General features: G+C 58.0%; 2 protein-coding genes across 10 annotated transcripts; both read right to left on the reverse strand.

The window, feature by feature from the left end:
* Positions 1-1,105: 1,105 nt before the first annotated feature.
* Positions 1,106-17,023, reverse strand: C18H13orf46 (chromosome 18 C13orf46 homolog). 7 transcript variants are annotated; one of them, XR_012327828.1, is made up of 11 exons: positions 16,896-16,984; positions 16,461-16,502; positions 13,942-16,358; positions 10,170-10,221; positions 9,513-9,651; positions 9,376-9,423; positions 8,422-8,469; positions 6,223-6,290; positions 4,181-4,259; positions 3,816-4,027; positions 1,106-1,994 (listed from the first exon to the last, which is right to left on the reverse strand). XR_012327828.1 is itself a non-coding variant. In XM_019921134.3 (10 exons), exons 3-9 carry the CDS (start codon positions 14,267-14,269, stop codon positions 4,193-4,195), a joined length of 750 nt encoding a protein of 249 aa, XP_019776693.1. In that variant the 5' UTR covers positions 14,270-16,358; positions 16,461-16,502; positions 16,896-16,984; the 3' UTR covers positions 2,031-4,027; positions 4,181-4,192. The 7 variants fall into 7 exon arrangements, 5 of the variants coding, with proteins under 5 accessions (XP_019776693.1, XP_073651567.1, XP_073651570.1 ...); XM_019921134.3 differs by lacking the exon at positions 1,106-1,994 and having other exon boundaries at positions 2,031-4,027; XM_073795466.1 differs by lacking the exons at positions 1,106-1,994; positions 3,816-4,027; positions 4,181-4,259; positions 6,223-6,290 and having other exon boundaries at positions 8,330-9,423.
* On the reverse strand, positions 17,002-105,583 carry RASA3 (RAS p21 protein activator 3). Of its 3 annotated transcripts, none has more exons than XM_033843418.2 (24): positions 105,429-105,582; positions 69,782-69,899; positions 58,099-58,202; positions 49,106-49,200; positions 42,622-42,698; positions 39,368-39,448; positions 39,066-39,138; positions 38,406-38,482; positions 37,558-37,662; positions 36,332-36,488; positions 35,888-36,036; positions 35,234-35,348; positions 34,465-34,539; positions 33,745-33,868; positions 33,222-33,328; positions 32,355-32,432; positions 30,923-31,000; positions 30,391-30,464; positions 29,485-29,591; positions 29,048-29,130; positions 24,177-24,385; positions 23,938-24,041; positions 20,307-20,490; positions 17,002-18,331 (listed from the first exon to the last, which is right to left on the reverse strand). In XM_033843418.2, exons 1-24 carry the CDS (start codon positions 105,481-105,483, stop codon positions 18,256-18,258), a joined length of 2,505 nt encoding a protein of 834 aa, XP_033699309.1. In that variant the 5' UTR covers positions 105,484-105,582; the 3' UTR covers positions 17,002-18,255. The 3 variants fall into 3 exon arrangements, with proteins under 3 accessions (XP_033699309.1, XP_073651566.1, XP_033699310.1); XM_073795465.1 differs by lacking the exon at positions 30,391-30,464 and adding an exon at positions 30,502-30,539; XM_033843419.2 differs by lacking the exon at positions 17,002-18,331 and having other exon boundaries at positions 20,349-23,379; positions 105,429-105,583.
* Between the last annotated feature and the right edge of the window lie 34,564 nt (positions 105,584-140,147).

The raw sequence follows: 140,147 nt of genomic DNA on the forward strand, positions 1-140,147 counted from the left end.
CTGCTCCACAGTCATGCTTACAGGACCGGAAAGCCCTTTGCCCACAGACTGTCACAGCGGGCCGGGTCCACGGAGGAAACGTCCTGCGTGGTGAGCATCCCACTCCTCTGAAGACGCATCCCAAGTCCATGCAGATGGAGGGGGACCGAGGGGGAGCCTAGCCAGACCTCGCTGGGCTTCCTGCAGCCCAGCGCACGTAACTGTCTCTTTGATGTAAACGCTGAAGTCCCCCCACCCCCAAACCCTGCCCAGGACAGGGCTCCCCTCCTCTCCTGCCCTCAGGGCTGCCCCCTGCCTGCCCCTCTCCCAGGCAGCTGGTAGAGTCCTCAGGCAGGTTGCACTCTGGGAAGGGACAACTCATGGGACAGGAGGGGATGCTTTCCCACTGCACGGCCCGGGCTGGTCCTGACAAGCTCTGCGTGTTGCTCTGGTGAGCCTCTCACCTCCAAAGGCCTTAGCAAGTACCCCCCTCCCCCCGGCGGCCAGGCCGTCCTTACTCAGCTCCATCCTCCTACAAGTGGGCCCTCCATGCCGGATGTCACCAGGGACACCAGGGAGTCCAGAGACTCAGGGCACCTGGGGACATGGGGACCTGGGGACACGGGGGCACCTGGGGACATGGGGACACTGGAGGGATACTGGGCACAGGGGCCTCAGGATGCTGCCGTGTGAGTGACCTTTGTGTTTGTGTTTTGCTGGGTGAAGTACGTCAGGGCATCACGGGAAGCATCTATTTGGGGGGTGGGTTTCCACATGAGCCAAGTGTCGTCCACCCTCGGAGGCGCCCAGGACTCTAGACAGAGGTGCAGGTCTGTTTGTCCTACAGAGCTCGTGGGGTCATGGGTCGCGAGGTCATGGTGCAGGGAGGGTCAGTGGCCAGGACACTTGCCCGCCGGGCTGCGTGTAAGCTACATGCCTTGGACTGGAGGGCGCGGTGGCCATGCACACGGGGCCTGGGTCAGGCCTCACTCTGCCCGACAACAGACGGCCACCACCGCGTTCACATTCTGGCTGCTGCTTCAGATGGGCCGCCTCCTGGTGAAAGGTCTGGGAGGATGACGTCCCTACTGAAAAACAGAGAGAGGCTGTGAGGGCGCCATCCCGCCACCAGGTGGCGTGCGAGGCAAGCGCGGCTGCCGTTCTAGGCGGGATCAGGGAGGGCGGGGACGCCTCTCTTTCACGTCCAAGTCCTTGGAGCAGCAGGAAAAGACCAGGAATCGACGGCAGCAGCAGCAACAGCACACGCTGGTTGGCACGTGGGCACGGCGGCCTCTGAGGGCAGCAGCCGGTGGGCGGCGCCATGCTATTGACCCTTCTCCACACGCAACACCCGGCCTTCCTGCTGCCAAATCGGGACCATAATAGGGCCCACCTTGTAGAATCAGTGAAGTGAGGCTCGCCAAACGTCTCGAGGTGTCACGTGGTCACCGCTGCTCGCCGCACGCTCCCCGAGCCCCTTCCTCGCCCAGCCCGCCATCCACGTTTCACATTACTCTGCGTGCTCATTAGCAGGTGTGTACCGTGCCCTGGGAGGTGTGGCCCTGGAGCATCACTTTTCAGATGATGGAGCTAATTTTTTTTTTTTTTTTGCGGTACGCGGGCCTCTCACCGTTGTGGCCTCTCCCGCTGCGGAGCACAGGCTCCGGATGCGCAGGCTCAGCGGCCATGGCTCACGGGCCCAGCCGCTCCGTGGCATGCGGGATCTTTCCAGACCAGGGCACGAACCCTTGTCCCCTTCATCGGCAGGTGGACTCCCAACCACTGCGCCACCAGGGAAGCCCGATGGAGCGCATTTTTGTGGGGCTGCGTGCAGATAAAGCAAGACGCACCGGACGCCCACTCTCGTTTCCCCCTTGGAATGGAAGCTCCGCGAGGCCAGGATTCGTTCAACCGTCGCCATGTCCCCGGCACCTGGAACGGTGCCTGGCACGTGGTAGGCTTTCAGCAAACATTTACGGTGATATTGGGGAAAGGGCTTATGACATAAGGAAAACCTGTAAAAAAAAAAAAATGGTGCAGTGTGACGCCAATTTTGTAAAAAAGTTTTATTTACCCATCTCCATATATAGCTCTCTCTACATACATCAAGAGAGAGGAAACACTCGAGAAATAGATGGAAATTCTAACAGTGATAATCTAGAGGTAATCTGACGAGATGACAGGCTAGATGCTTTTTGCTGGTTCCCACGTTTCCCACAGTGAAAACGCATATGTGCTTTGGGGGAGAATACTAATGGGAGAGGCAAGCAGGAGGCACTGGCGTGGTGCTCCGGGGCCCAGGCAGGACGGGCGCCAGCGTGCGGCTGGCGTCCACCAGAGGTGTCGGGGCTGTCCCTGCCCCGGGTTGGGGGGGGGGCCCTGCAGCTTCTCATTCACTGGTGCCTGAGTAGCTGGGGGGCCAGCGGGGACGGAGGAGGAAGCCGGGTCAGGCGACAGGGGGCCCAGCCTCTGGTGAGCTTGCATAGGTGCCCCTGCAGGCTGAGTCGGGGGACCCTGAGGACCGGGGCCTCCGAGCAGGGGGAGGCTGGGGGGCAACGCTCCCTAAATGTAAACACCACAAAGGCCAGGCTGGCCCCCTGCCGAGCTCCAAGCAGCGCGATGGGCAGAAGCAGCTCCGACGGCCTGACGGCCACCAGGGCGGCTCAGGCTGGAGACTCCGGCTTCCCTCCTGGTCTGACATGAGCGCATTGAGTTGCCAACGGCGAGCTAATGGTTCCTACTGCCCTAGATCGTACAGCTTCCCTCCAGGTCGTCAGCTCTTTTTAAATCCGCAAGGCCCGTGTCACGCCCTCGTCACCCCTGGGACTGGCGTGCTCCCTGGCAGGATGCAGAGGTGGGCGACGCAGGGCTGTGGTCGGGCTCCATGGGTAGCGCCTGCTCTATGGGCCTCGGCGGGCCTGGGGGCGCCAGAGCGGAGGCCCCCAGGGCCGCGTCCACCTGCCGGGCTGGAGCCTGGCCCGCGGGCAGGAGACAGGAGCCGCCACCTCCACACCTGCGGCCGGCCCTGCAGGTTCCCATGGCGCTGCCCGGACCGGCTCCCCGCAGGCACCCCAGCCGACACGGGAGGTGAAAGGTCACCGCCAAGCCAGCCGGGTTGTGCACACGTGTGAGGCCGCCCTGCCCCCCCGGGGCCCCTCCATGGCCGGACAGGCGGCACGTGGCTCTGAACGAGGCCAGCTGTCCGCGGTGGCCAGAGGTGGACACGGACAGACCAGGGCGAGGGCTGGCCGGGGGCCGGTCCCCCTCCTGGCCTGCTGTGGCTGAGCCCCGGGAGCAGAGGGACCGGTAAAATGACTGCAGCCCAGACAGCCTCCTCCGCGGACTCTCTGGAAGCTCCTCTCTGCCTTACTCGGGGGCCGGTGCCGGAGCCAGGAGCTGCCACCCAGCGGGCAGGGACAGGGAGCACTTGCTCAGGAGGCTGTGCCTGCTGCTGGGGGCCTGCGGGCCACCGCGTCCTTAGTCTTGGGCTGAACCACAGGAATGGCCTGGGACAGGCTGCAGAGCCTCAGCTGGTTGAACAGAGGAGCCTCGAAGCCCGTCGGGTCTCCCTGGTGCGGCTCCCCGACCCCTGACGCCCCTCCCCGCTCCCACAAGCAGCACCTCCCTGCGGCTTCATCTCCTCCACGTGGCCCTCGAGGCTCCCAGTTCCAGCTGCAAGGACGCCTGCCCCCGGTGCTTGGGGACCAATGCCTGGGGTCCCACCGTGCTCTGGTGGCAGCCCTCGTTGGGGCTGAGTGCGGGGCTGCGCGACCACTGACCTGGGAGGTGCGGCCACCCGTGCCGTCCGTCCCTGAGCTGCATCCCCCCTAACTTACATTTCACAGGACAGCGTGTGTGGAAAGAAGGGACAGGGCCCCTGGAGAGGGACAACGTCTTCCGTTCACGCTTTACTGAGCCCTTTTTAAAGGTGGCGTCATCACTTCGCGGTGGTGGGGACGTCACACGTGGGGTGGTCACGGCACCAGGTCTGCGTGGTGTCTCTCAGGGCCGCTGGCTTCGTCCCTCGCCCCTCCCGGCCTGGCCGACCCTAGGAGACAAGTGGAGACCTCGGTTAGACCCCTGGCCAGGGGGGGCAGGGCTAGGGTGGGACCCAGGAGGCGGCCTGGTCCCCGCCCCCTTTCTACTTCCTGCCCCTCCAGGCACCCACTTCGGCCCCGGCCCATCTCTGAGTGTGAACTACCTTCTCCGGCTGCTATGAGCTCTCCTCCACCTTCTTCCTGGTGGAGTATGGGATGCAGCACACCCAGCTGGTCCCGATCCTGGAGACAGAGCGGGGCGGGGTGGGCGGGTGAGAGAACTGCCCCCGCCCCATCCTGCCAAGGCCAGCGGGGCTCCCGGCCGGTGCAGAGCCGGGCTTTGCCCTCCCACCGCCACCCCTGTGTCTCCAGCCCAGGAGGGACCCCTTGAGCACAGCAGACCTTGAAGGTCAGCAGAGCCAAGCTGCCCTCCCTCCCCTGCCCGGCTCCGAAGAGGCGTTGCAGGTGGACGGTGCCCAGCCCAGCGTTTCCCGAGCATCGCAGCCCGTGCCTGTCCCTGTGCGTGGGCTCTGGGGGTTCCGCTTGCAACCGAGGCTCTGGGACGAGGTGGCCCCCTTCCCTTCGCAGGGACCTCCACGGCTCAGTGCCAAAGCCCCCCAGCGGGCGGCTAATGGGCTGCTAGTGCCTGGGTGCCCTAGGGGGCTGGCTGGATAGAGGCGGCTTAGCTCTGAGGGAAACTGAGGCTGCAGGTGAGCAGGGCAGACAGGTGGCCCTGCCCGGCAAATGTCCAGGCCAGGCCCCTGTGGAGCAGACCCTGTCCTGCTGGCCAAGCAGCCTCCAGCAGCTGAGGCTTGGCTCCTGGGCACGGCCCGTCTGCAGGTTCTCTGGGGCAACTGAGCACGGGGGGTGGGGAGCCGGACCAAGAGGCCGAGAGGGTGGGCCTGGGCCCGCCTGGCCTGGGGCAGAAAAGGAGCTGCCAGGCTGTGGCCGGTGTGTCCGAATCCATCACCACATCTATCAAGAATTGATGAGAAAAACAGACGTCTGCTTAGGAAAGACCTTCCCATGTCAAGCATAGATTTGGTTTAATTTTTTTCTTAATTTTTAAATTTAAAAAAAAATTTTATTTTGGGCCATGCCACGCACCTCGCAGGATCTTAGTTCCCCAACCAGATATTGAACCTGAGCCCTTGGCAGTGAAAGCGCGGATACCTAACCGCTGGACCACCAGGGAATTCCCCAAGCATAGATTTGGGGGCGTGCCAGCCAGTCCTGACATCTTGGTGAAAGCCACACGGCCGGCTGTGTGAGCAGAGATCAGGAGAGACGTGGGGTGACACTTCCTAACAGGAACGCTCTCCCCCAGAACATACAACCTGGGGAAAGGCAGTAACAGCGACTGCCAAGTAAGCAAAGGGCTGTGATGCTATACACGTTCACAGCTGGCAACCCACAATGGCCCGAAGGCCCTGCTCTCCCGCGGTCCAGATCTTCCTTTGGGGCCACGTGCTCCCATGAAGTCCCCACTGTTTCCGAGGTGGCGCTCGCAGATTTAAAAGTTTTCCTCTGTGTTGGGCTATCTCACATTTTCATTTATTTTAAATGACCGCGTATCGGTTTTACAAAGTAAATAGAGAAATTTTTCTTTTAAAAACCGTGCAAGAAAATTAGCCAAGACACTGACGTGGTTGTTAATTCCGACTCTGCTGGAAAGGGGACAAATTGCTGTTTTCTCCTTTGTGTTTCTCTGTATTGTTTAAAATACCACAGAGCCACTGCCCTGGGCGAGTGTCTCACCTGCTCCCAGGCGCTCGCAGCCTCACAATCTCTGCCCACAGGGTGGAGGCGGTCAGGACAAATGTCTCCCGCCCCCGCCCCCAGGTCCCTCTGCCCTGCTGAGCCAGCAGCCACGTGTGACGGGTCCCCCCACTGCCTGCAGGACCAAGGGCTGCAACCTCGGAGCTGCACAGAGAGGAGACCCTCCCACTCTCACCCCCTCTTCTGTTTCCCACCTTTCCCTCCCTCCTACTCTGGCCCTTTTGTTGGCTGACAGGGTGGGGAGAGGGGTCTAGCTAGGGGTGAGGTGGGACTCAAGGGGATCCTGCCTCACCCCCCCAGCTGCAGTAAACGCCTGGGTCTCTGCGTGTGCCCAGGAGGAATCGAAAGCCCGGGGCTCGCTCTGCCCACCAGAAACCCTGATGGAGGAAAAGCCTCCCACCTTCCCCAGTGTGAACCCCTCACTCACTCGTCCTCTGACAAATCCCCCATGTCCATCTGGGACTGCTTCTCTTCTTTCATGGCACATGTGATCACCTGTGGGATGTGGTGGGAGTAGTTGAGGGGACAGGCGAGGGGGTCATGACAGGGACCAGGGCCGGACCTGCTGAACCTGCCCAAGGACGAGGTGGGGCGTGGAGACTGCACTGAGCATCCTCCCACGAGACGGGGCACCGTCAAGTGGGAATTTCTAACTAGGGGACCCTGACCAAGGAACTGTGCCTGGATGTGAGCTACCATGACCCCTGGACTGTAGGTCAGAAGACCTGGACCCTAAGTCCCAGCTCTGCCCCTGACTGATTCTTCATGAGTCCTTGAAGCCTGTGGTGCCCCGCGGTAGCCTTGTGTGTGGAGGCGGTCAATAACCAGCTCTCTTCATCGTACAGCATGTTCTGAGGGCAGATATAGAAGGTGCGATCTGGAAAAAAGCAACCCCCGGGTAGGGGCTTACATTTGCCAGGAGAGAATTTCAAAAAACTTCCAAAGAGATGGCTGCTCACTATAGCAGAGAAATGGAGAATATTTGTGTTGGAAAGGCCCAATCAGGCCATGGGGTTACCCACTTCCTTTTACAGAAAATGGTGATAATGGTGATGATGATGTGACAATGGTGATGGTGATAATGGTGATGATGATGGTGATGGTGGTGTAGGTGGTGACAGTGGTGGTGATGATGGTGATGATGGTGGTGATGATGGTGAAGATGTGATGATGGTGACGATGATGGTGAAGATGTGATGATGGTGGTGATGATGATGGTGGTGATGATGGTGATGATGGTGATGATGATGGTGGTGATGTGATGATGGTGGTGATGGTGATGGTGATGATGATGGTGATGGTGGTGTAGGTGGTGACAGTGGTGGTGATGATGGTGAAGACGTGATGATGGTGGTGATGGTGACGATGATGGTGACGATGATGGTGAAGATGTGATGATGGTGACGATGATGGTGAAGATGTGATGATGGTGGTGATGATGGTGATGGTGATGATGGTGGTGATGATGGTGGTGATGATGGTGATGGTGATGATGATGGTGGTGATGGTGATGATGGTGATGATGATGGTGGTGATGTGATAATGTGATGATGATGTGATGATGGTGGTGATGATGGTGACGATGATGGTGAAGATGATGGTGAAGATGTGATGATGGTGGTGACGATGATGGTGAAGATGTGATGATGGTGGTGATGATGGTGATGGTGGTGTAGGTGGTGACAGTGGTGGTGATGATGGTGAAGACGTGATGATGATGATGGTGATGATGGTGATGATGGTGGTGATGATGGTGGTGATGATGGTGATGATGGTGAAGATGTGATGATGGTGGTGATGATGATGGTGATGGTGATGGTGGTGACAATGATGGTGATGGTGATGATGGTGGTGACGATAATGGTGAAGATGTGATGATGGTGGTGATGATGGTGATGATGGTGATGATGATGGTGGTGATGTGATGATGGTGAAGATGTGATGATGGCGGTGATGATGGTGATGATGACCGTGGTGGTGTAGGCGTGGGGATAGTGATGAAGATTATGGGGATAGTGATGCTGATGGCGATGAAGATGATGATTGGGGTGGTAGTTTTGATGACGCTGATGGTGATGAAGATAGTGATGATGGTGGTGGTGGTGTAGGTGGTGAAGATGATATCTAATGCTGGGACTTCCTGGGTACCAGGCAGTGTTCTGAGGGTGTCACAAAACAATGCTGGACTGTGGGTGCTACTAAGATCCCCATTTTGCAGATGAGAAAACTGAGGCATGGAGAGGTATGGTGACTTGTTTGAGCATTCACTGGAGAGCTGTGGAGGCTGGGTCTCCCAGCTCCTCAGCTTGTGCCCTTTCTCATAAGGGCACAATCTCATAAGAGGTTCTCAGGGCCCCTGGGTACCTCGAGGGTTGACCCAGGCCCTGGAATCTATGGAGGTGCAGGAATGTGTGTGGGTTGGCGTGAGGGAAAATGAGAAAGAAGCGAGGTGCTCTCTGGTCCCCTGGCCAGTCTCCAAACCCTGGGCCCCATCTCTGCCTCAGCCTCCAGCACACCCGTGCTTGTGGTGATGGTGACGGGGCAAGCTCCTGGGAACGCCGCATGGCTCCAAGCAAGGCGTTTCCCGGTGGCTGGTTTGGCTTTGTGAACTTTGGGTTTTTTTTACCTCCTCTGATCCGTCTCCCAGATCAACCTCCACAAACACAGATGGCTTCTGTGGATGGAAACCAAAGAGGCGTGGCTGGTGGGCTTGGGGGAGCCAGGAAGGCACACAGATTCCTGGGAGGGAGCGTGGGCTCTGGGCCAGTGGTGGCCAGGGTCTGGGCGTTACACTGAGCCCACCAGACACCGGCAGTGTGTGGTGGGACCTGCTGACACTGTGGTTGCTAAGGTGCCCTCGGGCACAGGGAGAGGAGGGATGTGGCCTCCCAACCCTCCCTGCTCACCTCCCAGCAGGTCCCTGAGAACTCAGAGGGTCTCCCCCGGCTTTGCCCCCTGAGAATCAGGGCCGGTGATGCCCAGAGCTGGGTGGACCCTCCAGGCCCACTGCAGGCCTGCTCATCTGGGCAGCGCCTGAGCTCTGCCTCTGTAGACCCCCTGCCCCGCTGCCCGAGCTGCAGAGACACACAGTGAGCTGGGAAGGCCTGGGGGGCTCAGGTGCAGCGGCCCCCAGGTCTCTGACCAGGCACCTTGGCTTGGCCCAGTGGTAGCAGTTTAGTCAACAATGGGAGAAGTGTTTTGGGGAGTGGAGGGGACCCCAGGGGCCCTGGATGCAGGCCAAGCCCAGCTCCCCTCCACCCCTGCACGTGGATGGGGAAGGGGAAGGAAAGCCTCTCTTGGACAGGGTCCTGTGAGCACCGCTGCCCCTGGGCTGCGGCGGGCCGGGGCTGGGGCTCCCTGACAAGGGCAAGCTGAGGGTCACCTCCTGTCGGGACCCCCGCTCCCTCAGCAGCTGTGCTGTTTGGCAAGCCGGGGTTAAGGTGCCCCGGCGCCAGCCAGGAGCACAGACTGGGCGCTGAGGCAGCTCAGGTGGGGCCTGGCCCAGCCCGCGTGTCCTCGGCAGGACTGTGCCTGACAGGCCTCCCCTCTGACTTCTGTTACTAAAGTGAAAAGCTCTTGCCTCTTTTTCCAGGAGGTCACCCAGCTGTACGGACTCTGGCTCCCCTTCCTGTAAGAAGACACCGAACGGATAAACAGAGGCAGGACTCCAAGGCGCAGGGCCGGCAGCGCGTGCACATGAAAGGACCACGGCCTGACCTTGGCCTCCAGGGCAGGCTTGTCTGCGCCCTCCCTGCCGTCAGGCTCCTCCTGGCCGCTGGCCTCGGGCTCCGCCTCCTTCCAACGCCCCCGCACCTGCCCAGCGGCGTCCTGGCGCTGCTCCTCCGGGCTTGCCTGGCTGCAGCGGGAGCAAGCGGGGCTTTGAGAAGACACCTTCCTCCCTCCTGGGCACCGGCGCCCCTGGGTCAGCAGGGCGGGGCTGGCGGGCGGTGGGCGAGGCAGACCCGGGTAGAGGGGTGGGCAGAGCAGAGAAGGACGCGGCAGTGCTGCTGAGCTGACCTCCCTGAGGAGCCGTCACCCCAACCTGCCCCAACACAAGGGACGCCGGCAGCCCTGGCAGGCTCTCGGGCGAGATGCCCGGGGATCCGAGGGGGAAGGTCTGCAGCGATAGGCGCCAGCCCCAGGATGCTGGGCCGGGGGGTTGCCGGTGGGGGGCTGCTTGAGGCCCTGCGAGCCCCCTGGGTCACCGGCCCCCGACCCTCCCGTCTGAGCCTCGAGGTCTTCTCCGGACGCCCTGGCCTTCCTCAGCACCCCCCTCCCCCGCCAGGTCTTTACCCTGGCGCCCACTCCCACCCCAGCCTGCCGTGTTCTCCGCACGTCTCTGCACAGCTGCCTCCGCTGGACAAGGCCACTCACCAGCGGGCATCTTCCGTGTCGCTTCTGAGGTCCTTCCCATGACCTTCAGGCTCTGAGGAGGAAGCAGCGGGTCTGTCGTCAGCCTGCGAGGATGCTGACGGGCCACCTGCGGGGTATGGGCGCTGCCGCCCCAGTTCTGAGCAGCGTTCTCACGCATCCCCGGCCCAGGAGGCCTCCCGCCCCGACTCTTCACATCAGCCCTCTGCAGGCCGGTGCAGGGTGTCGAAGGCCCCCTGCCCCCCACAGGTTCCCCGCAGGGCCTCTGCCCGCTCCGTGGCACGTGGCGGGAGGCCTTGGCGTTGCCACTACTGTCACTGTGCCAGGCGCAGGGACCCCTTGCGTCCTCCTGGTGGCAGCAGGTGGGGTTGGAAGCAGCAGGAACTGAGGGCCGGTGGGGGGGGGGGGCGGCGACCCAGCCCCGGAGGTGAGATCTGAACCACACCACACCCTCCAGGACGCTCCTCCTGGCTCCTCTGAGGGGCGTTGCCAGCGGTGGGAGTCCTCTGGCTGGGAAAGGTCTTTGTCTGGTGAGGAGAAAGGGGCACAGGATCCAGCCCCGGGCTCATGCATGGAGCGGTTGTCAGTAAACAATTACGGGAAGCTGCATTTTGGTGACCTCGGCGAGATAGCGTGAGCCTCGGGAGCTGTGAGCTCTGAGCTTTAAATAAAGTTTTTGACAGGAGACCCAGCAGGATGCCTCTGCAAGCCGCCATCCCAGAGGACTTCCTACAGAATTTGGCGGCCAGATCAGCTACTCGGGATCCTTTCAGCTCACAGGCCTCGGGGCCGGGGATACCTGCTGGACAGAGGGGGCGAGGGCCCGGCTCCGGCAGGTGCCCTGCTTTCTGTTCCTGCTTTTTCGCTGGTCCTCGCTGTCTTGCACGCTGTCCCTCCCCTGGACCGTGTCCCCCGACCCCTGCCGTCCTCCAGCGCCATCCTTCATGGGGACCTGGGCCCCCTGCCCAGTGTTAAGCAACCTTCCTTGGAGGGAGCTTTCCGTCACGCCCATTCTCCCCGGCACTCGGCCCCCGCCCTGGGCCGGGTCGTCCGCACACTTTCCTTGTCTCTGGTCTGAGTTCCCTGTGGGTGAGAATTAGGTGCTGTGCATCCTCTTCGCACACGGGCTCCGGGACGTCTGCTGACCTGCGGCTGTGCCGCCACCCCCAGGCTGGCCCTGGCCACCTAGAGACAAAGCCCTGAAGGCCAAGGCTGAGGCGACCCTGGGTCTTCAGAGACTACTTCAGAACTTGGCAGCTCTCAGAGGGAAGGGCGCTGCGTCGACCTCAGATGGAAGGGCCCGGATGGTTCGGCTCAGTGGTTTTCTGGCAGGGATCTACGGTGGGCTTCTTCCGGAAAATCTTCAGCAGCCCCTACGTGTGTGCACACGTGTGTGCTTGTGCATGTCTGTGTATGTGTGCAAGTGTATCCGTTTTTAGAAGACACAGGGCCGCTCCAGATAGATCTTCAAACCTGCTCCTTCCTGTAACGTGTATTTGGCAGGAAGGAAAGAATCAGTAAAAAGAGAGCCTGGTTTTTCTTTGCTCCAAAGCAGCTGTGGAATGAGAAACACACACCTGCCCCCCGTGCCTCGTTATCATAAAGTAAAAATATCAGTGTGTTCGCGGGTTCCCCCTTTGTCCGCTTTCTAAGAAAGGCCCTGCTTTCTTCGGGGTTCTGGGCGCACCTGCAGGGCTCAGCCAGTAAGGCTCCAGGCTGGGCTCGTGCGTGGCTCCGGGAGGAGTAGCAGGCCGGGCAGAAGCTGCCCCCGCACGCGAAGAGACTATTTCCTTTGCTGCCTTTCTTCAGCTGGCCTCTAAGTGATCGCCAAACACTCACAGGTCACTGTCTGGACCGCGAGCCGCCCCCGGAAGTCGGGGTTCGCGCCGGTGGGAGCGGAGGGCGGGACAGGCGCGGGCCGGGGCGGGGCCGACACGGGCGGGAACCCGCTGCACGACCGGCCTGACGCCACCTCGCGGCCAGGGCGCCCCTCGCCCCCTCCTCCGCCTTGCGGATTTCAGCAGGCCCAGTTCGCCGATGCCTGGAGCCCCTCCGGGGAACAGCCCCCTCCTTGCCCTGGACGCACCCCTGCAGTGGGGGCGTCGTTGGGGCGCCTGGCCCGGAGGCTCTGCGGCAGCGAGGCCGGCGGCTGCGGTCTGGCGTCCCAGGCAAAGGCTCAGGGCCCGGGCGCGAGCTCAGCCGCAGATCCGCGGGTTCGCGCGGGCCCTCCGTGCGCGGACTCCTCTCCCGCCCGGCTGGGGGGCGTGTCCCACAGGCGCTCGGCCCCGCCTCCTGTGTCCACGTCACCTTGGCGCTTGCGGGCCCGGCGGCACCAGCCTCCTGGCTCTTGCTTCCAAGTGTGGGCGCCCAGGCCTGGCGGGTGCCCCGCCCTCACTCGGGAGGCCGCACCTCGTCTCATTTTACCCTGTAGACAGCGAGCTGTGTTCCACGTGGCTCCGGCTCCGGGCGGCGCATCCCCTCCATGCTGTCCGGGAGCCCCACCGGGCCTGGCGCCTGGGGCGGGTGTGTGCACGGCGGCTGGCAGTGCAGCGCTCGGTGCGTCCCTGCCCTCCATCCTGCCTCGGCAAACCCATCGGTGCTGGGTGGGAAGGTCCGTGGCCGGCACTACTGGGGACACACTGTGGCTACTTGCAATATTTCCTGAGCAGGTTATAGGTTGGTTTCCTCTCTGGGGAGCTCGGCCCTCCTGAGAGCCTGAGAAGGAGTGGCTGTAATCGGACTTTTTTTTTTTTTTTTTTTTTTGTGGTACACAGGCCTCTCACCGCTGTGGCCTCTCCCGTTGCGGAGCACAGGCTCCGGACGCGCAGGCTCAGCGGCCATGGCTCACGGGCCCAGCCGCTCCGCGGCACGTGGGATCTTTCCGGACCGGGGCACGAACCCGTGTCCCCTGCATCGGCAGGCGGACTCTCACTGCGCCAGCAGGGAAGCCCTGTGCGCGGACTTTTATCGGTCGGAGGTAGTGGAGATGCAGCGGCCCCTGTGCTGTGGCCGCCGGCTCCCCCTTCCCCTCCTCCTCCAAAGATAACACAGCTTTGGGTTTTTAAGCTGAGAGAAGAACAAATATTTTTATACAATGACCTCTTAAAATCGCTCCTAGGGCTTGAACAAGCAAACCGCATTTCCCGCCTACTGTGTTTCGCCTCCTAAGAGCGTCACTTAGGCTTCCTACACGACGGCCATAGCACAGGGCGCTTGCTGGTGTGAACCACAACTGCTGGGGTCCTGCCGACGACTGGCAGTCACCCCGTCTCTCCGCCAACTCGGGCCCGCTGCCCTGGGGTAGCTGACCTTCCGGGGGCAGGTCCACGTAAGGACCAGGGCGTTTCGGGCACCCATCCCCATTTCGGCCACACCATGGCCCGCTCGCAGGGTTAGAAACGTGGGACACGTGGCTGACACAGGTGTAAGTTTGCACACTTTACAACGTAAAGGCCACGTTAGTGACGAGCAGACGGGCGGCCCCCAGCCCCGTGGGTTCACTGCTGCCCCTGGCCGCGAGGGCCCTGGCTCTGGCAGCGGGACTGGGGCTCACCCCAGGGCCTCCTCATCAACCTGAGACCCTTCCCGTGCTGGACCCTGGCGTGTCCCCACACAGTCCCAGGCTGGCTCTGCCCCCTCAGACCTCAGTGCCCGACACGCCCCACCCTGGCCTTCAGGATCTTAGGCAGGGGCAGTGGGTCCGGGGTGGGGGGTGGGTGTGTGGCCCTCGCTGGCCCGGGGAGAGCGGTCTGCCCCGCCCTAACCCCGGCCCTACCTAGCTCCTTGCACAGCGTCTTGATGCAGCTCGGGGGGTCCCCTTTCTGGTGCAGGCCGCCCACACATCGGCTCCTCTGGAGCTCAGCCATCCCGCTGGCCGCCTTGAGGTGTCCGGGGCTCACGGCCGAGGGAGGGGCCCCGGGGCCCAGCTGGTGCCTCCTGTGTGCAGCCGTGGTGTCCTTCTCCAACCTCCCTGCCTTCGGGCCACGGGAAAGAAGGACGCTGGCTCTCACGCAGCCCTCAGACGGAGCGCATGGCTTCCACCCCCTCCACGGGGAGCTGCCCTTGTGTTCCTGGGCCCTGTTGCTAGGTGGCCCCTGTGACATCACTGCAGAGGCAGAGGCCAGCCCGCTGGCCCTTCCCGCGGCCCTAGGTCGGAGTGGCCTCCTCCCAGGGCCTCCTGCCTCTCAGCAGAGACGGCAAAGGGCCAGGCGGCCGGGGGCCTTCATGCGGCTCTGCAGACGCTTCTGGTGTTGGGTCTGCTGAGCCTTCAGGCGAATCTCTCGATTCCTAGCAGGGACGAAGGACTCGGCGGTTGCGGCGGGGAGTCCACTTGGCGGCCTGGGCCCTGGGTGGCGTCCTGCGTCCTCCCCTCCAGACGAGGGAGAGTCACGCAAACGCAGCTTCGGAAGGCAGCCGTCTGCGGACAGGCACCTCTGCCTGTGCCGAGGAAACTCTTCTCTGCGTTTTCAGTTGAGCTGTTTGCTGACACTGCCGTGACCAAAGGCTCACTCGGGCGGCTTCCACAGTAGACATTCGCTTTCTGGGTCAGGAGCCTGGAGGTCTGAGGTCCAGGCGTGGGCAGGGCTGGCCTCCTGAGGCTTCTCTCCTCGGTGCGTAGATGCCCGTCTCCTCCCTGTGTCCTCACGGGGTCGTCCTCTGTGTGTGTCTGTGTCCTGACCTCCTCTTCTTAAAAGGACAGCAGTCAGACTGGATCAGGGCCACCCTAGTGACCTCATGTAACCTTAATCACCTCTTTAAAGGCCCATCTCCAAAGGCAGTCACTTTCTGAGGTCCTGGGGACCAGGACTTCACACATGAATTTTGGGGTGACACAGTTCAGCCTATAACACAGCCTAACAGAAAGTTTCTGATAATCTATTCAACACAATTTTTTCTTCTCACCTGGGACCACGGGGGAAAATCAGAGCAGGTGTTTCCTGAGGACCCAGCCGACAGCACTAGGTGTGTCCTAATGTTCCGAATGAAGTACAAGTGACGAGCTCCCTTTTTCCACGTGCACTTCCATTCCCTAAACAAGCTCACGCATCTTAGCTCCCGGGAGGCCTCGGGTCCGCCAGCCGGGGGCCGGTGCAGGGGCCGCCCTGGAGGCTGCTCAGAGGCTCTGTGCCTCGGGGGGACACGGATGGAGGCGGGCAGCTGAACCAGCTCCCTCTTGGGGTAACAGGTGGGCTGGAGAAAGTCAGTGGGCACAGACTGGGGTCGCAAAAGATTGGGGTCCTCGGAGCGGGGCTTTGGGTCCTCATTCTCCCAGGTGTTCTCTTTTCAGTCCTCCCACATACCCCGACATGGGCAGAGCTCGTTCCCTGCCCCCGCCAGCCCCAACTCTCTCCGCTGGGCCTGGTCCTGCGTGTGAATCTGCATTGCACAGGCCCCTGGGAGCCGCCCTGCGGCCCTGCCGTGGACGCTCGTGTTCGGGGCGTCTGAACCCCTTGGCCCCCACCCAGAGCAGACAGGGGGAGCCGGAGAGCAGCAGAACAGCGCTTTCCTCCCCAGTCCACGTGCACCTGGGAAGGACGCTCATCGCCACTGTCCTCGGCTCAGGGCCGTGGCACCCCTGAAGGCCTGACCCGGCTTCCCCAGAGCCAGATCCCACCCCCTCCCCCCCACGACTCTCTCATACCAGGCGGCCGACCGGGGCTGGAAGTAAAAAGACAACTGAGTGGAAACCAAATGGAGAAGACAGGAGAAAGGAGAAGGGGGCGGGGCGGGTCCCCCATGTTGTGCACCCAGCTCCTCCCCCCCTTTCGAAGGGGAGCAGCCATATCTGCTCAACGGCACTGAGCTCCCTCTGTCTCCCCTCGGGCCACCGGCCTCCTGTCCCCCCTCCCTCGGAACACTGACCTGTGTCTGGCCCTCGAGCACACACCCCGCTGCTGAGTCCTCGGAGACACGAGGGGCCCTGCCTTTCCCACCCTCCTTGAGCTTGACGCCGTCTCTGTCCGCCCTGAGGTCCCCATGGCCCTCACAGGGCCCCACTCCACACCTTTCCATCCCAGAATCATTGTGGTTTCCAGCACAACCCAAAGCCCCACAACTAGACCTCACCTGTCACTAGAGGGATCTCACCTGTCATCCAAGGAGCCTCACCTGTCGTCCTGAGGGCCTCACCTATCATCATAGGGACCTCACCTGTCATCAGAAGCACCTCACCTGTCATCACGGGGACCCCACCTGTCATTAAGGGGGATCTCATCTGTCATCAGGGGGTGCCACCTGTCGTCAAATGGACATCTGTCATCAGGGGTACCACACCTGTTGTCAGAGGGAACTCACCTGTCGTCAGGGGGACCACAGCTGTCATCAGGGGGATCACACCTGTCGTCAGAGGGACCTCACCTGTCATCTGAGGGACCTCACCTGTTGTCAGAGGGACCTCACCTGTCATCTGAGGGACCTCACCTGTCATCAAGGGGACTACACCTGTCATCAGGGGGATCACATCTGTCATCAGAGGGACCTCACCTGTCGTTAGGGGGACCCCACCTGTCGTCAGGGGAACCTTACCTGTTGTCAGGGGACCAAACCTGTTGTCAGGTGGATCCCACATGTCATCAAAGGGACCCTGTCGCTAGGGGGACCTCACCTGTTGCTAGGGGGACCTCACCTGTCATCAGGGGGATCACACTTGTCGTAAGGGGGACCTGTCCTATCATCAGGGGGACACCCTCTATCATCAGAGGGACCATATTTGTTGTCAAGGTACCTCACCTGTCATCACAGGCATGTCGTCCAGCTCCCTCCTGCCCCACTCCACCACACCCCCCATCTCCACGTGTGCCTTATCAGCGGGCGCTCCTGTGAAACCACGCCAGTCTCAGAAAGAATAAAAGGGCTGTTTTAATTGGCCAGTAAAATGCATCCCGATCATTAGTATCGTACAGAGACACTGTTACAAATCCACGTTGAAAACTGCGGTTTGGAGCAGCCTCAGAGCTGCGGGTACGGAGCTTTTTTTTTGCAACACTTTCCTCCACCATTTTTGCGACAACAGGCAATGTTACCATCTGCCGTCTAGATCTCGAGTCTGAACACAGCCGAGGCCTTCGGGGGAGTCAGCAGAAGGTCGTCAGGACCCCCAGCCCCAGACGCACGGCAGCCCTGGCAGCCCCCAGGGCCTCAGAGACGGCGAGCTCTGCCGCTGGCCCGGCGTCCGCTCCCAAGCCTCCAGCGCGGGTCCAGGTTTCCCCCTGCCTCCCTCCCCGTTCTCCCTCGGGGACCTTTACTTGGCTGCCATGAGACACAACCACTCCCTTTTCTGTCGTCTGGAGGCACATAGAGGCCTGGATGTTCTGAGTTACTTGATATCAAAGAGCTAATTAAAAACAGTCCTTTAAAAACATTAAGAAAAACAGCTTGAAAATAATGCACATTTCTATTTTTACAACCTTCCCCCAACTCCCACCAGGGTGGCAAACGTGGATTCTACTTTTAGCCCCACTGACAGCAAACAACACAACTTCGCTTGACGTGGCGGCTGCGTGGACGCGTATCAGCAGCAGGCAGGGGGGCTCCCACCCCGGGAACGAAGGCTGGGACCCCTAGGAAATCTCTCTGCAAAAGGACCCCGTGTCCCCAAAGAGCGAGGGCATCCTCAAACTGGGATCTCCGTGCGGTTCCGACCCTCTGGCCAGGACCGATACAAACGTCAAAAGCTGAAACCAGGAGGCTTCGTGCTGGTGGCCGCCTGGACGTCTGGCTCATAGGAGAAGAATAACGCTCGCAACACCCCCGCTGAGTCGAAGCAGAACGTTAGTGCCGGAGGCTCCACGGTGCGGGCGTCACAGACCAGCAGAGACAAACGTGCACGCGGCACAGGGCACACGCTCCGCAGGCCGCGGTGTCGCCGGCACCCTGTTCCCGAAAGGCCAGCTCAGGTTGCCTGCCACTGGCGTGATCAAGTGCACAGCCACCCGGAAATGGCCCGGGAGCCTCAGAAGTTCACAAGCTCGACCCCTGTTGGCTTGCAAGCTGAGGAGCTGCCCTCTGGTCTGGTGTTCTCTCCTTCCTGGACACGGGCTCACCCGGCGCAGCTCAGGGCACCATCCTGGGACAGGGGGTCCCGCGGGCTTCACATGGAATGGGCGGGGGTCTCAGACTGCTGCCTGATGTAGCTCTGGAAGCTCTTGTCTCCGATGGGGTGCTCCCTGCGGGGGTGTAGGGGGAGCAGCGTGAGCGTGGGCCGCCCTGTGGCTGGTGCGCCTCTGAACTGCCATCGCCTGTTTTTTGTTTTTTGTTTTTAATTTTTATTGGGGTAGAATTGCTTTAAAATGCTGTGTTAGTTGCTGCCGTATAACAAAGTGAATCAGCTATACGTATACATATATCCCCATAGTCCCTCCCTCTTGCATCTCCCTCCCACTCTCCCTATCCTACCCCTCTAGGTGGTCACAGAGCACCGAGCTGATCTCCCTGTGCTATGTGCCTGGTTCCCACTAGCTAGCTATTTTACGTTTGGGAGTGGATATATGTCCATGCCACTCTCTCACTTTGTCCCAGCTTACCCTTCCCCCTCCCTGTGGCCTCAAGTCCATTCTCTACATCTGCGTGTTTATTCTTCCTGTCCTGCCCCTAGGTTCTTCAGAACCATTTTTTTTTTTTAAGATACCATATATGTGTGTTAGCATATGGTATTGTTTTTCTCTTTCTGACTTACTTCACTCTGTATGACAGACTCTAGGTGCATCCACCTCACTACAAATAACTCAATTTCGTTCTTTTTTATGGCTGAGTAATATTCCACTATATATATGTGACACACCTTCTTTACCCATTCATCTGTCAATGGGCATTTAGGTTGCTTCCATGACATGGCTACTGTAAATAGTGCTGCAGTGAACATTGTGGTACATGACCCTTTTGAATTATGGTTTTCTCAGGGTATATGCCCAGTAGTGGGATTGCTGGGTCGTATGGTAGTTCTATTTGTAGTTTTTTAAGGAACCTCCATACTGTTCTCCATAGTGGCTGTATCGATTTACATTCCCACCAACAGTGCAGGAGGGTTCCCTTTTCGCCACACCCTCTCCAGCATTTATTGTTTGTAGATTTTCTGACGGTGGCCGTTCTGACTGCTGTGAGGTGGTACCTCACCGTAGTGGTGAGATCTGCATTTCTCTGTAATAATTAGTGACGCTGAGCACCCTTTCCTGTGTGTGTTGTTCTCATCACCTTTCCCTACCTTTGCTTGTGATGCGTGTTCATCGTAATACGCATGAGAAGTATGGACCAGCAAAGGAAGAAGTTAGCCCAAAACTGCCTGTGGAAGCACAGCCCGTGACCCCGGCCTCAACGTGCGGGGCGCGTGTGCTCATGCGTGGGGAGACCGTGGCCTCCTGGAGTGAGCACCGTGGCGCTGCGCCCTGTTAGCTGATAGACGCTGGCACAGCCGTGAGTCACGGGCTCTGCCGTGTCTAAGAAAAGGCGTTTTTAGACGGTCGGCGTGGGTTCTGACAGAGGGTGTTAAAGGGTCTAGAATGTGACGTGAACGTCTGTGGAGCCGGCAGCAGGCACGGTCGGCATCCCCAGGGGTGCTGGGCACCCTTGCAGCCTGGCCAGAGTCGGGGTCTCTCCCAGAGCCCCCCTTCCCTTCCCAGACCCAAGCCACGTCTTCCCTGGAAGGAAGCAGCCAGCAGGGAGGGGGCTGGGCCCACGCAGGGCTCCCGCCTCAGGTGTCGGGGCGGGCTCTGCCGTGGGTCCGTGGGCTCCAAGTACTCATAGGCTCTCGTCACCCACACCCTTCGTGCAGGAGGAGGGCGCCGCCTGGTTGCCTGCCCGGAGCCGGAGCTGCAGCCCCTGGCACAGAGCGCAGGTGGCCCGGCTGCGCCTGCCCCTCTGCGGCCGACCCCTCCCTCCCAGGATGCGGGGGGCGGGGGGCGGGGGGGGGTCCAGAGCCAGCCTGGAGAGGCAAAACGTGCTTCCCAGGGGCAGGGCCGCTGGCCCACGATGGAAGCCTAATTTCAGAAGCACATGGGTCGCGAGGCGGGAGCAGGAGGCGCCTCTGGGGACCCGGTGCAGAGGGCGCTGGGGGTGAAGCCAGATGGGGGCCCGCCGCGCCCCACAGGCAGGCAGCCCGAGGCGGCCCCTCCCCGGCTCCCCACGCCTCCAAGACCCCGGACTCACTGGCTCCCGTACTTGGTCCTCTTGAACTTGTCCCTTCTGTGCTGGGCGTGCTCCAGCTCCAGGGCCCCGACCCCGGTGATGACCTGCTTCAGCGTCTTGTAGGTCTCCTGGGGGTCGTCGATGACGAACGTGGAGTACTCCTCGCGCTCTGGACCATCGTACACAGACCTGCTCCCGCAGGCCTCTGCAGCATCGGGGGCAGGGGCTGAGGTCAGCTTGGGGCGAGCGGACAGGCTGCCCCCCGAGCGCACGGGAAGGGCCGACCGCTCACGCAAACGCACACGAACCAGAAGCTGCTAAGAGTGGGGCCAACCCTGAACCCCGAAGAAGCCTGCGGCGCCGGAACCACAGACCCGAGGGTCCAACGCCGAGCACGAGGGCCCAACCCCTCTCCAGGGTGACCGGGCTCTGTGCAGCCTGGCCCGGGCTCCCAGACGGCTGCTCCTGGGACGTGCCACGGCAGGGACCTGCAGGGTGCAGGGCGGACGAGAAGCCATCCTCTCGGCCGTCACCTGTCGGCCAGTCTGTGCTAGCAGCTTCTTAGAGCCTCCATCGCCCCACCTGCTCAACAGGTACCTTTCTCATCCGACCACCGCACTCCTGCTGAAGACCACGCTGTGGCCTCCGGGCCCCCCACCTGCCCACAAACACCCGAGCTGCGTCCTGCACTCCAGGGCCACAGAGAGACGGGTGCCCGGCCCAGGTGAGCTGGCAGCAGGCCCCTTCGGCGCGGCCTGTGATGTGCTGCCGGCTCACCGTCACGGAAAGATTTACTGCCTTCACTCCCAACTCAAGGGAAACCTCTTAATTCTTACTGAAAAACCACAAGTCTGTGCAAAGGGAACCTGGGAAGATTCAAAATTTCAAAGGAAATGGGAACATGACGTGAGAAAGACATAAGGGCTGCGCACGCGAGGGATAAAGGGGCAGAGACGCGGGCGGGAGCGCCCAGGGCGCGGTGAGCCGCACTGATGAGTCCCTGGAGCCCGGCTGCCTGCACGTCCCCCCCGAGTCCCCTCTGGCTGTGCCTGCTTGGCCTCGAGCGAGTCCCTCAGGCTCCCGAGCCTCAGTGAACCCTTCTGGGAAACAGGGCAGCTTAGGAGTAGGATGGGAATCACCGAAGGACCACGATCCCACGCGGGGGGCCGGGCGGTGGCAGGGTCGGGACACAGGCAGGGACGCCCAGCCGCCTCAGCTCGGGGGCTGCGTGAACCGCTTCACAGGGGTTGTTCCACACGGCCCCTGGGCCAGCCTGGCGGGTGGGGCCCGTCGCTGCCATTTCCCAGAGGAGGGGGCTGTGTGCCCAGCTGGTCTCGCAGCGGATGCCAAGGCAGCTCTGCACTGAGGCCTGTGCGTCGCGGGGAATCTCCTGCTAGGGCGCCAACGAGTGTGGCTGCAGTGGCGGGAGCTGGGACAGACCCGGGAGGAGGTCCCGGGACCGGGCTGGGGAGCAGCTCTTAATTCGGGGCCCAACGTCAGACGCGAGATTTGTGACTGGACCCAAAACAGACCCGGAGCATCCACGGGGCCGGGCGGCAAGCTCGCCCTCCGCTCCTCTTTGACGGGGCTCCCCAAACCCCGTCTGGGCAACGCTGGAGCGCGTGCTGGGGCCGGCTGGCGGCGGGTACACGTTTCTAAAACGGCCCTAGGAACGAGGAAGAGCACAGGGCAGACGCAGGACAGTGCAAAGGTGGACTTGCTGACCGACAAGGACAGGAGGACAGCAAGCACGGCCCCTGCCGGTGACACTGGGGGGCAGATATCTACGTCGGGAGGACACCCAACAGCCAGGTGACACAGGACACAGAGGCCCTGACAGTGAGCCCAATGTCCGTGCCCCGAGGTGGGAAGGGCGAGACTAAAAGTGCATCCTGGTCCCTTCTAAGGGCAGACGGTGGCCCGTAGCTGATGGGCTGCACCGAGGTGCTGGCTGAGCTGCGGGGGAAGGGGGGGGGAGGGCGAAAAGCCTTCATGCTGATTTAACGGGCTCGCGTGCAGCACGGCTCCGTGTCTGTGGAAGTCACCCCGAGACCTTCCCAGGCCCCCTCGCCATGCCTGCGGGAAGGTGTGCGTGCAGGCTGCCTTCCAGGGCGCAGACGGGGTGGCCGGCCACCATCACCGAGACCTTGGCCGCGTGACCTCGGTCCGGCAGCCCTTCCGCACACGATCCCACCCAGCCCTGCACTGGCCCTGCGCCACCTGCAGCACTGGGCACCGAACTCCAGGGGGACACCGCCGTGAGGGAGGTGGGGGGACAGACTCACAGGCGACCGGGACACAGCCGCCTCCCAGCACGGAAAGGCTGCTGTGCCCGGAGGAGAGGCCTTGGTATGTCGTCAGCCCACGGGCTGAGCGCTCAGGGCAGTTTGACCGACGTAAACGAGGGTCTCAAGGAGATGAGAGCCCCTGACAGCAGAGTATCGGCCTCAAGAAAGTGCTGAGGTTCCAGGCAGAGGCCTGAAGACTGTGGAAAGTGACTCAGTGCTTTGGTGCCTCCGTGAAGTGAGCAGTAAGGCCTCCAATCCGGCTGACCTTCTGTGAACCCTTGTTGTCAAGATCACTGCTATCCTGGGAGGGAGGCTGGGTGTTCAAGACCCCTTTCCATTTGACTGTCCATCCATCTACCCATGCACCCACCCACCCACCCACCCATCCATCCACGCATCCAGCAAACAGGTACTGAGTCCCTCCTGTGTGCTAGGCACTGGGATGAATGACACCTGCCTCTCCTCGCAAGGTCATGTGTGTCGCTGGTGAACAGATCTGAGAGGGCATCATCGTAATGGCAGAGATCAGCACAGGCTGTCCGCAGGGGGGCAGGATAAGCTCGGGAGGGGCCCCCCCAGGACACACGGCGTCAGCCAGATGAGGGGCGCATCGGGGGCAAAGGCACAGGGGTCTGCCGCGTGGTGCCGGGGCAGAGAGGGAGGCGGGGGTCTGGAGAACATGGGCGGGCAGCTGCGTGCTCACCAAGGCATGGCTAAAGTACCCTCCAGGCTGCGGCCCACAACTGACCAGGAGACGAACAGGAAAAGAGTCCAACAGGCTTGTGTCCGGGCACCTTCTGAGGGGGCTGCAGGGCCCACCACAGAATCTCTAACAGCAGCTCTGAGGAGTGCCAGCCCCAGTGCAGGGTCACACAGCTCACCGCCCCCAGCTCGCCTTGCATCTGCCTCTCCTGCTACAGCCCAAGCGCCCCCCTGGTCTCCCGACTTGCCCCACCTACACTGCTTCATTCTGCAGGGCACGGAGAGCAACGGAATGCAGGAAAACACCTGGAGCTGCCGGCAGGGGCACGAGCACACGCACACTCACACACGGGTCCACACACACACACACGTGCACACACACACACGTGCACACGTCCCTCTGGAAAACACACAAGATTGAAACTCCTTGTTTGGAGGCATGGGAGGTTATTAAGACACAGGATCTTCTCAAGAATCTGGCAGTTTCAGAGGCTGCAAGCTAAATTCCATCTTAAAATTATCCATAGAACCTGTTATCTAAGTAACTGCCCCCCAATAGCCACTCAACCTGCAGAACGTTTTCCCCGTCGGCGCCATAAACGATGACACCGCGCGCAGCCCCTGGCGGCCCCCAGGGCTCACCCCCATCCGCCCTGCCTCACCTTGCATCTTCTCGAGTTTGCTCATGTACGAGCTGAAGAGAGAGTAGATGCGCTCGGTCTCTCGGTCCCCGTCGATGTCCAGCTGGATGTTTGCTGGGAGGCCGCTGCCCAGACACCGCGCGAGCGGGCGGAGAGGAGGAGGGGTCAGTTGTGGCGGTGGTCATTTAAAGGTCACTAAACACGGGGGCCCCACCCCGCACTTATCCCCGCCCCGGGCTGGGGTACCAGGCACAACCTACCTGGTGCAGGGGGAGCAGCCGGCGGCCGTGTCCGAGGAGGCCCTGCAGCACAGCCAGTGGCCGTTCAGGTAGGCGGACGGGTGGTAGACGGCCAGGCGCTTCTGGTTGCACTGGCTCACCTTGGTGAGGATGTCGATCCAGGCCTTGGCCTCCACGCAGTTGTTGGCCTGGATGTACAGTGCCCGCTCGGGCTGGATGACCTGGAACATCTGAGGGGCAAGGGCGGGCTCAGGGGGCTCCACGGCAGGGCCTCCTGCCTGAACCGCGAGGGCCACTCTTGTCCACGCCAACCAGCCTGGGGCCGAGTGGGGGCAGAGCGGGGACACAGGAGGCTGCGCGGCTCGGCGGGGTCAGCCCCGGTCACCCGGGCCAGGGCGCTGCCTTTCGGGGGCCTTGGGGTCCCCCTGGAAAAGCAAAGGCGCTGCACCACTTGCACCAGGACACGTGAACTGGGACGTGGCCGTCACACAGACGCGCTGGCTCCTCAGCCTCCTTCGTCTCTGGGCGGGATGGGCTTCGTACAAGACGCCACAGCACACCCTGCCCTCTCTCCCGTCCGCTTCCCCAGACTTGTCTCGGGGCCTTTGCATGTGCTGTTGTCCATCTGAAATGTACTCCCGCTGCAAGACTGACCACTCCAGGGACCCCTCCTTCTTCCAGGCAGAAGTTACTTCCCCCGTGAGGCTTCTCGGAGCCTCCACTGCCTTTCCTATTTATTATTCACTCAACCAACATTCCTGAGTACCAGGCACTGTCCTAGGTCCTGGGGACACAGTGGCCCAAACATAGTTTCTGCTCTCGTGAGCTCCCGGCCAGCAAGAAAGACAAGAGCGAACACAAAGCACGGGGGCTGTGAGGGGGGAGGAGGAGGCCAAAAGGAGGGTCAGGAGGGAGCCCTCGAGACAGACGATCCCCCAGCTGCGATCAGACGGGCGACGCAGAGTTAATTAAGCTCAGTGGGGAAAGCAGGCAGCAGGGGACGGGAGGTGCAAAGGCCCTGGGGGCAGCGAGGGGCAGGTGCTCCCAGCAGACGCAGGCCCGGCTGCACACAGAAGGGCAGGGAGGTCGGCAGCCCTGAGCCCTGGGAGGCTGTCAGGCTGGACTTGGCAGAGGGCATGTGGGAGGCCAGGAGTCGGGACGTCAAAGTCCACGGAGGCCTTCTGCAAGGTGGGGCGGTGTGCCCGGAGGACGAACAGGATTCGAAGGATTCTGGGAGGGGCCTGGGCCCAAGTTCCAGAGTGAACAGCCACGGCTCCCCCCAGCCCCACCCCACCCACACGTGCACCGTCGCACAGGCCTCAGACTGCATGCTCTGTACGTGGCTGCGATCCCCGATGGAGGGAAGGCCCTGGAGGGAGCGCTCTGCTCCGATCGTCCTCACAGGCGGGCCCCTCCGCCAGGGCCCGGCACACCACAGGCCTTCAAAGACGTCTCACAAATGGAAGAGGACGTTGGCCTGGTAGTTAGCGCGTGGAAGCCGCCTCTGGGGAAGGCAGCGGGAAAGCACGGGCCGATGAGAAAAGGATCCTGAAATTGTAGCCCTGACGGAACGAAGCAGCTCACGGCTGCTTCCAGGGTATTTTCCACACTCTGTCCCTCTGTGGTCGTCGGGAAGGCCACCGGCTGAGAGCACAGCATCCCCAGCCCCATCCAGGGGAGGGGTGGGAGGTGCCGTGCAGACACACACGGCAGGACGCTGCCCACCAAGGGGGCAGGTCGAGGGTGCTAACCTCCCTCAGGCCCAGAAACCCGCCCGCACCTGCCACGGGGCCATCTGCGGCCCAAAACATGGCCTCAAGTTGTCCTGGGGCAGGACCAGGCGCCAAGGTCGGGAGCCAGCGCAGGGCGAGCGCAGCTGCCGTCTCCGACCACCCGTCCAGCGAGCAGCCTAACCCTCTGAGGCCGTGGGGCCGGCCTCAGACCAGACGGAGGCCGGACAGACAGACCCAGTGCGGCCGTGGGCACCTACTGAAACCGGAAGCGCAAGGCAGATGGACGCGAGGACGGGGAAGGAGGCTGGCGGCCAGTCGGGTCCCGGGGGCAAGCCCGACTCTTCGGGGGTCCGTGAGCCGGGAGCGCGTGACCCACAGAGACACCGGGGCTCCCGGGGCCCGGAGGGGGCTCGAGGGCAGCAGGGCGGGGTGGCGACGTGAAACACAGGAGGGGAGGCCGGGTCTGTGGCTGCGTGGAGCACGTCCAGGCTCTGGGGCCGCACGGTCTGGGCCGGGCTCTGCCCCCACGCACGGGTGTGAGCTCTGGGTCAGCATCGTGACCCCTCCTCAGGACGGCCATGGGGGGAGACGGCTCTCAGTGACCTCGGGAGAGCGCGGACGCCCAGGGCCTGGACCCCGCTAAGGCCCCCAGCCGCAGCTCTTAAGAGTAAGGGCAGTAATTTGTCTGAACGTTGAAGTGAAGAGCCTTAAACAGGGTTGATCTCCCGAGAACACCTCCCTCCTCCTTAAAGCAAGGTGTCCCTTTGGGCAAAGGATTCCAAATTATTACCCTCGGTTAGGCTTCTGCAGGGTTCTGCCCGACTGGACCTTCCCCCCGAATAAAACATTCCAAGTCAACGCGTCACGAGGGGAATGAACCGCGTGGAGCCTCATCTGCCGTTTGCCTCGCCCGGCAACCACCCCGGGGACTGCCGTCGTCTGCAGCGGAGGGCTTGAAGGGCTGACCGCCCAGCCGCGAGGGTCCCACCTGCTCTGCCTATCTGTGGAAGGGACGTCCCCGCCACCATCACCCTCAGGGAGACCCCGGCCGGTGGGGCCATCCCTCCAACCACTGCAGCCTCAGGACAGGAGGGAGAGCCACAGAGAAGAGGTGCCCAGTCTGGGACGCTGGGGAGCTGCCCGCACTCCTGAGGGAGGCTCCGCCCACGGCCCCTGGGCGTGGCGCCCATGCCGCCAGTCACCCTCGGCGCCGGCCACAGGCTGGGGTCTCTTTAAAGCTGGAAGACTAGGGAAGAATTTGGAGGATTTGAAGTTTTAACTCTTAGTTATTATTTACAGCCCCACCTTCCTTCAAAAAAGACCGCGTGTGACTCATACAAAATATATCTAACGAAACTGAAAAATATAAAAAATATTTAGAAAATTAGGAGCAGAGAAAGAGAAATGGGAACAGACTTGGGAGAAACAGGACCTAAGCGCGCAGATTTTCTAATGAAAACAGACAACCCAGAAAAGCCCTCAGATCGGGCTACGGGCTGGTGGCCTGGGGAGGTGGGACGCAAGGCCATCGCCCCCCAGTGGCCGCGCGAGGCTGCAGGGGACTTCCCCACGAGAGCACCCCTTGGAGAGCAGAGTCGTCCTGGCACCCGGTGGGAACCCCGTGCTCCCCCTCGGAGGGGACAGGAGGGGACACGGCGGTGATGGCGGGGGATGGGCAGGAGTGTTTTCTCCTCCCCAGCGTTCGGAGGTGTTCGGCGACGAGAACTCAGGCACCGTCCCCCCAGCCCCCCTCCACCATGGTGCCCACAGTGTTGGGAAGTGAACGCAAAGCGGGGGTTCCCCAAGCTGTCTGCAAGCACCTGGATGGTCAGCAGAGGCGGACCTCATGGGAGGGTCCCCCAGAGCCTCCGCCCAAAGTCTGGCTTCGAAATGACCAGTGGCAGCTGCTCACTCCTGCCGGTCAGGCCATGCGTGGGCTCCTGCAGACGCGGACACCTCCGTGGGGCCCGACGGCATGGACGGCATGTACCCGGAGGGGGGAGCTACAGGGGCAGCAAAAACCGTGCCATTCCCACGGCCAGATCCGGGCCACGTGAGCACCCACGTGGTCTCACCAATGAGGGGCTCCGGCCTGAATGAAACGGGGCCCTGCGGGGCCGCACAGCCCAAAACACACCAGGGAGAGAGAAAGGCCCTCGGCAGAAGGAAGCGACAGGATGCAGCAAAGGGACAAGAGAAGCAAAAAGCGTGAGGCCGAGCAAGACGGGGCAGAGCTAATGCGTCCAGTGGGGCCACGTGTCCCCGACCGACCCCGGCCACGGGCTGCCAGCCGACCCCGGGCCACATGTCCCCGACCGACCCCTGGCCATGGGCCCCCAGCTGACCCCGGGCCACATGTCCCTGACTCACCCTGGGCCACATGTCCCCGACTGACCCCAGGCCACAGGTCCCCGACCGACCCCGGGCCACGAGTCCCCAACAGACCCCGGGCCATGGGTCCCTGATACAAGTCACCAGCACTTGTGCCACATCCGAGGGAGTCCCTACAAAACGCATCACCTGAAGCTGCCACACTGACCCCCGACACACCCAAACCAAGGGCCGCCTCCAAACACTGGCCTTTTTGCTTCAGAAATGCCGAGGCCACAGAACACAGAGAAAGGCTGAGCAATGTCCCGGATTAAGGAGACAGCAGAGAACCAAGTACCGGTGTTGGCCTGGGACACACAACGGCTTAGAGAATGTCACTGGGCAGCTGGGCGGCGGTTTAGCAGTGACGCTGCGCGCGGGTTGGGTGTCCTGATGCTGGCTGCAGAGTTACATAAAGGATGTCCTTGTTTTTAAGAAACACACTGAAGATACACATGCTTCAGAAGCCATACGCACATGTACACGGAGAGAGACGGGAGGAGGTCGGGGGCTCAGCCAGCCGACAGGACAAGTGCAGACGAGCAACTGCTCGCGGTGAGGGGCTCGCGGTGAGGGGCTGCAGCCCTCACTCTATGTTTGGAGCTTGTAGACGCAAGACTCAATCTAAACCGAAAGTCTTAGAGAAACCCCGCGGGTCCTGCCAACCCAGCGGGCAGGGTCGGGCTCTCTGCCCCGCGGCAGCGCCTTGCGGCTGCCAGCTCACAAGGGTCTGGGAGCAGGTGCGGGACGCGGACGGCGGCGAGGTCGAGGGGATGGGGTGGCACTCACGTTCTTCATCTTGAAGGACTCCTCTTCCAGAGGCTCCACCGCCAGGATATTCTCGATGGGGATGCTGTAGAGAGGCGGGTCCCCTGTGGCAGAGTGTGCCCGTGAGCTGCCAGGAGGGGCCGGTCTCCCCTCGAAGGCAGGTGACGCCGGCCTCACGCGCTCAGCCCCCACAGGACCCGGGTCCCTGAGAAGCCAACCCCACGTTTCCATGGGGACATCCTGTGATCTAGATCAGAGCCACCCACGCAGGACAAGAGCGTCCACCCCGAGACCCTGCTCTCCACGATGCCCAGGCCGCCCTCTCGGTGCCCGCCTCCCGGGTAAGGACCCGCCCACCCCAGAAAAGCGACCGGTACCGCCACGGGGGCTGAGGCAAGGCTCTGGTCCCTCGGAATACACTATGTGAGAACAAATAAAAAGCGCACTGTTCTTGGTACCTTTGCTTTTCTGGTAGGTAAATTCATGGTTTGTCAGGCGAAACCATCTCTTCTTAAAATTCTTCATCCCAAAGCGTTTTCGCCCTTGTGCTCTCTTAATCATGAACCTGTCGTGAACGGCACAGGCTGGTGGGTGAGCGGCTTAGGGCGGGGTGCATGTCCCCCCTGCCCGCCAGCTCCGGCAGCCCAAAGTCACAAAGTCAAAGCCTGCAGAATCACAACAGGTCGCCGCTGCCGTACCTGTGGTACTCGAAGCAGACTGTGGGATTTCAGTATCTCATAATTTTATTTCCAAGGGACAGGATTTAAAAATCAAAAGGCAAAGGTCTCTACTTTGGAAAAGTTTAGCTCCTGTGCTGGTGTCAACTTCAAGTTACAAGCTGGTGATGACCACGGGTCTATCTGAGCTCCAGCAAAGGGCACCCCCCTCACCCCCACCCTGAAAACATGGGCAAGAGATGCTCCCACAGTGCCGGCGGCAGGCTCCCAGCCCGCAGGTGTGCTCTGGGAGCAAAGACGGGAGGCGAGAGGCAGCTGCTCTCCGCTGCGTCCTGTATTCTGAGCCCCTGACGGGGGGCACTTCTGAGCGAGGGGCTGATGGAGGGCAGGGGGGCCTTGGACTCGGGTGAGGGGGCCACCCGGGCAGAAGCCTCTGATTATCTGGGGGCTGTTCAGTCTCCCCCGCCTTCAAACTCCACTCCCAGATGGGCATTCCTCCACTTGCAGCCTCAGCAGAGAACAGGCACAGGACTGAAGACACGCCGTGGCGCAGCCCTGGGGCATCTCTCCCAGACGGACCAAGGCCCCAGACGGGTCTGGATGCCCTCTGGCCCCGCGGGCAGGGATGCCTGCTTGGCGCTGAGCCAGCCTGGGAGCCCCACCCTGCCTCTCTCCCGCCAGCCCTACCCTTCCTTAAGCAGGATGGGCTGCTGCACACTCTTGGGGTCTCTTCTCCCGGAGGACGAGATCAAATCTAAGAACTGAAGTGGAAAGAAACCGGATGGTTAAAAGGCAAACCTTCGTAGGAACAGTGCCTGGGTGCCCTGCATCTCCTTCTGGAACCAGAGGAGAGAGGAGACTCTGAGAAGCAAGTTGTCGGGCGAGGGTCCCTCTGAGAGGACCATGGGGTCTTGACTCTGTTGAGACTGAGCCGCTTCCAGCCCTAGCTGAATCCCGGCCCCTCCCGGGAAGGGCTGGCCGCACCCACAGCTGTTACTGCTCCTGAGAGGCCGCCAGGCCTCAGGTAACACCTGGAGGTCCACCTGCTCCCCTCGTGGAGCTGGAAGCCATCGCGGATCCCCTCCCTGGCCCCCGCCCCGGGTTTTGCCCCCACGGGGCCTCCCCGCTCAGTTCAACCACCCACGACCGTCCGGATCCCTCCCACCGAGTCAGCCGCCTCTGCTGCCGCGAGTCTGCGTTCATCGACGCCGATGCTTACATTTTTCACTGCATCAGCGTACTTCTGCTCGTTGAAAAATTCATAGAATGCAGCCATGTAGGATTCCTTAAAGCTGGCCTAAAATGAAACAGGTCACTTAATGGAGGCCTAAGGTCTCCCGGCCCGAACCTGAAAGATCTGGAGTGCGGCCACGGGCGCTGAACAGCAAAACACGCAGGGGTGGATGCTGTCCCGGGTGCCGAGTACCCCGGCCCCAGTCGCAGGGAGGGGCCCCAGCCGCAGGGCGGATTCCACGCAAGCCGTGTTCAAAACGCGAACCGCACGGGGTCCTTGGTGAGATCTGCGTCATGCACGACTCAACAGCTTTTGCGGGCGCGTGGCTCCCAGACGCGGTTGCTGGGACGGGAGGGGTCCTCACCTCCAGGAGCTGGGGCAGCGGCAAGAGGGACCCGGGGGGACCTGTGTCCGCATGACGGCACTTTGCTACCCTGGGTGTGAAAACGAGCGAGTCTGTGCAGACCTCAGCCCAGCAGGTGCCTGTTTATCTGGGCTTCCAGCCGACAAACGCTGGGGCTGACGGATGGAGGAGAGCGTTGGCCCACGGCTTTGTGTCCCTCGGATTCAGAGAAAGCCGAACGTTTGCCCTGCAGGGGGCTGCTTGTCTGCAGTGCTGAGAGCCTGGGTCACTCCGCCCCACAAAGAACAGAATGGGGAGAGCTGGGGTGATCCTGTAGGTCATGGCTCAACCCTTTCCAGACAGAGCCTGACAGGCCCGTCCCTGAGGAACAGGCCACGTCACCGCCTGTGTGCGGGGAACCCAGAGCCCACACTGCTGCTGCTGTCACGGGGTGGACCCCCGGGGCCCTGGCACGTCATCAGTCTCCAGGACGCCCCCGTGAAGGGGAGACGCAGATTTGTCACCAAATGGGGTAAAATGAGCTCAGACCCAGGGAAGGAGGGGCTCTCGCTGGCCCCACGTAGACGAGCCCTCGGTCACCAGGCAGCACCCCGACTTCCTTAAGGTGCTCAGGCCGAGGACGCCCGGCTGTGTGGCAGGGCTACGCAGTCCCTAGAGCCAAGGGGACATGGTTTGTGGATCCAGACATGGCAGCGGGAGTGTTAGCTGCCCACGGGGGACGCACAGGGGACGGTCACTGACCACAGGGGACATCACCGCCCACAGGGGATGGTCATCGCCCACAGGGGACGGTCACCGCCCACAGGGGATGGTCACTGCCCACAGGGGACGCCTCCGCCCACAGGGGACAGTCATCGCCCACGGGGGACAGTCATCGCCCACAGGGGACGGTCACCACCCACAGGGGACGGTCACCGCCCACGGGGGACGCCTCCACGCGGTGAGCCCCCCCCCCCCCACGGCCCGCGGGGACTCTGGGCAATGCCTGCTCCTCGTCCTACTACTCCTTCCTCCTCCTTCATGTTGAAAAGAGAACTCAAGTCAGTGACTCACGGACTTGGACTTGGACAGGCTGCCGAGAGTCTGAATGGTCTTTGAGACAAGCGTCAGCGTCCTCGATGTCTGCGGGTCCTGCCGGAGACGGGAAGGGGACGGTCTCACAGTTGAGTCGTGAATGAGCCCAGAACCGCCGCCGACAGAACGAACGACACCCCTAACAGCTGCACGGAGCGAGCGTCGTCCGTGAGTGAGCAGGTGAACCGCTGGCGCTGGAGTCGGAGGTCCCTGTGGGCCCTCCAACCCAGGTGGCTGCGAGCTGCTGACATGCGGGCTCTCGGGCCACCCCTGACCCCAGACCCCACGTTTCCAGCAAAGGAGCGGATCCCCCTGGCGACCCTGGGCCTGAGTCTCCGGGGAACCCAGCCTGGGGGCCTCTCACCCTCCACACGGTTCGCAGGCTTAATTTAAAACCAGCAAAACCAGGAATGGGCCCATCACCCTGGGCTTTCCGCCTGGCACTGTGGCCCCCTGGCACTCTCTCTGCAAGGGCTCGGGCCTCGGGCCTTTTCACGGTGGGAGCTCAGAAATCATCTGCGGACCACATGGCCTGAATGATGACTGATATCCACGCTCCGTCCTCCTGTGTGTGGGCAGTGGGTAACGTCATAACAAAAGCCCAGAGGAAGCCCTGGTCACACCATCCAGCGGTTTTAACAACACAACTTTGATTAGAACGTCTTGAAACCTTCCTGAGACAAAGACGTAAGGGCATGTGCACGTCCACAACCCAGCCACCACCTGGGGCTACCTCTGCACCTCCCCGGCTCGGCTCACGGGAGCTGCCCCGGCCACCTGCTGGCCCAGGGGGCCGGACGGTCAGGAGGTCCGGTTGACTAGTTTCCGGGACAGGGGCTCACTTACCGTGTGGTGGGGTGTGAGCTGGAAGAGGTTGGGGGACAGGATGGCTGGAGCAAAGAACCTCAGGAAGATGAAGCTGCTGACGGCCGTGTACCTCACGTCCAGGTCATCTGTGGCCAGGACACAGAGACAGGACTCACCGGGGCTGCTGGAGCCGCAGGGAATAACCGGGGGCAGGAAGAAACTGGGAACCACTGGGACAGAGCTCGGCTGTGGCCTCCGGGTGGGGCTGGGGCCCAACTCACACAGGGGCGAGTGCAGACAGGAGCCAGGGGCCCTGCCCGCCGTGCAGCCCCCATGCTGGTGCCTGACGCTGCCCACTGGCTACGGGGTCAGAACCCTCGCTACGGGGCCCTGAGCGTCCGTCTCTGCCTGGAGGCCTCCGTCCAGTGAGGGGTGCGGGTGTCCCCACGGTGTGGGGGTCAGAACCCTCGTTACGGGGCCCTGAACGTCCGTCTCTGCCTGGAGGCCTCCGTCCAGTGAGGGGTGCGGGTGTCCCCACGGTGTGGGCGCCACGAGCACTCGCCTTGGAAGCGCTTGGCGGCCGCTTCTCGCAGGGAGAAGAAGATGTCACACATGACGGTGGGGCAGCTCAGCCCCGACGTGGTGATGACGCTGAAGACGCGGTCCACGTACTGCCGTAGGTTCTCCTGCAAGGGGGGGGCTCAGCCGTCTGCTCCAGACTCCCCTGGGCTGCCGTGCCCCGCGGCCGCCAGGAGGGGCAAGGGCGAGGCTGGGGTCCCAGAGCAGCAAAGACAGACTTCCCGCCGTGGGCCAGGAGCAGCACGCTGCAATCACAGTGACCCACGCAACCAGCCAGGGGCGCGGGTGGAGGGAGCACGCTGTGTGCCCACATCGACCGGCAGCCTAGAGGCCGTGCCCGCGGCGACGTGGCCTCCCGAGCGCCAGGACCGGGCTCTGCTCTTTAGAGGCAAAGACTTGGCGGAAAGATGGAAACAGGGACTTGGCTGTTTTAAAAACTGGGGCAGAGCTCCAGGAGCAGCCACAGGTGGCCCAGGCTGGGGAGCCGCGTTTGCTGAGCTGAGGGAGACGCCCCCAACCATGGAGGCTCCCGGGTATGGGTGGCGGGAGGCGCAGGCCGGGCACAGAGCAGGGGAGGTGGTGGCTGACGCCGGGGGCGGGGGGGGGGGTGGTCCCCCGAGGCCGCTGCAGCTCAGGCGCCTGCCACCGCCCACCATCCGGGGGTCGCAGCGTCCAAGGCGCTGGAGGGCGAGCCGGGCCTCACCGTGTTGCTCTCCAGGCTCTCACCGTCCTTCAGCCTCACGGGGTCGATCTCACAGGACTTGTGACTCTGGCAGATCTGCGGAGAGCGTTGGAGACACGCAGTGCGTGAGCCGAGCCTGGAGCCCAGGTGGGCGGGGTCACGGCGGGCGAGGCGGGCCTGGGCCAGGAGGGGCAGCTTGAGGCCTGGCCTAGGCGGGGCGGTCCTTCTCGAGACTGCAGCGCGGCGGCTGACACGGGATGAGGCTTCACCAGCTTATTAACGTTTTACCTCAAAGTGCTCTCAGGGTTTGGCTCACAGATCAAACCAGAATCTACTCTCAATTCCCTCAAAGGACCGCAAGGACCGCAAAGGACCTGCTTTTTGGTGAAACTGTTCTGGGGGAAACACCCCCTCCCAGGAAGGTGTCAGTAAGAGATGGAGGGTCACTCCTCCCAGGGTGTCTGACCGGGGCAGGGGTTTGGGGTGGGGGGGACAGCAGCAGGGCTGTCTCTCTGGCCTCGTGGATTCGGGGGAGGAGGCGTCCTCGGAAGAACCAGTTTTTCTCTTGCGTGTCATTCTGTCTTAGCGGAATGATGGACTTGCTTAAGTATTTTTCTAATTTGAGAAAACAAGGAAGCTTCTGGGATGCTCAGAAGGTCCCCTTGGGAAGCCGGAGAGAAGCTGACATGGAAGCCACAGTTCTGGGCTTAGGCGGGGCCCGGGGCTGCGGGCTCTGTGTCACCTGCCCTTCCCTCGGGACTCTCTGGCCCGCCAGCAGCGCCCCCCTCACCTCCTCTATGGTGGGCTTCAGGGTGACGTGCAGGTAGTGCATCCCCGCCAGCTTCATCGTCTCGTCGATGCACTTGGACGTTAGCGAGTTTCCTCGGAAGATGGTATTGGGATCCCTGGAAAACAGTGTCGGATAGGGAGGCATCCAGGGGGCAGGGAGGCCACCTGACCGAAGCCTCGCAGTGGGGCCTGAGCCCTGGGCCTGCCTGCCGTGTAACAAACCCACCGCGGCCACCGCCGGGTCCCCAGGGCGCAGCAGCCGTGCGCCCCCCACCCTGCGCTTTGAGGGCCTCCTCCGCTCCTCAGGGCCTGGGGTCAGCACGGGAGGCGAGGCCCAACGACACCTCCAGCAGGGCACGCTCTGGATCCTTCTGAGCCAACGGTCCCAGGGAGCCACTCCCAGCAGAACCCACCTCCCCGGAAGGCCCGCGGGCCCAGCCTCAGGAACGGAGCCGCCCCCGAGGCACCCGGTGCCCCGCTCACCGCTCCGTGCCACGTGCCTCCCAGTTCCCAGGAGAAAAGGCGCATTTTTAGAAGCGCAAGTGTGTCTCTGAAGGAACCCTGACCGTGTGGCTTCCTCTGGCTGCCCGGACCCCCGTCCAGCCCCTGAACAGGCCGGACCCCCGGAGGGTCTCGGGGCGCGCTTGGCACTCACTGGGTCCTCTGGACCTCGGCACTGGCGATGGCACTGATGAAGGGCACCACCCGGCCGTAGTGCAGGAAGAGCCGCACCAGCGGGACGGCCGCCTCCTGCTTCTCCCTGCAGACCTCGCCCAGGATGTGGGCCGCAGACGCTGAGACGGGCTGGGGAGACAGGGCATGAAGGAGGCGAGCCCCAGGCCCAGCCCCCCACTTTGCGTGCGCCCGGCGGGTCTGCGCCTCCCCCCCGCACCCCCACACAGCACCGGGGCCAGTGAGCAGAGGGCCATGACCCTGGGGTCACTGTCAGACAGAGCGCCAGGCGTGGGCCATGCCGGGTGCTGTGGCTCTCGCTGCGGGGGACGTGAGGGCTCCCTTCCCCAGCAGAGGGAGGCCCAGATGGTCCCAAGCGCACGGCAGGCCCAAGGTGGGGGCTACGGTGCGCGAGCCACGCGGGTACCTCCGCGTCCGCCGACCGCAGAAGCAGGTCCCGCAGGGGGCTGTAGTAGTCGGAGGAGAAGACGTGGTCTTCCGTGTAAACCACGTTCAAGCGCAGCGACCCCAGGTCTTCCGGCTTCAGGCTCTTACTGCCGTTGTCCCGGGGCTGAAGGAAGTACCTGGTGCAGGACACGCAGACAAACGAGGCAGTCTGAGGCAGCAGCTCCCCCAGGGACCCCGCTTGGGTGGTCCTCCCGTCACAGGCAAGGGGACTCGGGAGATTCTGCAGGACACCCTGCTTAAGTCCCTCTGCCTCAGTGGCCCCAACCTGACACCCCCGCAGGGTCCCTGCACCTGGGGGGGTCCCCCATCTGATACCCCCGCAGGGTCCCTGCACCTGGGGGGTCCACCATCTGATCCCCCCGCAGGGTCCCTGCACCTGGGGGGTCCCCCATCTGACACCCCCGCAGGGTCCCTGCACCTGGGGGTCCCCCACATTGTGTACTTCGCGCTGGTCACACTGAGCCACAGACTCAGACGCTGGGGTGGGGGGAACAGGTAGGACAGGGGAGGGGGTCACGAGCAGTTTAGGAAACTGCGGTGAAATAATTTACCCCTGAAGACTGACACCCGACAGCGGCCAGCCCTGAGCAGAGCCCGGGTGGAATCACCCTAAGTGCACGCCGGGGGCTGGGCTTGTGCTGCAGGGCGGGCGGCCCCGGGCACACAGGCACCCAGCGGTCCTCCTGACGGAGGCGCAGCCGGCTGCTCTGAGCGCACGTGCCGGGCGGCGCACTGCGGGCTGAGGCACTGGCCACTGGGGCCGCCCGGCACAGCCCCGTCACGAGGCCAGGCTGCTGGCTGAGCAGGGTCGCCTGGGGCACTGAATCGAGAATTCCAGTTTCCCCAGGGCACAACCCAAATTTTACCCACCCGGGTCTGCAGGCGTTCAGGGCTCTGCTGTGTGGCGTGGGGTGCGGGCACCTGCCCCGCCCAAGCGTCTGCTGCGGGGCCGTGGGGAGTGAAGCCAGCCTGGGGCCGGAGCGGCCGAGACTGGCACCTGCTCCCTGTCACGCGATGTGACCTGGAAGCCCTGGTGAAAGGGAACCGGGCGCCCTGGAGACCAGGGAGGGAGACGGGGCGCAGGACGGTGGTCTCCGGGACACGCGAGGGCTTTGAGTGCGGCGGGCACGGCTGGCACGGCCCCCTTCCGTGCGGAGGCCGCTGCGGGGCCCCGGGTGCCCTCACCAGGCCTCGTGGGGGCTGGACTGCCGCAGCACCTTTAGCGGGACCCTCAGCTCCCCCAGAAACTCGTCCCCAAACTTCAGGTTGCTGGCGTTCCAGAGGTCCACCCTAGAAAACAGCAGTTATGCGGGGTCTCTTACCTGGCGGCGAGGAGGGGCGGGGTCCCTGCGCCCCCGAGCTCTCCCCAGAGAACCCGGGGCAGGACGGGACGGGGCATGAAGGCCACGCTGAGCACAGCTGGAGCATGAGGTCGGGCAGTTCAGGCCCTTGGAGGGACAAGCCCGCCTGCCCGGAGCCCCACCCCCATGCCTGTCACTGCTCGAGGCCGGGCTTGCGGGAGGGACCCGATTCTGCCCCCTCTGAGCTTCCGAACCTCAGGCGCCTCGGGAAACCCTGACCCACAGGAAAGCGGATTTTAAGTGATGTCAAATCCGGAGAATCCCTAGGGTTCTCGTGAGCAGGGCCCATCGGACCTAATGCGGTCACCCCAGCCTCAGGCTCATGACCTGTCCCTGACATGGGGGCGGTGCTGCGGCCAGCGCGGCAAGAGGGCTGGTGAGTCCCCCAGCGGACGCTGCGACCTGGCACAGCGAGGCCCCCCACAGCAGCGGGACCGCGAGCCAGGCCGGGCCTTGCACACGCAGAGGGGCTCGGAGCCTCCGCCCTTCAAGCCGGCGGAAGATACTGCAAAGCGAACACACGCCACCTTTGCCCTTTCGCCACCACCCAACATCCTCGCGTTAAAATAATCCAGAAAACGGAAGTTCCTTTCCATCCACTCCCCAGTGTTGGAGGAAGTCAGGCCGCCCCGCCGAGCCGGAGCCTCGACCCCGAGCGCCTCCCGCGCTCACCGGATTTCCAGCTTGTCCACGTCCTCGTCCTCGAAGTCGAAGTGGGACTTGCGGTTGTAGCTGCAGGGCCTGGTCACCTGGGGGCCGGAGGGAGAGCGTCAGGCCTCTGCTGCCCCTGGCTGCCCGTTCTCCCTGCACTGGGAGCCAGGCCCCCTCGCGCTCATCTGTGCCGGCCCTTGCGGGGCGAGAACGGCCACCTGCGCGTCACCGGGGCCGCGGCCCCCACGCCGCCGTCCTGCTGGTGGTTCGCGTTCTGAGGGGCAGCCGGGGGCTCTCATCTGCATGCACTTCCCCTTCTGCCTTAAGACCCTCACTACTTCCGGTGAAACAAGCCTCCCTCCACTGCTCAGGGAAGACTGGGTGGGGCGGGCAAAACGCAAGAAACCCCAAACCAAACCAACCAAACAAAAAATCAACGTCTTGATAATCTGGCAAGTATTAATCTGTCAGCATTCAACTCAAAACCGGGTCATGCTGGAAGCAACAAACAGCCTTTCTGCCCAGGGAAGGAAGGACAGTTCCTAGGAATTCGAGCTGCAGGGCAGGAGGGGGTCTTCACGTGGGGGGACAGCACCCCAGAACTCTCAGAAGCGACTGGTCTTTGTGCCAAAGACCCTGGGGTATGCGCTTCAACTGCATTTGTGCCACTGAAACACCAACCTCAAAGTAAAACACTTCGTCAAACTGGGGGTTGTTTGTCTTCTTTTTCACTTTTGTCTTCTTTGCTTCCGACCTGTAATCGAGGGGGAAAGATCGGGGTGGAAAACAAACACTGTTGACGCCGAATCTCTCCTCTGCGGCTGGGCCACCCAGCACGCACGTCACGTGGCCTACGGGCGTGTCTGTTTGTCTCTAACCCCAGATGGTATGCAAATCAGGGCCCTTTACTGAGCCAAAGATACCCCACGGGGTGGGGGGGGGATCCGACCTCACCCTCCCCCCCCAGCCGAGGCTGTACTTGCCTGCACGGTCCCGCCAGCGTCACCGTGGCGTAGGGGTCACACTGCCCATTCACGATGGGGAGGCCCTGGCACTCGAGGATGCTGAGGAAAGAAGTGGGAGGTCAGGAGGGGACCCAAGGCCAGCGGGCCATCTCTCGAGGCCACCCTGGGGTCCGGGAGGGCAGCTGTCTCAACAGCTCTCAGGCCAAAAGCTCTGAGTCCCTGCAAAGTGCTTCCCAGGGGCTCCCGTCTAATAAACAGAGATGGACGCGCTGGTCAGCAGTCATGAGACATCTGGAGGCAGGAGAAGGTGTGCGTGCAACCAGGGAAAAGGGAAAAGCAGCCCGGCTGCGGAGGACACGTTGCTGGTGTCGACTGCAAAAAAACGCACAACAAATAATGTTGAGACTTGTTTTATTTGGTGGACTTTCTGAGGATTCAAGCCCGGGACGCAGCCTCTCAGAAGGCTCGGAGGGACTCCGCTGAAGAAGTCGGGGGGAAGCCAGGATATACAGGAGCTTCTGCAACAAAGACCAGGTAGTCGGAACATCAAAAGATTACTGTTAATGAAAGAAAACCCGACATCTCCAGTTAAGGAATGTAGCGCTTCTCTATGTGCGGTGAGGTACGGGAGTCTGGGCTCACTGGAATCGTTCCTTTGACGTGCACCTCAGCTCTCTGGGGCCGCGTCCTGTGCTTTCCCAGCCGGAGTCCCCTCAGGGGCGCCGTGGAGGCAGCTGCAGTGGCTGCAGGCTTGGGGGCCGCAACACCCTGCCTCCTGATCCCGCAGCTGACATTCTTCGTCCACAGTGGAGATTTCCTGAGCGAAGCCCCTGCCCTCCCTTCCTGGGAGCTCGAGAGAGGTCCGCCCGGCCCGGCCTGCCAGGTAGGAACTGTGGTGAAGTCTGTGTTATCGGTGGGGACCTGAGGGCCTGGCACCCCAGGGGCTTAGAGCCCTAGGCCGGGCGTTGCCTGCAACGCACCTCTCGGGCCGGGAGACCCCGTCTCAGGCTTCACTCTGCCGACCGCCCCGGCGCCTGGCCCCCTTTGGGTTCTGGACCGCAGTTACTCCAGCTCTTGGACCGCCCTCGTCACTCCTGCGCCTGTCACCCTGGGCTGTCGCTGGACAGCTCCTGCTCCTGCTTCGGCTGGACACTGGGCGCTGTGAACTTCACGTCGCTGGTGCCCGGATTCTGGGCTCATCCGTGCCGTCAGTGGTCGGGGTCTCTTGTCTGGAGAGCAATTCTCGTCTGCGGCTCTGTCCGGGAGGCGTCAGCAGCCTTGTTCGGGGACAGCGCGGCCCGACCGCCCGGTGTGGCCCCTGGAGTCCGTGCTGAGGGTCGGAGTGAGTGCAGGCGCTCCACTGGGCTGGTGGAAACTCGAATGACCCCCAGCTCTATGGCCCCGTCGCCCCTTTGCCCCCTCGCCTGCCCGGCCCTGAGGGACTCCACCTTGCTCGTTGGCGCAGGTCTGGGGAGTGCCACGAGGTCCCCTCCCCTGCAGAACGTGCCCACGGTGGCCTTGACGCCCCAGCTCCCATTGCCTAACCCGCCTTGGGCCCTGCTGGGGACGCCCTGCTGGCCATGTCGCCGATGCACCTCCACGACGAAAGCTGGCCTGCGGCGACCTTGTTTGTTTCCCCACTTGGGGGCCAATCGCCCTCCGCCCGCACGGCTGGCTCACACGGCGTCGGCTCCTTAGTCCTTTGTGGCGGGAGAGGGGTGAGGCCCCCTGTCCCGTCCTGGCCGGAAGCAGAGCCCTAACCCACACTCGGATGCGAGGATCTGCGTGCCCTGCCTCCTCGCTCACTCCTGCACGCCAGCTGGCCCGGGCGGCTGCCGCCCCTTGGGAGCCTGGTGGTCCTGACGCGTTACGGGGCCTCTTCTCTCGGGCCGAGGGCCCGTCTCCTCCGTTCCTGCTCCCTGGAGTGTGGGGCCCCTTCTCTCTCCATTTCTCCACCACTGTGTTCCGCCCCGCTACACAGGCTGGCCCTCAGGGACTTTAGTGAATCTTTTCAACTCTTTCTCCTTTCACTCTTCTTTCTGGAGTTTCTGCACTTCTCTCCCTGCTATAACCTGGTCTTGGGTCATCTTCCTCCCTCTGTGAACTAACTCGTCACTAAACAAGTATCTTCAGGCACATTTCCAGGGACAGGCACAGAACCCTGAGCCAGCCGAGAGCTTGTACAAGGGGCTGACACCCTGAGAAGCCCCCGGGGGCTCGGGGTCCTGGCAGCCAGAGGGACAGCGGTGGGTCACGCATGGGAGGAACACACAGGGCGACCCGTCGGGTGGGCAGGTGGGAGGAGGTCTCAGGACGAGACCGACTCGCCCTCAGTTGGGGGGCTGCTGCCTCTGGGGCTGGAAGCATGAGAAGGGGCTCACTCGTCCCCTCCCTGCACCAAAGCCCAGAGTTCAAGGCAAATGCATTTTTATCACATTCAGCTGTTGATCAGGAAGGTTGGGACAGTGGTGCATTTTGGACCCGCAGAGATAACGGTTTTCCCGGCAGCAGCTCAGACAGGGGGAGCAGTTCTTCCCGCAGCTGGCGTCTTGGGGAAGCGCTGCCAGAGGAAGGGCAGCAGCCGCCCGTCAACGTCATGCCGCTCCTCACAGACCGCCGTGAGGAAGGCGCTAACCAACACGCTGACTGGCCCCAACCGCAGTTACACATCCCGGAGAAAAAGAAAAACTGACACGCTGACACCCGGATGCAAAACGCACAACAGGAAAACAGGGGTCATGGGCACATCGCACCCTCCTCCCTCAGACGTCACTTCACCAGCTGCACAACCTGGGGGTCACGGCTCAGCTGCACAATCTGGGGGTCACGGCTGCTTGCATCACATCCGACCAGAGCCTATTTCACTGGAAAAGGTATGTTCACACCCCAGGCATTTGTCTACGCCGATCCCATACACACGTGCACACTCACACTCACGCCTGCACACACTCACACGTGCACACGCAGCAAGCATACAGGGTAGCAGGAGCCCCGATTTCGGGGTCGAGGTCTGAGGTCAGGCCCCAGCTCGGCCCCCATCTCACCGTTTCCACAACCCCAACCTCTTTGCCTAAACGTCGCCCTGAGTAACTGGTTATTTGCAAAAGCCAAACGCGTCACCTCCAGGGTGAGCAAGGATGTTAAGACAGTCGTCTGGGGAATGCCCAAGTCTGGGACTCCTGAGTCATTTGTTTATAAAGCATGGGCCGCCCCGCGCCCTGGGGTTAGACAGCCCTGGGCAGACAGGCCGTGGCGGCCGTCCCGCGTCTTACCGCGTGGCTAGCTTGTGGCAGACGACACCCGAGTCGGTGATGACCTCACTCAGCCTCAGCGCCAGGTGGACCTTGCCCTGAAAGTGACAATGACAGGGGGTCACGGGGGGCCACAAGCGGCGGGAGCTCTTGGGCTCCGATCACAGGCTGGTGACACGTGACCCTGCGTGGCATCCACACGTGTCCAGCCGCCCGGCTCAGATCCCAGAGAGTTAAAGAAGCTTCCAGCCCATCGCGCACGACGCTGACAGCAGGCACTGTTTCAGAAGAAAGAAAAGGAAAAGGTACTGGAGGGAGCAGTGTCCCAAATGGGCCTGACTGTCTGCTCTGGGCTGTGTTCACTCATGGCGCGCAGGCCCCGGGCAGGCGTGGGCAGCTCTGCCCAGGCGTCTCAGTGCTTCTGCGTCTGCGACAGGCAGGGTCGGAGGCCAGGAACCTCAGCCCCGCTCTTTAGGAAGGAAGCGGACGCTCACGCGCGCTCTGGGAGGAGGGGCAGAGCAGCTGGGGTAATGGAGCAGCTGCGGCTGTGCTTCCACCCGTCTGGCTGTGCAAAGGGCGCCGGCTGAGGACGGCGAGTGGGCGGGGCGGACATGGCCAGGGCATCATGAGGGCCACGAGGAGCAGCGGGGAGACGAGCTCCCGAAAAGTCCACCAGGAAGATGCATGATGCGCGTGTTTCCGTGAGCGAGCGTTCGGTTAAACTAAACTGACTTTCCTTAGACACGGAGGTGAACTGGATCCATTGTCTCTAAGGTCCTTTCCAGTTGAAACCCCCGGACCCTGCAGCCTGGGAAGAGCCTGTGAGGGCCGCCACATCTCAGGAGAGCCCAGGACGCGGTGGGGACGGCTCACCAGCTGGGGGGTCGGTGTGGGGCGCTCAGCCCCGACAGTCGCCCACTGCAGCGCGGGACCCCGAGCCCACGCAGGAGCATCCGGCGCTCCGGGCCGTCGGCACGGGGCGTGTGCAGACCTGGCCAGCAGCTCCTGGGCCCGGGATCCTTGCTGCTCCTTCCGCCCCAGGGAAGCCCGCTCCAACCGCGGCCAGACCTTCCCACCTGCTGCTTCTAAGCTTGACCGGAGCCACCAGAGAAGTGTTTCGACAAAATGCCGGCAGCACCGATTGTGAGAAAGGGCGAGGCTGGACCCGGACACGCAGCCTGAGGATGGGGGCGCGGGGAGCACCCCCAGCTAGAGCCCCGCCGCCAGACAAGAGAAAATAAACAAGAAACCAGGGTCTGGCCATGAGAAGGGTCAAGGGCGATACCTCCATCACCCCAGGCCCTCTTGTCTCCTACACACCTCTCGGGCCCCGCACTGGCAGGTGACACGAGCTCCCCATGATAGCGTCTCCCACTCAGAGCAAACCAGCTCCGGGATCGCGAGCTTGGAAGCGAGCAGGTGCCCCGGGCCGCAGCAGCGTGGTGGTGGTGGGGGGGGGCCGGCCTCACGCACCAGACACCTCGCCTACGACACTGACACGGGCTCCCGACGACACGGACGCCGCCCTGTGGGAGCCCAGGCCGCGGGCGGCGCTCACGGCCGCACACGCGTCCAGGCCCCCCGGCCGCGGGCAGGGCTAGGTGCCGCCTTCCCGGCCTTGCCCTCACCTGCGGGCAGGCAACCCGCGACAAGTCCAGCGAGGTGGGACGAGCCCGCAGGCGTCACAGCCGCGCGGCCCGGGTGACACCAGCATCCCGACCCGGAGTCACGTCTGTATCTGCGGAGGCTCCGACAGGTCCCGCCCCTCGCGGGGACGCACTCGCCTAGAGCAGCAGCTCTTCCCACAGCGGCTCGGGGCGTCCGCCCGAGCGCCCTTCACCCGCCAGGCACGGACACAGGGTCCACGGCACACCGCAACCCTCGCACGCGGCAGGCTGGTCCGACAGCGAATCCTTGAGGCCGGTAACTGGGGTGGCAGTGGCGGGGGGTGGGTGGCCTCCCTGTGCGGGTGGAAGAAACAAAGTCCCCAAAGGCCAGTGGCGCATCCTGAGCGACCCCACCCTCAGCACTGTCCCCCAGCGGGCACCGCCGTCCTTACAATCGAACAAGAAAGATTGACGGCCTGGAAACCAGCCCCGCAGGAAGCTCAGCTGTCACTGGTGGCCCGGTCAGCCTGCTGTCCTTCGTCGCACCCCAGGTGCACGGGCGCCCGCTCTGAGGCCGACGGTGGGCCACGGCCCCTCAGACCGACGCACCCCCAGTGGGGGACGGGCGCGGGCTGTGACCGTTGGCGCTCCTCTCCTGGGGCAGCGCGTCCTCCAGGAGGGGCAGTGCTGTCAGCCGACTCGTGCTGTTACAGTTCGGGGGCTTTGGGGGAGGGGGGTATGAGGTAAATAAAACACAAACACACACATCTCGGAGAGAAACCCCTGCAGAACCACCCAGGATCTGCAGCTCGGAAGTTCACACCCATCCTCACTGCACAAACAATCCCACCGCAAACACCAACGCCCGGGGTGGTGCGGGCCACACCCTGCACAGGGCAGGCAGGAAGTGTGGTTTCCCAGGCTCGGCCTCTGCAGGGCACGCGACCTTCCATGGACGCACAGCTACACACACAACTTCCCCTCCGCTTGTTCTGACCCCAGCGGGAGCCCTCTCCCCAGGGAGGCGGTCACAGGCCCACCTGGCAGGCTGAGGGCAGAGGTGGCCATGCCTCCCATAGGGGCTGGAACCCCGGAGGGGGGTCCAGCTGAATCGTGCTCGTTAACAGTTAGCCCAGGCAGGACGTGCTGAGACTTGGCCGGAGTTCTCGCATTAACGTTGGTGTATGAGATGAGAAGAGAAACCTTAGGACAGAGCACTGAGAATGCTGACTTCATAGTCGTTCCCAGTCTCATTTAAGGAGAGTAAGGATAAGAAGTTGTTTAAAAAAACAGCTGGGACTGAACAGCATCACCCACCCTCACGGAACATCCACTGGGATCGACCGACCTGGCCTTAAACACGTCAGCAAGTCTAGGAAAATAAAAATTACATCACAGCTGCTCTCAGACCACAGTGGAAATTAAACTAGAACTCAGTGACAGAGAGATAGCTAGAAAACCCCCAAATGCGTGGAGGTTACAGAACACACTTCCAAGTAACAAGCAGGCCGCAGAAGAAGTTCCAGGAGAAACTGAAAAATACTTTGAATTCATTTCTTTTCATAAGTGAAAATGAAATAAAACATCAAAATTTGTGACATGCAGCAAAAGCAATGCTTAGAGGGAAATTTAAAGCAGTGAATGCATATATTGGGAAAGACGAAAGGCAAAAATCAATAATGTAAGTTTCTAACCTTAGGAAGCTAGAAAAAGAAGAGCAAATTAAATCCAAAGTGAGCAGGAAAGAAATAATAAAAGCTAGAGCAGAAATCAATGAAAATGGAAACTGGAAATCAATACAGAAAATAAACAAACCAAATCTGCTTTCTTGAAAAGATCAATAAAATTGGTAAAGTTCTAGCTAAGAAAAAACAGAAATGAAAGCAGGGCCGTCACTCCTGGCTGCAGAAAACCAGCAGTGGTTCCGACAGGGGATCCGAAACGTCACCCACCTGTCGGCCAGGGGGGCCCAGAGCCCAAGGTGGACCCCACTGTAAGCCGGGGGCTTCAGCGAATATAAGGTGTCAGCCATAGCAAATGCACCCAGGACGCTAGCAATGGTTGGGGGAGGAGTACACGGGGTTCTTCATACACTCCCCTCAACTGTTCTGCAGAGATAAAACTGCTCGAAAAATAAAGTTTATTAATTACGAGAGAAAAGCACTGGTGTTTCCTGTGCAATTTTCTCAGGAAGGCGTCGGTCCCTGGTCTGCAGGGCCCGTGGCTGCAGGCAGGGGCCCAGCAGCACACAAGCCATCACTGCCCCGTCCTCATTCTGCACAGGGCCTGCGAGGCCGGGCGGAGGTCCGCGCAGAGCAAACGCAGGCGCAGGCGACTGAGTGCTGGACCTGCAGCCCCGCTGGAGCTGAGAGCATCGGGAAGGGGCAGGGACGCGAGGGCGACCAAGGGAAGCAGCCACGTCCTCGAGGGGAGGCGCGGGCCACCCCATCCTCTCCTTCTGACACCCCCGAACCTTAGAAAGACTCGGGTCCTCGCAGGTGTATGGCTGCAGGCGCTGACTGTTGGGGAGATCCTCAGACAGGACGGCAGACACACAGAGGACGTTCCCAGGGCGTCCACTACGAGGCCAAAGTTACTGCCCTGTCGCTAAAGGTGCAAGAGGAGGCCACGGGCTGGGGGGCTGCGGCTCTGCTGGGGCAGCCCCCCTGCCTCTGCCTTTTCGGAACATGTGCTCCAAGAACAAGTTTCACAGAAGCCGCTCAATGCAGAGCTCGCGGCTGCTGGCGTCCTTGGAGGATCGGCAGGGGCCCTCGTGGACGTGAGCGTGCATCTGGCCACCCTGCCTGGCGCGGACCACGGGTAGGGCCGTGCCTGCCGACTGCCTCATCCAGAAGGTGCCCGGCCGGGGACGGGGAAGGAGCAGAGCGACGGGTCCTTTTTAATGAGGTGACTGAGCAGAGGCCTTTACAAGCATCAGCTCCAGAGGGAAGCCAGACGTCCCTTCACGCCTCTCTTCCCCCAATGCCATGACTTGCTGGTCTCTCGTGGGCCCTGGCTTTGTGACATTCCCTTTCTGCTGTCTTTGTGAATCGCTGAGCAGATAGCTGGAGAAACCGTATGTGTCCCCTGACCTTCGTGGCTGCAGGTGTGTAACTGCCCCTTTAAAGGCTGCTGCCCTGGCACCTGACAGGTCCCCTCTGGAGAGCACTTGCTCGGTGCCTGGAACTCAGCGGCCGCCACCGCCCAGTCCCGCTTCCGTGGAATCACCAGTGGGTCGGGACCCATGTCACGGGGACCATCAGGGAATGGCCCGGACGTCCTCAGGCTGCAGGTGGACACACGCGTCACGTTCCCAAGGCTGCGGTGACCCAGCGGCTCTGGATCTGGACAGTGGTGGTTACACAGCCACACGCGTGAAACGCACCCATGGGGACATGCAGGCACACGTGGGGCTGGTGAGACCTGAATGGAGTCGGGGACCCTGTACCAGTTACGCGGATGTCACTGTGCGGGACCCGGGAAGGGACGTGGCCCTGCTCCTATTTTCAGTCTTTGAGTGTAAACAGCAGAACACACGGCTTGCTAACCATCACTCCCTGTGCAGGGTTTCCTGTGGCTTCCTATGACTCTGTAACCATTTCAAAATTAAAAGTTGGTTTTTTTTTTTTTTTAAAGGCAAGAAAAAGGAAAAGCTACACTTGCCAACAAAACAGAACTTAAATCTGGGCTCATCGCGGCCACAGGCAGAATTTCTCAAGAACGACAGCGATGGAGGCAGGCGGGGCCCAGGCGTAAAGCACACACGGCACAGGGGGCCGGAAACTTCTTCCTAAGGAGGCGATTTCCTGAGCAGCAGTGGCCGCCGTCCTCCTGGATCTGGGGCTCCGTGACTAGTTCTGAGCAGCCCCCCAATTTCCACAGCACGTGTGGGCCCCTCGGTCGGAATTAACTGAGCGTGAAGCACCCTTACGATGCCCCTCGGGCTGGGCCTCTCAAGGCGTCCCTCTGGCTGCCTCTTTGTCGCAGTTTGAGCATCGGGCCCGGCGGCCACCAGGGGCCTCGGCAGTGGACACCCTGAGCCGCTGGTGTGCAGTTCCAAGCCCGGCCAAGGCCCCGGGTCCACGAGGAGGCGTGCTGACGCTGGGCTGGGAGCCCGGGGAAGGCCTCGCGAGGTGCCCACTTGGGGATTTTGTCTGCGACACCTGCTGTTTGACCCTGCTGTTCACAAAACCCCGCTTTACAGGGGAGGAAACCGAGGCTCAGAGAGCACCAGAGCCACACACTCTGCTGAGCTCAGAGCAGGCCTGGCTCGGCGCTGGCCCCGGAATTCCAGGCATGGCCCGGGCTCGGGGACGGGCTTGACCGGAAACTCATGCCAGGGTCACCAGAGAAGAGAAGATGCAGGCGGCCCCCCCGACAGGCGTCTCCTGGACCCTGGGCATGGGGAGCGGCCCAGCTGGGGGAGAAACCCCCAGTCCCGGGGGGGGGGGGCACCTTGCACCGGTCAAGGGGTCACTTCCAGTTAACACATCGCCAGGGCGCTGGGCGAGCCCCAGGGACGCTCAGGCCAGGGGCCGTCATCACTCCGGTCACTCCCTTCAGCTCCAGCCCCGCCTTGCTGAGGGCAGGGAGCCCGGAACACACATGGGCACCTCCAGTGGGCAAGGCCCACAGCCTTACGTCTTCTCACCTATTCTCTCTTTACCTTCAGTTACGCGTTGCATTCTTTCGCGTGTTACATTTTTTAAGCTGCACGACTAAGTCCGACAGTAACCGATGGAACCAACCTAATGCCTAAGCCCAGGAAGACAGATGCAGGGGACAGCTTGCTACGCCTCACTCCCTCTGAAGACCAGAGTCCAGCGTCTATGTCTCTAGCCACAATCAGGCCTCCTCCGCCAAGGCCCCCATGTCCCACGGGCCCCGCAAGGCCTCACCTGCACCTCGGAGTCGGCGTCCACGTGCTGCAGCTGGAACCACGTGTCCCGGTTGTGGTACTTCTGCAGGTCTTCCTTCCGGATGGCCACCTTCCCTGGAAGATCAATGCAGAGGAGACCAGTCACAAGGGCACCAACCCACCCACCCAGCAGGGCTGGGAGCAGTCTCCACTACCTCTGCCAGTCACTCCAGATGGGAAATCCAGAACAGATCATCGGGAAAGAGACGACGCAGTAAGAGCAACAGATGCCACTTTGCATCTCGGAGGTGCCACGTCCACCCTGAGCAGAGCCCGTCCCGAGGTCACTGCCACGGTGTCCACAGCCTGGGCGTGGACGGGAGCCTCTCCCCGCCACCCAGGCTGCAGGAGATGAGGGCACCTGGCGCAGACCCTACAGATCAGGGAGCGGCTACGCCAGGTGCACTGCTCAGGGCCCGGAGGGCGGCGTGTGGGATGGGGTGAGGCAGCAGGCGCCCCGGGCAGCCACGTCCCGGCCATCCCCTGCCCCGATGCCCGAGCTGCAGAGCGAGGCAGGGCGGCGTCTGCCGGGAGGGCTTTGCTGCAGAGTCCCTGGAAGTGCGCGTGCGCCCGTATGAGCTGTGGCTTAGAATTCACGTGCGCGCGTCTAGCTCACAGGCAACGCGCACAGCCGGCTCACACAGAGTGTGCACATGCGTGTGCGTGCACATCTAGCTGACGCAGCATGTGTGCACACGTGTTCCTGTCGGGCCCGTGGAATGAGCCGGGCTGTCGCCTGCTTGGGTCTATGAATCAGTGTCTCTCAAAGTGTAATCACAGGCCACCTGCCTCAAAACAGCCGGAGAGTTTCCTGAATGCAAGTTCCCCGGCCCCATCCTGCGTGAGAAAACAATCTCTGGGGTGGGGCCCTGGAATCTTCGTTTTCGCGAGGTCCCCAGGGAACTTCTGTGGGTCCCAAAGTTTAAGGACGTCTGCTCGCAATAGTTTTACATTCCTGACATAGGCTGGGTACTTAGGAGCTAGAATTTCAACGAAAATACACATGTAAACATACGTGTGTGATGTACATCACTGACATAGATTTACAGTATTTAAATATCCATCTGCCACCGCCATGCATCGTTCATTCACCTTGTTTATTCCAAAGACGTACGTGGCGGCCAGCAAGCACCCACCCCACCGCTCGGGAGGACGGAGGGCGCCGGGCACTGGCTGTCCTCCTGTCCCCACACCCCGTGGCCTCGGGCCCGGGGACCACGCTGTCCACCAGGATAGGGGAGTCGGGTGCTTGCCCACGCGAGCAACCCTGCGTACACGTGTATATGCATGCAGTACACACGTACACACACATAATGTCTTACGTACACTGTAAATCACACACGGAAATAGGAACGATAAAGGACAACATAAAAGTAAACATTTTTGAAGTTCAGGTGTTCCTGGCGTACAGCCCAGGACACACTGCCTAACTCGGGATTGCAGTCCAGTTACCAAAGGAGACGTTTTAGGCCCCTGGCGCCGTCTCACCCCGCGTCATCTGCTGCTTGGGACGCTCCCCAGGCCCCTGCGGCCACCCTGCAGAGCCCCGAGCTGGCTGGCCCACCCTGCCCTCACCCAGGACGCAGAGTCCTCTCCGCAAAGGGACTGCTTTCCGTTTCCTGTTTCTTCAAAGACTTGTGCTTCTGAGGAGAAGCACCCGGCGGCCTCACAGCGGGGCCGGACGCCCCAGCTGATCCTGGGGTTGCCCACACATGCTGCCCGCCAGCCCCTTGCACCCTCCCCTCACGTCGCCCTGTAGCAACCCCGGCACGAGACGGCGGGTGCTGGTCACAGATGTGGCAGGCGTCCCGCTCATGGGCTTCGGGCCTCGTCGCTGCAGCTCTGCCCTCTGCTTCTCCTACCACTCCTTCTCCCCAAACGCCCCCGTCCCACGAGGCCCTCCTGTGACGTCACCTCCTCTCCGGCCTCCCCTGGGGCCCGCAGGGCAGCCTCCACTCTGCTCCCAGGGGCTCACACGAGGCCTTGCTGGGGCCCAGCCACCTGCTGGTTGGTAGGCTTAAGGGAAAGGACACTCTGCAGTTGGCTCCTGGGGGAGCTCAGACCATCACCCAACGTACACGCGGCGCGTCTCGAGGTGAGCGAGAGGTGAGGGCGGCTCAGACGTGAGGAGGGGGCGTCGGCCCAGAGGCCCGTGCACGCACCCCACCAGGCAGCCTCCATGGTCCCTTCCAGCGCACGGTGCCCCAGGAGCCTGCACCCCTTGCCTCCTCTGAATGTGCTGGCCCTTTGCTAAGATGCACTGCGGGCCCACGTGTCGCCAGCGCCCAGCTACTCGACGCCGAGGTTCCTCCCGAGACGTGCGTTTGAAAGGCGTTAGAAATGCCTGCTTCTCTCGTTAGCCCATCTTCCGTCTAGTTTTGTAGGGGTCCAGCCGGGGAACCCAGGTGGGTGAGAGAAGGGTCTCGCCCTGCAGTCTTCACGCCTGGTCTCCAGACCCGACAGGCACACCCGCCGGGCACAGACGGGAAACTGGAAATGAAGCAGGGACACGCCGGCCCGAGCACCACGGGCTGAGCGCGGCGGACTCGGGTCTGTTTACTCCCCACCATCACCCGCGGCAGCCCCGTCTCCCTGCCCACTGTCCCCGCAGCACCTCAGCACGCTCACCTCCCACCGTCACACAGCCTCGGGAAAGGCCAGCCCCTCTGTCCACTTGCAAGGTGGGCGCAGCACAGCTGGCTGCAAGGGTCAACACGCTGCCCACATCAACCTCGCTGGCTCAGCTCTGGCCACGCAGACCCGTCTGCGGCCAAGTCCTACCCAGCCATAGGCCTCACAGGGCACCGAGGCCACGGCACGCAGAGTCCGTAGGTGCTGGGCAGGGGCAGAGGACAGAAGACAGAGTGCACAGGCTGCAGAAAGAGGGGCTCACAGGGATTCAGAGAACCGGAGCTACCGGGCACACAGGCCTCTCTCCAGCCAGCATCAAGTCACAAGGACTAACCCCGGCCCGGGCCGGCCCAGCCCAGCCCCTCCCACCGCTCCTGGCCTTGGGGGCACCCCGCCACCTCCAACCACCTGTCACCAGGCAGAGCCCCTGGCTTTCTCTCTGCTTGGCTCCTGCAAAACTCCACCCCCTTCCCTGATGGGAATACAATTTTGAGTCTTGCAGGAATAAAGCCACAAGAAAAAAACATTTCTTGGAACTAAATTGGGCAATAATATTCTACTAAAAAGGGATAAAGAAACTTGCAGACTCCACGATTAGTTCAGCTGGATAGGAGGTTACGTTTGAAGTCTGAAATTTTAAGTAACTACAATGTTTTTATGAGCTTTGGCTGGAATAGGAGGAGACACGTATTTAATGCTCATATGACCCCTACAACTTACACATCATCATTATTCTTTATTTCTGGAAGTACTTAATTTTAAACGGGTAATACCAGAACATAGAACAAAGTCTGAAACATTAGAAAGGATATAAAATACAGCCAAGAATAACTTTCTCTCTCCCCTGCTACTAGGGTCCCACCTCAGGGTCACCTCTGTCACCAGCTGCCAGTCTGTCCTTCTAGAGACCGACCACATCAAGAACACATGAACATGCACTCTTTACACGTGAGAGGTAGGTGTTTGCACAGGCTGTCTTGGGGAGCACCTGAGCTGCAGACCACAATTCCCACTTAAACGTGCCTGATGTGTCATAATCCACAGCTGTCCCCATCGATCTGAGTGACATCAGGTCACTATGCCCCCTGGGCCTCACCCTCTGATGAGGACAGAGGTGGTGTGGCAGCCTTTCCGCCACTAAAAGCCCCAGGTATTACTTCCTCTGGTGGGTGCTGTACCTGCCAGGGTCTGTTCAGAAGAGAGAAGCACGTCAGGTAGTTCAAGAGGCAGCATGTGACGTGGGGAACCAGGTACGGTAGGTCAGAGGGTGCGGGAAGGTGGGCAGCCAGGGGTGACCCCTGCAGGGTGGCGACTAAGGAGGGACAGCCGGATGCCCCCCGCTGCCCGGGCCTGGCAGGGGGCAGAGGTGTCTTTCTCATCGCGCCTGTTCACCCTGGTGCCCAGCAAGTGCACAGAGGCAAGAGAGAGAGACAAGGCCTGGAGACTTGAAGTGAAGAAATAAGTCTTTATTCACAGAATCTATAGGAAAAGCTACAAGAAAAGCTGGCAGAGTAGGTGTGTTTAGAACAAAGGTCAATACATAAAATCAATTGTATTTGTACACACGAGCAATGACGATGGAAGCTGAAACTGAAAAGATACCAACAGCACATCCACAAAATGATGCCTTTACGCCTTCAGCTTGTGGTGTACTAGCCCAGAAGTCTTTGTCTACTCTATCAAAATCACAAAATATAGGGACAAATTGTATGTACACACACACACACACACACACACACACACACACACACACGTGTGTGTGTGCTGAAAACACGTCACAAAACCCTGATGAGAGAAATTAAAGACCCAAGTACGTGGAGAGACAAGCCACGCTGGAGGGTCTGAAGACTCAGTTTCGTTAAGACGCTAATTCTCCCCAAATTAATCTATAGATCAGTGTAATCTCAGTCATTTTGGAAACTGAGAAGATGACTGAAGATGTAAATGACAATTCAAAGGACCTAGAATGGCAAAACAAGTTTGGAAAAGAATAAAGTTGGTGAGCTCACACGACTGACTTAAGACTTGCTGTGAAGATACAGGAATTAAGACAGTTTGGTGTCGGTGTGAGGAGAGGAATACAGGTCAGTGGAACAGAACACAGAAGCCATAGACAGACCCATGCATATGAAGTCAGTTGACTTTCAGAAGGTGCTAAGGTAATTCAACTGGACACCTGTAAGGAGAAAAACGAAGCCTGTCATATGTAAAATTCACTTGAAATGGATCGCAACATGAGAGCTAAAACCAAAAGCTTTCTAGAAGAAAAGAGAGAAGAAAATCTTCACAACCCTGTGGTAGGCAAAGATTTCTTAGACATGACATCAAAAATACAAACTATAAAAGAAAAAAATGGGGGGCTTCCCTGGTGGCGCAGTGGTTGAGAGTCTGCCTGCCGATGCAGGGGACGCGGGTTCGTGCCCCGGTCTGGGAAGATCCCACACGCCGCGGAGCGGCTGGGCCCGTGAGCCATGGCCGCTGAGCCTGCGCGTCCAGAGCCTGTGCTCCGCAACGGGAGAGGCCACAACAGGGAGAGGCCCGCGTACCGCAAAAAAAAAAAAAACAATGTTTGATGAATTGGACTTCATCAAAATTAAAAACTTCTGCTCTTCAAAAGACACTCATAAGAAAATGAAAAGACGAGCCACAAGCTAGAAGAAAATATTTGCAAAACATACATCTGATAAAGGACTTGTATCCAGAATATATTTTAAAAACTTCAAAAACTCAATAAGAAAATCCAATTAAAAGGGCAGAAGATTTGAATGATTTACCAAAGAAGAGATACAGATGGTAAACAAACACATGAAAAGGTGCCCAACATCATTCTTCATCATGAAAAAGCAGTGAAGCTACAATAAAACACTGCACACATATTAGAAGGGCAAAAATGAATCAAAAATGAAAGTTGATGATACAAGTGCCGGAGAGAATTCAAAATGCTGCACTCAGGAAAGCAGCTTGTCAGTTTCTAATAAAGGTAAACACACTGCAGGGGAGGAAAACTTTTTCCTTCTACTCTTTTAGGTTCTCTGGACAAAGAGAACTGTAACAAAAGAAAGATTAACAAGAGAAAAACAAACAGAAGTTTATCAACATGTGTATCTCAGATATACGTGGGGGAAACTCGGGTGATGAGTATCGCAAGGCGGTGGGTGGCTGGAACTCGTAGCATCTTAACCTAAAACAACCACCACCAATTTTCAGAGAAGTGACAAGACCAAGGAAAGGACTCTGAGTTTCGAGGAAGGCAAATGTATGTGGGAACCAATGGCCCGGAAGGCTCGTTGTGTGGGTTCCTCGGTGTAGCCTCTGGGCCGCCAAGGGTCTAGGGTCGTCTCGGATTTGGACAAATTTATGTTCTGCTTCTAGGGTAGAGAGATTTCCTTGTGTCTGCTTCTTCCCAGCTGCCTGCAGCTCAAACAAATCGTTATGCCACAGTGGCCTATTTGGGGTGGCAAATTCTGCCGTCCTTTAAAACCTACAGTACGCCCCAGCAATCTCACTCTTAGGTATTTTCTAAGAGAAATGAACACATTTGCCAACACAGAGACCTAGGCAAGAATGCTTACGGCAGCTTTGCTCACGATCACTAAAAGCAGGACACAACCCCACCTCCGTCGAATGACGAGCCCCCGCAGTGGGCAGTGGGCGCACTGTGCAAATTACACCTCGATGACCCTGGCTTATCAACGAAAGCACCACGGTCTCACTTCACACCCCCACCCTTCAATAGAGAACCTGCAGGAAGCCCCTGCCAGCGGGGCTGGACGGACCAAGCGGGGAGATGCTGGGATGACAGGCCCACAGCCGGAGTGGGGCAGAGGGGGAGGCCTGGCTGGGCCCCCAGAGCCCCAGCAGCCCACGCCCCGCACTGGAAGTGGAGCCGGTGGCCCTGAGCCAGCACTGCCTCGACCACACCCGCACTGCACCGCCACACCCTCCCTGGGACAAACCCCACCCCTGGACTCGGCCCGGGGGGGCCCACGCGCTGCTGCACCGGAGAACCTGGCGCGGCGCCGTCAGATCACATGGCAGACGTGAGAAGCCGGTGACACTACGCTCGTTTCCGCGACATAAATTTATACCCTAGAACTTGGTTTCTCATCCTGGTAACAACATAATTGCTAGTCATAACTTCAAATTATCCTTGGAGATCCAGACAGCCTCTTATTTTTACGGCTGTGAGAACAATGTTGGAAACATCTAAATCTGGTTGCACCCTGACACATCCCCATTTTAAAGTCACCAGGAATTGCTAAACCATGGTTCTGCTGGTTCCGCTGGTTCTCTTTAAAAACAGCAGGCGCCTTAAACAGAATGATCGATAAACATCTTCTTTGGTCTTTATGAGCGGAAATAACCCCAAACCAGCTAGATCAGGTTCTCTGATTCAAATGGGCAGATATTTTAAAATTTCTTTTTCCTGAGGATTACCACTCAAAGAAGCTCCCGTGTAGCTCCACGGATTAGTCAAACTCCTCTTCATTCTGGTATAATCTGAGCCAACTGCCCTGGTGGTACTGCATCTCCCTGTGGGTCGCACCTGTCGCCCAGGTGAGCTCCATCAAGTAACGTGTAAACTTCCGACCCACCACTCTGCCCCCCTCCTTTCCTCCTTGAACAAACCTTGGTGCACCCAGCAGGCGCTAGACGGAGACACCCCCGGGCCCTGCTCCGACAGCCCCAGGCCACAGGAAGTACGGGCCAGTGGACACAAAAGAAATGCTCCCACAGGCGACGGTGAGAATAACACACACCGAGGGGCAGCCTCCAGCTGACCAGGGTCTCGGCCGACAGCGGCAGCCACGAGGGCATCGGAGAAGGGCCTGAGGTGGGCGTCAGGCTGCGAGGCACCGGGAGAGGGGCCGGGAGGGCCAGAGCCTATGTCTGGGCTGGAGGAGGAATCCCCGGAGCGTGACGCCAAGCTAAGGTTCGGGCGCCATCCTGAGGGCAAAGCGGGCAGGCCCACAGGCCCAGCACAGAAGTGGTCCCGCAAACGCGAACATCCTCGCTTCAGAGGTAAAGGGCTGCTGAGGGGCCCCATCACGGCTCCATCTTAAATGAAGTCAAGTGTGAATTATCTGAGTTGCTGTGTCATCTAGGCCGTGTGCTTCCTGAACAAACTGGTGATTTCTACGTAAAACACAGCAGTCTCCAAGAACGCTATTTGTTGGAAATGCAGACCCTGGGCCCTGCCCCAGACCCGATACCCAGCATCTGCATTTTGACAGTGTGGGAAGCTCTGATCCATGTGCTGGAAACACTGCCAGATGCTTCTTCAAAGGACCTCAGCTCCAGAGCTGCCTTCAGACTTTTTTTTTCTTTCTTTTCTTTCTGGCGGTACGTGGGCCTCTCTGCTGTGGCCTCTCCCGTTGCGGAGCACAGGCTCCGGACGCGCAGGCTCGGCGGCCGTGGCTCACGGGCCCAGCCGCTCCGCGGCATGTGGGATCCTCCTGGACCGGGGCACGAACTTGCGTCCCCTGCATCGGCAGGCGGACTCTCAACCATTGAGCCACCAGGGAAGCCCCAGACTTTTTTTTTTTTGAGGGCTGCTGGCCTGGGCGCAAACACCCCTGACCAGTCACGTATGGGCAGTGCGTGGAGCTGGTCAGACGCCCCAGGAGCGGGCGGGAGACTGCAGTGTCACGGGCCCGCCAGATTCAACTGCTCTGTCCAGGAGCAAAGCACCGAGACGCCTCCTGCCAGGAGCAGCCGGGCCAGCGACGATCAGCTGGGGTCCCATGGCCACAGCTGAGCCCACGTTGGGCAGCTCGGGTCTAATTCTGGTGCCACGGGGAGCTGATAGGTTTCCCGGGACAGAGGCGCCCACCAAACGGGCGGCTCTGGGCTCCACGTTCAAGGTGGGTCTCACTCTCTCCAGGACGCTGGTGCCTCTGGGACCCTCAATACCTGAGACCCCCAGTACCTCTGACAGCATCCCAGTGCCTCTGAGAGCCCCTAATACTTATGAGTGCACCCCAATACCTCTGAGCACCCCAATACCATCCCAGTCCCCCATACATGGGTGCTGGGTTCAGGGATGGGCAAGGTCTGGGGTGGTGGGATGGTTGGAGAAGGCTTCGGGAGTCGTTTGGGGGGACGCCACTCTCGCCTTGAAGGATGGTTTGCCTTTGCCGCGTGTCCCCGTGTCCCCGCGTGAGCTCGTGGTGTGTCGCCCCAGAACACAGTGACAGGGCAGCTCCGGGACGGCCAGCAAGGGCAGGCGAGATGCTGGTGTGGCTCACCGGCTCAGACGGCGTGCCCGGGAGTTCTGCCAGAATGAGCCCCGCTCAGAAGAGGCGGAGAAAATGAAGAAAACCCTGGTCGGTCGGTACCTACCTATGATTGAATCCCTCCGGAAAACGTCTCTATCGAAAATGTAAAAGGACAGGTGACGGAAACTCCGCGGAATCTCGCAGTAGAAGTCCTCTCCGTAGAAGGGGCTGGACACAGACAGAAGGGGCACCGTTAGATTCTACGAGGCGGCGTCCCCTGCCCTGGGGGCAATCAGTCCTGGGGGGATCCGTCCTAGGGGGATCCGTCCTGGGGGGATCAGTCCTGGGGGATCTGTTCTGGGGGGATCGGTCCTGGGGGGATCAGTCCTGAGGGGATCGGTCCTGAGGGGGATCGGTCCTGGGGGGATCGGTCCTGGGGCGGGGATCAGTCCTGTGGGGAATCAGACCTGAGGCGGGGGTCAGTCCTGGGGGGTGATCAGTCCTGAGGGTGGTTCAGTCCTGGGGGGTCAGTCCTGGGGGGAATCAGTCCTGAGGGGGGACTCAGTCCTGGGGTGGGGATCAGTCCTGTGGGGTGGTCAGTCCTGGGGGGGGATCAGTCCTGAGGGGGGGTCAGTCCTGGGGGGGTGATCAGTCCTGAGGGGGGGTCAGTCCTGGGGGGTCATCAGTCCTGAGGGGGGGTCAGTCCTGGGGGCGATCCGTCCTGTGGGGAATCAGTCCTGTGGGGATCATTCTTTAGGGGGGGTCAGTCCTGGGGGGTCATCAGTCCTGAGGGGAGGTCAGTCCTGGGGGGGGCCGGCTTCCAAGCGCCTGCCTCAGGCATGCACCTGTGACCTCACGTGGGGGACACGAAATTGGGAACTGGTGGTCCCGGCGGGCCGAGGGAGGCGGGGGGGGGGGGGGCGGCGGGAGGCGATGGCAGGTGACAGACACGGAAGGACCTGTACGCAGGAGCTGCCTCAGAGCCTCCCCTCGGGAGGGGGACGAGCCCACCTGTGGTGCTGCCGTCAGAAGCACCCAACAGGTATCGCTTGTTTTACTGACCAGCTCAGATCCAGAGCAGGAAGAGGGACCGCGCTGGCCTGAGGTCCAGGCGTGCAGAGAAGGCAGCTGCTCTCCCCCCGCCACGTCCTGGGGGCCAGAGCCCAGAAGGCACGTCCCCCAGGAGTCAGCGCTGCGGCCGAGGCCTCGCGAGAAGGCGCACGCGTACGGCAGGTGTTTCCAGGGCTGCCCCCGAGACGGCCACACACGCGAGTCCTGACTCCAGTGTCCCTGCCCACGGCCTGGCCCCCATCCCGGCTTTATCTCGGGGGACTGTCCCCACTCTCGGCTGCAAATCAGGATCACCTGGAGAGGTTTCTAGAAAACACACTGCCCAGGCCCCACTCAGAGGACCCTCTTCATGGGTGGCTCACAGGGTAGCACCTTCAGTCCCACACCTGCCACCTCCTGACACAGAGCCGTGACACCAGCCGGTTACACATGGGGGACACAAATCTCACCCCCGGCCCCTGAAGGCACAGGAGCCCCGGGACAGGGCCCGGGACAAGGGCACCCAGAATGCACTTTCCCAGGTGAGGACGTGCAGAAACTGAGCTGCTCGTAGGAATGTAAAACGAGGCCATCGCTCTTCCAAAACGGTAAACCCGGAGTAACCATTATAGCCCAACAGCCCACCCCCAGGGGTATGTCCGGGAGCAATGAAAACACATCCACACAAAAACCGGTACGTGCAAGGTTACAGCAGAAACAACCCAAGCGTCCATCAACAGAGGACGGACACACCGAACGGAGCCCCTGACCCACTGGCGCCTTCAGCTCTGACGCTGAGGCTCAACGAGAGAAGCCAACGCAAGTGGCCACACAGGGTGCCGTTCCCTGTACGTGAAATGACCAGAACTGGCTCATCTGTGGAGACAAAGTGGATTCCTGGTGGCCAGGGGCTGGGGAGCAGGGGAAGGGAATGGCTTTCTCTTTAGGGAGATGAAAATGTTCTAACAGTGACTGTGGTGATGGCCACACAACTCTGAATATAATAAAAACCACAGAACTGCACATCTTAAATGGGTAAATTATATGCTATGTGAATTATATCTCAGCGAAGCTATTTTTCAAAACCCCAAAATTTAAAAAATACATAAAGATGTCAGCACGTGAGTAACAGAATTAACATCCTAGGGTATATCATGCTTAAGGTTTTTTTCTCTAAAGATACATGGATATAGAATAAAAATAAAGACATGTTTTTAAATAAAAGTGGGGCTACATTCTTCAACCTGATACACAGTCGGCTTCTTCCTTTAACATGAGGCCATGGACCACTTCCCAAGTAAATAAAGGCCAAACGGCACCTGAGGTCTGAGTGACCACAACCGCAGGACTCACACCTTCCAACACGCGGACAGCAAGTCCTCCCCCACGTCCACCACCGGGAGCGTCCCTAGCCCTGGTGTCCTCAGGACAGTCCCCGAGGTGGCCTGCTTGGTGGGAGGGCGTCCTCCATCCTGGGCTCTGGGACCACGGACCTTCCAGGAAGGTCTCCATCAATGTTTACAAACTCTGCTAAGCTGGTGACCAAAACTACTGCTTTCATTTGAAAAGTTTACATTATTGGTGAGGCTGAATGTCTGTCATGTGTGTGTGTGTACGCACTTTTTGTTTCGTTTTGTGCTGAAATGTCTGGCTCATTTTCTGTCAAATGACCATCTTTTCACATTCTTTTCAAGTTCAGGATACTAATCCACTGAGAACTTTTAAATTTATGTTGCAAAGTAAAAGACAAGTACCTGACGCCCAACAGACAAGGAATATGTTTGTCGTCCACGAACAGGGACAGGCAGGCGACCCGGCTGTCCCCACCAGAAGCCCAGGGGGTCCCTGCACAAAGGCCTCCTCAGCCCAATCGTGGCATCTCTCAGGTCGGGGCTGGCATCAGCAGGGCCCACAGGGGCGTGAGGGAGCAGGGCAGACATCCGGGGGTGGGACAGGCGTGCCCCCTGGTGCCCGCATGCGGCCAGGCCACCCCCTTCTTGGTCGATGGGAAAGCCTGCAGTGTTTCTTCAAGGGGGCAGAGTTGGAAGCATATTTCCAAAAGAAAAGGAAGCTGTGGGTGGTGGGGAGTGGGGTGAGGTCCCCCCACATGCCTGCAACACAGACTCTCCTTTCTGGGGCACTGAGAGGGGCTGCACAACCCCAGCTCCCCCAGCTGGCGCCTCTGCCTGGGCATCTCTGCACACAGCTCAGCAGCAGCAGAGGCAGGACTCATGCCCTGCACGGTTGCAGGCTTGTCCAGGGAAAGGGAAAATGCCACCCAAAGGACTGGACGGCCTTAACTACCACTATCTGACAAGGGAATTAAAACGCGGCCTCTGGCGTCTGAGGCCGGCCAGAGCGCTTTCCTCGCTAATTACAGGGAGAAGTTTAAATGCAGTTTCACAGAATTGGGAAAAGAGAAAAAGCCTCCGACAGGAAGCTGTTGGCCTCTGGCTCCGCGAGCCCAGATGTGCAGCGGAGAGGTCCCGGCAGGGCGCCCCCCGCAGGACCGCAGAGTCCTTCCCCGGCCCCCCAGAGCCCGGCTGGCACTGCCCTGCCCCCGCCGCCGCCAGACGCGAGGTTCTCCCCGGTTTCGCGCTGTGTGCTGTGTCCTATGTTGCAAACACCAGCATCCGTTTCCCAGCATCTGGGGGAGGGGAGCGCGGGAGCCACGGGGACAGAGGGGAGCCTCCCCGCAAGCCCCGGATGCGCCACAGGGCAGCCCTGGCGGAGCCCGGGTGCCCAGAAGCGGGGACCCGGGGCCCACGCCGAGGCCCAGAGAGAGCTGGAAGCCAGGCAGGCAGGGCCCGTTCTCCGAAAAGGGTGCCGGCCGGCTCTGAACAGCTCTGCGTTCGGCTAATAAGCGTGCAGGTGGTTAAACCAGTCACTAACCTGGGTTGAAATTCACGAGACCGAATGCTGCGTTCAGACGCCCGCAGAGGAGTCGGGAAGGGAGGGGACCCTGCAGCCTGCACCCCGCGCGGCTGGCGCTCGCGGGACCCGGCACCGGCAGGGCCCGCGCCCCAGGCGCCAACCGCCCATGGCGTCCAGAAGCAGGAGGAACCCTGTCTGCTTTCTCCCTCACTTCCTCTAAATGGTGATTTTAAAGCAGCGCGGCCCTCGGCACCCGAGAGCCTGTCTCTGAGGCTCCGATAAGCTACTGCATCTCACTGGGAGGCCGGGTGCTCAGCTGAAGCCTCCCCCCAAGCCGTGGGTCACGGCCTGAACACGGGGAGGGGCGGCTCCCAGGAGAGAAAGGCGCTCCGTCCACGTGAAGGACGGATGGAGAAATGAGGGCCTGCCCCCAGCTTCATGCAGATGTGGACGGAGGGATGCAGCTGACCCTCCCGGGGAAGGAGCCTTGGAGGTCAGATCACAGTTTCCTCCAACTGCTGGGGAAGAGGCACCCCACCTGGACCCCACCTGGGCCAGTCTTGGCCCACAGGACACGAGGGCACCCAGGGCGCCCGCCTACAGGGCCAGCCACACGCTCTTCCAGAAGCACAGCCGGGTGTCTGTGCCGGAGCCCGGCCTCATGGGTGACCTGCAGCCCGTTGTCCTGGCCTAAGCAGCCCAAGGCGGACGGCCACGTGGCCTTGGCGGGTTCCTCACTTCTTCCAGACTCAGTTTCCCCATCTGCTCACATGGGGTGCACCCCACACGGGACTCCCACATGCAGCCCCTCCCCTCCCTGCACCCTCCCCAGAGAAATCACGTGTCCTCACCAAAAACTCACACCCAGACTGTCCTTTTAAGGCCTGGCCACGCTTCTTAAGGTAACTGAAGCCCCCGGACTCCAGAACCTTCAGAAAGGCCCCAAGGGAAGGAGGGTGTCAGGGAGAAGCCTGGAGGCGTGAGGGGGCCGGCAGCCTGGGGAGCTTTTGGGGACCCCAGAGGAACCCATTAACCACAGCATTCTGACACCCAAACTGCCCAGCCCACAGCTCCACGGGGACTGACTGTCTACTCAGGGAGAGTGGACAGGGTGGGCCCAGGGTCTCTCCCTGCAGGGTGGTCTCTCCCTGCAGGGTCCCAGCCTTACCTGGGCCTGGGCACGGCGGTCAGCTGGGCATCTGGGAAGCCCTGTGAGAAGCCCCACATCCTGAGATTCAGGGGCTCAGTGAGGACTGGAGCCCGACGTCGGGGGGATGCTCTGAGCTGAAGGCCCACCCTGGACCAGAGAGCTCCCCAGGACCGGGGGGAAGGGTCCCCGCCTGGAGCTCCCCAGGACCGAGGGGAAGGGTCCCCACCTGGAGCTCCCCAGGACCGAGGGGAAGGGTCCCCACCTGGAGCTCCCCAGGACCGGGGGGAAGGGTCCCCGCCTGGAGCTCCCCAGGACCGGGGGGGAAGGGTCCCCGCCTGGAGCTCCCCAGGACCAGGGGCGTGGAACGGTCCCCACCTGGAGCTCCCCAGGACTGGGGGGGTGGAAGGGTCCCGCCTGGAGTGCCCCAGGACTGAGGGGAAGGGTCCCCCGGACTGGAGCTCCCCATGACCGGGGGAGTGGAAGGGTCCCCGCCTGGAGCTCCCCAGGACCGGTGGGGTGGAAGGGTCCCCACCTGGAGCTCCCCAGGACCGGAGGTAAGGGTCCCCGCCTGGAGCTCCCCAGGACCGTTGGGGCGAAGGGTGGTGTGGAACGTCTGGGCCTGAGACCTGCATTTATGTCAAAAAGACTTCCTTTTTAAGCTTTAACTTGAGAAATTAGAGAGAAAAGAAACATAAGGAGAGATGATGCTATCTGTACAGTCTCATAATCTCAAAGTTGGTGTTTTCTAGTCAACAACTTGGTTTTCATTAAGAACATCTGAGAAAATGACGTCTTTCGTCCCAAACCACAGACTCCCTCTTGTGCTGTCACACCCTAACCCCAAACAACTTCTCCCTCCCGGAGACGGAGACCGCGGAGGCCACCACACAAAGCTCTATTTTCTGAGCAATTTGCATCTCTCGGAGGAACAGAGAGACCCTCTCAAGTCACTGACCCACAGGCTCCTTCTGATTCCAAACCGGAAGCTCGCGCCCACCCGCAGGGGAACAGCCTTTCATTCGGGAAAATTCTTGGCGAGAATGACGGGATTAGAGATTCTGTAATGACACGCAAATCGATAAGCGTGGTGATGAGCTAGCTCCTTCCTCACTGTGCTCTAAAAGCGGTTATTTTACTAACTTCTAATGTTACGTAAAATACAAAAACAAACAAACAAAAAACCTACCAACAAAAGAACAAAAATACTGCCCATAATCCCACTACCCAGAAAAAATAACCACATTGGCGTTTAAGTCCTCACGTGCCAGACCATTTTTAGAGCTATGCCAGTTTTTTAAACAAAAAGGAATCTTACTGTGAACACAACTTTCTAACTTGCCTTTATCGCTTGACAGACACAACCAAACTCTGCGGGAGGCAAGGAGGCACAGTCGCAGGGTCAGGGCCGTCTGGTCCAGAGGCCCACGGGGGCGGGAGGGAGGGGCTTCTGGGCTGGATATGGGGGGGCGGGCGTCCAGGCAGGAGGCTCAGCACAGCCTCAACAGAGCTGCCCTGGGGGAAAGTGAGGGTCAGAGTAGGAGCCGCTTCCTGCCTGTCGAGGGGAGAGGCGGGCAATGTCATCCTCAAAATAATCACTTACATGGACAAAAGGAAATGAAAAACTAGCACTTCATGGGATACGCCTGCAAACGATTGGGCCAACCCAGCTCCTAAGAGTTCCTTTTTTTAACTGTAGCACGAACGTGCTCCCTTTACTGGATAGGACGGTGGCTTTCTCCACAGGCAGCCTTCAGCTCCGCTTTGCCCTCCCGGGGACCCCAGGATGCCCTCCACAGATGCACTGTGGCCCCAGGCAGGCAGCTAACCCGTCCGGACCCTGACAACACAGTTTCATAGAGCCTTTCTGTTTAAATAAATGGTAAAGAAATGATGACTTGCCATTTAAATGATTAAAAATTATAGCTGTAAAAAGTTAAATGTGAACACCGTCCACTTGCACCATCAGGAAGATACCGTTCTCAGGAGGACAGAACTTTCCCCGAATCACCGTCCTGCAGGAGAGACGGTCCGGAAAAGCCTCCTTCTCCCCGAAGGGTCTGACCAGGGGGGTTCCCCCAGTAAATTTGCAACAGCAGTCCCCTCTCAGTGCCCACTGTCCCACACCAGACATGCAGGAAAGGAAGGCAGGGACGGTGACACCTGCTCACGGGTGAGCGGCGTTCTGCAGACCCAGGGCGTGGGGACACCCACAGAGCCAGGCCGCAGCCCGATTCCTGGACCCCCTTCCCCTGGAGAAAGGAGGGAAGGGGGTGTGTGTCCTCCCTCTCACCCTCACGCTCCATCTGCACTCCAGCCTGAGGGAGGACAGACCACGCTGGGTGGCACTGACCCTCTGTGGCCACCGAGGCCCCTCTGGCTACGAGCCCCAGACAGGGCACCAGGTCCTGCCGGCTCCCTCAGGTCCAGAGATCAGACGTAGGCTCTTTGTTTCCTACAGCAACGTTGCCAAACAGATGGTCAACCCTCACAGGCGATGCTGAGCCTGGAGGACGATGCGGGAGTTAGGGCCATAACACAGCAAGGCGTGCAGCTGCTCTGTGCGGGCAACACTGAACCCTGACGGCTGCCGGTGCCGGTGGCCTGTCCAGGGCGCAGTGCCCTCCTTGTCACCCAGGCATGCCCCCTTCCCTCCACCCTCGCAGCTGCCATCTGGGTCTGGGTCTTGTGCCGCTGGGCTCTGCCCCCCAGGTTCGGCCCCTCAAGAACTGAGCTGCATTAAGACACCACCTCCTGTGACCTCCACCCGTGGTCTCTGGCCTTAGGAATTCCCACAGGACGTGTTCAGACATCCCTCTACCTTCTGTGTCTCTAAACCTCTCTCACACTTTCCATTCCTTTGTGTCTCTGGGGTAGATTTCGGGTTTTTTTTAAGATTTTTTTTGATGTGGACCATTTTTAAAATCTTTATTGAATTTGTTACAATATTGCTTCTGTTTTATGTTTTGGTTTTATGGCCACGAGGCATGTGGGATCTTAACTCCCTGACCAGGGATTGAACCTGCACCTCCTGCATTGGAAGGCAAAGTCTTAACCACTGGACCACCAGGGAAGTCCCTCTGGGGTATATTTCAAATGTACCTTCCACTTTACCAATTTTCCTTTCAGCTATGTCTAATCAACTATTTAGTTCATTCACTGAGTTTTTCATCTAAATTCTTGTGATCTGCACTTTTAGAAATTCTGTTAGATTCTTTTTCAAATTGGTGCAGGCATTCTTCATCGTTCCTTATCCTGCTCATGTTTTCAATCTTGTCTCATTACTTTTAAGTTCACTAAACTTTGTTAGCTGACATTCTGCAAACACTGCAGGCCTGATTCTGCTGTCTGTTGTTTCTCTTGGAAAATGCACATGACGCTTTATTTCTGTGTTCTCTGTGCATTTTCTCCTCTGAGCTCAAGCTCCCTGAAACGTTATACTGGAGAATCCTGAGACCTAGATTGAAGGAGAGGAGTGGATTTGCTTTCGACTGCCCTGTCACTGCCTCAGCAGGAGGTACAAACTACCAACCCAAGACTGCATTAACGTATGTGTGTGGATTGTGGTTTCTGAACCACAGATGTGGTGCGGATTCAGGCTACACACTCCAAGAGCCAGCCTGTGATTTCAAGTACTCAGCACCAAGTGGAGGCACAATTTCCTCGCTAACTTCTTTTATGCAGCAGGTTATTTGCTTTTGCCCTTACACTGCAGAGTCAAGGTCTGGGGCTACCAGCTTGCCCCTCACCAGTATAAATAGGGGTTTTGCCTCAATACTAAATGGTCACATACACCCATATTTTTAAATCATTTTTAAAATTAAAGTATAGTTAATTTACAATGTGTATTAGTTTCAGGTGTACAGCAAAGTGATCCAGGAATATATATTCAGAATATATATATATGTTCTTTTTTTCCATTATAGGTTCTTGCAAGATATTGAATATAGTTCCCTGTGCTATACAGTAGGGCTTTGCTGTTTATCTATTTTATATATAGTATTGTGTATGGTTAATCCCAAACTCCTAATTTATCCCTCTCCCCTCCCCTGCTATGCCCTTTGGTAACTGTGTTTGTTTTCTATGTCTGAGTCTGTTTCTGTTTTGTAAATAAGTTCATTCATATCATTTTTTTAGATTCCACATATAAGCGATATCGTATATTTGTCCTTCTCTGTCTGACTTACTTCATTTAAGTCTGATCATCTCTAGGTCCATCTGTGTTGCTGCAAATGGCACTATTTCATCTTTTTTATGGCTGAGTAATATTCCATTATATTTATATGTACCACATCTTCTTTATCCATTCAGCTGGTGATGGACATCTAGGTTGCTTCCATGTCTTGGCTATTGTCAATAGTGCTGCTGTGAGCACTGGCGTGCATGCATCTTTACAAATTATGGTTTTCTCTGGATATACACCCAGGAATGGGACTAGTGGATCATATGGTAGCTCTGTTTTTAGTTTTTTAAGGAAGCTCCATACTGTTCTCCATAGTGGCTGCACCAGTTTACATTCCCACCAATCACGTAGGAGGGTTCCATTTTCTCCACACCCGCTCCAGCATTTATTATTTGTAGACTTTTTAATGATGGCCATTCTGACCTGTGTAAGGTGGTACCTCATTACAGTGAGGTTTGGATTTGCATTTCTCTAATAATTAGCGATGTTGAACATCTTTTCATGTGTTTGTTGGCCATTTGTACGTCTTCTTTGGAGAAATGTCTATTTAGGTTTTCTGCCCATTTTTTTATTGGGTTGTTTGAGTTTTTGTTATTAAGCTGTATGAGCTGTTTGTATATTTTGGAAATTAATCCCTTGTCAGTAGTATCATTTATAAATACTTTCCCCCATTCCGTAGGTTGTCTTTTCACTTTGTTTACGGTTTCCTTTGCTGTGCAAAGCTTTTAGGTTTAATTAGGTCCCATTTGTTTCTTGTCTCATATTTTTTTAACCTCTTGGAATTATTTCATGTAGGTTTGTCTCTTTATTTGCTGTCAGCTTTAACTTTCTGCTTACAGCGCTCCCTGACTTATCTGGCATATTAGATAAGCACTCAATAAATATTAATTGAGCTAATGAATAAATTAACCTTTCAAAAACTAAGCTTATTAAAACTGTCTGAGGAAAGCAGGAATGGTCTGTGAAGGGTTAGGCGCTCTGACGAGTTGGGAGAATCACCTCGGCATACTCACTAGAGTTAACTGGCTCCTGGTGACAGTGTTTGGGGGCTGCCCGATTCCGGCTGTATCACAGGTAGCCGACTTCCCAGAAGAGACAGTATTACTACACCACTCTTTTTATTTCGCTCTCAGCCTCCCTTTTCTGCTCCAAAAGCTCATTTTCTTATGCCATCAAAACCAGAAACTATGATTTCTACCTCTAAACGTGTAAGAAATATTTTCAGGAATGGTCCCTATTTCTCGGCCTCAACTAAAGCAGAGGTTCCCAAATTCCCTTCCCAGAGACCCTCACCCGGCAGGTCTGCGGGGAGCCCAGCTCTGCAGAGACCCTCTAACGTGGACTCTTCTCCTGGGGAGCTCACGGAAATGGCCCTGAGGGCGACGGTAGCACCTTCAACATCAGCGCCAAAGCCACACGCGACTCCTGACAAACTCCTCAGTCTTCTCGTTCTCCTTCAACAAATTACTTCAGAGAATCCGGAGGGCGCATTCAAGTAACACAGGGCCTCAGGAGCAGCCCTGCCGGTCTGGGTGACAACAGGGCACACGGAGAAGGGAAGTGTCTGCATGTTTCGGGGGCAGGAGATCTTAACAGTTTCTAAAAGTTAAATTCATTAAGTCACCAGAACGTGCTGTTTGTTCCCACTTAGAAGCAGCAATATGCAAGGATATGATTCATCTGCTAAAAATGTTCTCAAGCCCAAGACAGCTCTTTGGATGGACCCATACAGCCCACAGTTCTAAGCCCGAGGGTGGCCCACTGTCAGCACGGGCTCCAGAACCACTTACTCTGGTTGGGACTCCACCGGCTTTGCTGTGCTTCCCCCAGGCTCACACCACCGTCCCCGCCCGCCTGCCAGGGCAGCAGAGGCCCCCCTCACCTACCCACTCCCTCTCCCGGAGACATACTGTGACCACAGGTGCCACCACTTCCTACCCCAGGGCGGGGTCCGGGGCCAGCAGGCCTGGAGCTGGTGGGAAATGCAAATCACCGCCCTACCCTACCCGCCTGGGGCGACACCCGGGCCTTAACAGGCTCTCCGAACGGTTCCTACACAAGCTGGGGGTGAGGGGCACGGACGTGTTTCTTAGGTTGAAAACCTCTCAGTCTTAAGGCTTCAATGCTAGCCTCTCTCACCTGACCCCTCTGTTCCTCAAGTCTAGCAACAATGCTTTCTAGGTCTCTGATCTCTGTGAACAGTTACCTCCACCCCCGTCTTGAGCCTCTTCAGAAAAAGGAAGATGGTTAAAAAAAGCTCCCCAAGTATTTATGCTCTGAAATCCTTGCTTTGTACTCTTTCGTTGCACTATATACTGCCCAGCTCATCTCGACTTAGAAAGTCCTCACCCACCTCTCAGCCGACTAATAAGTCTACGCGCTCTGTCCTTCCCGCTCTGCCCCGGTCATTACGGGCATTTAGGGACCATGAGCCCGTCACCGCCCCGGGAGCCCGTTCCTCTCTCAGGCAGAGAGAGAGGATAAGGATGGAGTGAGGACACCCTCCGCACAGAAGCAACTGTCAGCAGCAAATAAAGCGGCAGCAGACGTTACCAGAGTGATTTCTCCACGATCTGGGTCCTGAAAACCTCCTCCTGGTCTAGGTTCACGGTGCAGTAACAGTCTCGCATCTTGTTTGGCCCCGGGTAAGTGGGAAGATTTTTGGCTTCACCTAAAAAGCAAACGTAAATCTATCATCAGTTTAGCATGGAATTATTCAGTCTCCTTGATAACCACAGACACCTTCCCAATGATGGATTTCTCTCACAGCAAGGCACCCGCTCACTTCTGTACGTTCATTAGCTCTTCACGAGGTCTCGGTTTTCTTGCCACCAAAGTGTTGATGAGAAAACCATCTGTACTGTTACAGTGTAAGGTAACATATACATTAACCTCTAAAGCAATGGTTCCTATAACAGTAGTAATCCATTGGCCTAGGAATTAAGGATTGTTTCGCTTTACCCACATTGGTCCCTTTAATATTTTTAATGTTTAAATTATGGTAAGATACACAGAAATTAAAATGTATCCTCTCACCCACCTTCACACATACAGCTCAGCGGCACTGCAGTTAACTCTATGCACACTGCTGCACAGTCAACCTACAGAACTGCTTCACCTCGCGAAGCTGAAACTGCCCCCACTAAACAACAAGCCCCGTGTCCCCGCCACCGCCCAGCCCCTGCCGCCCACCTGCTGCCCAGGCACCTCGCAGAAGTGGAACCACACACTGCCTGTCCTTCTGGGCCTGGTTGATGTCACTGAGCACAATGTCCTCAAGGCTCATCCACGTCATGGCCCGAGACAGGATTCGCTTCTTTTCCAAGGCTAACGTTTTGCTTGTCTATTCATCCCCCGGGTCCCTTTTCATTTTGAATTTAATTTGATAGTATTGGGTCAAAGTTGGGGCAATATTAAGGAGAAGGACTCTTTTTTTACTGATGAGTAAGCTACGAACTCCAGCTGTTTAGAAGCCGGTGAGGAGAAGTCTGGGGTGGGGAGACCAGCCACGGGCCATGCCTCCCCGACACACGCTGGAGAAAAGGGAGGAGCTGCCAACGGCCCCGTGGAATCTTGGACGCCATGTCGCCTTTGATCTTGGGTCTGACCGAAGACCATTAGTGAAGCCGCAGCCGCTGGACCCTCTGCCAGAAGCTGGGAGTGCACCTGGGCTGCAAATGTGAGCAGCCCCTTTGCTTGTGGACTGATAGGGAGCAGAGGGGCTTGCAACCAGGGAGGAGAAGCCCCCTCCCTGGAAGGAACCCCCACTGACGAGCTCCCGCCTCCCAGGGGCCTCCTGTCCCCCAGCTGGGCGTTTTCAGGCACCAGACCCAGGGCCAGGAAGGGGGCCGGGGCCGAGCACCCAGCACCCACCAACGCAGCCCAGGCCCGGCCGACACCTGTTAGTACCACCCAGGGCCGCGCTACCTCGCGGCCGACACCTGTTAGTACCACCCAGGGCCGCGCTACCGCTTCTGGTTAAAACCGAAGGAAAAGCAGCAACAACAGAAAGCAAACCAAAACCTCAGAGCTCAGCCCCCAGAGGAGCCGCGCCCGCACCCCACAAACACACTTGACGCCGCTCTCGGGGAAACACGCAGGTGGCAACTTCCTGCTGCCCAGGGTGGAGGTGAGCTTGACAGGCCGAAGTCTTTCTCTCAAACTTCTGATTGGCCTTATTGCTCGGGACGGAGGAGAGCAGCAATGAACAGAAGTGGCTCAGTAACTGGGCCAATAAATCGAGTGTTCTGAGGCTTCCTAGCAGCCCCAGCTGTACTCTGCACAGGCGGGTCTGCCGCACACGCGGCCGGGACACCAGGCCTTTCCTCCGGGCCTCGGCTTCCCCGACCGTAAAAGCAAGACAGCACACGTCTCCCAGCCTCCTCTAACTCAAAAGGTTCTAGGAAGTTTTCTTTTGGGAATCGTCAGTGACTCTCAGATGGTGAAGAAAAAGAAATAACCAATGAATGTTTTCCTAGGGGTGCGGCTATCCTCACGGTACCTCACGCCGCAAGGCTCCGGGAAGCGTGTCCACAAGCGTCAGGCACAGAACCACGGACCATCTGAGAAGAGGCGCGTGATCCCGCCCGGCTTCGAGCCCGCTGTTAAGTGTCCAAAGACAGACTTTCCGACGGCTCCTGGCAGATGTGAGCAGTCAGGTGGGCACACACAGGTGCGTGCGGGGGGCGTGACGACCCACATCCGAAGGGGCCCAGCGGCTTCCCACCCACTTTCCAAACTGATTTACGTTCACAAATCATCCCCCTAACACAGCCCGGCTCTGCTGACTTTCCAGTTGACACCTCTAGGATGTTGACCCTATTTCCTGCTGGAACTTTTTGGGCAACAAATGAGATATTTAGCTGCAAATTCCTGTGTTTCTTAAAAGTAGGAAAAAAATCCTTTTTTTTTGAAAGTCTTATTGGAGATGGCCATTGGTGGAAAACACAGAACTGGGATTTTTTTTCTGTTTATTCTCGGAAGAACCTCAGAACACAAGCAGCGGCAGCTGACACTTCTCTTCAAGGACAGAAGAGACGGACGCGCCTCCCCTGAACGATCGGGTTAACAGCTGCAAGATACCGAACTACCTTGTGTGGCTGTGAACGTGGCCTGGCTCCCCGCCTCCCAGCCCTGGCCCTGCCCAACCCCACCGGTTACAGAAACATCCCGGTTGCTATGACAGTGGCGACACCAGAGCACCGGCAGGCAGAGCGGAGCCAACATTAAGGAGCGGCTCAGGCCAGGAGGGTTGGGAGTGGGCCGGCACCCGGTCCTGGCCGTGTCGTCTGCCCAGGGTCCTCCAGCTGCGGACCCCACCGTGGCCCAGGGGGCTGGGCGGGGCGTGTCCCAGCCACACTCAGAGCAGATGACGTGTCCTCCATGCGTGTTACTTGTGCCAAAGGCCGGAGGCCGCTCCCCTCCCTGGAGGCAGATTAGGGGCCTTTCGTCTCCGTCAAAGGAGAAGAGCCATGACCCTTTCTCCAGCGTGTGGAGGCATTTGCCTAAGAAGGTAAAGCCACGCCTCGTATACATTTGTTGAACGACTGGATGGATAAACGCCTGCAAGGAAAAAGGAAAGTAAACTCTGGTTTCAGTCTACAGCCAAGTCACGTTTCATACGCCTCCCTCCCGTTATCCACGTCTCCAAAACGTACACTGTCCACCCACCAGAACTGTCTGCTGGTGGATTTGATAAAGACGGTAAATTGGCGCCCGGTGCCGCCTCTGAACCCTGAATTTACACGGAAGCAAAAGGCAGCACTTAAAAATCGGTGATGAAACAGCACTGAAACAGCAAACCTGTTCCTGATCACAGGCGCCACACTCGGGGTGATCACGGCCAGAGAGCCCCAGACCCACAGGCACCTGACCCGGTGGAGGGAAGGGCCACGTGTGGCTGTCCACGCCTCCCGCAGGGCTGTGGGCGGTCTTCGCGGCACCGCTAGGTCCTGCCCTGACGAGGAAGCCCACTGCCCTTGTGGGGCAACAACGCTGTCTGCACCCCAAGAGGGGTGTTGGACGTCTAACCGGCCTGGGCACCGCACGTCAGCCAGCTCACCTCCAAGGGGCTCTGTCTGTCTGCTGCCCTCGAGAAGAGTGTCCTCAGCCACCCCAAGAGAGACTCCCAGCCGTGAGCTGGGGCCTCGAGTCTGCCACATCCACGGAGTGTCGGAACTTGGCTCTTTCCTACTCAGTGTGTTGGTTTTCACCTCAACTACAGGCCAACCTCTGCAAATAACACCTAAACAGGTACTCGAGCCCAGTGCACTAGTCCTGTAAAAGCGAACCTCCCCGGCCCAGGGCCTCTGTGCACAGAGGCAGGACACGTGGAGGAATTAGAGCCCCCGGCGCTCCCGTCTTTCTGGTCATTCTAAACACCTAACGGGTCTACAAATTCTGGCAGCCAGCACAGCTCATGATACCTACGTAGAAGCCTATTGGTCTCAGAAGATCACTTTCATGACTAAAACATCCTATTTCCATGAATATGTTGTTGACGGCCTTGCTAGGTGACTCTAGCACTAGATATTAAATAGAACAAAAGTCCGTAAAACCTGACGAGATTGGACTTTATAGTCAAGTTACCAACAGCCTCCTCTACTGCACGCTGAGTTACAAGTCAGGAGACCTCCAGGCTGAGCTGCCAGACCCCGCAGGGCTCGGCTGATGTCTGCGCCCGGGGAGGGGCATGACCAGGACACGGGAAGATTTACTAACATGCATCGCAGGTTTCCTCCAATTTCCAGAAGGAATAGGTGACACCATGAAAGACAAGTTTAAAATAAGGCTGTTAAAATGGAAATTAAACGTTTAACATATGGTGAGAGGGAGGAAAGTTACACCTATCCAACCCCACCATGAGTGGTCCCGAGTTTCCCGGTAGCTGAGGAACAAATGGAAATATGGCGGGACACACACTTCTCGCGATTTACCTAAAAATGAAACACACCAGCTCTCCAGGAGGAAACACCATGAAAAGAGGGGCTGGCACGGCTTCCGAGAAAATCTGACAAAAGATGCAGAAGCATGCTCAAGGCTCTTTTCTGTCCTCAGCAGGTGGGGACTCGAGTGACAACCTGTGAGAATCGCTTGGCACAGGGGGGCACGCCGACGGGGGCCGAGGACGCTGGGCGGCCAGGAGTCCCAGGAAGAGCCCGGTGAGGCCCCATTCCGCACGCAGACACGACAGGGTCGCCCCTCAGGCCCGGGGACCACGGGGCGGAGGGACCCTGGAGGAGCCTCTGGTCACCCCCTCCTCTCTGTGGACCCCACGGCCGCGCCTGGTCTCGTTTCCTCTCTGCGTCCAGCACCCCAGCAGCGCCGGGCAGATGACGAGCGTCCCTGAAATGTTGGTTCCAGGGATTAAAGGAGAAAGTCTGTGATGAAATGACCACGCACGGCAGCTTCTGAAGACAGTCGCCAGAGACACGACGTGGGGGCGGTCACAGCTCCTACTCTGCTCCTCCGAGGGGGACTCCCGTGTCCCTCCCTTTGGTCTGGGCTGGCCTCAGGGCCCTGACTGACCAGCAGTGACTGCCGGCTCCCTGGGAGATGTCAGAGCCATGTGCTTCCACCCTGGCCACTGGACACCCTCTGTCCCTGAGCCACAGGCCAGGCCCCGGAGGCCACCGCTGGGGGGGCAGTGCAGCTGCCTGGACAACCCGGGCCAGCCTAGCTTCCCAGCGCTCCACACTGGTGACGGACGCGTCTCGTGCCTGCGGGGCAGCCCGCCCACCAGCTGCCCCCCATGGCTCCAACCAGGCCTCACGTCCAGCCCGAATCCCTTGGCCCCAACGTTGTGAGATGTGATAGCACAGCTGTCAGACGCTCACGGGGCTCTAGGCGAAGCAGCTCTTCACCGGTCCCCTCCCTGCACGCGGTGAGGACTTAAAGGTGTGACTAACCCAGCAGTGGAGAGCCCAGGAGACACCCAGAGTCCCTCCAGATAAGGAGGCCCTGCCCTGCACCCCTGCTGCCTTCTGACTCTGACTCAAAGTACCTCCAACTCTAGTGAGAGTAATGATGAAGTGCGGCAGCCGTGCAGCCGGGGGACACCCGGGCTCCAGCAGCACCGTCGACAGCTGGGCGAGTGCGGCGATGACCGAGGGCCTTCCGGGCTGGGAGCTGCCCCTCAGGTCTCAGCTGGGGGCTGGCGGCGAAGGCAGTGCTCTCCCTACACGGGGAGTTTTCAATTCTGAATAAGTTGACGCCATTTAAAACTGGTGATTTCACGTTTTCCTAAGCCAGGACTGCCGCTCCCTGAGAAAACTCAGAAGATCCAGCGGTGCTGGGCCACGGCCCCGTCTTAACAGTCCCTGGCCGGGTCGGGGCAGCCCCTCCCAGGGGCACCTGTCTGCCCTCCTCATGTGCTGTGACTGTCAGATTCTATCTTGTCACCGCCCAGAAGACTTGTGGAAAGAAGTACTGACGGGACCCCCAGCTACATGAGGGTCTCCTCCTCCCGCCTGAGGCCTCCACCCGCCCCTGGAAGCTTCCGTCTCTCCCCGTGGCCCGAGCACCGGTCACCTGGAGGGACGGGAATTTCTGGCTGGCTGGACGGCCCTGCACGGCTTGCGGGGGTCCTCTGGGGCACAGATCTGTGGCACTCCTGCAATCATAAAATGCAGGGCTGGCAACACCTGCCGGGCTGCTCGGCCCGGTGCCCCGACACCCGTGGGAACCCCCCAGCTTCCGAGCCGGTGGAAAATGTCGGGGCTGCAGGGGGCGGGTGGGCGCCTCCTCCACCCTGGGCTGTCCCCCCGCCCTCAGAGCTCCTTCATGCAGAGCCCGGCAGACCCCCTAAGGCAAGGGGGCGTGGAGAACCCTACACACTTCTCTGCTTGAACTGAGAAGGCCTTAGAATCTAAAGAAAAGTGCAGTTTAGGCTCCTGGGCAAGAAAGAACGCCTATGGCACGAAGAACAGCAGGTGGAAAGTTGTCCATTTCCCCACGTTCCGGCGGATTTTGTGGACGACGGCGCAGCCCCAGGATCGTTTAGATCTTCCATCTGAACTGAACTCAACCTATTCAGCACCTAAAAACGCACAAAATATTAGCTAACTTTGCTTTTACTTAGAGGCTGGTCTCTTCCCATCGGGAAAAAAAAGCAAGTGCTATTCTCTTGTGCTTTTCCAATTAAGCTAGAAATGAAAATAGTGCTCTTGGACAACAACCCAATCCTGAAATAAAAGCTGTACAATTAAGCCCAGGGAAAAAGAAACCACTTGTTTCCTTTAATTTCCGAATGCTGTGGTGAATGGGGATTTCCGATTCCTTGGGACCTGAAACTTTGTGCCTCTGTTTAGGACATCTTTCTTCCCCTAATGCTGCATTCCTAAGGGCTGCTAAGGCCAGAAAAGAACAAGCGGCACTTACTCTGCCCCCCTAACCCTGGGGACACACCTGAGGGGCCTCGGGGACACTGGAAACGGGGCAGCGGGCGCCCCAGCGGGCACTCGGGGGCACACGGCCCCCCCTCCAGGGCTCCCTCTGGGGCAGGACAGGAGGGAGGAGTGCTACGTGACACACGCTCACTCCATCAACAGCACGGTCAAAGGCCCCACGACTGAGACACAGCATCTGACCAACGTGCCGGTCGCCACTGCCCCGTGTGCCGGGTACCCCGAGCAGCTGTGCCTCTGCTCTCGCCCCCGGCCTGCGACCGGCCTCGGGACCCTCCCCACCCGAGCTCCGGGCACCCGCGCCTCGTCCGGGTGGAAGTTCCCGCCCGTCTCTCCTCTTGACTGCGAGCCCCTCGAGAACAGGAGCAGAGTCTGAGGAAGCCGGGGTCCTCCCGAGAACCGCCGTTTGACACATTTGCATACATTTGTAAACTGCAAATCTCCCGATTGACTTTCACACGAGAAGATGTTGGTTAGCTGGTTACTAAGATCAATGAAGAAGCTTCTGGAAAACAAAGTAGGGAAAACACCTAAGAAATAAACAGGGACCAAGAATATCATTACGTGCGGCATCGTTACGACTAAAGCAGCAGCTGAAGGCTGTCGGCAAGGCCCCCCACCCCCCGCTCGGCTGCGCGACCCCGTCCTCTGCTCCTCTGTGCTTTGCTTTTACTAACTGCACAGGAATCTCTAGGAGGTCATCAGTAAAAGGGTGGGGTGAGAATTTCAAGGTAGCTGAGAGGGTGAAGGAGAAAAAGGAAACAGAGGTGGCAGGGATATGACTAGATTTTTTCTTTTTAATGAAACAAACTAAGGTGAGGATATTGTGGAAACTTCGGGAAGAGTGAGGACCCCTGGATACGAGCTCCGCAAGGGCAGGGAGGCCACCCCTAGCGTCCCTGCACATGTGGGCAGCGATCCGGAGGTGCCCGTGAGCACAGACGACACAGAACAGAACACAACCCTTGGGACGTTTCCGCGCTACGAGACCCAGATGTGAGGGGTGAGGGAGGGACCCAGAAGAGAGCCAGGAGAGGTGGGGACACCCGGGCCGACACCTGGCAGTGGGCATATGGCCAGACAGCCATGCTGCACGTGCCTGGCATGGACAGGTGTGTACGTGCATGGTTTTTTTTTTTTTTTTTGCGGTACGCGGGCCTCTCGCTGTTGTGGCCTCTCCCGTTGCGGAGCACAGGCTCCGGACGCGCAGGCTCAGCGGCCATGGCTCACGGGCCCAGCCGCTCCGCGGCATGTGGGATCCTCCCGGACCGGGGCACGAACCCGTGTCCCCTGCCTCGGCAGGCGGACTCTCAACCGCTGCGCCCCCAGGGAAGCCCCACGTGCATGTCTTGGTCTCTGTTTTTAACAGATTTCTGGCGAGAGGATCGGGGCACCATGAAGTTCACCCATTTCAAGTGCACAGCTCAGTGCTTTTAGCACATTCACAGCGTGTGCAACTCACCCCTCACACCCCACACCCACTCCCAGGCCCTGGCAGCTTCGTTCCGCCCGAGGGGCCTCGTGGTTTGACCGCGTGTCAATTCAGGGTTCAAGCTGCTTCCCCTCACGCCTGCAGGGCCCCATCCCAGCCGCGGAGCAGCTCGCGCGCATTGAATGGTCCGCATTTCAGTCCCACCCTCGGCCTCCTCCACGGGCGGCAACGTGCCGGGTCCTGCTCCCGCTGGAGATCCAGGGTGAACAGGAGCTAGCGCAGCACCCGGGCAGCAGCGACCACCAGGCCGCGTGAGCGCCGCGCGTGAGGACCGGGCAGAACCCCCTCTGCCGGGGGGGGGGGGGGGGCTGCTCTGCCTCCCACTGAGTGACAGGTCCCTTCCTGGGACTGAGAGGGCAGCAACAACGAGTGCCCGGACTCAGACTTTCTGGCAGAAGGGCAGCTTGTAACTTTCATACGCATGTACCGCGTTGCCAAACAGCTCTCGTCGGGAGCACCGATTCGCAGGCCCACCACCGCGTTTGAAAACACTCTTTCCCAGATCCTTGCTAGAACTGAGTCGTCGAAATCATGCATCTCTGCGTCTGAGAGGTAAAAGTGCTGTGTGTGCTTTGCCCTCCGTTTGCTAAGAAGGGCTCTTTTTGAAGGACCTGATTCCATTCCATTTATTTGGGAGTTGAAGCCGCTCCCAGCCTCTCCTGTCCCTCTTCTCTGTCCTCCGAGGACAAGGGCCCCAAAACCAGTCCTGACAAGGGTTAGCACACCCAGCTCTGACGGAGGCTGTGAAAGCAAGGGTTAGGGAGCCAAGACCTCCTTTGCTGTCACATTCTGATTTTCCAGCTGTGTCTAGATCCACCCTCCCGACTAGCCCTACAGTATCCTGTGGTGCACTGACTGGAGGGGCTGGGACCCCCGCACGGCCCGACGCGGCAGGGCAGCCGCCCGCCCTCCAGCAGGTCCCCCGGTGAAGGCCAAGGACCCTCACCCCGGGCGAAGGGCTGCCTGGCTCCGCTGCAGCCCGGGTTTCTGGATTCTGACAGCAAGACATTCTTCACAGCTTGCATTAGTGTTATTTTGAATTCAAGGAGGAAAGACAATCTGGGAAACATGAATCTGGGAAAAGTCGCCAAGTGCGGCGCAGCCACGAGCCCCGCTGGTCTCGATGCGCAAAGGAAGACGCTGGCCTCCAAAGACCCCACTCCACTGGCAGAAAGACCCAGGTTCATTTTCCAGAAGCAATCCACACACGACCCCACCCTGTATATTTTGGGACTATTTTTGCTTTTCTTTCTCCCACACCTTTCTCTGAAAGAGTCCTGTCTTGAACTTGAGGAAGAAAACACAAAGCGGTGCAGCCAGGGTGGGAAGAAAAACTTAAGCACAGAGTCACCAACCAGCCCAGCAATTCCGCTGGAAAGAAGTGAAAACAGGTGCTCAGACAAATACTTGGGGACTTCCCTCGTGGCGCAGCGGTTAAGAATCCACCTGCCAACGCAGGGGACACGGGTTCGAGCCCTGGTCCGGGAAGATCCCACATGCCGCGGAGCAACTAAGCCCGTGCGCCACAGCTACTGAGCCTGCGCTCTAGAGCCCGTGAGCCACAACTACTGAGCCCGCGTGCCTAGAGCCCGTGCTCTGCAACAAGAGAAGCCACCGCAATGAGAAGCCCGTGCACCACAACGAAGAGTAGGCCCCGCTCGCCGCAACTAGAGAAAGCCCGTGCGCAGCAACGAAGACCCAACGCAGCCAAAAATAAATAAATAAATTTATTTTTAAAAAAACAAAAAAACACACGTGTACGTGAATGTCCACAACAACTCTATTCATGCTGATAACACATGGTGTATCCTCCGTGTTGCCAGGGGGGTGGGATGAGACACGTCCTTACAGGCGACTCAGAAGCTCTAGAACTAGACCACGTAGTGGCACCACATGTAAACGTACCAAATGCCCTGAACTGTGCACTTAGGAACGGCTGGACTGCTGAATTCTACGTTATGTGCATTTTACCACATTTTAAGCAAAACGAAGAAAAGCTGGTTACGGGTGTGGACAGAGCACTGGTTGTTCAGTGTGACCGTGTGTCATTCACGGCCACGCACCTCCCCAGACCCTTTTCTGGAGAGAGAAAGGGTGGGAATAAATAAATACCTCTTTTGGAGTATGCATTTGATTCGGTTGTTTTTCACTTGTACTTTTTTGTTGGGGTACAACGCACACTCGGTAAACAGAGCTCCACGAGTTTCCCTACGTGCACGGCCGGGTACGATGGGGAACATCTCCGGCGCTCAGCACATCCTCAGGCCCCTCCCCATCCAGAGCCTGGCCCTCTCGGAATTCCACAGAATCATCGGTTTTGCCCACTCTGTACCTCATAAAAATGGAGCCAAATCCACTAACCCACTCGGGGTTGCAAATGGTAATAGTCTTTGATTCTGGTTTATAAGCTGAAGTAATTTTATGAGAGAGCGCCCCTCTTCTGCCGTTTGCTGACCCACTGCTGAGGTCACACACCAAGGGCAAACACTCGGTAACTGCCTTTTATTTACCAAGTTTCCAAAGAATGAATTAGCTCCCTGTTGCCCTCAGAAGGTGGATAATTTGAGTTTTTTGTAATTTTTTTGCAACCTTTGTTTTTTATTGAGATGTAATTTATACAGCATAAAATGCAACCTTTGGAAACGTACGATTCAGTGCTTTTTAGTACAGAGTTGCACGGCCATCAGCACTAATGCCCAGGACCTTCATCACCTGAAGCAGAAGCGCAGTCCCGTGAGCACTCCTGCCCCAGACCCATGTCCACGCGCCCACCAGGCCTGCCTTCCCTGGGCGTCTCGTGCGACGGCAGCGTGGCCCTGACCTCGGCTCCAGGCTCCCCCGTGTGTGGCCCGTGTCAGGCGGCATCTCTAGGGTGTGGGCACGGCTTCACCGGGACACCCGCCAGGTGACCGGTGCGCGGCTGGTTGTCAGGACGAGCGGCTCCCCGTGTCCGTCCACCCGGCAGCTCTGAGCCGGGGGCCAGACCGGCAGCAGTGGCATCACTGGGCGCCTGGTTGGAAAGGTAGACTCCCAGGCCCACCGGTCCCGCGGCCTCAGGAGCCGGCCCACGTTTGAGAACCGCTTACGGTCCCAAAGCCGGCGCCTCCCTGCCCATGCCTCGCGCTGTATTCCAGGACATTCCACAGCGTTCTAGCTGTCCCGGGAAGCACGCTTCTTCCGGTCACGGATGCTCAGGGGCCTCCCCGGTGGCTCACGTGGGCGTGCCTGTCACCTCCCTGACAACCCCTCCCGCCCCACCCCTCCAAAGCCGCCTACTCCCCCTGAACGAGGCACAGCCCTCAGCTGGGCCCCTGAGGCCCCCACGGTTCCCGCTGCCAGTGCGTCCCTGCGTCCAGACCCCCGCGTCGCCCACCTCCCCACCCCGAGGCCCACCCCCTGCCCCCAGCGCTCTGCCATTTCCGCGGAGGCCATGGTGCTTCCTTTCCGTCCCACGCGGTCCCACAGGAGGGTCGCGCCTGCAGGGGCCAGGCCTCCCCGTTCAAGTCGCTGGGCGGTTCTCGGCAAACGCGGGAACAAGGAGCGCGCTTGGCGCTAACGGGGACCTGCCCAGAGGGGAGGATGACCTTGGCTCGTCACCCGCCTTCTCTCAGCGGAGTAGCAGCCATGCGGCTGACCACACGCACCACCACGCAGAGGAAGCCAGGGCCAGGCGAGGGCGCCCGCAAAAGCGAAGGGGGTGACAAGGGGACGCGGGAAGGGCAGGCCCCGTGGAGGCAGAAAGGTGGGCAGGAGTCTGGAAGGTGGAGGCTGGGGGTGACCGCCCCTGGGGGTGACAAGGCGACGCGGGAAGGGCAGGCACAGTGGAGGCTGGCTTGAGTCAGAGAAGGCGTCACGCCCCAGGAACATTCCGGAACACAGGCTTCCTTGAGCCCGGGGCCCAGGAGAGAGGCAGCTGGAAGGCACGCGGGTGGGGTGGGGGGAGGTGGGACCCTGCCAGGGGTTCGGCGAGTGAAGTAATAAAAGCTTCAGAACGATTTCTAAAGGGCTGTGGGCTGTGCTCAGCTGTGATTCATATGCACGAGTGTCTCTGGGTGGGAAGGATCTCAGGCCCACCCAGCAGGCCAGGACCATGTGTCCCCGGGTGACTCAGGCCTCCGCCGCCTGCACTCCCCACCCTCGGGGCCTGAATATGGCTGCAGACCCAGCCCCACGGCAGCCCCCGGGGCTCTGCATCTCAAGAGCTGTTTAAAACTCCAAAGTCATTTTCAACACCGCTGTCTGTCTAAGGAGGCACGAAACACCACCAAGTTTACCGCCTCCGCCGCTAGACACACCTCCTGTTGTGTGGAGGAGGAGGGAGGGGCCCCTAGGACCTGCAGCAGCGAAGGGCTCGACAGCTGGGCCTCGCCAGGCACAGCCCCCAGCACCCACTCCACGGGGAACTGAGGCCCGGAGGCACCCGGCAGATGCGAACCAGGGGGCGCCTGGGCTGCCCCCACACTGCGGGCGCGGCTCGGTCAGAGGACACAGGCTGAGCCTGCCTCTGCCCGAGCCCGAGGGCTGTGTGCACGGCGTCCGCCCAGAAACAGCTGCCGCGCCCCAGGCTTCGCGACTCGACTCCACCGTCCGTGGCAACGGCCTGCTCTCTGGCTGCTGGAGGACCGCGCCAAGGAAGAGCCCAGGACCCGCCCGGGCACGAGATGCTGCAATCCCGGCGGCCGCGTGGGCGCAGCATCGCTGCGGCCCTTCTCCCCGCGGCCACCACCCCGACCGGCCAGCGGGGGGACCTCCACGCCAGGACGTGGGCCTCCAGGGTTGGGCTCCTGCCCAGCCATTCCCGCTGCAGACTCGTCAGGTCGCAGGGAGCAGACGGGCACCGGCCTGAGTGGGGACCAAAGCGTGCCAGAGATGCCCACGCTGGTCGCAGCCTCACCCCTCACCCGCAGGGCTCCACGCAGCGCACAGGCCGCGCCCTGGAGGCCGGAGACAGGGACCCACCCCCGAGGGAGCCCCGCCGTCATCCCTTCCGGGTCTGGGGGCAGAGTCTCGGTGAGTGACCAGAGGTCACGTAGAACAAGCAAACAGCAGAGGGTCAGTCTGCGGACTGGCTTCCCCAGAAGGTGTGCGCAGCTCCAGGGTCTTGAGGGGTAGACGGCCCGGCCCAGAGCAGCGAGCGGCCGAGGCAGGGCCCCTCTGAGCTCGCCAGCTCGGCGGTGCCCACACTCTGGGGGGTCCGGCAGGAGGAGAGGCAGGCTGACCAGCTCAGACGCGGCAAGACCCCAGGCCTCAGATCTTGGCACGCGCGCCGTCGCCTGGCGCCGACTGTACTGCGGTCCGCCACTCGGGACCCCCTCAGGGCAATCCCGGCCCCATCAAAGCACGAGGGTCTGAGAGGCTCGGAGATGCCAGCAAACACAGAATCTCAGGATCCCAGGCACGCTGGGTCTGTGCCCAGCACCCCAGACTTCGGCGCCCCAAAGGGAGCCCCGTTTCACGGGGCACGGACCCAGGCCTGGGGGGCTCCTGCCACGAGGTGACCAACTGCCAGGTGCAGCCACACTGGAAGCTGGGCCCAGGGCCCGCACAAGCCAGCCACAGCACGGCCCCTGGGGTCCGCGAGCATAGGCCGTGAGCCCACCAGGAGCGCCGCCTGAGGCCTGGTCATCGGGCGTGGGTGACCGCGGAGAGCATCAGCCCGCTTCCGTGCACCCGCTGCAAGGACGGTCTCTAATCCGCTGTCCCTGCAGAGAACCGCAGCCTAAAGGCCGCGCTGGCCTCTGGATCTGAGTCTTCGTGGCAACTTTAGGACAGGAGGAAACGGCAAAATTAAGACTTTGGTTTTTCCTTCCTCATTCATTACTGAAAAGAGCGGCCAGGAGCGAGATCAGGTTCCACGTCAGAGACACGGTGCTGTGTTTGTCCCTTCGCTCCTGAATCACAGCCGCGGCAAACCTGCGGCCCACCCGGGTGCACGCGGGTGGCCCACCTTCTCCCAACCCAAGGCTTCCCGCCGCCCCGGGGCAGGAGGCCCCGCCCACAGTGCGCAGAGAGGAGGCAGTGGGTGGTCCTGGGCGGGGCAGAGGGACCCCCGCTGCCTGACAGGCCTGCGCCCCAAGCTGTGTGAACCACGAGGGGCAGGTCCGTTCACAAGAGCAGCAGAAGCTCGGGGCGCAGGGAGCAGGTGCCGGCCCTCCGACACCTGCGCTGAAGCTCCTTACCCCTGGGTCTGGCCAGCAGCACGGGCTCCGCGGAGGGCGCCCAGGGCGAGGGCCTGCGGGGAAGGGGACTCTGGGGCCACCCGGCCGAGGGCAGAGCAGCCCCGCCACCGCGGCCCCTGCGTGGGACCTGCCCCCCACTGGCCACCCACCTCCCCCAAAGCCACTGTCACATCAAGGGCCACGGCTGACAAAGCAGAAATCCACCTCCGCCTCTTCACCGGCCTGAGGTGGGGACGCCTCACTGCAGAGGCCCCGTGTCCAGGAAGCAGGGCACACGTGCCCGCAGCCCCACGGCCTCCCCTGACGCCTGGCTACCATGCCCATAGCTGCCGTTTCTTCTCAAACTTTCAAAACCATGTTTTAAAGGCCATGAATACATCTACATCTACGTCTCCTGAGGCAGGGGTCCCCAACCCCCGGGGCCACAGACCGGTACCGGTCCGTGGCCTGTTAGGAACCGGGCCGCACAGCAGGAGGTGAGCGGCGGGCGAGCATCTGCCGCCCCCCATCACTCGCGTTACCGCCTGAACCACCACCCTCACCCCCTGTCTTCTGAGAAACCGGTCCCTGGTGCCAAAAAGGTTGGGGACTGCTGCCCTAATAAAATAATCCATAAAACAAAGATTTATGAAGGATCGATGTTTATTATAACAATATTTATGTTGGCCAAAAGAAAGGGAACAGTTAAATGTCCAAAAACAGGAGATTCCAACGGCCTGGGCCCGGCCTCCAGAGCCGACGGCAGGACCCCCGGTGTCCAGAGCGCAGGAGAGGCGAGGGCCGGGGGCTGCAGGAGGGAAGCGGGCTGCGACACAGCAACCAGAGTGGAGGTTACGAAGAACTTCCAGTAACACACAGAAATGTCTGAAGGGGAAATTTAAGGGGCAAACGTAATGCACACGTATGTATGTGTGTATTTAATATCTAGTAAGTATATGTGCCCACACAATATATCTGCATATGAAAAACAAAAATGGAAACAACTGAGCAGAAGGACCAACATGCTAACAGGGGCACAGCTCTCAGCGGGGAGATGAGTCACCTTTCTCTCAACCCTGAAAACTTAAGAACTAGGTTTTCTAAAATTTCTGTAGAGCCTGCACTGTTTGAACAGAAATGCTTCGAAATTCAACCGCATCTGAGATTTATTTTAAATATAAATTTTAGGTCTAATCTCTCTTTCGCCAGCTATTCCTTCCTTCTACATTAAACACTGAGTCAATTTATTATGTGTCGTGCTAACAGCCATTGCTGATAAGTAAGTTTAAAGGTAAAATGACAGAGTGTAATTCAGGGCTTTGTGAACAAATGCCCCCTTTATTTACTCTAAACTAGAAATTCACTCACAAACCCCACTGAGGCCGAGAGCTTCCAGCTCCAGAGGCTGAGTCCCTGGCAGATGGTAAATTAATCACTTAATCTTATTAAGTGTTTTCTGCTTAAGTCCTGAACCAGCTGGGTCCAAACTGTGACACATGCCAGGAAGTCACCTGTCCCGTCTCAGGGCACACGGGGGGCACACAGTCCATGGCCACCGAAGGACAGGCACAGGCTCTTTTAGAAGCTCTATGTTTGAAACTGAGTTTTATAGAGAAACTCTTTTTTCGTCCTCTTTTTGAACACTTTTTATTACAAAAGAAATACATATTCATTGTAACCGGTAATGCTGCGTAAACACCTACAGATAAGGTTCGTCACCAGCCTCCCTCTGCCCGCCCCACAGCCCTGAGCTACACCAGCCCTGCTGGTTCACTTCCAGACCCTGCGCTGCACCCTCACAGCCCCACAGGGAGGAAATGTCAGGGGTGGGGGGAGAGCCTCAACTTGGTCACTGAAACAGGATCACGGATCACGGCTTGGCGAGAGCGATTTTCTCTTTACCACGAGACACGTCTGCTTCCACCCATGGATCCAGGGACGAGCCAGCCACCCTCAGGACGTGGCACCAACACGGAGTGTCCACCCGCTACCTCGTGCAGGCAGGGCTGAGGGCGAGGCCGAGCCACCAGGGAAAGTGTCTGCGAGCACGTGGCCTGGGCCCCGCCCGCCTGTCCCCCACCTCCCGGCCAGCCTGTCCCGGGCATGAGCGCTCGGCCGCTATGAGGTCATCCTTAGACAGAAATGTTTATTCTTATATAATCAGATCGGTCTATCTTTTTAGTTTACTGACTGCTTAGAAGTTCTCCCACATTCCAGAGGTTATTCACAATATTCTCCAAAATGTTTCTGATATCTGGCTTTAGTTTTTCACTTTGTAACCTTTAATCCATTCGGCATTTGTTTTACATGGTGTGAGTTAGGATGTAACTTTTTTCAAGCCGGATGCCAAAGAAGGCAGCTCCCACATTCTCCAGGGACTAAAACGCATCTTCATTGTGGACCAGGTGCCCATATACGTTTTGATCTGCTTCCGTATCCTCTGTGATATTTTCTGTCTATTAGGAATCTAAGAATATCTACCTAACGTTTTTGAGTCGACCGTGTCTGCCTACTAAAAGATGACTGACATATATGCAAGCTGACAACCCCATCACTTGTCACCCTCCAAGTGGTAATCACATTTCCCACACTAACTTATACACCAGCTAATAAGCCAACACTGAACGCTCCACCCTTACTCTTTAATTTATTCTAATCTGAATGTAACCATCCTCTTCCTGCTTAACAGTCTACAGTGCCTGAGCAAAACACAAAACTACAGAAACTCCTCCGGCCGCGTGCCCTGCCGGCCGTGTGCCGTCTGGGCCCCAGCACCTCACCTGGGGACACTCGCCCTCCCCAGAGCACCTCTATTTCAGCTCCCACAATCTGAGCCCTTGGCTGGCCTGGCCTGGCCTAGCCTGCCCGTTCGTTAATCAACCAAGGGCCAATTCGCCATTTTCCATGAATTAAAATAAACTGCACTCGTAGAAGAGCCCAGTCCTAACGCCACCACCACGTCTAAGAAATGAAAAGTGCTTCCAGCTGCAGCGGCCGTCTGGCGGCCCCTCCCCAGGGCAGTGACGGAGGAGCAGCCCCGATGGCCAGGTCAGGGGACCGGGGGCGAGAGGACGGGAGAGGGCCGAGGTCAGGCAGGGAGCCGGGGACGAAGGCCAAAGGGCAGGGCGGGGCGTCAGGGAAGGTGGAGGCCCAAGGGCAGAGGGAACGCTCCCTGAATTAGCAACACGGGAAGCAGCTACCACTGTGTGTGTGTTACAACAGTGGAACAACGGCCCAGGACATCTGAAACCCAGAAGAAAGGAGGGAGGAGAAGCAGAAGCCTACGGCCCTCGCACATCCCGAGCGCCCTGGGTGTCTTTCCCGCGTTTTCTGTTCCACTGGCTGGTGATGGGAGATGTAACGTTTCGTCCCCACCTCCCTCAAGCGCGGCCCAGCGGTGCCACTTCCCACCCCCGTTACCCGCCCTTCGAAGGTCTGCGGTCCTGCCCCTCACGCCCCGCTCCCAACGCGGGCGTCCCCCCATCCTCCCGGGGCGCTCCAAGCCTCCGGGGTCAGGGCTCACGGCGCGGCTGTGCTCTCCAGGACAGAGCCAGCACGACGCTCCGAACCAGCGGCCTCCCCGCTGTCACCTGAGATCGGCAGCTGCCTGTGTCCCCGTCGGTAAAAAGGGGACACACCGCCTGCGAGATGCCCGGCTCCTGGCACTCTCCCAGGGCAGGCGCTCCCCTGGGACCATCGGAGCCCTCGTCTTCCCGCTCCCGCCACAACACAGGGGCCGTTGCTGTCACCACCTTGCTCGGCTCTCTTGGTGCCAGACCAGCGGGGAGAGGCTCCTGCTGCGCGTCCAGACCCACCGGGTCCACAGCCTCACACTGGAGGCCGGCTCCACGGCGGGGTGTCACGCCCCCAATCACACCGACAGCGCTTCAGCCTGCGTGTTTCTGAGCCGAGCCAAACGTCCCGTGTAAGTCAGAGTCCTTCCACGGAACTCTGGTTCCACAGTTATCACCGTGAAGGTCCAGTTCGTCACAGAGAGGCGTCCAGAATGACAGAGGCAGCAGCGAGCAGACGGGTGACCACTCCCTTCAGAGCTGCAGGAAGGAGGCTCGGGCTGCGTGGACGGTCAGTGCAGATCCAGATCCAGACGCAGGGACGCGGTGCCCACAGCCTTCAACGGGGTCAGCATCCCAGGCGTTTCCCAGGGAGACTCTTCCGAGGAGCCGTCAGGCCCTCGGGTCTGACCACAGGCCACGCGGGCCGGCCAGACTCCTGGGCTCTGAGAGCCTCCCCACGGCCGCAGGACGTTCGGCTGCCTATTTTAGTCCAAAGCTCTCGTCTAGAGAAAAGCTTTAGGCAGGCAGCAGGCACTCTGCAGCGCTGGGCACCGAGCTCTTGGTCCCCTTCACGGCTCTGCTTTGTCACAGAGCTCTTCCCACCAACCCAGAAGTCCAGCCAGGTCCTCGGGGCCCGTTGCTGGCTGCCTCTCTCTCGACGCCCCTCCAGAGCCCGGCCCAGGTACAGCCGGGTCTCGTCACGACTCCCAACCACCGACAGCTCCAGACGCGGGGCCGGCCACTGCGCGGCACGGGCTGAGAGGCCGAGCCACGTTCTCCCAAGCCGAGGCCACCTCTAAGCCTGCGCCACTCGCCGGGCACCAGGGTCACGCACCCACGCGGGTGAAACAAAGGCCCTCGGCCTCTGACCGCCACCCGCAGGCCCCTCTCCGCTCCGGCTCCCAGAGCAGAGGCTGCAGCTGGCCCTGGGTGCGGGACCGCCCTTTGATTCGGGGGCCTCCCAGCTTTGAAACGGGCCGATAGGTCGGAACCCACACGGACGTGTGCATGTGGAGTGCAAACGTGCCCCGCTTCGCGGCTGCCGGCTGATGGGCTGGGGTGACCCAGGCCCGAGGCACCCGACGTGCAATTACAGCTGTTCACGTTCTCACTTTGCTTTTCTATGTTCCCCACACCTTCTTCAGGGAAGATGTTTACTTCTGAACACACACACACACACACACACACACACACACACACACACACACACACACACGGCATCCAGAGGGCGCTTGCTTCAGTCCTCAGGGGACGAGCCTGGGGAGCGGGCAGCCGAGACCCCGAGACGGAAGCGCGAGGGGAGAGGCGAGGGCAACGCAGCAGGAGGCCCCCGCCCCCCGCCCCCGCCCCTCGCTGCACTCCCCTTGTTCTCTGTCTCCAACCCTGGGCTCTGGAAGTGGACGGCGCCTGGCCCAGCCCCCGGAAGCAGGTCCTGGGGGGGACCCGGCACTGCTGTTGTCCTAGAGCTCTCTAGGGCCGCCTGGGCACAGCTGCCTGACTGCCTGTGGGCGTCAGGGGGACACAGAGGTAGGCCCCGGCCCCGTGGGCGTCTCCTATGGGTTGGGGGATGCCTCCACCCACTCGGTCATCAGCCCGCATGCACCTCACTGCACAGGGACACACTGCTCTGGAAACTAAGAAGCTGAGCCCTGGTTCACGCCTGTCTGGGGCCCGTGGAGACCGGTCGGCACGCAGGACGGCGCTGAGACCCTGACCTGGGCCTGCAAGCTGCCGGCGTGGCAGCCCAGAGGACGTGGGACCAGCACCGCCGCCACTCAGGGCTGCTCCAGGTGAACCAGGTAGAACTACAGAACGGAACACTGCTGATACCACCAACGAGCAGAGAGAAAGTTCCAGGGGGCTGGCGGCTCCAGGGAAGAAGCACCAGGTCCCACACCCCATGCTCGCACGCAGGGCCAGCCTCTCAACAGCACCGTGAAAAGCCTCGGTGCTCCAAGTACATTCGTGACAATCGCCTTCCAGAACAGGCTCTAGCCACACGAGCTGCTCAGAGCAGCTCAGAAGTAAGAGCAGAGCGTGTGGAGTCTCCGTGCCCGGCCGGCGATCGGGGCCTCCCTGGTGCAACCTGAGCGAAACCGGCGCTTCCGGGGCCCGTGCGCCCCCGAGCTGTGGCCGGGGTCACCACGCACAGAACGCAACCACCCTAAACCTGTCCCGCTGACAGGTTCCACCCTCCGTCTAATTCCAAAGAACGGGGGAGGGGGTGGATTTTAGTGGAAGCAGCAGGAGCCAAAGCAGATCAGACCGTGGGGTCCCACCCTCTCCTGCAGACGCGGGGTGGGGGGGGGGCGTCCTTCCGGAGCTGCCAAAGCCGCTGGCCCCCGTGGGAGCCGGAACCTGGCCGCAGGGCAGGGAGGATTTCCCCGCCCGCCGGGAAAGCCAGGCCCAGGGCCAAGCGCAGCCTTGCCGATGACAGTGCAGGATGACAACGCAGGAAGCACGTGGGTGCCCAGCTCAGCTGTAAGGGAGCAGACCTTGGACCTGGGCCCTCGGACCCCCTTCGCGTGGGACGCTTAAGCAACACCACCAGGCCCCGCCCCAGAGGACCCCCCAGGGAGAGCCCTCAGCGGGTCGAGGGGGAGAAACTCAGGAGGGGGAGGGTCCTGTCCTCTCCCACGTCCAGGTGGGCCTGGCAGCCTCTTCATCAAGCTTATTCATCGTCAGGCCTCTGGTCCCGAGAGTCTCCCCCAGGACAGGCCCCGCCCCCTGCACACCACACCCTAACCAGCAGCTGTGGCTCGGGGCGTTCCTGCCACCTCCGAACAAACAAAAGGAACATCAAAGAAACATATGTGAAAAGGCTGTGCGGATCCCCGTCACCCCACGGGGAATAACCACCATTGCTTTCAGCAAACTTCTAAGAAGGAGAGAAACGTGCGAGTAAGGAAACCAGTCCGGTAGCCTTCGTTACCCGAACTCAGGACTGAGACCTGTTAGCTCGCACACGCTTCCTTAATTTACCCCAGTTTACGCCGAGGGCCCCGGCGCCCCTGCCCTTTGCCGTGATGTGAGGAGGCCAAACCGCATTTATCTGCAGAGCTTAAAAGTGAACTTCCCTTGTCACGTGCTACTGTGTATTCTGGACTTCCTGGGGTTTCCTTTATTAGACTCGAGTCCAAGTCTATCTCAGAAAGGACTCTGGGTCATGTCGGCCTCGCACTTGTAAGGGGGTGAGGAGGACAGTTAACCTGCGGAGGGGCGTGGAAGTGGGCGCATCCCTGCTCTGGGGCCCTCAGGGACCAGCCACAACACTGCTCAGGCTGCCAAAGGGCCAGCACCTCATCCTGCCTTTAAAAATGCCTTATTCTCGGCTGGTCTTTACGGTGCATGGGCCAAAATGAGTGGAACATTATTATGTGTATGATTTTACTTATAAAAGCAACGTGTCTTTCTTCACGAACCTTTGTTTACTCTTTTTTTTTTTTTTGGCTGTGTTGGGTCTTAGTCGCGGCACGCAGGACCTTTGTTGAGGCATGCGGGATCTTTCGTTGTGGCATACGGGCTCTTCACCGCAGCGTGTGGGCCTGCAGCTGTGGCGCGGGCTCCAGAGCGCATGGGCTCTGTAGTTTGCGGCACGAAGGCTCTCTAGTCGGGCGTGGGAGCTCAGTAGTTGTGGCTCGCGGGCTTAGTTGCCCTCGACATGTGGGATCTTAGTTCCCTGACCAGAGATCGAACCCGCGTCCCCTGCATTGGAAGGCGGATTCTTTACCACTGGACTACCAGGGAAGTCCCGAACCTTTGTTCACTCTTATCCATTAATAAAATTGGGACAAGTTTTTTGGACGAGCCTGAGAGTGGGTTAAACACATCCTCCAAACTTGTTTGGTGTTGGTTTCTCAGCGGCCTCATTTCCATGTGTGGGGAGAAGCAGACTCTCTAAATCACTGGTGAAATGATCCACGTCACCCGAGCAGGGGACACGGGAGCTAGATTCTCCCCCCACCACCACCCCTGGCTAATGTCTGCGTGCTGAGAGCACCCCCGGCCATGGAGAGGTCACCGCTGCAGGGGGGCACGGCGACAGTGCAGTATTCCCAGCCCACAGAGGTGGGTAAATATTTACACCCTTGTCCCACTGTGACAGGCTGAGCAGTTTCCCCAAGCATCTCCCGGGCGAGGTTAGCACAGGGCGGTCAGGGCAGCTGTCCCTACCCACCTGTGCAAGTCCTGCCCGTGGCGCCTGTGTTTGGGGGCTACAAAGACATCATAAGACAGCACCCTAGATTTACAAAATAGTTAACTGATTCATTAATACGCACCTCCTGCCATGAAAGCATTGCGCCACAGAGATAAAAGCACAGAATGATCCAGAAAACAGTTACAGCATTCAGAACATGGTAGATAAGCAACTGTCCCCTGACGCCCACAGTATCTAAAGGGGGACTGCTCTTCCCGTTTCTTCCCAGACCCATGCAGCCCTGTGCGAGCTTTTTAGCCGGGCTAAGTGCTCTGTGCTAGCCCGGGAGCCAGAAGCACCTGCCGCCCCCCCTCCCCGCCTCTCTCGGGGAACACAGCCCCTAATTACGCGGCTACAGGTCCCTGCTCCCGCAAAGCCACACCCGAATGCGAGATCATGCTTCTTGGTTAACCCTTCACCTTTAAGTCATCGGCGGCTGCCCAGAGGAGCACCGACACTCCGAAGAGAACGGGCTCGGAAGCAGCCCGCGGCGGAGCTGGTACCATCCCGGGGTCCCCTCGTGGGGTCGGGTAGCGCAGCTCAGACCGCACGGCCAGGGAGGGTGCCGCCAGACCCCAGGGGCGGCCACACAAGCCCACGCCCTCCCAGCCCAGCCCTTCCGCACAGACACATCCTCCCCGGGAGTCCGCGGCGCGGTCCTGCTTCCCACCGCTCGTGAAAGCAGCTTCGGCTCACGGACCCAACCTGGCGACCCGAGCAGGTCCAGACCCTCTGAGGCTCACTCTCCTCCAGCGTGAAGTGAGAGCTGGCAGGACGGCGACAGTTGCACTCAGCCCTCTAACAGTCCTGCGAAGCAGCTATCAGTATCCTCACTTTACAGCCACTAAAACTAAGGCACAGAGAGGTTAAGCGACTTGCCACAAGCTAGCTGCAGAGCGGGAGGTCGCCAGCGGACTGGCCACCGTGCCGCTGCCCCAGGGTCCTGCCGGCCCGTCCACGCCCTAAACCGTCAGGCAGTGTGGTGGGTCCACACCGCAGGCGTCTCTCCCCGAGGCGAGCATGGGGTCTAGCTGCTCCCTGCCCGCACGCTCCTGAGGAGAGGCAGAGAGCAGAGGACACACGCGCGGGTCTCACCGGGGTCCGATGCCGCCCGCACAGCCCCCTCTCCCGGGCACGCCCCGTGCACAGTCAGGCACTGAGCTGCGGGGGGGTGGGGGGGGTGTTCCGCCCACTAGGTCCGCACTCCCCACCCCCAGCGTGACAAACAACAAGTCCCAGAGCAGGGCCACCTGTCCCCGGGGGGCGGTTCCCTGGCTAGAACCGGGGCACTGGAGGAAAGTGGAGACGCCTTCCGCAGCGGTAGGGAGCTCAGGACGGGTCTTTCGGAGCCCGATGGGGAGACTGTCCCCCCCGCAGGACGTCTGCTCTCAAGGCAGGAACTACGCTCACTGGTCACCCAGGAACAAGCGCATCTTAGAGAACCCACGGGCCGTCCTGCTGTTTTCCGCTCTGCTCCTCGGGGGCAGAGCCCAGCAAGCTCCCCGGGGCCAGGGGGACCTTGCAGAAGGGGGCCTGCTGCGCCCTCACTTCTCAATGGTGCTCCTCCTCTGTGCCCTGCTCTGCACCTTCTCTACAGGGACCCCACAGGTTACAAAAACCCTGAAAAGGAAGAGACAGAGGACCAAACCGCGAGCTGGGGCACAGCCCAAGAGCCTGGCCCAAGGGGGCGGCCAGGTCCCCGGAGCAGGCCCGCCCTGCCCAGGGCCCTGCTTTACCTAAGGTGGTTTGCGACCCAGAAATTCAGACACACTAAAACAGACGTACAGTGTCCTGTCCGCCACCCTCCCGGCCTCTGCTTTCCAAGGAAGACGGCACGTTTCAAGGACCCCAAGACACCTTCATAACAAGACAGACTATTGTCATCTGCTACTAAAAGCGGGAAGCAGTGACCATCAAGGGGCCGCTGTAGAGGCGTCCCCTCCCCAGAGCTGTTAACCAGGGCGCAGGTACACCTTGGGACAGACTAAGCCTTAGAGTAGAAAACGGTAAGTTAATGTTTAGTTTAGTTTTAATGATAAGAGTAAGTGCTGCCCTTGTTCAATGGGGGTCACTTTACATATTCAGAAATTAATTCTGCACATACAGTTTCTATTACTTCTAAGAACTCTCCAGGTTTGGAAAATACACCGTGTGCAGAGTGTGTGCGTGCACACGTGTGCACACATAGGTTCCCGTTCCTGGGAGAACAGGAAGAGCGCAGGGAGACCCCTTCCAGTCTTCCTTAGCGCCTCCCCAAGACCTGAAAATCTCAGTTATTATTATTCCCATAAAAGCGTGACTATGTTGACGGTTTGTCTTATTTATCCTTTGATCTGTAGTCTTGGAAGGCAAGGCCAACGTTTCCCATGCATCCTGTGAAATGCCCAATTTATGGCCCCACGGGCCCACGTGCAGCAACTGCAGGTGGCGTCCAACTGCCGTGGGACAACCAGGGAGGCAAAGGTCACCCCCCACCCCACCCCCGGGCCGACTTCACCTAAAGGTCAGCCCATGCGAGGCAGAATCGCCCCCCAGACGACGCCGGAGCACTTTTTGCAAGGAGGAGAGCTTTTGGAAACTAGCTTTTCCCAAACGGTCTTTGTGATTCACACGTTAGGTCAGGCTCAGAGTTCCTGCCGCTGCCTCAGGGTGGCCCTTACACTGACCTCCACGGGCCCCGATACACAAAATCAACACGTGTGTACACGCCCCCAACACGTCCCAGGTCAGATGCACAGAGCCCTCCCACACTCTTCGGAAATATTCTGTCGAAAAGGGTGCCTCCACCGCTTTCAGGCCCCGGTGACAGGAAACCTGGGCTGGCCTCCTGCACGTGAAGGGCTGAAGAGATCTGTGTGCTGGGGGCCAACACCCACTGCCCCCCAGCCAGCTCCTTCCGGCCACAGAAATTCCTGCTAAAGAAAACCCAACACTCGGGGCTTCCCTGGTGGCGCAGTGGTTGAGAGTCCGCCTGCCGATGCAGGTGACGCGGGTTCGTGCCCCGGGCCGGGAGGATCCCACATGCCGCGGAGCGGCTGGGCCCGTGAGCCATGGCCGCTGAGCCTGCGCGTCCGGAGCCTGTGCTCCACAATGGGAGAGGCCACAGCGGTGAGAGGCCCGCGTACCACAAAAAAAAAAAAAAAGAAAGAAAAAGAAAACCCAACACTCTTATATTATTCACCAAACTGGTGGGTCCTCACACAGATACTGATAGGGAAGCGGGCTGGGCTGGGGAGAGGCAGGAGAAGGTCTAGTAACAATTAGAACTACATTGCTACTAACTATAGTGAATCCTGTGTGGGCGAAAAAGAGGTGGAAGCGTCTCGTTCAGGACCCAGGCTCTGCCCTCCTGACTGGACAGCCTGCCCGTCCGGGAAGGACACCGGCAGCGAGGGAAAGGCCCTCGAAGAGAAGGCCAGAACACCCTCCGCAAAACCAATAAACAGAAAGTCAGGAGACTGAGCAACACCGTAGCGACCAGGGGTTTTCTGTCCCCGAGACCCTTCCTTCTGGCCAGGATGTGCACAAACACATCCTCGGGTCCAAACGCTGAGAAATCCTTTCTCCAAATACGGAGGCGGAGCTGAGTGGAGCAGGAAATGATGAACAGAGAAAGGAACGCCACGGACTCCAGATGGACGGGGCCAGCTGGGGCTCAGGAAGCACAGGGTCCTCTGCCCTTCCCCTCCCAACACCCCAGGAAGCATCGCCCAGGAGCTACAAGGTCTCCGGGAGCACGGCCAGGAGAGCCAGGGGGCCATGGGGCATCTGCAGCCCACCTGGCTCGGGCGGCTCGGGTCCCACCAGGCAGGGCGCCCACTTCCAGGGAGCTGGGCTCTCTCACCAGTACAGCCGGGCAGGAAACAAGAGCCTCACACCTCGGGGGGCGAGGAGGCCCCCCGGCAGCCCCCACCCACTATGGCTCATGCACCCCCGTTTGCAGTACTTCCCTGTTCACCTTCACGTCCTCTCGCTCCATCCCAGCATACTCTCCCAGGCAGCCCCGCCCTGCCCGGGGTCCTCGGAGCTTCTCAAAGTCTGGGGGCTCCCACCTGAGCGCAGCCAGGAGAGAGAACGGGCCAGAAACGCACAGGAAAAGAAGCTACAGGAAAAACCCGGCTGTGGGCCTAAAATGTGAAAGGTGTCTGATGCACGTACAAAATATTAAAGAATCAAAAAGTGCAGAAAAGACGCTGGAGTCACAGAAAGCGCAAAGGCAGGCGTCCCAGCAGCGAGGCCCCAGGGCGGGGCGGGGACCCGGCCAAGCCGCCCTCAGGGCTCTCAGACGGCAGGTGCCGCCCAACGCACACCCCCAGACCCCCGGGTCGGGCCCACGCGGGCCACGTGACTCTGCAGCCTCCGCCACGACGGGCAGAAGAAAGGACAGCAAGAATGCCTGAGACACAGGAAGCTCTTCTAAACTCCGCGCGCCTTGCTGCGCAGACGAGGCCGGTTCCCTGGCACCACGGGTCCCGCCAACGGGAAAGAGCCAGCAGGAGCCGCCGTGGGCCTCCCGGCCTCCCCCGCCATCACCGCGCGGTGACACGACACCACGCACCTCTGCCCCGAGACAGGCCGGGGGCGTGTGTGTGCGTGTGCGCGCACACCCGTACTAGGACGTGAGGCGCCCCCGTGAGAAGGTCAGGGCGAACCACCCCTCCCTCAACTGAACGCTCTGCCTCGTGGGGTGCAGGCCTTTCTCAGGGGAGCCCGGGGACACCTCGCTCCTCCAGAAGGTCCTGGACACACCACACGCGGGTGGGGTGTGCCCTCCATGGGAACATCGCATACACGGTGTCTTCTGCCCTTGAAACTCACTCCTAGTAGATAAAAAAAGTAGATAAAACACCCAGTCGTCAGATCCTAAGCTAAAAACTGCTTGTGGCCGTCAGCCCCAGGACGGGCCAGCAGGGCCCCCTGAGAAGGGTGAGCTCGCCAAGCCGCAGCCCAGAACAATCTGGAATTCCCCAGCCCGCGCTCACCCCAAAGGCCATGGGAAAAGCAGTCCCGGCACAGCAGCCCACTGCAGACCTCTGCAACAAGGCACTCGGCCAGGCCCCCTGGGATCTGCACACCGATGGGATTTCTGGAACCAGCTCGGGTTCCAGGATCTCTGCAAGCAGCTCTGTACCACCATCTGAGCCCGGCTCTGGGAAGTCCCCAGTCGGCTGGGTCCAAACAAGCAAAGGCCCAGAGGCTCCGGGCCTGGGGCTGAACCACCTCCGGCTGGAGTTTAACTGCCCCACTTCACCCCTCCCCGCTGTTGCCTGCCTGGCCCGGGGGCTTTTCCTGCGTAAGGCAACCTCTGGGCCTGGGTCCCACCCCAGCAGGAGGAAGAGATGGTCAGAAGCCAGACGGCAGCGTCAGGAAGAAACAGGGCTGCTCCCGCCCCCAGGGCAGCCTGCAGTCTGTCCACTCGGAGGCTGGCCCCCTGTGGAAAGCATGGTCTCGGGTGAAATTGCTCAGGTGTCCAGCAGCTCAAGACACTCAGCTGGGAGGTGGTCAGCAGGCCCTGAGCCCTGGGTGTCCTGGCCTCTCAGGACCACACGTTCAGGCGCAGGTGTCACTCTCCTGAGACTCTCCCAGAAATGCTCGTTCAAAGATTCTCAGGGAAGGAGAGGCCTTGGTGGGAAGTGAGCTGTCTACTGAGGAAGTGACTTGATAACACACCCAAGAAGGCCGTTCCTCACTGACCACAGGAGGAGTGCCTGGGCCTTGGTAATTTTGAGTTCATTACAGGACAACTGAGACAGTCACAACCTCTCCTGCTGTGTGACTTCGGGAAAGTGACCTGGCTTCTCTGGGCCTCGGGGGGGTGGGGGGCAGTTAAGACACGTGCCTGCACAAGGCACAGAGTCGTTGCCAGACTCTGACAAGACCACGTTCTGCAGGGGCACCTGCTGCTCCCCGGCGTGTCCAGGGCTCCGCGGGCAACGATGGATCCGGCATCGTGGAAACGGACAGAGTGCACAAAATCAGACCAGTCCCACAGAGCAAAAAAGGAAAACGACAACTTTTTCCTCAGAGGAAAAACCACACAAGACAAAGCCCCAGAGAAGATCCAGGGGCACGTGTAGCTGCCCTCAACCACGGGGGGCTGGCCACGGGGGCTCCTGGGAGGGCCAAGGGGCGTCACAGGAAGGAGAGACAGGCCTGACTCCACACACGGGTCACACCCGACGGGACCCACTGTCGAGTCCAAATCAAAGCTCCAGAGAAAGGCGGGCTGGTTACCAGCCCCCTAGTCGGCTAAACGTCCCGAAAACCCAGAAGCCCAGGCCCACTCCTGGGCTCCCGACGCCCTGGGGGGCGCGAAGGGGGAGCCGGTCCCAGGAGAGGCCGGCGACCAGGCCCTGGTCCTGGCGCTGCCGCAGGCCCCAACAGCACTGGTGGCCGCCAAGTCGAGAGCGAGGCTGTGTCCGGAGCACCAACGGGGCGGCCTGGCTGGGGAAGCGGCTGCCGACCGAGGCTCCAGGCTCTGAGTCACCCTGAGTCCGAGAGAGACGCGGCGACTTTGCCGGCCTCTGGATTTCATCCCGTTGGCAATGGGGGCCGAGACAGAGCACTCCTTCACACTTTGGAAATTATTCAGACAACAGGAAGAGAAACTATGCGAAGAGGGAAACAGGCACTGGTCTGACTTAGGAGTGAAGGGCACAGCGTTCGGCTCAAACCCTGAGCGGGGGCGGTCCAGCCTCCCCCAGGCCTCCACGGCAGGTCACAGGCGTAGACACGTGGCCTCACCAACAGGGCCCTTGCCCAGATGCTGACTGGCCCTGCCACGGGCTGCAGGCTTGTTTGAAAATGCAAACGAGCGAGGCCAAACCTCAGGACGGGCCGGGCCGGCCCGGGATCTGCCCTGCGTGCAGAAACACAACCCGTGTTTGCAGACACTCGGAGGACCAGGGTCACGACCTGTGGCCCCACGGTCCACTCGTCGATCCCTCACTTCCGGCGAAGAAGCTTCCGATAACGAGCAGCTCTGAGTCTGACCCAAGAGCCGTCGTGCGGAAACGACACGTGGGTCCCGGGCCACGGCGAGCTGGGACGCGCGGTCGGGACGCTCGTCCGCTTTTCTCTAAGGAGGGTCACGAAACGTGCATTTACACCGCAACTCGAATGTGTTCACTGTTAATTTTGGAAGTTGCCTCACACTTAAAGAGAAGCACAGGGTCATTTGTGTGGATGGTGGGACTTCAAATCCCCTCTCATCCGGGTCAGCGTTTCCTGAACACGGCTGCAGCCCGCGCCGCCCGCGTGTCTGGGTCCGTTCGAGGTCCCCTCCCGGGCCAGCCCTCAGCCCGCTACTCACTCGCTCCTGGACCTGATGGCAGCCCCGCACTTCTCCTGCACCGAGTGAGCCTTGTGTGTGTCTAGGAGATCATTTTATCTTTCTGGGCCTCAGTGTCCCCTACAGAACGTGTTCATTCCATTTTTTAAGTGGTTGTGATTTCTAAACTCCTTACTGACCTATCTTATACATCCCAGTAATATTCTTGCTTTTTCAAACAGACCTTTTATTCCCTCTTCCTACTAAACCATTTCCACTCTCCCCAGCCCCGGGGTCCAAGTGACAGACGTGTGTGGGTCTCACCCCCACACCTGCACACCCGTAGCTGTTGCCTTGCGCTTCTCCGGGACCTTTGGAGACACGCTCCGCATGCTGCTTTCTTTCCAGTCACACCCCACGGGCTTCCTGCCTGTCACATGGCCGGGCCGGGCTCCAACTTATTTCTCTGAAAGCTGCATAGTATTCCAGGCTGTGGAAGCTCCATAATGTAACTGCCCCTTCATCTGGCGTTTATCAATACTCTGTCTCCCCATTTTGCTATCTGAACGTCCCACCGACTGGGCACAGCTGGAACACAGACCCCCATGCTGACACTGGGTGCAGGGGACAGACAACCGGCGAGCCCTCCCCACTGCTGCCTCACCAACTCCTCCTGACTTGCTGAGCTGATCTCTAACCCGTTACAAGATTAAGAGAACAAGAAGCTTCAAACTGTACCAGCAGTCACACCTTGCCATCAGGACCGGAGCAATGCAAGTGCCTGTGTCCACACGAGCTCGCTGAGCTGCACAGAAAGGGCCTTACTCTCCCCTATTGCAGAGGAAGAAACTGAAGCAGAGTGGGCTCCGATGAACCTGAAGTTGCAGAGTTAGCGAGAAAGGTGGCCGGGACTCAGTCTCAGGTCCCAGCCTCCCCTCCTGAGCCGCCTGGGCCCAGCATGGACCCTCCTCGCTCGGAAGCAGCTGGGGCACCTGCAGCCTCCACCTTCCAGTGTGACTTGCAAACCTCACTTCTCGGGCTTCGCTGCTCCCCCTGTGGTTGTTTCTAAAGCGCGCTGCTCCGATGTCCTGATTTCCCAAATACTCTCCGCAAGGTGTGAGTGTTGACGCACACAAGTGCCTCGTTAGCTTCAGAGAAACAAATCCAGACGTTTCCTGCCAAATGGTGTTTTGCAGCCCCATGACCCATCCACGGGGCCCCACCACCTGCAGACCCTTTTCCCTGCGTGCCCGGGGCTCCGTGGGCTGCAGGTGGCCCCGCTCGAGGGGTCGCCTCTGGATCTCGTGCCCTGTTCAATCGCACCTTCATGAGTTCTGTCCCCTCCAGCTTCCGGCCAGCACCTGCACTACGGGCCGTGTGCGCACGCCCCGGTCCTCCCACAGGCGCCAGTGGCCCGGGCCCTCCCCTCAGGGGCACCAGGGGCCCCTCCTGTCCATGCGCATTACCGGGTAGGAGGCAGCACGCGAGGCGAGCTCCCGCCCCCTGCAGGCCAAGACCCTGGGCAGGTGACTCCACGCGGGCTTGTGAGAGCTTAGGTGCAATGAGAGAAGGCGCACGCCAGACCCTTAAGTCTGCACCCTCCCCACCTCACACGTCAGCACACGCCGCTGCCCGGAGGAGCCCAGATCCGCGGGCTGCGGCCAGGTGGCCGACCTCGCGGCCCCGTGGGCAGCGCCAGTCTGCACGCCGGTCCTCGGGGGCCAAAAATAGCTCACGAGCTGCGCTCCCAGGTTAATAGAGTATCCAGGCTAATTTTAGCATCAGAGAGCTCTGGAGAACACGCAGCCCCTGATACCAAGAACCGTGCGTGGCCGGCGCAGCTCCCCACTCCCCGACTCACGCGCAGCCTTGCGCAGACGTCGGCCATCGTGTGCACAGAGCGTGTCCTCTAACGGAGCCTGTGACGCCCGGCTGCTGACAACCACTGCCACTTATACGCTGGACCACCCCGCCTGAGTCTTAGAGACCCCGGAGCTGGTGCGCCACTGCCTCCCACATTGGACATTGGGTTAAAAACATCACAGTCTCGGCAGCGTGGCCCTGGAACCCTGAGCTCCCAGCCCCTGTGGTCTGGGGCTTCTTCTCCAGGCCGCCCAGGGGCCCTGCCTGCTCCCCGCTTCCCCGACCTGAGGGGCCTCCTGCTTCCACGGGGGTGACGTTTGGGGGGCAGACGGGCCGACAGCCAGCTGCTGCGTGGCCACGTCTGGCTGAGTGGGGGGCGCCGCTTCCCCCGTGCTCGCGCTGCACAGACCGCCCTGGCCCTTCTTGGTGACGGGTTCTAATCTGAATGAGAAGGGACGGGAGTGGGTGCTCTGCGCCCGGGGAGAGCAGGGGGGCCGCTGCTCTGGGTCCAAGAAGGAAGGTCTGCCCTGTGGCCTCGCCACGCATCCCCAAGCTGCCCTCGAACCTGACAACGACGAGACCCACTCACAGCCCAAGAGGGCTTTTCTCACCCTCAAGGGCAAGGCCAGGATTTTCTCTTTTTTTAGCTTGAGAGAAGTACCTTTGTACATTGCTCTTAATTGGACATATTTATCAAGACGACACTTTTAAAAACAAGGAAAACGGGAAATATCACCAGAAAGTAAAGCTCTGTTGCAAGGCCTACAGGAGTGCTGAGTCCAAAACAACCCTGCTGGGCAGAGGTGCTCTCGCCAGGCGTCTTCACCCGTCGCCGCCTACAAATCTTCACGTCGCTTCCCTTCCAGGGCTGAAGCCCTGACTCATGGAAAGCCAGAGGAGCACACTTCCTCAAGCAGCCTCACAGGAAGTGTGTTCAGTCTTACGTGACATGAGATACTGCTGTTACCAAAGATAGACCGCGGGTAAGATTTTCAAGTGTGCAGCAGAACGGCCCAAAATAACTGCGAGATTTAAGTGGGGAAAGACACAAGCTCTTCAGGACGAGGACTTGAAATGGTTACAATAAAAATACCCCCCTTTTATTTGGCACTTAAGGTGGAAGGAAGAAGGAGAAGAGGGAAAAAAGGAAGAGATTCTTCTCATTTTCCCCAGCGTTAGCCTCTCAGTGACCACGTACTACCACCACACGCTCCAGACTTTCGAAGGACTTAACGGCCAAGGCCCCCCCACTAAAAACTCTTCAGCCCCCCAAAATGTTCCGCCTTTCCCCTCAGCAACAGGAATGGTGACACTGCTGAGGGTATAACTGGAGGGAGAATTTCTCTCTGTCTCTTTCTGGGATGAGGGGCTCCCACCGGATGCTGCAGACAATGACTGCTGGCATTTCGCAAATGGAAAAACGAGGCCATGAAAGGGGGGCGGGGGGCGGGGGCGCCTGCCCTGGGTCTTCCAGCCGGCAGGCCGGCAGGCCACCAGCAGACACGGGCACGCTGCCAGCCGCCCAGAGACAGGGCTCAGCGTGAATGGCCAGCCAGCCAGGGTCTCCCGGAACAAGGAGGCGAGCATGCCTGTGATTCCTGCACAGCCGCCCCTCCTCCAGGTCATCTCTGGTGTCCTTCCTCGTCATTGTACCTTCACGGCTGGGGCACTCAGGCAAGTCAGAGTCAAGACTGGCCACAGCAGAGGACTAAGGAGAGAAACGGAGAGCTCGGGGCACCACCCACCAGGCCCTGTCTACTCACAGCGGAACAAGATGAAGCCCCAGGCCAGTCCCCACAGCTCACCTCTGGGGCCGGCCCCGCCTCTAAGTCGGCAGCACAGCCCAGGACACCTCTTTGCTCCAATGCCTGTGCTGTGCGCAGGCCCTTGCTCCCTGCAAGCCCCAGCAGCCAGGGTGGGACACAGATGTCTCCCTCCTGCAGCCCCGAGCTGCAGGTGAAGACCCTTGGAGAGGGGAGAAGACAGGGGCTTCTGAGAGCTGGAGCCGCGTCCAGGGAGGTGGACCACTGCGCACAGACGTTTCTGCTCATCCGCTCTGCCACAGCCCCCAGACGTGGGGGCGGGGCTCCAAAGGTTCTAATAATACCCCGTGCCCACATGGAGTTAGACCAGCAGATGTTCAGTCGCTGCACTAATCCTCAGCTGAGCTGGGCATTTCTCTCACTTGTTTAAACTGAAGCACAAAAGAGGGAAAGCCTAACCGAGCAGCATCTTCAAAGCCCTTCCTTCCACACGTGGCCCCCGTGTGTGAGGTCCAGAACCTCCCGTGAGGGCGCCCTGCCAGGCCAGCAGATCTCGGTGCCATTCTCGCAAGAAGTCAATCCACTCTGCTTAACAGACCCCCATTCCAGAGCCCTCCTGAGTGGAGTCCAGGCTGGCCGTGCAGGGCCTGAGCCCCGAAGTCCCCAGACCCCTTCCTGCCTGCTGCACCCAGAAGCCTGGCCCAGGCCTCACAGCCGTGCCCCACCCCTTCCTGTACCCCGATTAAGGAAGCACCTCAAGGCCTCTGGGTTGGCATCCCCCTCATGCTCACTGGACCCTGGCACTGAGAGGCACTTTCCCTGTGCCTTCAGGTGGAGTGCCATGTTGAACCTCTCAGCAGAAGTGGCAGCAGATTTCAACCAAGTGAACAAGAGAGACCCTCTCCAGGCAGGCTCCTCGAGGTGAAGCGCGACCACATCCTATCTGCAGCGCTTCTGAGCCAGATATCAACAGCGTCTCAGCGATGATCCATAAACCAAAATAAAGCAGACGGGAAACAACACGCTGACTTGGGGTAGCTGGAATTCCTAAGCAGCATCGAATGTCACCAGCAACTGACGCTCCAGCAGTCACTGGGCGCCTGGCTTGGTTCCCGGAGCCCCTTTTTCACATGGGAGTGTGGAGGACCCAGGCATTCAGTGGGCAAGAAGGGCCCCGAGGACGGGCAACACACCAGGTCTCAGCAGCCCTCTCCAAGGGGAGCTGTCCCCTCAGCTGGCGCATTTACGGCATTAACGTGCAACAGTCACTCCAGGAACCGATCTTGTTTTGGGGGGAAGAAACTTGCACATCACCCTCCCAAGTTAAAACCGAACCCAGGAAGTCCTGATACAGCCTTCCAGCCACTCCAGAGTCTGCACTTCCCTCCCCCAGCTCCTGGGTCCAGTGAGAAAGGCGGACTGCTCTGGGGACACGACCTGAATGGCAGGCCCTGGTGGCCAAAAGCTCCCGCAGCCAGTTCTCAATGGAAGGGGGAGGGGTGGCTCTTGTGGCGACCTGCCCGGAGGGAGCCCTGGGCCAGAGCGTTCCACAGAGTCACAGGCAGACACACACACACACAAACACGCAGGAACACACACATGCCCACACATCCACCTACACAGTCGCGTGCACACCCAGGCTCTATTCAGCCGCCCGCTCGGCCCCTCGCCCCTGGGGGAATGTGAAAGAGCTTCCACGTCCCCAGCGAAGGAAGCGTCTGGGTACCGCACTCAGCGAGGCTCGGAACCCCGGGGTTGGTCTTTTTGGCACCTGAAGTGCACTCATCCGGAGAGCACCCGCGCGCGCGCTCATGCACACGCAGATACACACTCCCAACGGGGACCCGACCCAAGACCGGCACCGCACCTCCCTCTGCTGCAGGCGACCCCACCTCCGGGGACCTGGGGCCGCTAGTGGCGTGGAGGCAGCGCAGGGAGCTGCGTCCCCCGGAGCCGCCAGCCCGGCTCGGCCCAGTCCGTCCTTGGGGGAGGTGGGGAGAGGGCAGCGGCCGGGCATCTCCTGGAGATGAGGAGGGAGCCGCGGCCCATCATCTCCCTGTGATGGGGAGGGGGCCGAGGCCCGCGGCCTCCGGGGTGGTGGGGAGGGGCCGCGGCTGGGGAGGGGCCGCAACCGGGGAGCACACATGGCCAGGAGGCGTCAGGGCCTTGGTCCCCAGGAAAGGGGTCGGGGGCCTGGGGGCGCCCGCCGCGAGCCCCCTCGAAGACCCCAGCGCCCCCGCCAGCTCCCGGGAGCTCACCGATCTTGATCTTCACGCTCTGGAAAACCCGGAGCCCCTCTTCCTCCACCGCCATGCTGGGTCTGCCCGGAATTCGCGCGCCGAGCCCCGCGGAGCAGCAGAGCCCGAGCGGCGGCGCAGTCCCGGAGCTCTGTGCCCTACCCCGTGCCCGCGCGTCCGCTGCACCTCCACCTCCGGCTCCGCCCACACGCCCGCTCATTGGCCGAGGACGCGGGTGGGGGCGGGGAGGCCCCGCCCACGGCCCTGCCCAGTTCCCGATTGTCCAAGGCCCGCAGAGGGGCGGGAGCGTTACGGTTCCGCCAACAGCGCGTCCCCAACTGCCCATTGGCTGAGGGCTAGGAGGCGGGAGCAAGACGGCTCCGCCCACATCCCAAGGCCCGCAGCGGGGCGGGGTTGGCCTCCGAGGAGGCATCGAAGGGACCCGGAGGGGGCGTCTCGCCTCACGGGGAGGATCCGGCCGGGAGTGCCGGTGTACCTAGTCGGGCGGCGGGGGCGACCGGGCGAGATTTGCGGGGGGGGGGGGGGGGGGGGGGGGCGACCGGGCTAGGGTTGGTGGTGGTGGGGACCGGGCGGGGGCGGTGGAACCTGGCCGGGAGGCTTGGGAGGGGGGCACATGCACAGGGTTTTAAGAAACTCAGACCTACAGGTATCAAAGGAAAAGAATTCCCTGGCCCAGCTCAGCCCCCTCAGAGTAGGGGCTGCCGGCCACCTGGGGTCAGGGGGGGTGCGCAGTCCGGGTGAGATCCTGACCAGGCTCCAAAGCTGTCCAGTCCCTCCTGCTGCCCTCCTGCCCCTCTGCTGTCTCCGGGCCTCCCTCGGGCCACCCTGGCTCCTAGCTTCTCACACAGGCCAAGTGCACTCTTGTCTGCCCTTGCTGACCCGCAGGCCACCAACCTCAGCTCATTTTCTGTGTCTCCTGATTTCCTGTCCACTTCCTACTCCTCTGGCTTCATAGCGCCCAACACCACTCTCTCTCTCTCTCTCTCTCTCTCTCTCTCTCACACACACACACACACACACAGCACGTGTAGACCACACTACAAGCTTAATAAAGAGAAAGGCCTGTTCTTCTCATTGCTTTACCTCACTTCCTAAAAAAAATGCTTAGGTACGTGTTAAAAAAGCTTAATGACCCTTCTTCACCCAGACTACCCGCGCCTCCTTCCAGGTCCTCAGTCCTCTGCTTGAGTCTATCTTCTCGAGACCTTCATAGGAGGTGTTTACTCAGGTTTAACACGGAGGGTAGAAAAGCAGCCAGTTAGAGCTGCTGTCTCCAAGCCTGGACCTCAGGCGGCTTCTGTAGCGAGTGCCGCCATCCCTCTGCATGACCAAGGCTTTGCCTCCATCAACGTAACTGAAAAGCACTCCCAGCTCCCGAGCTTCTCAGAGGATCGGCCGGAGCCCCGGGAGCAGCAGCCTTGTTGGCAACCTGCTTCTCTGTCCAGCCCACCTTCCCTCACACCCTCACAGGACTTCCCTTCTGAGAACACTGCCAATAAAAGCCCGCACACGGACGTCTCTTCGGAGTCTGTTTCCAAAGGAACCCGGCATAAGATGGTTGGGGCCGGGAGTGTTCTAGGAGCAGCCTCTGTTTGAGAGCAGGACACCCGCTGGTGGACGCAGCAGTGCTGAGCGTGGGGGGCACACAGTGGGGTGCAGCGTCTCAGGCATGGGGAGGCTGGGAAGCAGGAATCACCTCGACTTTGGGATCAGGTGGTTCTTGCTGAGGGCAAGGCAGTGAAAAGATCACCCATGTAAAGAAAAGTGTGACAAAAAGGTTTTCTTGCTACCATATAAAGACAGCCTCATCTCCTACCCCAGAGAACCAAAACAGGTGCAGATCAGAGCGAGAACTTAATCACGAAGGTAGTGGTGCTCCAGGGCTGCCTGCAGGCTCAACCCAAGGAAGGTTGCTGTAACCCTGCAGCTTGGGGGAGCATCATCTGAATTAATGCACTCAAAACCTTGACTCCCAGCTTTCCGTAAACCTTCTGGACCGGAAGAGGTGTCCCCCTTCCCCTGCGCTTGGAGATGATTGCGGGACGGTACCAGCGCTGTGTCCAGCTCCACTCCCAGCCAGGGAAGCGCTGGGTCTGCAAACAGACCCGGGAAGCATGCCAGTGGGGGTGGGTGAGCAAAGGCAGAAGCAGAGCCAGAGAATGCTGGACCCAGGAGAGGCAGCACGCAAGGGGGACCAGGTTAGAGTTCACTGGTACGGCATCATTCAACCACGATGCAGGATTTGGCACACTGGCCAGGACCCCAGGCCCCTAGTGTGGCCTTTGAAAGCTTGTAAAAAGCATCATCCCACACTAAGTGAAGTGGAAATGCCCTGTGGTCACGGCAGACAGCGAGGAAGGCATCCCAGTGCTTAGAGGTGGCACGGGAGAGTAAATACGCTCCACGAGACCAGGAAACCTCGTCAGCGCCTGGGATGAGGAATGTGCCGGAGAGAGCTCGACCGCGGCTGGACATGCAGGACTGGGCCGAGGGCGGAGACGCTGTCACAGGGAGCGCTGGGCCTCCTAAGAGCGTGAGGATGATGGGGTGGTGACATGATAGAGGCCAGAGGTGACACTTAACATCAGAAGCCAGGCAGGGGCAGTTACTGTGCAGCAAGGCTGCAGCGGCAGCCCCGGCGCCCTGACCTGCAGAGGCTGTAGTGATGGTCAGTCGAGCACAGTGTCAGGGCAGGACGGAGAGCCGGCCGGCAGCGGTATAAGTCAGTTTATGCTGCCAAAGGAAATCGTAGATGGGGTCGGGGGTGCTGAAGAAAGTTGCTTCAATAAAACGTCACAACCCTTTACCCAGTTTCCAGGCGGGAGCCAGTTCTCAGCCCTGGAGCCTGCTGACTGGAGGAGAGGACCCGGCTGCACGTGTTGACAGTGAGGATGCCCCTGGGATGTCCCCAGAGGGGCCTGTGGCCATTCACTCATGTAATTCCACATGGAAAGGGAAACACCTAGACGTTTGAAGGGCTGCCGGGCTGAGGTCTGAGTCGAGGGCTCGTCACGCCCCTGTTAAAGCAAAACTTGTGAGGCCCAAGAAACACATGGAACTCTGCTAGGAGCGGCTCACAGGGAACCCCCAAGTGATCATTTCTCCTTGCACCACAGGTGAGGGACCGGTAGGGATGCATGTGACAGTTGTCAAAACACCCACCTTGGTTCCTTGGTATGTGGGTTAACAGCCATACCAGCAGGGAAGGCTCAAAAGCAATGACACATCCTGGAGGAACCATGGAGATCAAGACCGCCCTTAAAGACCTAAAGGATCATATAATTCGCCAGTCCCATGTCTGATGCCGGATAGGTTCTGGAGGATGACACTGAACCACCAAAAACTCAACCACACAGTAGCCCCCATTGCAGCTGCCACGCCAGAGGTGGTGCCACTTCCAGGCCACACCAGCATGGCCTCTGATCCATGGTATATGGCCATGGAACTGGGAAATGCCCTCTGCTCCGTCCCGAATAAGGAGGAGAAGCAGAAGCCGTTTACATCACATGCCATAGACTCTAGCACACACTTGGAATCTCACTGCACCCTTAGGCTTTCCTGCCCTCTGTTATAATGCAGCCCAAAGAGACCTGGGCAGTCTGGACAGTCTGCAGAACATCAGTCTGGTTTGCCATATCGATGACATCATTTTAATCTGACCAAATGAGCACGAGGTTGGCAGCTCATCAGAGGGTTTGATAAGACGCATGTGCTCAGAGGGTAGGAAATAAGTTTATGAGGATGCGGGGCCACACATCAGTGGGGCCAGATGTGGGTGAGCACCTCGCTTTCCCCCCACGCAACACGGAGACCCACACAGCACCCTTCCTCTGTTCCTTCCCTAAGAAGACTCACCTCCGTAGCCCTGTGCGGGCACCGTGCCTTCTTAAATCTGTGTTCTGCCCAAAGGGACTGATCCTTCTTTTCTAAATTAGAATCTGTTCCCTTAGAGTTGTGATTATAAGAGACAGGAAGATCTGAGGGATTAAAGGAAAAGGTGATCTATACTCTCTTTGTTTATAACTCGCTGTTGTCTTTTTCTCTCTGATAGAATCCTCTTCTGCAACCCCCCCAAAGAATATTTATTGAGAAGCGTCAATCTATCAACCAGTGGATATTTATGTATTGGCTAAAACAGCATAATTAGATAGTTTATTATTCATATCTGCTCAGTCTACTTTCAAAGGATCTGAAGTGACATAAAATAAATGACCAGTATACAATGAACTCAAAAAATTTTTGAAGGAAGAAATTATTGTATCAAACATCTGCAGTGAAAACAGCTACTGCAATGAATGTAGAGCTCAGCTCTGAGTTTCCTGATAGTCAAGGTGAAAAGGGCAATATGGAAACATATTTCCATATATGTTATATATTACTTCATAAAAGGAAGTGTATCCACTTTTTCAGAAAAGAATATTTTGGCCAACTAAGCAACAGGAGGAATTTTTTAGACAAATTTTTTCATATGGATATTCAACAAGTCAGGGAAGGATTTTTCCATCAAATGACTGACCTGTGCTGCTCTGCTCACAACACTGCCTGGCACATGGTAGAAGTCCAACTAATATTCTCTGAATGAACATAGTGGTTTCTCCTACTGTCACATGGAAAAGTTGGGAACGTAACGTTCAATCCTAATTCTCTGATAGTTTACTCAGGCCCGTAGGAGTCAAGGAATGTGGCCCTGGTGACCTGATAGTCTAGGACAGAAAGCATTTGGAGAATCCAGAGAGATGAGTAATAACACCCTCAAATAATCTTTCTCCAATATTTGTCGTTTGGGCCACACTGGGGAGAAAAGCCATAGAGGGGAGACGCCTGCACTGAAGTTCCCGTTGGATGCTCGAAGCCCAGAGGTTCTGTGCTGCTGGTGGAAAGGAGGCCCGGCTCGGCCCGCCTACAAGGAGACAGCGCCAGAGCCACTGCCAGCACCAGGAGCTCCTCCTGGGATGGGCTGGGGGGCGGGGGGGAGCAGGGACCACGCCGCCTCCCTCCTGGCAGCTCGCCGAGGGACCGGGTGCCTAGGAAGTGAGTGCATCTGGTTGGAAGCTAGGAAAAGCCACCGTGTAGCTTCGTCTCTCTCTTCTCCATCGACGGCGACTGGGAGGCCTCGCTTCAAAGTTCAGAGCTAAGTGGACCCCTGAGTCCCTGTGGAGAGACAGCTGCCCTGGAACCGTCTTGATGAACAAACGTGAGAAATGGCCCCTGTTGTGTAAAGCCAACGAGATGTAGGGATCCCGGGCCCAGCCCACGCCTGGCCCGGCCTCACTAACGGAGCCCTAACCGCTGATGTGCGACGCCGTTGATCCGTATCAGTATACCTGTCAGGTGGAGTTACTAGTGAAATATAACCTTAGGTACCTAATGGCGCCACCTGTTGATACACTCGCATATGCCCTGACCGCTTATTATCAAGAACATTTGCTCAAAATATCTACGTTCTCATCATAGTAAAGTTTAACTTGTTATTTTTGACCATAATTAGCCAAATATCAAGTAGCTCCTTGAAGACACCCCTGAAATCAGCAATTAACTAGCCTCCAAGTCTTGCCTTCTTAGCTATGGACGGATGGTGTGTTTTTTCTTCTAAAATCTCCATCGAAGGATCCCAGAAGCTAAAAGGAGCGGAGGAGGTAACTGATCCCCACCACGGGAGATGGGGATTTGCTGTCAGTCAGTCCTCACAACAGAATCACAGCACAAGCTGCAAAGGACAAAACCCAGGAGCTCTGACCGCAGACACTTCCTGTCCAGGGAGTCAGGCTCCAGAGACCCAGCGACAAAGGCAGCCGCGGTGGCAAACTGCTCGGCAGGCTGTTACAACCGCGCAGCAGATTCTATCAGTGGCCAGTAGGAGCTGCCGCTTTTGTGAAACATTAGGTTGGGAGATGCAACGTAATAGTAAAGAAACTGGAAAAGGGCAAAATGATACCTGTGCGCCCACCATTACATTGTATTTCCTCCAGGGTTTTATTAATATCTATAGACAATCTTGCACAGTGGCCGGACAAGGTGTTTGAATGAGTGTGTACTCTTGTTTAGCAATTCGTTTACTGAGCACGGGGCACATGTCCAGAAGCCGCGAGACCCCGTGGGAAGAGCAGGAAATCACTGTCTACCCCGCGGCCTGCAGTTAGTTCCACCTGGAATGGTGCAGGGAAACAAACAGAGGAGACAACCCCAGAAGCCGACGTGGTCTCGAAGCTATGAACACAGTGGCAGCACTGAGGAAGAATGGAAAGACCATTTCTTTCTTTTTTGTTGTTACGTCTTTATTGGAGTATAATTGCTTTGCAATGGTGGGAAAGCCCATTTCTGAGGTTGTGCTGACTCTGGGGACGGGGGAGCTGCCTCGGGACGGCCTGGCCGGGACTTCCCCTCACCCCTTCACGGGAGCTGTGTGGCCGTCACTCCCAGCTTCAGGGCCGTGGGTGGCACAGGAGGGAGTGGACGGTGGCAGCTGGCAGACTGTACAAGCACAGCACCTGGGGGTGTGAACACGTGGCAATCAACTTTGAGTGTGAAAGTGACGGGCTGACACGGCTTTTACTACAGACGTAGCCCACGACACCCCACTTAAATTACCTCTCTTCCTTCCACATGGTTTGAGGTGAACAGAACTCTTCCCCCCGATTGTCTCTAAGTGTCTTGGCCTGTGAAATGGGCCAGCAGCAGTGCCACCCACCCGGCTGCCGCGGGGCCCGGGTGCTGTGCGGCGCTCAGCACCCGGGCCGGCTTGGCGGTTTCATCAGCCCCAGGGTGAGGGCGGGGTGCTTCCCCCCCGCCAGTGCCCAGGAGACACTGGCTGTCCTGCAGCACCTGTGCTGGGCCTGGGAGACGCTGGGGGGTGGGCGACGGCGACTCTGCCCTGGGACCTTGGGATGCGGTCCCCGCAGGTCCCTCCAGACCTCCACCTCCTCCCAGGAGTCAGTCCCCCCCGCCCGCCCCCGGTGAGCCTGTAGCCAGTGCAGAGGGAGGCCTTACGCTCTCCCCAGACCCTCCGCCTGGAGGAAGAAAGTCTCCTTCGAAAGACAGGACACTCACAAAACCACGCTGCTCACTGACGCCGCAAACCAGAGGCGACCTCCACCCACCCTTCCGCAGGTAGGAGCGGAAGCCGACTCTGCTCTGCAACAGAAAGGAACAGACGACTGACGCAGTAACCCCGGCGACCTTGAGGCCGAGGAGAGCCTGCCGCGCTCATGCGTGATGCCACTTACACAACTTCTTTTCTTTCTTCTTTTTTTTGGCCGTGAGGCTTGCGGGATCTCAGTTCCCCGACCGGGGATTGAACCTGGGCCCTGGCAGTGAGAGTCTGGAATCCTAACCACTAGGCCACCAGGAACTTCCTACACAAATTTCTTAGAATGACAAACTGCAGAGTCGGGGAAGGGACAGTGGGGGTCAGGGCCCAGGGAAGGGGGAGGCGATGGCTGCGGACATAACAAGGCAGCAGGAGGGACCCTGGGGGGTGGACGCGTTCTGTGCCCTGACAGTGGTGGTGGCCACACGCGTGTGCACGTGTGACAGAATGACACAGATCTACACACACACATGCGCGCGTGCCTGTGCCCCAGTGCACCCCGAGCGGGCAGCGGGCTGTATCTCTCCCAGCTCCTGCTGAGATCTGTGGAATCACCATGGTCACGCAGGACGTCGCCACACGAGGCCTTGGGGACGGCGACGCGGGGTCTCTGTCCTACGCCTTATAATCACACGAGAACCTACGATGACCTCAAAATAACAAAAATTTTTTTCTTTGCGGTACGTGGGCCTCTCACTGCCGCGGCCTCTCCCGTTGCGGAGCACAGACTCCGGACACGCAGGCTCAGCGGCCATGGCTCACGGGCCCAGCCGCTCCGGGGCATGTGGGATCCTCCCGGACCGGGGCACGAACCTGCATCCCCTGCATCGGCAGGCGGACTCTCAACCACTGCGCCACCAGGGAAGCCCCAAATAATTTTTCTGCAAAGGACAAGACGGTGGTAGGTGAGCACTCACCGTCCCTCCTGTGCTCCTGCTGCAGCCCCGCAGGACCCAGGTCCCTCCTGCGGGGAGTTTGAGACCCGGCGCCCCGGGAGGGGTCCCCTCACGACCGCTCACCTTGCCCTTGGTGTCACGAGACGGTGACGTGTGGGTCCCTGTCCACACCTAGGACGGCGACTGGCGCCCGCGGCTCTGGGGCCCGAGGAGAAACCCGGCTCTGCATCTTCTTTCCCCTCCAGGGTCTCCTTTCGCAGAGTCTGTCTCCTCAAGCTCTCGGGGCATCTCCCTCAGGCAGCAGGTCATGGGCGCGGCCCTCCCGACGGTCACTCTGAAGCTGGACGGAAAGGCAGCTGGAGTCCCGATTCCAGAACTGCTCACACTTCTTGTTAAAAGACCCACAAAAGTAAATACACTTTAGGTCACAACCTGACGCACTCACACAAGTACTTGACATCCTGACTAGATATAATCTGCTCTAAAATTTCGTATTCTATTCCAGCTTCACTTAACCTCGTCTGGTTTACATAAGTTTGAAATTGCTTTCAGGACCTCAATGAGCCAGCGAGCCACTGGTGGCCTGGAGGGAGCAGCTCACGAGATCAACCGCTACATTTTCGGGAGTTCTGCCAGCTCGTTGTTAAACAGGACCATTATTTTAAATTAAATTATAGAAGCTTTATATAAGTTTATAAAACTGTACAAACCCCTGCTCTTGAAGTCCTCACTGGCTGTTACACGGTGGAAACACCGCATATGATGGGCCCCTTTCGTCTCTTCCCGGCCAGAGGGTTGATGCCATGGAAATGGACAAGCCCTGCACGCACCCCTCTCCCCGCTCCCCGGCAGCTGTCGAGCTCTTACCTGCCCGTCGCTGGCCATGACCCACTGCTTGAAACGCCCTATTCCAGGCAGGTCCCCTCGCCTGCCCAGCTCTGTTTTATGTGGAGGGACTGACGGGGGTGTGGGAGGGCCCAGCGCCCAGGACTGGCTGGTGTTTGAGCTGGGGGTGCAGTGCTGTCACACCCACAATCGTGCCGTGGAGACCGGGCATCAGCTTCGGGGAGGTGTGGGCCCTGGCTTTCTGCCGTCCTGCTGACTCGGGGGGCGTCTTCACTGTCCCTGTCAAGACACCTGGCGGAGGAGGCGTGGGGAGAGGCCAGTGACCGAGTGAGAACGCCCAGCCTTCCGGAGGGCCGTCCTCCAAGCCGCCCCTCTGGACAGCACACGGCGGGAGCTGCATGTGGCCGTGTGTTGCTTACGCACTCCGTCCAACTCCAGCGCCCAGAGCACTTCTCTGCGTGTCCGCTGCCAGTTGCTGAACGAGCAGTGCTACGGGAAACCTGAGAGCCCACGCGTGCCCCCCTCCCGTCTGCAGCAGTCCTGTCCCTGAGCGCCTGTATTTTCACAAGGTCCTGGACAGCCGGACCCCTGCACCACACCAGCGGAGCGCGCACTACGGCCTGAGGGTTTCCCTGGCATGGACGGCGAAACTGGGCTCTGCGCGTCGGAAGGGGATGAGGTAAGTGAGGCCACGATTTCCCTCTCCCACCACAACTCTCTCCCTGCCTTTTCCAGCTTTGATTAAGGACAGATGCAATTAGCGGGGCCTCTTTTCCTCTGGACGAAGAAAGCGGCAAACGCCGTGTGCCCCTAACGAGATCATGACCCTGGACCCCAACCACCCAAAGGTCCCGCCTTCAGTGTCCCGCGCCCACCCCCATCGTGTAGAGCAGCTTCCTGAAGCAGAAGGAGGGAGAGGCCCCTGGAGGAGCCCCGGGATAGACGGGGCCAGAGGGGGCCAGACGGGGCCTCCGGGCTGAGGTGCCAGGTTTGGGGGCCGGGGTAGCAGGAAGCCTCGTGGCTCCCAGCTGAATTGTCTTTGTAATTCCAGCTCACACAGTGGACGGGACTCAGAACGTAAATGTATGAGTCTGCTGGATGGAAGAGCCGGAGGCCGGTGGCCAGAGCAGTGCCTGGTCACACAGGGCCTGAGACTCGACGGAGGCCGCCGGCCTGGGGTCTGCACAGAGCGGCAGCGGCTGTCAGGTTCCTGAGGGTCGCCTTTTCGCTGCGAGGCGAGGAAAAGATGTTTATCCCTGTGCTGGCTGGGTCGCAGTGACTGTGCTCTAATTCATCCCAAATTTCTAAGCCAGTGAAAGAGAAATTTACTTTTAAAAGTCTACCACAGTGACACCGAGGCTCCTCCTGAGACTCACGTGTTTACTTGAAAGGTGATTCCCAGTGGGAAGAGGGCCAGGCCGCACCCCCAGGCGTCAGTCAATCTGCCCCCCATGTTTATGTCAGGCATTCCGTCTCTAAACCGTGGTGAGTGTACATCTGAAGGCGGGAGGGACTGAGCCTCAGGGATGCTCGCGGCCGTCTGGCCTACAGAGCTAATCAGGGCCTGAACATTCCGCATGCCCTCACCGGAGGATTCTCAGCCGGAGTCTGGTGACTCACGGCCCTCCAGTCACTTCCTTCCTGCTCCCTGGAGGAGAGCTTCCTGCCAGGGAGACGAGAAGCATTGCCGCCCCGGCCTCCCGTGGCCCAGAAGCCCGCGAGCAGGTCTCCCACTGTGTGCGTGGCCTGTGCCCTGGTCTGACCTCCCTCCACACACGTGGCACTCGGCCCACAGGGAATTTAGACGGTGGATTAAGATGTGTGGCATCATCGTCTTTGTCGTTGCGATTGACGATGTTTTCTGATTTAGCAGCTGTCTGACCCCCAAGCAGCCAGGAGTTAAGGTTTGGTGGGTCCCATCAGGTGTCGAGATGGGAAACCCCCGGCGCGATTTCTGGACCGCTAAGCAAACCAGAGCACCTCGCTGGCGGATTTCCCCGAATTCCTTTCTAGCCCTCAGTGCTGAGTTTAAAAAGGCAACTGAGAAGTCCCAGGGCCGGAAACACATACAGATTTAATTTCTTTAACTCTTAAGTGGGGTTAAGCCAGAACTGAGAAAAGGAAGCAGAAACAACTGCTCCAGCTCGAGATGAGAATCTGGCATTGACATAAGCCACTCCTGGCTCTGTCCTCAGCTGCTGGTGTGTGTTAGCGTCATCTGTGTCTCAGTCTCCCCATAAAATAATCAGAAATACGAAAAAGGTGGTTGCATGGTATTTTGAAATTCTTATTCAAAAGGGCTGTATTTGGTTCATTTTGGAGAGGATCTGGTACTTCTGTTTCATCTTTGTTTTCATTTTTTTTGTGTGCTCTAAACTAAACACCAACATCTAAACTATATATAGATAGGCATCATTGTGTAATTACCAGTATGAGACTCTCCTAAGATGGACTTAGATATTCAAAGGCTTTTGTACTAACAGATTTTTAAAAAACTCCCAACCATGTTCATAGTGCCCTTAACGGCTTGATCTCTGTATGAGACTTTCAGAGCTGGTTGGCAAAGCCCAGCTCAACCCAGAGCGTCAAGGATAACCAGCCATATTTACCTACTCGACACTGTGCTGAAATGCTTAATCCCTGGTTAAGTTACAAGACTCTCTATTCAAAACTCAGAGAGGCCCATGTCACTGCTGATCTCAAAGCTAACTTTTCTCCCAAAATCTGGCCAGTGATGAGGGCAGCCGAGGCTCTGTGCACACCTGTCGCTGCGGTTCTCAGCTATGTCTCCACTGTGGCCCCGACGGGCTACTGGGACCTGCCAAGTTTTCCGCACCAGCCGTGGCCGGGCTGGGAGCTCAGGTATCGCGTTGCATCGGCTCTGCTGCTCTCAGCTCACGTCCTGCTCAGAGCAGCCCCATGATCACGTCCTCTGCTGCCATTGCAGGAGATTCCAACGCCAAGACAGTAGACAGTCACTCGTGGAAGTCAGTCACCAGAAGTCGCTGTGATGTGGGCAATTTCTCAGGTAACAGAAATAACCTATACTATGTGTGTTTTATTTTAAGCCAACTGTGAAGTAACGGGAATACTACAAAAATTTATACAGCTACTGTCTTTACTTTGTCTCAAATTTCCTCCTTAAGAAATAAAAAAGAGATTGCATTTTTGGCCACACTCGTCACTAAACCATCTTACTTTCTTCTCTGTCCTGGTGAAGGTACCCCATAGGTCTTTACCAGGACCGGGCAACATTGGCGCATCACCTCCAAAGCAAAGTAAAAGCTAAAATGTGATTGAGTAAATGGGCTGAATTTCAGAATATCCTCCTTTATTCTTTTTCCTCAAAAATCTGTGCTTACCAGTTTCAGCCTGACTGGAGCCGGAGAGAGTTCTTTGTGATTACACACGACCGCGCTGCAGCGCTAATTACGCCAATTATACGTTTCTCTTCATCACCGCTGATGGCGCGATTGACCGCGTGTGCTTTGCCAATAGAGACACCTGATGCTTCAGCAACCAAGTCAACCACTGGGTTTACTCAGATTTCTGACGGGGTGATTAGCATGGGCCACCTGCTGGAAACGTTGACAATGTCCCCACGTGAAAAGGAAGCCTGGAAGGTGGCCTGGAGCCAGCCGGGAAAACCCAGCTTCCTGAGTCTTGGCTGCTTAGGGCTGAGAGCCGGTGGTCAGACCACAGGTCTGCCGGCTTGCCCAGCCACTGGGCTCCTGAGGTGCTTCTGCTAAACTCCAGCCCTCCCTGGGCCCCTGCCAGACGCGCCTGGACCCCAGCCCCTCCTGGAGCCAGCGCACAACCCTTAGCTGCACAGCACGGCCTGAGGTTCTGACTCAGCAGGTCCAAGGCAGGCCCAGAATTGGCATTTCTGTCAGGTCCCAAAGGATTCTTCACTGTTGTTCCTGGAAAGGTATGACCAGCAGTCCTGGTCTGCCAGGGACAAAGGGGGTTCTCAGGACATGGGACTTCAGTTTTAAAACTGGAGCATCCTGGGGCAAACCTGGGAGGGCACTTTGAGACCCTGACCTGAGCACCCACCCCAGTGATGGAGTTCTACCTGTAGTACCAATGAATCGTCCAGAACGTTGTTGCGTTCATGGCAGACATTCTCCTGAGATATAAACGCACCAGGAAGACAGCAGAACAAGCCCCAACACCTAACCTGGATTTGTTTACAAGAAAGTTTCTCTTACAAAGAGGAATTTTGAAAGAGGTAACCATTCAAACGGGGGTAAAAAACCTTTCAGAGACCATTGTGCATCTAAGCTAAAGATGTATTTTATACACTTCACTTCTTTAGGTCTTAGCTCTGCACTTTATAAAGTGTTATGTTCTTTTCTAACGTCCACGCATAGAATCATTCCACATCTTCATTTTATGCACTAAGCAACTGTAGCTTCAACCACTAACTTTTTAACAAAATCTCTCTGCCGGTTATAAAACAACCGCCACACACCTTGTGGCTTAAAGCGGCGTCGCTCTCTCATTCTGGGGTTGGTGGGCAGTTCTCCTGGTGGCCAGGCTGGTGGCCTAGGAGGGCCTCACTCACCAGTGCAGGGCTGGCCCCACCATTTGGTCACTCGTTCTCAGGCCAGCAAAGTGGGCTTGCTAACTCGGTACCAAGGGGTTCCCCACAGCACAGGTGGCAAACCCCAAGATCCATGCACGTTTCAAGCATCTGCTTTTGTCCCATCGGCCGAACCAAGTCACCTGGCCGAGCCCAGAAACAGCATGGAAAGGGACCACCTGTGCTCAGCCACAAACCCTTAAGCAGTTTGCCACAATTTCTGAACAAAAACTTCATGGTTTCTGAATTGTCTTTCAAAGCAACTTGTGAGAAAGGAGAGGCTCACCAGCAGAGCTCTAACCAGCAGGGCACTCACCAGCATGGCACTCACCAGCAGGACACTCACCAGCAGAGCTCTAACCAGCAGAGCTCTAACCAGCAGGGCACTCACCAGCAGGGCACTCACCAGCAGAGCTCTAACCAGCAGAGCTCTAACCAGCAGGGCACTCACCAGCAGGGCTCTAACCAGCAGGGCTCTAACCAGCAGAGCTCTAACCAGCAGAGCACTCACCAGCAGGGCACTCACCAGCAGAGTGCCCCCCAAATCCGTGCCGAGAGGCACGTCCAGTTCTAGTTCCTTGGGGCCGATCAGACAGTCCCCCAGCACAGCCCCCATCTAGTGTCCAAGGACACCCCTCAGCCTGGGCAAACTGAGACAGCAGTCACCCTGTAATCACCCCGTGACTCCCACCCACTGTTACCCCATCTTGCAGGGGAGGAAACGGGGCCTGGGGGCATGAAGGGATTGTCCCAGATGCTCTTGTGAGTAAGCCACAGGCTGAGGCTGGACCCGTCCAGCGGCGGAGCCCAGAGCCGTAGCCGCCACGGCATCTCCTGGAACCACTGCGCGGCACCTTCAGCTCTGGGAAGTGCTGCTGCCTTGTCCTCGACACTCGCGTCACTTAAAGTCATGATTCCAAATTACTGTGGTCTGTGTTGAAAAATAAAATTCACACTTACCTTCAATGACAGAGATTTGCCATATATAAGGATACTCCAAAGAAGGCACGGCTGGCTCTGAAGAAGTGTAAAAATGCTTTGAGGAACGGGGGCACAGAGGCACTCGGCCACACGCCCAGCAGGACCACAGCAGACCCCACCCCACACTCCTCGTAACGTTTGTGTGTGTTTCTTGGGGTCGTGAATCTTTTCACAGTTTTAAGGCCAACGCATTTCCTTTGCTGTGGAATGTCTGTCCGTAGTTGTTGCTCACTTTTCTGTTGGGTCTGCGGTCTTTTGTACTGATTTGTTGGTATCCTCATTTGTTAAAGAAATTAACCTTTTGTTTATGCTTATAGGTTGCAATTTTTGTCTTTGGCTTGTGTTTTGTTGAAGATATATTTTATTTTTATGTGATAAAATTTATTGATATTTTATGTTAAAAATTATTTTTATTAATCTTTATCTTCTGGAGTTCTGTATCATACTTTAGAAAGAAATTCCCCTCTCATATTATTTTAAAAGTCATTCATATTTTCATTTACTACTTTCATGCTTTCATTTCCTCCAGTTAAATTCTGATTCCTCTAGGATTTATTTTGGTGTGGACTGAAGTTGATTTTTCAGATGGCTATTTACTTCTCTCAGGACCACATGAGGACTAATCCTTTCCCTGGTTATTTGAAGCGCCATTTTTATTATAGATTCTTGTATAAACTTGAGGGTAGCTCTGGGTTTTCTAACTTGTTAATGGGTCTATTTATAGACCTGCACCACCCCACCACCATGATTCTTTTTCCTCACATATTTTTTGCGGCTATCTTTGGTTCTTTACCTTGTCTATAGTTAAAAAAATATGCAACCCCGTTCTGATGTTCTTTTCGGGATCATTTGCCTGGCATGCCTCTGCCCGTCCTCTCATTGCAAACCCTGAATCCCTCTGCTTTAGGCAGGTTCCTGCTTTGTGATTCGACCTGACGGCCTTCTTCTTTTAAAAGGCGAGCTGAGCTGAACTAAGGACATTTGTTGCTATCAAGGACACGGTTAGTCTTAGTTTTGTCATCATATTTCTTGTTGTAGCTTCTGGTTATAATTAATTCTCCTTAAGAAACTTCACGCTGTGCCTCTCATTTGCTGCGTGTTCTCGTTTGGAAGGGCAATCTTTTTGTTCCCGAAGGGGTGTCTGCTCAGTTTTCACCCCCTTCACGGCCATTTTTTCTGCTCCTTCTGCTGTGTTTTGCTTGCTCTCTTCCCTTTATTTTGTGTGTTTTATTCTCACCGTGTCTTTGCACAGGTCCTGTGCTGGTTCCTTTCTGATGATGACTCACCTGTGCGTAGCAAGTCCTCCCTGGATCAGCTATTTACAGGGGGCTCCATCGGGGGTGGGGCCTGTCCAGCTGGCAGCACCCGCCCCAGACCAGGGCTGGGCCCGGGTGACCCCCAGCCCGCTGGCAGGCGCGAGGCGCGAGGCCTGGTCTGGTGGCTCTAACCGCTGCTTTTTCGCGCCGCGAGCCCTGACGCCCACGCTCTGTTCCTCGCTGGGGGCCTGGCGTTGACTCCGAAGGTTCGTGGCCCGCAGTCTCCTGCCCCTCGCATGTCTCCAGTCCGCGTAGTTCAGACTCTCGGCTGGCTCCTTGTCTCGCTGGAGGTGGAATGTGTTTCTTCTCCTTTTCTGTGTGTATTTTTGTTCCCAGAAGTGGGGGTGGACATCATCTCCCCTCTGCTGTTTCACCCTGTGTGGCTTGATGGCTCGCGTCCTGTGAACTGGCGTTGACGGGTCCGGTGTCCCCAGATCCCCTCGGGCCGGGTCTGGGTAGCCCGTCCCACTCCTGACGTCCTCAGCCTCCATGGGGTCAGTCTCCTTAGCCACGGCTTCTTCCTGCTTGGGAAGTTTTCTCTGTTACGTGCTAGTGAGTACTCACCCTTCTTTTTTCTCTCTGACACCCTAGTAGTCAGGCATATCGCTCCCAGGCTGATCATCGATCGCCCTTCCTCTCCTTGTGTGTTTCCCCATCTCTCCCCATTTGAGCTCCATCCTGGCCGCCAGCTTTTCCGTGGGATTTAAGTTCAGCAGTCATTCTTTAATTTCTTTCCTGTTCTCTGCCTGTTTGAAAAGAGCATCCTGTTCTTGCGTTATGGACATGCAATATTTTCTGGAACGTTTCTGAGGACAATAATTGGACTTTTAATTCTCTTTTGTTTTCTACTTAGCTGTCTGCTCCAAGGTCAGCGTCTCTGTGGAGATTCATGTCTCTCCTCTGTGTTGACTTTCTTCTGGAAGGCTCTAGGTTAAGAATCAGGCTGTTTCTGGAGAGCAGCTGTGGGTTCCCCTGGGTGCTCAAAGTGGAGAGGTTAGCTGGGGTTGTGCGTCCACAGATGGGTTTTGCTGCTTTATTTGGGTAGATGGGCGAGGAGTCAGCTGGGAAGTAGACGGGCCATCCCCCTCCCCCACCCCCACCATATCCCAACCCAAGCGGAATAAGGAAGCCTTTACTCGGGGGTCCACAGACACGGTTAGAAGCTGCAGCCCAACCCAGGTCTTTGAAGGAGGGCCCTCTGGTGTCTGCTCCACGGGCGAGCCGAGGGGCTGGGGTGGCAGGGGGCAGGCGCGGGAGCTCGTGCACAAAACCACGCCCCGTGATGCCCACACCTCGGGCCTAGGGCCCTTCCCACGGGTGAGCGCAGCCTCCGCAGCGCTGGGGTCATCCTGCCTGCGTGTGTCTCCTTCCCCGCTGGTGAGGCCTGAGGCGGGGGGAGGCCCAGATGTCTGGGGGCGTCCTGCCACTTCACGACCCCCGGTGTGGAGCGAAACTGACCTGTCACTCTTCTAGGAGCTCGAGAAGTGCTGAGACGGGGTAGTTACTGTCTCTGGTCTTTCCCTGGAAACAGCACTGGGCAGCAGGTTATCATCTTTTCAAAATCGCCTCTGTTGCTGATCTGCCTTCAACACAACAGGACCCTCGCTCGTCTTTCCTTTGTCCTGTTGTCTGGTCATTAAGGTTCAGCTTGTGCGGAAGTGCTTGGACACTTGGGGTCTTCAGACGCCGCTCTGTCACTATTGACTGTCGACCTTTTGGGTGAATCGGTTTTCTAGTAAAGGCCAGGCTCGGAGCGGGGGGCCTAACATACCTGTGGGGTTACGGGGAAGGGCTCTGCCTGCTCCGTTCTGAATTGGTCTGTGTGGCGCTCCCAGAAGACCCGTCACGCTCTCCTGGACGGCCTGCAGGATGTCGCAGGTCCCATCAACCCTCCCTGTGCCACTCATCTCTGTGAGGGTGCCTTGTGGCATGGGTAAAAATCTCCTGGCCTCACTAATAGGCCAAATCCCTATACTCGAGGACAGAGAGGGGAAAACAGTATCTACGACCGTGTCTTCTACTTACCTGCATGTGTCAGCTCAGCAGCTCCACTGAATTGGGAAGAATTGTGCTGATTCATTGCCCAATTCACTGACATCTTTTAAAATTAGACATCACAGCAAATTACTATTCCTTGTTTATGGGCAAATATCACATGTCACACGCACCAGTTATTACCCTGAACACTTGATATTCCAGCTACGGATCACTTAGTTTTTCATAGTTCCTGTGAGCGTCAGGACGTTTTCTTCCAACAAAAGCACAGAACCAACATATTTAAGCGTGTTCAGGAGGAGTTGCTCTGCTTGGGTTTGGAAGGCGCCCGGGGTCCTGCCGTGTCAGCCTCACCCCCTCTGGTGGCTCAGGGGCCACCTCAGGAGACGTCTACCCGGCAGAGAACACGGGAACAGGAAGCATTTTGCAGAGAAGGAAAAGGTAGGGGCAGACCCTGAAGCCGATATGATTTGACATTGGGAGAGGTTGTCTGTCAAAAAGAAAAGGGGTTAAAGTTACAAAGAGAAAATGGCAGCCTCTTCCCAAGGCCTCGGGGTTGGGGTCTGGGGGGTGCAGTGTAGGCTCCGGACGTCAGCTTCCTCAGCTTCAGGGTGAACTTGCATTTTTCCTGCGGAGGGACCAGTGGTACAGAAGCAGGTGGGAGAGAAGCGAGGCGACGTCAGGGGCGGGACAGGAACCTTCGGGCTGGGCAGTGAGCAGGTCAGATTTTGGAGATTTTCATTGGTGTGGTCTCCGTGGAGACTCACGGTCAGAAGCCTGACTGAAAGGGCCCTGGAAGCTCACACAGCAGAGGAAACAGCTTGTAGCAGCTGGTGAGCCAGGGGAAGGAGCGGGGGAAACCACAGCCCAGCCCTGCCCTCCCCTTTCCAGGCCACTGTCAGTGACACTGCAGAGTGAACACACTTCGCCTGCACATCATGGCCTCAAGGAAAGCAACAGCTCATCTTCAACGAGAGACCTGGTCAGACCTTCTAACTTGTATGTCCTTGACACCAAGATAGCTACTGTGATGTCTGTAGAAGAAGGTAAGCTATTACCAGTGACACATCTGGCTTATTTCACCAAGACATGACAGACACCGAGATCTAGGCAGAGGGAGACATCACTGGACCAAGAGTCAGAGCCCCTGGGCCCAGCTCTGTCTCCACCGGAGCCGGGCCTACTGTGTAAGGTTGGAACCCTTGTTATTATTACTGCTAACTGGATCTGCTGCCACTTTGACAGCAATCACTGCCATTTTTAAAAATTAAGTAGCTCACGAGTGCCTCTGGCCCGAGGACAAGATGACAACACGACACTTTTCTGGCATTTAACCTCAATTTTGTCCTAGAGGAAACAAGCTTTAAGAACTCATCCACTCACTGTTGGGGGAGAGTGTGGAAGGAGGGAGACCATACACATAACTACTTAAACTGGCTTCGCCAGCTGCGCTGAGATGCGGCCTCCCCCGGCCGAGCCAGCCGCCCCCCAGGGTGGCCGCACAGAGGTGCGGACGGGGCAGCAGATGCCCCCAGAACTGCTTTCCCACACGGAGGCCGAGGCCCTTTGTTACGGCGTGGGTGAACGGCACTCTTCTCACATCTCCTTTTTCTTCTAGCTGGGGGGGTGCAGTTTTCTTTCCAGGTACATTTTCTCCTTTTCCTCAACGTGCTGCCAAGACTACTGGTCAACCGCTTCCTTGTCTCCTTGTTTCCATGAGGGAGGAAATGGCTTCTTATCGTACAGTGGCATCTACGTTAAAATGGCAGCAAGGGACAGTGGGATTGAGACCTGGGACCCGCTCCTTCCCTGGGCTCCCGACGAGCTCACGAGCATCTGGAGGGTCCCCTGGACGCAGCCCTGGGGCCCAGAACACACACATCCTGTTCAGCCTGCGCCCCTGCAGAGCCCGAACTTCAGGGCTATTGAGACAGTGTCTGCGGCCGCCGGTGGGTCAAAGGCTCTCCCGGGGGCCTCCCGGCAGGTGGTCCTACAGGTCCCGCCAGCATCCGCATCCCTGCCCTGCAGAGGCAGGGCTTTGCCAGAGGCCACACCGCAGGACCCATAACTGGCGACAAAATTATCTAGCTGCACAAAAGCCTTCTCGAGCCAGATGGAAAAGTGAACCGGGGTAGAGGCCCTGCAGGACTGGTTCCTGGTGCAAACCCGGGCACCCGGCCTGGCCTTGGAGGAGCCCACTGGGAGCCGCTCACGTGTCACTTCTTTGCCTTTTTCCCAGTTGCCTGAAAATTCAAATCCACTCTCACTCAGCCTGGCTTGGAAGAGGCAGGAAGGCACAGAAGGGAGGTGCCCCTCACATCCTTCCAGACACTCTTCCCGGGAATGCTCTGTGGCCTGAAAACTTCTCCGTGTTTGGTTCTTCCTCCATACGTGGGCTCCCCGCTGCAGGGCCCGGGGCAGCCGAATGCCCTGAAAGCAGCGGGAGGCCGCGTGACCGGAAAACAGGAGACCCCAGGGAGGCCCTGTTCAGATGGGAGGCCCCGGGGATTCTGTGCGCTTCACCAGAGGCTCTGTCATGGGGGGTGGCCCGCGGTTGGAACTCTCCAGGCTCAGTGGATGAGAGCAGGGGTTAGGGAGCCGGGTGGGCTGCAGATGGTGTCAACAAGGCCCACTCTGCACCCCAAGGAGACTTTTTAAGTACTCACATCCATATGATAGGTCCATTTTAAAGATCAACACCTGCTTCATTCCCACCTATAACAAATCAGCCTTTCCAGGACGTCCTCTAGGCTCTGTGAGCTCTCCTGACGCCTATGTGCTGGAAGAGGAACAATTGTGTATCTGCTTTAGTGGGTTTACAATCTTTGTAATCGTAGTAGTTCGGCTGCACTATATCCCATCATGTGATGTGCACAGGTGACCTTCCCCCACAGAGGACACTGCAGGCGCATCGCTCCGCTAGCAGTAAAATTAGAAACACTGAAGTTCGTCGTCCGTGTATATTTAGCTTTTCTTTTTTTTCTGGATTAACTCCCTGTAAGACCATCTTCAGAGTAGGATTAACAGACCTAAGTGAATCTTTCTGGGACTAATATTCTTGAGAAGTGGTTGCATAACTGAGGCTACAAATAAGCCCAACATCACTAATTACTGGCAACTAAAATTCCTTGGTTTCAAAACACCCAACAAATACATCCAGTTTATCCTAAAAGCACACGAAGGTCACAGGAACACCCCTGTTCCTGACCTTAGAGCTCATCCAAATACACGCGATTCCTAGCGATCTCTGTCGTTAATTCTTAGCGCAATCTCACTTTAATGTTATCTGTATGATTGTGGTCCTTTGAAACTTGTGGAGATATTTTTATAGCTCAGCATATGGTCAAATTTTGCAAATTCTGTAAATGGTCTTCCTGTATTGAAAAGTTTTGTGGTTTCCTGTATCCTGCAGGTATTTCAGATTTCGGCTTTTTTTCCCCCTTAAAACACAGTAAGCACCGTTGTCCCATAATCGTCTCATGATTTCGGTAGCTGTCATCTCTGGGCGTCGGTTCTGAGGCTTCTGCTGGCTCTACTCACATCGACTCACTTTGTAAGACAGTCGTGCCCTGGAGACACTGGGAAAGTTCGGGGCCTTGGAGGGAGGCCATCGCTTTTTCTCGGCATCTTGGGACGTCTCCGTCCAGGGCTGTTTCAGCCCGTGCCCCAGGTGAGGGTGTGTGGCTGCCAGGCACTCGAGATGGGCTGCAGGGTCTCCCCCTCTCTGGCCTGCTCTGCAGGAACCTGCCAGTTGCTTTTGGAGATTGTTTCTTTTGTTTTTTGGCTGCGTTGGGTCTTCGTTGCTGTGTGCGGGGTTTCTCTAGTTGCGGCGAGTGGGGGCTACTCTTCGTTGCGGTGCGCGGGCTTCTCATTGCGGTGGCTTCTCTTGTTGCGGAGCATGGGCTCTAGGGCGTGGGGCTTCAGTAGTCGTGGCTCGCGGGCTCAGTAGTTGTGGCGCACGGGCTTAGTCGCTCTGTGGCATGTGGGATCTTCCCGGACCAGGGATTGAACCCATGTCCCCTGCACTGGCAGGCGGATTCTTAACCACTGTGCCACCAGGGAAGTCCTGGAGATTGTTTCTGATTCACCTTTTCCCAAGGGTGCAGCCGTGGTCTCCTATTGGGCTCCCCATGTCTCTCACTTGCAGAGACCCCAATTTTGGGGACCGTGAGTGCCCCCAGGAAGAGCTCCCCATGGGCTGGCTCAGGACTCTGGTTTCTTTGACTGTAGCCTCGAAACTCCTGACACCTAAGTCAGCTCCTTGGTGCAATTAAGACGCTATCCATGTTTTCAGGTGTTCTCAGTGCTGGGGGAACAGCCAACCCCTTACTGGATGTAGGTGCCCAGTGGCTTCACCAAGGCCTCCCAGTGACCTGCACTCATCAGTGGCCACTGGGGCCACCTCCTTGTTTCTGAGAACAAACATCTGTGGGCCAGTTTCCCTCCAAAAGTGAATGAGTCTGAGGCAATTTGAGATTGTTCCTAAACTACTGTGTCCTGTGAAATAAGAACGAAGCCCGTTGCTCTGCGTGGCTCTCGCCGCCCCTGTGGGAGGGCAAAGGAACAGAAAAACCAATTACAGTCATAGGACACAAGCAAGGAATTATGACTATTAAGGATTTAATTAACACATATTATAGCACAAATGCTTGATCCCGTGTATACATCATAACCAATCACGTGCAAGGGCTTCACGCAGTCATCGTATCACTGGGTAACGTTTCAAGGCATTATTAATAAACTCAATTTTCAGGTCAATATTGGGCCAAAACGCTGATTACGGCTGAGCCGAACACACAGGTGTCATGTGAAAAATCAAATCGAAATCAGGCTTTGGTGTTTATTTTCTGCAGAGCATAGGAGGAAACTGTATACTATTCAACATTCAAACCTAGGACCATATAAAAAAATTCTCTACTTAAAAGTTCACAAAATGCAAAGTGGTGTCACGGATTGGGTCTTGGGCAGAAAAGGACCATCAGTGGAAGCTAACGTGGGCTCTTGCGACTAATTAAACTCCAGGCCTTCTAATCTCCCACTTTTATGAGTAATTCTTTGATGTGTGTAAATCCTTGTCAGTGTTTCAGAGTCTTTCCTCGGGACAAACCCCAAGGGGCTCCTGGCTAACTGTCTTTTCTGTCTGATCTTGTTGAAAACGTGTTGAAAACTAAAACTTAGCTCGAGCCTGGGTGGGCAGGCACATGGGAGCCAGGCCAGGTAGCTTGATGGTGGCCTTTCTGGTTCATGGGGCCACATCTACCTTCTCCAGGTCCTCTGCCCTGGGTCCCGCCTTCCAGTCAAATCAAACAGCAAACGTGAATCGAGGGGCTGGTCAGTCGAGAGCAAGCCCAGGTGGACGGTCAGCACACAGCTGGACGGGCGAATCCGTACCAACGTGTGCAGCAAAAGCACATATTCAAAAGCCCTCAAACATCCTTTATCCTGTCCCGTTTCTGCTTTGTCCTCAATCCCCAGGCTGTCCACACGACCTCGAGCAAACTGGACAGAGTGGCCTCCACCCCCAGGCACCTGGCAGGACTCTGAGGTCGTCAAATATCTCTCAGCCTGTGAGGCCAACGGGCTTCAGGAAACGAAAGACAAGAGTGATGTGACGGTGGAACAAGAAGTCTCGGCTTCCCAACTGGGGACTCAGCGACTACCATCAGTCCCATCTTCCATCATCATTAATGGCAGATATCGGGTTTGATCGATGACTGTAACTGGGTAAAGACAATGAACTACTTTAACAGAATTCCTCTGACTGTGACGTGCAGGTTTTATAGGCTAAGAAGTCTTAACGAAGCCTATGTCTTAAGGTGCCGCCTGTATTTTTTAGGCAGTAATTCTTACATCTGTCTTCTACTGTATGTGTATAGTTTTCTAAAGTTAATACTTGTGAACAATCCTGAACTAAAATAAATTAGTTCTTTTAATAATTTATTCTACTCAGATAACTTTTAAGTACGTTGCAGCTCAGGCGCCTGGAGCAGGACAGGAGAGAGTCATATTCAGATTTTATTCTCATCTTACTTTTCCCAAATCTGATTCAACTTAAGCTTGGCTAATTCTCTCTCAGACTGACAGCCGCTGAGTCATGTTAATATGCAGAACTCGATTCCTCATAAAATGCCTCTTTTCGACACTTTACTTACACATAGCTGAACAGTGAGCTCCCATTTGCTAATGCCACACCGCAAAGTGTTTGTAGTGGATTCTGTAATGTAATGAAGACCAGAATTCTGAAAACGATACTGCTACTTTGTCATTAGCCAATTCCTCTAATCATGCCATCTCCAAAATGAAGCATATGATTTTGACAAAGATGAATGGCTCAACAGATATGCTCCCATCGCTTTACTTCATTTGTCTCACGGAAAACCCACCCCAACCAGAAAAAAGCCAGAGAGAGAGGAACGGCCTAAAATGGCTAAAGCTTTCTATAGCTAATCTTCAAGTCCATTGCCAAAACGTTTAACGAAGGGGCTTCCCTGGTGGCGCGGTGGTTAAGAATCTGTCTGCCAACGCAGGGGACACGGGTTCGATCCCTGGTGCGGGAAGATCCCACATGCCGCAGAGCAACTGAGCCCGCGAGCCACAACTACTGAAACCTGCGTGCCTAGAGCCCGTGCTCTGCAACAAGAGAAGCCACGACAATGAGAAGCCCGCGCACCGCAATGAGGAGTAGCCCCCGCTCGCCGCAACTAGAGAAAGCCCGCGCACAGCCACGAAGACCCAACGCAGCCAAAAATAAAAACAAACAAATTTAATGAAGACCTGCCACCTAAGCTGCAAATAAAAATATCTGGAGTTGTCCAAATTATTATCAAATTCAAAGACAGAAGAGGAAGGGGCTAAGGAAGGGGAGGATAATGTGGGGAAGGAGGAGAGGAAAAGATGGGGTGGGGAGAGGTTAGCTGGGGGAGAAATTCTTTACCTTATTCGTGAGTGTGCGGTGGTGAGGGGTGCTCCTCAAAATGGCATCTCTGAGAAAATGCCCACTGGAGGGAAGGACGTTCAGCTCTTCCTGCCAAGTGCACAGGCCACCCTCTGCTCTCTTGCCCTCCCCAGAGCTTGGAAGCCATGACGACTGTCATGTGACCCAGCAAACACAGTCCCTCCAGGGCTGCACGGCCGGGGGCTCCTCTCTGCTGTGGGAGATACCCAGAGCCCCCCGGCTGACTCTTCCCCATGGCAGGGGCTGCCTTCAGGGCACGTGGGAGAAAGCCTACCCGGATCTCAGGAGGAAGGTAGGGGCCAGGTGCGCAGAGCAGGTCCCCGGATGCCAGGGCTCCCCTGGAAGCCAAAGGCGAATTTTCTTTTCAGAGATGGAATAGTTGAAATGGCATTTCCTTAAAAGCTTGGTCATGTATGTTGCCATACAATAAAAATTCCATTAAACAGACTACGGTTTTCAAGTGCTACGTTTTAGGACCATCCTTTCTCAAACGTGGCACGTGTTTATAAAGTACTTAGCTTTTCCTAAATGACCCAAAAGGCAAAGAGATCCCAGGGACCCTTTCCCCTATCCAAACAGCACACCCCAGTGGGGACTGCAAGCTGACTTTTGTCTCTGTTAGGACACATGTTATTCTTTCCACTTACCTGATGCAAACTTGGAACTCGTCTGAGAAGGCGGCTCTGTGGTCCCAAACAGCCCGGCGGTCTTCTGCCCCCGAGACCTCGCGGAGTCGTCCAAGTGCAGGGTGCGGGCTGGCCGTCAAGCCTGAGAAATGCTCTGAAGAAGCGGCCGTTCTGGGAACTGGGGTGCCCTGGGATGATCTGGGGGGCCCCCCAGGAGTGAACCCAAGATTCCCGCTCCTCCCGGGGTGCTGCGTGCCTGGGTGCAAGGCTGGCCCAGGGCCCCCTCACGTGGCCCTGCACCCGTGTCCCCATGGGAGCCCCGTGGAGCCTCTTGGCCACGTCCTGGGCTCACTGCGACCTCCGGTTCTGCAGCCTCCCCGCCAGCTCTCTGAGAACAGGGACGGGCGCGCAGCCTCTCACTCTGCATCTTGCTCTCCTGCTTCACGTCGCTGCGTAGCGGATGGAAAGCGTTCGCTCGGTTCTCTTGTTTGTGTCCCCCAGTCTGGGAGGGCGGTGGCCTGGTCCTGTCACCCAGAGTATGTCATGCGCGCTCAGCAGAGAGCTGTCGGTGGGGAAGGGTTCACCACCTGATATCTCCCCGGTTCTTCTTCCATATCAGCATGGATGCGGATGGAAGGGACTTTGGTGCAACTTGTAGGAGGGCGGCGCCCACAGCACCTGCAGATTCAGACCCCTCCCCCAGCCCCGCGTCTCAGCAGGGCCTCAGCCTCGGAACCTCAACACTCATTCATGCCAAAGATAAACAATAAATAACAAAACAGAAATTGCTATTGATGTTTCCTTAACGTAAGCCTGGGGCCGTCTCCACCCCTCCCCTCCCCCTCCCCCCCCAGCAGGCTCGCACCCCGAGCCTGGGTCACTCCCCTGGTCCCCATGGTGACCGGGCGCGTGAGGCCTTGTCCCGCTCCGCAGCAGTGGCAGAGGACCTCTCCCTTGCCTCTGCTCTCCAGGGGCCCCCTTACTTCAGGACACAAGTGCTGCTTCCTGAGCACGGTAGCCAAACCCTCTGGCCATCTCCTGGCTCTCTGCGCGCGTGCCTGCTCCGTCGCCACGCGGCTCTGTGGGTTCGGGTCCCGGCTGCCTGGTACTCAGCCGGCACGTTGGACAGATGCGGGGGGAGCTGCCGCTTCCAGGTCAGCCGGTGATTTGGGAGCTCGTGTCTAGAATGTGGGGGCGCCTTCTTATTGGAAGCGGTAATACCTACGGCCCTTGCGCGTTTAGTCCACCACATTTTACAGTATAAATTCTTCCCTTGTTTGTACACTTTCTGATGGGAAACTCCGCATGGATCGTTTTGCACTTAATCAATGGCTAAGGTTCTCATTCTGAAAACACTGCCAGAGGCTCAGAAATTGGAGTCAGGTGGGTTCAGGGACATGATGCACTGTCTCAGAGCGCTTTGGCCACAGAGTGCAGAGCAGAAGGTCAGCTGCCCTCCACATGCACCTGATTCTCTACTTGAAAATGACCACGTAGGCTCGTTCCCGAGGGCTGCCCGGCTGCCTCCAGGGCTGCTCAGGCTCTGAATCAAGGCCTGAGCCTCATTCAGAACTTTCTGCCCAGGCCAACTTGAAAGCTCTGGTGCCGTGAATGACGATCTATACACGTTCCCAGTGCCTGCCGCCAAGGAGCTGCCCGATCAAAGCTACGTTAATTGCCTGGTAAGAGTGTGCCTGGGTCACACTGCCTGCTCGGCACAGGTGCAGGAGGCCCGGCCGCTGGTGGACCCCTACGCCCCGCGGACCCTTAGCCACCTCCGCCTGAAGCTCGGGAAGTCAAGGTAACTTGCGGTTCTGCTCCAGTTACTGTTGCGGCTTAACTAACACAACACTGAAGATGTCAGCTTAAAACCCAGGAAAATGGAAAAGGCAGGTTTCTCATAAGGAAGAAACAAGTCACGTATCAAAAATAAAATACCTCTAAGTAACCAGTTAAGCCTGTCTCACCTGGAAAGGAGTGGTGGTAACTGCACCAGAAATCCTCTCTAGTCTCCCTGCTGACCTGGCAGGAAGCCGGGAACAGGGGGCGTGGCAATGTATTCAGTGCAGATCTCGAGTAATTAATTAGCGTCGTTCCGTTAAACCAGACCATTCTGTGCCCACCTCCGAATATTTATTTCTTGACGTGTAAGCCGTTTGATGAGAGCAGGAATCACATGGTTGTACTGGTGGTCAAGCCTCCAGAAGCAGAATGCTGTGTGTTCTTTATGTGCCGCCGGGTGCCTGCCTAACTGGGCAGAACAAAAGAGAAGGAGACCAACAGATCAATCAGTTTAAACCCTAGAGCAAGAGGACATTTCGTTCCTCTGGCCTCAAATCTCTTCTTCTGGACAGTGTAAAATCTATCTCTTAAAATACAAAGTGATTTCCTTTATATTTCACTGACACAGCTCAGAGTTTCTGAGGATGACCTAATTTCACGAAGAATCACGTCATCCTCACCGTTACTTCCACTCCGAGCATGTGGAGTTTGGCCCCATCCTAATGGGTCCCAGTTCCGAAACACAGGAACCCACGGCGTCACACAGGAAGCTGCTGCGGCAGCGCTGGCTGGCGCGTGAGGAGGCGGCCTAAGGCCCAGGAACGGTGGGGTCGAAGGGATCCTCCAGATAGACCTGTGCACAGGGTGGCCCGGGCACAGCCCCCGTGGGTCTGCACAGCTGGAGGAGGGCCGGCTGCCCGCCATCGACAGGGACAACCGTCTGCTGCTGTGGAGGGGCTCCTGCAGCATGAGGACTGGGGTGCAGACCTGTGGCAGAGACGCCTGCGTGCATGGGAGATCAGGGGCCCCCATCCACAGGCAGCACCAGAGCCGGGTGGGCACGGAGCCTGGGTGCAGGGCGAGCAGGTTCTGCCCACGAGCCAGAGCCAGGCGCCTCTGCCCTCTCCAGAGAGACCTGCACCCTGTCTGTGAATCGAGGTCTTACCCGGACCCGGGCTGTTTCCCCACCTACGGCAAACCCGGGACCCGCGCAATAGGTCTTGTGGCCAGGGGTTGCCGGTCCACATGGACCCTTACGAGCCCGTTAAAGCCGGGACTCTTTAATCCTCACAGTGACCCAGAGACGGAGAGACCACTGCATTCCCAGTTTACAGATGAGGAAACTGAGGCCCAGCGGCCACAGAACGCGGCGGGGCGGCAGCTAGAAGGTGGGGGAGCACAGCTTCCTGGCGGAGTGGCCGTGCCCCAGGGCCTGTGCCAGGCGGTTCTCAAAAGTTCCATTTCCAGGAGGTTTTCCAGAATAGGGTTTCGTTTTTCTGCTGGCAGACCCCTGGGCCCAGGATCTGGGAAGAGCGTGGAGGGTCATGTCCTCCTGTGTCCTGCATCCTCTGCTTCTGCTGGTCACACCCCCAGCCAGGTGCTGCTGCCTTCTAAGAGCCCCGAGTTTGTACCCAAAGCAGAGTTCTCTGTGGACATGGAGGACGGCAGGCCGCCACAGTCTTTCAAATCACCCTGCAAATGCTTAGAGACAGTCGCGAATCCTAAAAGCCCGTCTTTCCAAGGTAAATAACCTCTGTGCCCTGCACCCTACACACCCCAGAATGTGCTCACTGGCTCCATCACAGTCCTTTAACGTGGTGACCGTGACGGATTATTGTAATGAAGGCGGCTTTTTTCAGAAGTGCTCGATCCTTTTATAGCCTGTAGCCTCTAAAATGTTTTCTTGAACATTATTTAGAGGGTTTGTCACATGTTCTAATACAATGGCATCATTTATTTGCTCGATCAGTTCCTTCTTATTAGGCCACTAGATTAACTGAGAATTTCCACTGTCATAAGTGATGTGGAAACGGACGTCTTTATGCACGAATTTTCATGCAGACTCTTTCAGCTCTACTCTGTGTGTGTTGAATGAAATTGCTGATTTTTCATTGTGTTTGACCTACAAAAATGTCAGTTTAACATCAGTGCCCTCTCCTGCTAGCTCCAGCTCTTTCTCCCGTCTTACAGCTCCTTTCTGCCTCATCATCTTCGTCTGCCCTGGTTTGCCCTCTGGTCTCCCTAACCTCCCCACGCAGCGGTGCCCTTTCTGCCTCCACGTCAGTGCCACTCCAAGCTGCCCATCCTTTCACACCCACAGCTTCAGCTGAACAGGTGACTCCATCTCGACGTTCCACACGACTCACACCCAGGGGGGCACGTGCTGCAGCTCCATCACCGATTCGCTCTGTGACCCCGGACACGTCTTCCACCTCAGCAGGGCTAACGACAGTGCCTGCTTCTAAGGGTTGAGTGAGATAATCCCATTTCACAGATTCTAAGACACACTCGCGCCCCTACACACACACACACGCGCGCGCGTGCGCACACACACGCACACACACACACACACTCTGTAACAGCTCTGGAGACGGAATACGTCTTACAGAGCACGGCATGGTTTCGCTGGCCGCAATTTTCTTTCTGGTGGTACATACAGCAGTGGATGGCATCTGTCGTCAATGGAACGGTGTGTCTGAAGTATTTAGGATGGTACTCAGTAAACGTTCTGACGGTGGTGCGCGTAGCACCCCACTGTCACTCCCTACGTCAGCAACTCTCCCCGTGTTCAGCCGGTCACCCTGTCCCAGGACCTGTGCAGCCCTAACCCCCTCTCCTCCGCCTTCCCCCAGCCAGCCAGGGCCAGCTGTTCCTCTCGGGCAGCACCCCCACCCCGCAGCAGGATGCAGCCGCCTGACTCTGGCCCTCGTATTCTCACCTGGACTGCAGCAGTGGGCTCCCAGTCGGTGCCCCTCCAGTGTCACTCTGGTTCCTCCTCTGCCCTCTCTCCAGCCATCTTTCTTACGCACGTGTGAGTGTGATTTAAAACCATTGACGGCTCACCACTGCCTTCAGGACAGGTCAGAACTCCTTGAGCTGCATGTACCCCAAGTCCTGCCTCTGTGGACCTCCTGCTCACCTCTCCAGACACGCCAGACCACCTGAAACATCCTTCCTCTCCGTCTGGCCTGTGACAACTGCTCTGCCTTCAGGCTCGGTCCCAGCATCGCTTGCCCTGGTCACCGCCTCCTCCCACTGCCCTCAGGAGGCTCTGAGTGTCCCCCGCCTCGGCCCCCAGTGCATCAGCACCACCGTCTGCATGGTCTCCTCTACACGTCACCTCCCCAATGGGGCCACAAGGCCCCCGAGTTCAGGGCTGCGTTTGTTCATCTCCAAAGCCCAGCACCTCCCAACCAGGCACCTAGAGAGGGGTGGGCGTCCAAATGTTTGTGAAACAAAGGAACGAGGGGGACACTCCCGCTCTGGGAACCCTTCCTGCCCAGATGGCATTCAGCTCATTCTCTTGAAATGAGGACTCTGTCGCAGGCTATAACCCTCTGCACGTTTCAACGTCAACGCTGTTCTTTGGAGTCTAAACGGGGAGAAAGGAGAACAAGAGCTTCGTAGAGTGCAGAGAGAAAACAAAATCATTCTGGAAAGGATCACAAACCCAGGGTCATCCTGTCGAGCTCAGAGCCAGGACACTGTCGCCAGGTGCCCTAGGAGGGGCAGACCCGCCGCCCGAGAAGGTGCTGCACATTCCCTTTTCTTTCCAACCCATAGTTGCTTGAGACTTCCACTCCCTTCATCAGATTCATCAAACATACGGACTTACTGATTCTTTGCTATTTTAGGGCATTTTATTCTATTGTCAGCAAGCGTATGCCAAGTGGTCGTATCCTAATAACAGAAGACACAGAACAATGACTCAACTCATGAATTCATCCGCTATTTCCTCACCGAAAAAGATTTAAGGAGATAAAAATGAGCTCAGCTGACTGATTATAGGTCGTAGCAGAAAGATTTGGTGAAAACCTTTCTGAGTAGGATAGATAAACCTCAGTGGGAAATTATGTGATAATCCTGAAATGGCAGCCACACACTGTGTCCAGAAAGGCGAAGAAAATAATCTGAACATGTGTAGCAGAGAATTTAAACTCTAAACTCTCCCTCTTCATCTTGTCCTTGTTGCTGGAAAAACAATAATTCCGAATGAAAAAAAAGATACTTTCATTTTGTCATTAATTATCCTGTTTATGACTGTCCCGATGAGTCAGACTGAAGAGCTGTAACATCTTCACTCACCACGGCCCCGATCTGTATGCATATCAGCCATTACGTTTCAGGGACTTGCTTTCCCTTGAAATCTAGTCCATCACAGGCAACAATGCAGAGACATCAAAGTCTGAATAAACGCTCGGTGCCCAACCCTCACCCCGAGACGGACCCAATGTTTTGGTTTCCCAGCACACCTAAAAGTTATGTTTCCACTATACTGTAATCTATTAAGTGTGCAGTAGCATCATGGCTTTAAAAAGTACATTCCTTAATAAAAAAAAAACACTTTATTGCTAGAAAATGCTAACCACCATCTAAGCCTTCAGTGAGTCATAGTAGTAACACCAGAGATCACCTAACAGATACGATAATAACGACAAAGTTGGAAATATTGCGCGAATTACCAAAATGTGACACAGAGACACAAAGTGAGCAAATGCTGTTGGAAAAATGGAGCCAATGGACTCGCTTCATGCAGAGTTGCCCCAAACCTTCAATTTGTAAAAAAACGCAGTGTCTGTGGAGTACAATAAAACAAGGTGCTAAGGCATTCAGAAGCTCTAGTTTGCAAATTACATTGAAAACTTGAACAATTCGTTACAAATCTTTATTTATTTATTTATTTATTTATTTATTTATTTATTTTTTTGCGGTACGCGGGCCTCTCACTGCTGTGGCCTCTCCCGTCGCGGAGCACGGGCTCCGGACGCGCAGGCTCAGCGGCCATGGCTCACGGGCCCAGCCGCTCCGCGGCATGTGGGATCTTCCCAGACCGGGGCACGAACCCGTGTCCCCTGCATCGGCAGGCGGACTCTCAACCACTGCGCCACCAGGGAAGCCCACAAATCTTTATTTTTAATTATAAAACTAATATTTGTTTATTGTAAAAAATAAAGTATAAAACAGTACAGAGTGCGTAAGAGGCGCGCTTCTCTTGGTCTGGACCCCCTGGAAGTGATCACTGCCAACAACTTGTCTGTGAGCTCTGACTTTTCTCCTTACATAGATTCGCTTGTTTAAACAAAAACGGGGTCACATTCTACACAGTTTTCTGGAAGTTGCTCATTTCATTCAATCACGTGTCATGGACAGAGTTCCGTGTCAGCATGTGAAGATCTTTTCCATTCCTTTTTAGCAGTTACAGAGTACTTGTTCTCAGATGTGCCCTGATTTGTGTAATCAGCCCCCTAACTATAGAAATTTAGGTTGTTTCCAGTTTTTCACTATTCCTCATGAAACTATGATAATCACCCTAGCCCGTAGGGACCTTTACACATATTATTTCTGCAACTTATATTCCTAGAAGTGAAACTGTTCCCTCCAAAGGTACGCATGTAATTTTCCGACGCTACCACACTGCCCTCGAAGAGGGTCCAGCGATTTGCACGTCCCCGTGCAATGGCTTCACCTGAAATCCGTTTCCTCACACTCTTTCCTTCCTATCTCTTCTGTGGATTAACTGTTCATACCTTTGATCAACTTCCTACTGGTGTGTCTATTTTAGTTTTTAGTATGTATCGTTAGTATTTACTTTTTCCTATTATCAATGTCACAAATCTTTTTCCCACGTTATTATTTATCATTTCACCTAGTTTATTTTTAGGTCGTCAAATCTGTCACTATTTTCCCTTATGGCATCTGGTTCTTGTGACATACAGAGGAAGGGCTCTCAAGCTAATATTAGAAAAATATTCTCTTATATTTTCCCTTAATTCTCTCACAGTTTTCTTGATTCACTTTAAATCTTTAATTAATATAGAATTTCATAAATATGGAATTTTTGTACGTTGTGTAAGTCTGAGATATGAGTTCATTTTCCCCAAATTTATTGCTTAAAAAACACCAGTTTGTAATATCAAAAGCTTTTCCTATTCTTTACACTTGATACAAACTGCTTTCCAGAGATTTACAGTGGCTCACACCCCCAGCAGCACAAAAGGCTTCTCCCAGGTCCTCCCTGATAGAGGGAGGAATGTGCCCATCACATGGGGTCTCCTCACTGACTTCTCTGGGTCCTAGGGCCCTTTCCTATTGGGATCTCATGTGTTTATTCCTCTGAAGCCCTCCTTTGGTTTATATCTGTCTGATTTGTTTTTTGACATAATTTTATTTTTAATATTTCTGTGTCTTTTTATTTCCGGTTTGTGTCTTCTAAGCAGAACACTGTAATTTTAATATTTCTGTCTTTTTATTTCCGGTTTGTGTCTTCTAAGCAGAACACTGTAATTTTGTTTCCTAATCTAGTCTGAGAGGCTTTTTCCCAGTTGTATCCATTTATATTTATTGACCTAAGTATCATATCATGTTTGCTCTCATTTCTAGTTTTTTGCTTATTTTTCTTTCCTTACTTTTTTTCCCCATTTATTGTTTTCTTTAGCAAATGTCAAGAAAATGCTTGGAATCTGTGCTTCAAATCCATCCTTCATTTATTTACTTTGACTCTCTTGAAATCCCCCTTTTACAAAACAGGAAACGGATAAAGCCCAAGAGTAAAGGGAGATGTTAAGATAAAGTAAAACAAAGAAAAGGGAAAACAGAAGCTCCTAGTAATAGGGTTTCCTGCACTTTATTTGAAGGGTCACCAGCTCTGCTAAGTGTTTAAGTGTAGGGCCAGGAGCTGCCGGGGGACTAGGACAGGGGCCTTAGGGGAGAAGCATTCACAGCTCTGACAAAGACCAGACCCTAGGGAGCGGGGCAGGCAGGTTTCCCAGGGCTGGGCCTCCTGGCCAGGTTATCACCGCTCTGTGCTTTCCTTTTTCATGGAAAAACAGACGGGGAAAGCATAAGGAAACAACTCCCAGCTCATTGCCTCTGGATCCCCAGTCGAAATTGTGATCTGAGTGTCAGAATCAAACTCCAAAGACAGCTCTCTCACGAGTTGCCTTCATGCCCTGTTGGAAGTTTCCAGGGCCTCAGCTTCTGTGTGCCGGACGAGGGTGGTGACAGGCACAGGGCAGAGGGACAGACACCCAGCTATGGATTTCCTCAGTGAGAGACCCCTTCCTGGCCTTGAACTAGCAGGACTTGCTCTGAACTGTGTCCCTGAACTTTTCCTTGACAAGCTCCTGCCTTCCATCCTTGGAAACACAGGGATCTGGTGAGCATTCAGGTGGGAGCAGGGGTAGCAGGACAAAACCAAGCTATTTGAAAACTGCAGGTTTAGGGAGGAAAGAACTCTGGTTTCTAGGACCAGAAGGTTGGAAGATGGTCCAAAGAAATCTCAGTAGCCACCCTTGACCAGATGTCACCTACCCAGTGTCCAGTCAGCTGGGCCTGGGGCCTCTGCTGGTCTGGCACAGACAGGATATGCTGCAGTTTATGTTTTAAATTCCAGAAAATATGGGTTTCATTGACTTGGCAGAGAAAATGGAC

The sequence above is a fragment of the Tursiops truncatus genome, chromosome 18, assembly GCF_011762595.2.
Source record: "Tursiops truncatus isolate mTurTru1 chromosome 18, mTurTru1.mat.Y, whole genome shotgun sequence".
Classification (NCBI taxonomy): Eukaryota; Metazoa; Chordata; class Mammalia; order Artiodactyla; family Delphinidae; genus Tursiops; species Tursiops truncatus.

Bases quoted from the DNA above. Each gene is read 5' to 3' on its own strand.
- C18H13orf46 (XM_073795466.1), bottom strand. From the start codon at position 14,269: ATGTCACAGGGGCCACCTAGCAACAGGGCCCAGGAACACAAGGGCAGC. The intron at 10,222-13,941 runs GTAGGGCCGGGG...CTTCCTCCTCAG, and splicing joins GACGCTGTGCAAGGAGCTAG to AGCCTGAAGGTCATGGGAAG. The intron at 9,424-9,512 runs GTCAGGCCGTGG...GTCTTCTTACAG, and splicing joins AGCCTGCCCTGGAGGCCAAG to GAAGGGGAGCCAGAGTCCGT.
- RASA3 (XM_033843418.2), bottom strand. From the start codon at position 105,483: ATGGCGGTGGAGGAAGAGGGGCTCCGGGTTTTCCAGAGCGTGAAGATC. The intron at 49,201-58,098 runs GTAGGTACCGAC...TTGATCTTCCAG, and splicing joins CCGGAGGGATTCAATCATAG to GGAAGGTGGCCATCCGGAAG. The intron at 35,349-35,887 runs GTGAGTGCCAAG...ACTGTTTTCCAG, and splicing joins GCCGAGGTCCAGAGGACCCA to GGATCCCAATACCATCTTCC.